The sequence below is a fragment of the Pollicipes pollicipes genome, unplaced genomic scaffold, assembly GCF_011947565.3.
Source record: "Pollicipes pollicipes isolate AB1234 unplaced genomic scaffold, Ppol_2.1 Scaffold_6464;HRSCAF=7665_pilon_pilon_pilon, whole genome shotgun sequence".
NCBI lineage: Eukaryota > Metazoa > Arthropoda > Thecostraca > Pollicipedomorpha > Pollicipedidae > Pollicipes > Pollicipes pollicipes.
The window spans coordinates 116,895-222,006 of NW_023596879.1; the positions used below are offsets into that span (position 1 = coordinate 116,895).

At 55.5% G+C, this 105,112-nt stretch overlaps 2 protein-coding genes across 3 annotated transcripts; one reads left to right on the forward strand and one right to left on the reverse strand.

Annotated features, from left to right (window-relative positions):
• The first annotated feature begins 29,322 nt into the window (after window positions 1-29,322).
• Window positions 29,323-71,808, forward strand: LOC119106917 (protein couch potato). Of its 2 annotated transcripts, XM_037230268.1 has the most exons (8): window positions 29,323-29,375; window positions 56,114-56,191; window positions 57,454-57,570; window positions 59,280-59,421; window positions 64,085-64,215; window positions 67,534-67,703; window positions 68,036-68,214; window positions 68,947-71,808. In XM_037230268.1, the coding sequence occupies exons 1-8, from the start codon at window positions 29,340-29,342 to the stop codon at window positions 68,958-68,960; spliced, it is 867 nt and encodes a 288-aa protein (XP_037086163.1). In that variant the 5' UTR covers window positions 29,323-29,339; the 3' UTR covers window positions 68,961-71,808. The 2 variants fall into 2 exon arrangements, with proteins under 2 accessions (XP_037086163.1, XP_037086164.1); XM_037230269.1 differs by lacking the exon at window positions 68,036-68,214.
• Window positions 71,809-73,585: 1,777 nt separating this feature from the next.
• On the reverse strand, window positions 73,586-97,270 carry LOC119106918 (monocarboxylate transporter 2; the record flags this gene model as incomplete). Its single annotated transcript, XM_037230270.1, is given in 9 exon segments — window positions 73,586-74,536; window positions 75,471-75,677; window positions 77,354-77,528; window positions 81,958-82,089; window positions 82,527-82,692; window positions 85,282-85,446; window positions 85,969-86,137; window positions 94,102-94,336; window positions 97,200-97,270. Coding segments are annotated over 8 exon segments (1,983 nt in total). The 3' UTR covers window positions 73,586-73,784.
• Window positions 97,271-105,112: the final 7,842 nt, after the last annotated feature.

Here is a 105,112-nt window from a genome sequence, read left to right on the forward strand (position 1 = left end):
GATTTGGGTCCTAAGAAGGGCATGGCTGAGAACTACTCCGAGTGATCTCTAAAATGGCTATTCAAGCTCAAAATCCCATACAGCTGTGGAACACTCCAATCAAGAGTTATATTTCCGGACGTTTCTTTTTAGACTCATATAACAAAGACGTCTGGGTGCATACTATTAAAGGAATGTGCATCGAACTGAACAAACTTGCATTTTGCTTCTTGCCATGCCCCACTGTATTTTCCAGCCCCTTGAAAGGTTGTCACGCTGAAATCGCACCACTTTGACCTGAAGCAAAGTAAACTACTTTGTGCCTTTGGATTGCATCATATGGAGGACGCCGCAACGAAGAAGGGCAATCTGTCCCCTGAGCGGAGAAACGAAGCAGGAGATGGTTTCCGCTCCAAATACGTAGGACTTTCATTTTGAGCCCGACAGGTGTGGTATGACCCTTACTTTAAGGATAATGCAGATCTTGAAATGATACGAAGTAATATCGGCATTAATATCAGAACGCATCATCAGCCTATCAACAACCAGAACACATTTGATAACCTGCAGCCCACAGAGGGAAAAATATCAACATTTTTCACTACGCTTTTTTATCGCGTTGTGATTCACTGCATTTTCAGGTATATTCGGTTTTGTCGATGTTAATCTTGGTGTCGTGACCGAATGGCTGAAGGCAACGTACCGTGTTCTTGATGATCTTTCAGTCACAGCTGTTTTTACTTTTGATAACCCATCACTAATGCAAGCCATTATCTGTCTCAAGACCAGCAAAAGGAGTATTTGTGTCTCGTGCAAGACCTTTCTGTGTGCACACCTAAGTCGTGGTTAAGCGCAAGATAAGATATCATTTTGGTGCTCATGATGCATTTTTGGCTTGGTGATGCAGTGATGTAGCTCTTCTCCAAACCGGTGGCACGCACCCTTCATGCAATTACCGATTAAAGATATGAGCGAGTGGCACTGCCAGTTCTACAAAAAAAAATTAGAAGCAGCGCTGGAAGTTATCCAGTAGGCGCAAAAACATATTTCCTTTAACACACCATAGCTGAAAGAAACTTGCCACGACTGTATCTAAACAGAATGTCATTAGCAGGCAGATAACAGGGAAGGTTCTTCTGTGCTTCTTCTTCTGTATGGAGGCCTTATAAGGAATGCTGCGCGGCGTTCTGCGGCAGGCAAGGGAGGCGGGCGGAGCCAAGCAGTCCGCCGATCGCGTGTTGGCGCATAACGCTGTTATATTTACGGAACGCTACCCCATTAATGTTTGCTAAAACACGCGGAACTAAACCATGGCGTTCTTAAATTACATATAGGAACACGCCTACTTGATTTTCTGTTACTACGTTGCGTTGTGCAATGAACCACATGCAAACCTAAAGCAGTCCGATTTTCAGGTTTGACATTAGCCTTTGGCCTGACCTGTTAATGTAACTGACCTGATACTATAAATGTATTGATAATGTAATCTTATGTGTTGTAAGTCAGTAAGGTTAATGTAATGTGACATGTCAATGTAACTGACTGACCTGACCTGTTAATGTAGGACATTCTCATCAGTGCGATCCTTTCAGTACACTTGTAATGCTCAGCAGAAATGACCTTGCTATAACGCCATCATGTCGTTCGATATATTGTGCCGCCTCGTGCCGCTGGGCGATGGAGTGGGATTGCTCGCTCGTGGCGGGCGATAGAGTGGGATTGCTCACTCGTGGAAAACATCGCGTGTCCGCGACCGGGGCTGAATCAATTTGCGACGAGCGATCAGCCCGCTGCCTGGCAAACCGGGCGCTTCGCTGGGGCAGCGAAGCGCAGTACGGCTCCGCTCCATCAGAGTGCTATCATTATTAACGGGGAGCCGATAGGCAGTCAGTGGCTGATAGCCAAAGGCGATCGATAGATTTAAAGATGCATGTCTCATCCAATGAGGGCGATACAGGGTCGCATGCCTTGATGGTATTATCGGCCACGAGCTGCGCTGTTATTACATAAATCATGCGATTATCTGACGGGGTTCGATTAATACTGGACTGGCGCAGCGGGATTGGCAGAGCCGAGCCTTACCGCACCTGCGGAGCTTTGTCGACTGGGACACCTCGCCCGCCTTGCCCGCTCAGACCTCCCCAGCTGCGTGTCTCGCTGTCCCAGCCCGCCGCCATCCCCCCCCCCCCCCCCCCCCACCCCACCACACACAACCGGGGACGGTCCGAGTGCCGTTCAGCGGTCGTCTGCACGCAGTCTCGTGAGGGGATTCACTTCGTGATGGGATGCGACTTGCCGGGCTCGGGCCGCCGGCAGGTGACCGGCGAGATCGGGCGGCACACAGGGGTAGGCCACCGCCGGACCAACAGACAGGGCTGTCACCGAACACCGGCCCCCACGGTCAGAGCTGGTTCGGCTGCGACGGTCCAGCCGCGGTTCCCAAACTCAGAGCCGGTCGTCTCCCAGCTCGACGCTCGGCGCCGCCTCAGTGATTGTGCGCACGCAGCACTAGTCGGCTACTAGTAGCATGTTCCGATGCTTTGCAGTCACCGCTGCCGCCGTCAGGTTCAACACTGGCCCTGACTGCTAACCAGCACACCCCTCACCATCCCTATTTTCGATCAAGCCTGGCCAGTGACCAGCACACTGCTGACCAGCACACCCCTCACCATCCCTTTTTTTCGATTCAAGCCTGGCCAGTGACCAAGCGCACTGCTGACCAGCACACCCCTCACCATCCCTATTTTCGATCAAGCCTGGCCAGTGACCAGCACACTGCTGACCAGCACAACCCCTCACCATCCCTTTTTTCGATCAAGCCCTGCCAGTGACCAGCACACTGCTGACCAGCACACCCCTCACCATCCTATTTTCGATAAAGCCGGTCTGCATCGCTGGCGCGAATCTCCATGTGCTGCAAGCCCGGTGGGGCGTGGGGGAGGTGGGCGGGGCGCGTCCGTATCGCCGCAATCTGAATGGGCGGCGCGGCGGACGCGGCGCAGGGAAGCGGCGGGCGGCGATTGCAATCACACGGCCGACCGCGAGCGCCGTTAGCTGGGGTTCATGACCCGCCTGTCGCGCACCGGTGCCAGCGGCAGTTTCACCCCGCCCAGCCAGTTTCAACCGCCCTACCGCGCCCGCGGCAAATGCGGCGCAGCCCACAAAAAGGGCGCGGCGCAGCGACTGCGGCGGTACCACGACGCGGCGCCGGAGCCAGGCTTGGCTCCGGCGCGACGCGGGTGCGTGGTAGGGAGGTACGCCCAACTGAGTTTGGTCGCCAGCCGGTATGGGAAACAATATGGGCGCTTGAAACACGTTGTTACGAGCTCGGTTGCCGCGCGATGTTTGGGGAACCTGGCGAAATGTTACAATGTATACGCTTCCGAAGTGGTCATTTAAATGCAGTGAAACGGCGCGCTATCTCCGACCGTGTCTCGGGAGCGCGATCACTTGGTTGAATGCCATTGGTCAATTGCCACATGAATCTTATCGGCGAGGTGTAACAACAGGTACAATGGTAAAGATTAAACGAATGGTTTTCGAATCCGTTAACACGATTTGGTGCCAAGTAGCCGTTTCAACTGGTATGTGGGCTCTTAAAGGGGTACTGGCTGCGCAGGAAAGATGCCCTAGGCTGCAAAGGCCGGGTTCAGAATAAAGAAAGCATGGGACCCCCTTTGTTGACAACAGCCCGGCACTGGATGCCGCCGGTGGATTGTAGTCTTGCGTCGAATGCATTGAAAGCTTGTGTGGTTCCGTATGAGAAAGTCTTGCCCGCTCTGCTTCGGTTCTCATGCATTGTACCACGTCGGTGACCAGTTTTCATGAAGTCATCATCTTGTTAACACCGCGAAGCTTACAGCAGCAAACACCGATCGCAAGCACATCGACTAATGCAATACACACCGATCAAAAATCAACCATAATCTGTTCTCCTTCAGGACCGCAAACGCGTATTTTCAACACCACTCACCAGCAAGTGATGAAGAGCGCTACGTGTCGCGGGTAATTGGCTGAAGTAGGTCCGTCGTTCGTCATTCTCTCCGCCTGTCTTTCTTTCACGTCACATTACCCACTCTCACCGTTCCACTTTCCGGTAACACGATGACTCCCGGGACTCGGAAAAACAAAACATGTCCCTCACACCCATAATCACAGAGATGGAAAACATGAAGCAACGCTTTCGCCACGCCATTCTTGAATTATGACATCATCTATCGAGGATGGCAAACCATGTACTTACAGTAGTAACACATGGGAGAGTGTCATGGGCGTTTTGCTCGCAGCATGAGCAAGCATCCGTGAAAGAAGTAAAGCTTCCGATAGAGCGCTAGTAAACAAGGTTAGCGAACCATGCAGCAGACTTAAAGGCTTTCACTCTTGAGCTTTCAGAACGGTTCAAAACTTGGGCTTAAAGGTAGCGTAGACCTTCAAAATCAGGGTCGTGTAAATAGGAAATGTGTTGCTTGATTCATGGTTTGGCTACTTCGCCGAAGTTATTAAGTGCAATGGCGAGGAGTATTCCACACTTAAGACATAAGACAGCACTTTAAATCCTATTCCTCGGAGAATAACCAGGAGACAGGAGAAATATATGCATTAATGTTTCGGTCCATGCCTTTATCAAAACGATTATGTGAAGTAAATTCAAAATTCTAAATTGTTCACCAATTCTTGCCGAATTCTTAAATTTTGAATGCTACTTAAAATGGGTTTGATCAAGGCACGTAGCCGACATATTAGTTCATCTGTCTCTTCCTTCTCCTTCTCATCCGACAAGGAATGAGGCTCAAAGTAACGTCGTATTTAAGTAATTTACCCCATGATAAGTTATCAAGAAGGAGGCAAGAAAAGTTGCTGAAAAGATATTATGACGAAAGCGTAAGATACAGCCAGTGATGTCAACATCTCGCGGTGATTTGGGTAACTGCATATGACTGCTTTACCATTTTCATCCGTTGGAGAGATCTGCTGACTGATAATAAACAGCCTTGCTTCGAAAAACTGAAGCGGGCTCACATGAGTAAAGATGATGCAACGTCAAGAAAATCAGCAACTGGCTACCTCATCCATTCACTTCAGAGCTTTGATGTCATAGCCGTACCAGAGGCGAAGATGTGGTGGGTTCATGATAGAGAAACAGACAGAAGCTGATCATGTCCAATCTCATCAGATGTCTGTCCAATGTAGCGGCCCGTACGCGAGCGGAGCTCTACAATGACACAGCGCTTCAAAATGGACAATTTTTAGTTGCGACTCGCTAGTCAGGGTCCCGCTTATCCGGTGAACACCGTAATTAGTACATTGACTACGGCAGGAGTCATACCATGCCAGCATACAACGTCAGTTGCCACCCCAGTCAGAAGTCAATCGGCCTCGTGAAAATTTAACTCCAGCATTAATTTCTTTGCACCTTTACGCAGCATCATGGCATCTGGCATTGAAACAACCTTCTGCACTTGAGCGAAGTGATAAGGTTATCTGATCAAGGGCGGCAACACCAGGAAGGGGACGCAGCTAATTCGAGATGTAACATTTAGCCCCTGGTATTGCATTCTGAGACGGACCTAAAGGTTCTTTTGCTCAAATCATGGCACCATCGCAGCCCCGCTGATGTTTTTGGGAACAGGCGGATCTACAACCGATGCCCCGGCGGCGACGGAAATTCATCTCTGTCTCATCTTGCTGCATTTACCACTACTTTTATCGACACTACCTTATCGCTACAACACTGTTCTCGCACAACGGCAACTACACCGACGTCCATCTGCGCCCACACGCGACCAGATGCAGCCTGACCAGACTGACACACGAACGGCACCTCGGTGACCAGAGCGGGTCACGTGCTCCACTACCGCTAGACCATGAGGCTCGGGCCGCGGCTGCTCAGCGTGCGGCAGGCAGGCAGGCCGACCGGCCTGGCCGCTCAGCACACCCACCACATCAGTGGCGTGCTCTGGAGGTCTAGGTGCTGTGGTCGCGCGTACCTCCTGAGGCTCATCGTCGCGGTGTTGTTTAGTAATGTAAGACACCTGGGATGCGGCCTTGAGAGGTTTGTCTCGGAGGGTAGCACGAAGTGATTTGTTCAGCGCTGTGCTACCTATCCAGATGCCGGCAGTCTAAAGAAATCCGTCTCTATCAGTGCCTGGAAGATCTGGTCGACTGAATTTCCGAAGGAAATTGCGATTCCAACTCTGGCTCTTCTTCGCCGAGTAATACACACCCATTAATTCCTATCCGAACCATCAATATCCATTAATGTCTATCGTCTTCTGTATGTCCGTCGCTGGCGTCGCCGCTGGCAGTGTCCCGCCTTCTCCTGTACTGACGCGCATGTGAGAGGTGAGGCTTCCCACGGCCCAGGTGAATGCTCCCTAATCCATAGCATGGTCCGGTGTCACCCTCAGAGGCTTTAGACGGATCCCATGTCATGGGCCTGATCACGTACAGGCTTTGTGAAGGACAGGGGGTGGGGAAGGACAATGAGTATCTGACAGGCAATGGCTGACATCAATGCCATTTTCCGCGTATCGAGGAGGGGACTCGACTTGGGCCTGCGCGGGTCAAGCTCCACCATCCCCTTGCTGCCGCATTGTGCGATCTCGATATCTAATCCCCTTGTTATGCCACCGATATGCAGTCCCATGACACGCTTAAAGGGAGTGTGCCGCATTTGAAGATATTGAGGCAGACATCAGATATGATCTAAAAAGCTTACTTGCAACTATTGGTAAGCTTTCAAGGTTCAAAAACGACCCTAAGAAGCAAAATTTCAAAGTTTGTAAAAATGTGACCCAAATACGTCATTGTTTGAGAGCGTCATGGAATGGTTTTGTGACGACAGCAATGCCTGGCAGCATTTGGCAGCCATACCTAAAGAATGCTTCGAAACGCGCAAAGCTGACGCCAACCGGCCATTCTAGTCGCGGGGCTGTGTAAGGTAGCGGATCAGTGGATGGTTTGTTTGTGGATTATTTGTCTTGATGCTGACGGTAAGAAAAGCTTTGGTGGACTGTTTGACATACGCAGCGTTGCGATCGCTAGCTTTATGGCAGCTTATTAATATTTAAGTGCGATATGCTGTGCTGTTGCTGTTGCTGCTACGCTGTTGATGATTTTGTCAATACTGTATTGGCGACCCATCCTTGCCTGCAGTACTGTAGTCCTAGCATTGATATCATGTGATGCGCATAGCCGCTACCTTTTTTATTGTTCGTAACTGGAAATGCAATATCATGTGAAAATCAATACACCTGTAACGTTGCAATGAATTGGTTGCCAAAGCATTGCTATTGCTATGGTAAAGATGGTAAGGTTGAGCTACCAAGAATGGTTTTCTTGCTTAGGAGCATTTATGCAATTAGCAGTTAACCCTGATATAACCATTGTGGTGAGATGACATTCTTGCTGTTGATAGCCCTTTGGCATTGTTAAATCAGTTGCTACCAGTCATTCATAAATTATAAGCTGCTGTCTCATAGGCTTGATATAGAGTAGTCAACCAATGTGGTACATAGTGTAATGACACGGGTCACCTGCATCATTGTGGCACTACGTCAGTGCTGTACTGTGGCATCGCATAATGAAGAAGAATACGGTTTTTGTACTGCAATCCGTGCTGCTTTCATCATAAATTTGCTCATGAAAAGATGGCAGAAGCGTGCACTCTTGTATTGACTCGCCATCTGACATATGACTGATCAAAAACACATGACACAATATACAAATCACTTTCAGCAAAGCAGACAACCAGTAAATGACATCACTTGCTCAGCCTGTTTTGTGACCCCACAAAATATAGGTGACAGAGATGCGAGCACATCTTCCACTTCCACAGTCATGCAACATTGCAGCCGCCAGGCTCCTTTGCTACAAATAACAGGAAAATTTTACGTGTGGTAAAATGACACTGCAAATATGCTGACCTTGCACAAGACTGGAGACATGGCAAGTGCGTGCAGTTATGGTTAGATAGGCAAAATGCAAGGAAGTGATGAAGCTGCCAGCGCACACGCAGCTCATGATAAAAATATTATTAAGTGCTAACCAAGACACCAACAGCAATACTTTTCCATCTTTCTCAGCACCCAGCATCTCAAGCAAGTTGCAGAGACTATGACATTGATGACTCACAAGCAACGCTCGCCTGCATACCAAATTTGTTAAGACAGTGGAATGATTATCAGTAATAATACAGCCCTATATTTTCGGAATTCTTTAGGGAAAGACAGTTTTGCAAAGTCACATCATGTGAGCCTATACTGAGCATGTCTATTAATGAGCTGCACGTACCGGCCCCTACTGCCAAAATGAGTTGCTCATATAATGACACGCAATGGATTAATTACATGTTGTAATACCTCAGTAGGTTCAAAATGTTGCCAAGATCATAATGAACTACCAAATTGCCTTTGTACGCCCCTGCAACATAGGTGCTAGTATTTCTCTTAGTTTACCGGCACTCATTTGCCATGTTCAAACGCAAACATAAAGATAGAAGCAGGTATCGATCTATCACATTTCATTGGGAATCAGTAGTCTTAAAGAATACCAAAACAATGTTCTCTCTCAGAAGTACAAACCCTGCACGCACACACCCCGTGACATCAAGATCAATACAAGCCACTGGCACACACCACCAGTTTGCACCAATTTCGTAAGCAAACACATTTCAAGCCCCCCTTTCACACTCTTGTCAACTAAGTGTGATTCCACACTTGCACAGCTCGCTGAACTATAAAATTGCAGGTTTCTTCGCATTTTCCGCACAGGTTTTCAGTCATAACACCGCATTTCACCGCAACATGCCTTCAAAACAAGGTCCCGACGAGGGCTCATGGTATTGCGACTCAATAGGTTGCACTTGTAGAACACAATTGTTGGTATAATATTTTAATATTTGGTACAATATGTGTGAAATATTTAGTGAAATAGATAACTAGTATTTCTGTAATGTTTCCCTAATTTCATGATGCCTTGCTAGCCCATAAACCTGTGCAAGGTTCTGTGCTCCGGCACACAAGGCGCCAACCGATCTGTCTGTAAGAGATACGCCAGTAGAAGAAGAAAAATCGCTAGCAGGGAAAAACAAGATTGGCCGTCGTGCCTTCACTTTTATAACTTTCGGGAGAGTGCCCGTTTTCTGGGTGTCGTCGTTTTTTTTGCAGACAGTGGCGTTCTTTTAAATAATATTGACCTGTGACCTACAAAAAGGAAAAATGGCCCCTTCACGACCAGTGCCGCAGAACCCGGAAGTGCTCACGCTTTCGTTCGCGACACGCATTACGTTCCTCATCATCGCTTTTGCGAATGTACCATCGGCCATACTGTTTTGACCATAAGCAGAAAACAGCCTGTAGTATGACCGCGATCGCATAACGTTTCTATGACGTCATTAATGCCAGGGTGATTTTGAAATAGGGTCCCAATGAACCTATTTGCACTTTGCGGGTGCGTAACTCAGGAACCAGAACGTTTTGGGTCTTAAAAAGGACATGGCCGTGAACTGCATCAAAAGGTCCTCAAGATGGCTATTTCAGTTCAAAACGCCATACAAATGTTGAACATTCCCTTGAATAGACATTTTCGGTCGCTGGTTTCGTCTCAGCGGAATAGGGTATAAGCAGGCCAGATTTAGAGTTTTACATTAGGTTCTTTCGGGGACATACAGAAACCTAGGTCACCAAGAAACCTATGAAAGTTGCCGGCAACCCCCTTCCCGCATTTTGACCTGTGCCTGGTCCACGCATGTCGCCCGATGCAGACGGGCACTAGGTCATGGTTCATCCAGGGGAAGAGGACAATATCATGGTTCACCTGAAGCTGAAAAGAGTTGTATTTTGTCTCTTTGCCTTGAGTTTCACAGATATTTGGCGTTATTCCCAGAACTAACTCCTAGCAGATTTGTGCTGAGCTCCGGACGGATTCTCAGAACTAACTCCTAGCAGATTTGTGCTGAGCTCCGGACGGAGTCCAGTTATACTGCGCCTGTTCTGAAATTTGCATTGGGTCAATGCAGGATCGATTCCCTGTAATGTCCTTTTTGATTAGGGGTCGGAATTGAGACGGTTGCATCCAATGTTGATTCGACTCAAAGGGAAGTGCATAGAATAGCATGTATCGTTGGTAGGCTATCTGTCATGTGAGCGAATGGGGTACAAGCCCTATGCCATTCTTTTTGCTATCAAAAATCGGTGCCATGAAAGCTTTCTTGAACCTCATAGAACAGTTAGCCTGCCAGGTTATTAGCACCGGAACCTCCAGGTTATTACCACTGGAATCTGTCAGGTTATTACCAACGGAATCGACATCTATATCCATTCACGGACGTGACCACGTCATTAAAGGTTACTGACTTCAATCTGCCCTCCATATAGTTTGATGTGGTCAAAGCCCACAAAGAGGTAAGTCTTCCGAAAAGCTACTGGCGGCCCTGGGCCGCCGACCCGTTGTGAGCGGCTACGCCCAATGTCGTCGGCTGCCCTGCTACAGTCGCTCTTCAAGCCAGGGGGCATTTTTACTGAAGAGCAATCAACAAGTGGAGCGACTTGACCGATGTCCAGCTCAGTTTTGACGATGCATCGGTGGGGCACGCGCCGTAATGATAGGGAAATCCGCTCATCCCCCCAGTTGTTGGCAAATGAAACACCTAAAAGAACTGGCGTGTTTAAATTACGCCCGCGTTCATGAGAGAAACTGTAGAGCCCTTATGGAAAATCAGCCCACAACTATCAATAAACTCCTAACGGGACATCTATAGCTACAGTTAGCTTTTTAACTCAGCTAGTTTTAAAGCTACGGTCTCATGCGCAAAGGTGAGAGAAAACCAATGGTAAACCACTTCGTCTTGAATTTAGGGTAAACTAGACATGCTCCTTTGTTTCTTTTATTCTCCATGTTAGTAACTATGTCGGGTAATGCAAATTGCGTTGCATAGTCCATCAAAGAAGGAGACTAGACGCAATAAGAGCAATGACGGAAGCAACGTCATTACACGTGTGTGCTCGAGGTTCCATGCTTTGGCGCAGCCTTGCACGCGGTGATACCTTCAAACAATTTTCCTACAGATGCTGAACGATCGAACAGGGCAAGACGATAGTGGAAGGGCGACGCGTCCATTTTGAGGAATCACCCCGGGGTATTCACGCCGCGGCACCCCGTCACGTATTTTTGTCACCTGCGAACGGGGACAGGAGGGGGTTTGAAAGCCCACATGGCGCGGAAAGTTAAAAACTTTCGCTCCTTGGCTTGGTTTTGAGCCAATATTAACCTAAGTCAAAATCTTTAAAGCCAAATTGCCTCGTCCGTAGGTGTCATACGCGTACCATCTCCCCTCCAAGCAGGGGGCCATGGTGTGCTGATTTTTGGTATAAATTTTGGGGAGTAGGCGGGGAGGGGAACTGAGGTTCCGACAGCCTAGCCTCTCTCAAATGTGTTTCACAACGAAGTTAGTCCAATTTGTTGTGACCAATGGAATATTAAAGTTATGTTTTGTTTCCGTTATCAAAACGCCTTTTAATTTGAGTAGCATAATAGTCATGACCATCACATGCTGCCGAAAGAAACAAGTTTTGTAAGATAATTAAAGTTTCCCCTGATTTCCACAGTGTTTTAGCGAAACTACTGAGACCCAAGCAAACGTTGTGGGCAAACAAATCAACATGTAAGTGGGTGGGCGGGGGGGGGGGGGGGGGGGTTGCTAGGAGGCACAAACCGACACGCCCCGAGGCCACCGATTTGGCGTAAAAACACAACTGACGCCACAGCTCTTTGTTGCATATTCAACAAGTTGAGGCCAACTGCACGGATTGCTATACGAGTGATCAGTAAGCATTCAGTTATCATACACATCGCTCACATGTCACTGTTGAACGGGCTTACGGGAATGATTGCACGTGTTCTCACCCAGAGCTCGAGTTTGACTAAATCGCAGCGTCGCTCAACATGCGTTTCATGATACCGGATTTCCAGCAATTTCACGTGGTTTACGTTCACGGCATCCGATTCATTGAAGCTTATTCGTGCGTCCAAATGCTACCCAAGCATTTCACTCTTGGGGACAAAGCACTCTACTTTTTTGCTTTGCCACTTCTCTTTTACTTCATCACTTTGACAATAAAACGAGCAAAGCTGAACACTTCGCAGAGGTCCAACGGCGAACGGACGCTCCGCATTACGGCGAGGGTACGAAATGGACTAAATTGAGCTGAACCGCCAGACCCGCTCTCTACGGCGAGGGGCCGGGAGGGGTGCCGCGAGCTGGACTGCCAGGCCCGCTCACTACAGCGAGGGGCCGGGAGGGGTGCCGTGACCTGGACTGCCAGACCCGCTCACTACGGCGAGGGGCCGGGAGGGGTGCCGTGACCTGGACTGCCAGACCCGCTCACTACGGCGAGGGGCCGGGAGGGGTGCCGTGACCTGGACTGCCAGACCCGCTCACTACGGCGAGGGGCCGGGAGGGGTGCCGTGACCTGGACTGCCAGACCCGCTCACTACGGCGAGGGGCCGGGAGGGGTGCCGTGACCTGGACTGCCAGACCCGCTCACTACGGCGAGGGGCCGGGAGGGGTGTCGTGAGCTGCACTGCCAGACCCGCTCACTACGGCGAGGAGGCCGGGAGGGGGCCGCGAGCTGGACGACCAGGTCCGCTCCGTCGTCTGCGTTACGCACATGATGATATGTGTACGGCCCTCGGCGGTGGATTTGTCAGATCAGAATAACTTGTCTCGGCTGGTTCGATTTCCGATAGGGTCGGCGTCCAGACTTCTTCCCTCGGACGCTTCGTCGCATGACGGTGTGCATCGATCCAGGTTTGCTGTCCTAACAGTGAGAGAGGCTGATTGCGTCACGCAGCCAGGGACATGATGCGTGCGTACAGAGAGGACGGACAATTACGTGATCTTTGAAAGGTGTCATCCCCCCATATCGCATGCCATTCTTGCTCCGCTAGAACGAGCTCATGACTGGTAATGCGCTTACTCCAGGAAACTACCGTAGAACATTTTATTACATAGGCTAGCTGGTGCGTGCACGCATCACGGTGGCCAAGCATGCGTCCGTCGTGATTACAGGACAGGAGAATGTGTAGACGATAGTGGTATGGCTACATGATGGAGAACGACGAATCAATAAGCAAATGCGATGGTGGCGGATAATTGTCCTTGTCTGGTATGTTTGTATCTACACAACGTCTTGGCTGTTTAATTTCTCGTCCGGGAAACTAAGCTTTCTGGGGAGGATGTCCTTCCTGGTTAGTGCAGTGGTATAGTGCCGTACTCGTAGTCAAAAGACCTCAACTAGTATCCCAACAATTCTAGAGAGAAAAGCATGGTTGTGGCGAAAACACAGTTGATGCTGAACGCCGAGTCCCTCCCAAGACTCTATAACACCTGGCAACCGGCGGAGAATGAACTCGTCCCAAAGTATGTGTACATAGCACGCACCAGGCGAAGACGATAGTCAGAACAAATGTTTTATGTGTGATACCAATACCCCGTCTCAGTCCTCCCACAGAACAACGTAGCGTGGGACGTGAGAGATAAGGCTCGGAGGACGGCGTGACTAAGTGTACAAACCGGGACAGGCTGATGGTCAGGCGCCGGAGCCGAGCTCAACTGACGAGGCGCCCAGAAGACGGCATGACTGTGAGCGTACAAACCGGAACAAGCGATGGTAAGGCGCCGGAGCCGAGCTCAACTGACGAGGCGAAAGGGGGGGGGGGGACAAAGGTGTCAGGCTAAGGGTCACTGACATTACTAAAGAGAGTGTCTCACATTTGAAACACATAAAAAAACATGATCTTGTGAACTCTCAGAACCTGTCATTAATGTACATAGAACTGAGCAGCGGACTACATCACCAATAGGGTATGTGGTAATTAACTCTAATATATTCACCTTTTCATTATCTTAAGACCTTGGACGATTCCGGCGCACGCAAGACAGCATTCATCATTGTAAAGTTCATCGTCCTTTCGGAGGATGGTTGGATTTTGCGCAACGTATGTAACTTGCGAAGGAAAGCTTTCCACATGTTGGAAAAGTCCTCTTCAACGTGTGATACCTTGCTTTCCCAAGATATTGCATGACAGTTATAGCAGAGCGACATCGCAGCTCGCGTCGGATCATCTGCTCAAACACAACAACCAAAGGCTGTGATCATTTACTTACATACGACGTTGGTGGCGTGTATATACACAGTGAAAAAACAAAATGTGTTGTTTCGTACCCGTTGTGTGTCATTGGTATCAATAAGATTTTAATGCCTTCTTGCACACTGTGTTGCGTAAAACTCTGCAAGTGAACAAGTAGAGAGGTGTAGCTAAAACGATGAACAGCTGAGATTGTGAATCATGCGCTAGATAATTTAAATTCATTATCTTGTGCTCTCGTCATCACAGCAAACTATAAAATGGCTGGCTGGATTCAATTTTCTGCACACTTTCGGTGTGCATTGAAATGCGTGCTACTTTCTGTGTGCACTAAAATGTTTAATCTTTCTGTGTGGTTCTATGTTTCAGAAAAATGTTTTCTGATGCCCAGAGGGACCTTCTGATTCGGAACAGGGTGGCTCCGATTCACAAAGGTGGCCACCGAATCCAGCAAACGTCTCCTTATCATACAACTGGGAATTCTGATCCGCAAATGAGGCCATCTGATACTCAGGCCCCGTACCTAGGCGGGTGCAGTAGGTACCCGTACATGCCCTGGGACATGCCCCTCAATGCCGCCCCTTCCGTGCAACTCCTGCACCGCACGACCCCGGACCAGCTGTTGCACTTGCGTTATGAAGGATTGCCTACGTTTTTTGTGCTGATAGAGGATTCCTTTCCATGATAGAATACTTTAAAACTTTCCTGAGAACAGATATTAAAACGGCTGCATCTAAAGTGGCAGCAATCAAATGCCCCGTGCTCCGAACGCGCGTCAGATTGCGATCGACTGACTTAGCAAGAATTATTTTTTTCACAAGTTCAGGCCCACCTCGTGCCGCGCGCAATCTATTTCCCAGTGTGCGGCTTTGTTGCGCAGTGTTGTGCAAAATGCATGAAGTATTATAGTACTTTTACACACACCTGACCGCTAAATAGAAATAGCTCGTAAACAGTCCAAATAATTGCTGTCTCTGTTGACGAACAGTTCAAGGCTAAGGGTTTCCGCGTCTAATACGTCGAGATGGAGGCTAACAGACCCCTGCAGAGGGAAGAAGTTAGTCAAGTAACATGCTTAACAAGCTTATTAACAAAATATACTTATATGGCAGACATGTTTCAATAGGAACGCGCTCCAGACGGAACCTGTGTGTTTGATGAGCTCATGGGCACTCACACGGAATGGGATCCGTTTGGTTTTGTTCAAATTTGGGAAAATTACGGTCTTGGGCTCAAGTACGGTTGATATTTATACCAGCAATATTTAAACGTTTAATTAAGTGCTAAATATTCTTGCTGCTTGCGTTTGTTTCATCATTTATAGCTTCATGCACAAAATATCCACGAACAGGCCATTTAGTAATCTGTCCCCCAGCACAGCGCCCGCGACAAGAATGGCCGACTGGCGTCAGCTTTTGTGCATTGCGAGGCACTTTTCAGGTCTGGCTACCAGATGCTGCCAGGTATTGCTGTCGTCACAAAGCCATTCCATGACGCCATCAAAACGATGACGTAATGAGGCGCATTTTTAAGGAAAATTAAATTTTGCTTCTCGGGTCGTTTTTGAATCTTCAAAGCCTGCCAATAGGTACAAGTGAGCTTTTCCCATCATATCTGATGCTTATCTTAATATCTTCAAATGTGGAACATTTCTATTGATATATTTGTTTTGACTGTCATCTGGAAGATACGAAGATAGACGAGTTAAAGAAATGCATAATGAAGTCAGTGTTTAACGTTTACTTACAACCAAAACAGCTGAGTACCCTAACACGAGGACAAATTAAGCCTAGCGGAAGCTGGCAGCTGCTCAACACAAGAACATTGGTGCTGCGACAAAAAACCTCAAAGCATTCATTTCATGCGATCAAAATTCACATTTAACGGAAATGTTCCACATTTCTATGACGTTTTGAACGGAACTAGCCACCTTGAGGACCTTTTGATGCAGTTCACAGTCATGTCCTTTTTAAGACCCAAAACGATCTGGTTCCTGAGTTACGCACCCGCAAGAGTGCGGAAAAGGTTGATTAGGAGCCTATTTCAAAGTCGCCATGGCATTAATGACGTCATAGAAGCGTCACGCGATCGCAGTCATACTACAGGCCTGTTTTCTGTTACGGTCAAAACATTAAAGCCGCCGATACATTCACATAAGCGATAATGCGGCACGTACGATACAATGCGCGGAAGATGATTAGCTGTTAGCAAAATTTCGCTGCTGAATGTGTGTCGCGAACGCAATCGTGAGCATTTTGGGGCTGTGTGGCACTCGTCGTGAACGGGGTATTTTTCCTTATTTCTAGGCCATAGGCCAATGTTATAAAAAGCACGCTGCTGTCTGCCAAAATGTACGGCACCCCAAAAACGGGTACTCTCCCTAAAGTTATAAAAAAGTAGACGCGACGGCAAATCTACTTTTCCACCGCCGCGTTTTTTCTTCATCTCCTGACGTATTTCTTCCAGACAGATAGGTTGGCGTTTCGTGTACCGGAGCAAACAACCTTGCACGGGTTTATGGAGTTAGTAAGGCATTATAAGGTTAGGGAAGTACTACAGTAGTTTTAGATATACATTAAAGATACATTATATATATATATATTAACTGAATATTTAACACACATGTACGACGAATTTAACATCTTGAACAAGAACTGTGTCCTAAAAATACAACTGCTTGAGTTATATTACCAAAAACCCCTCTTACCACTTGTTTTGAAGAGAGGTCACGGTTAAAATTCGGTGTCAGAGCCAAAAAATCTGTTGCGGAAATTGCGAGAAAACCTGCAATTAATAGTCTTGCGAGCTGTGCACGTGTCAGATCACAGTTATTTGACAAAAGAGTGTAATCGGGGGCTTAAGATGTGTGTTATCACTAGTGATGTGTGCCAGTGGCTTGTATTGATCTTGATGTGATGGGGAATGTGCAAGCGAGGTTTACACTTCTGAGAGGGAACATTGCTTTGGTATTCCTTTAGTCTACTGATTCCCAATAAAATGGGATGTATCGATACCTGCCTCTACCTTTATGTTTGTGTTTGAACATGACAAAGGAGTGCCGGCAAACTGAGAGAAACACTTCATCAAACAAACATCACTTCCTTGCATTTTGCCCACCGAACCATAACTACATGCACTGATCATGTTTCCAGCCTTGTGCAAGGTCAACATATTTGCAGTGTCATTTCACCACACGTAAAATTTTCCTGTTATTGTTTAGTGAAGCAGCCTGATGGCTGCATCATGTTGCATGACTGTGGAAGTGGAAGATGTGTTTGCATCTTTGTCACCCACGTTTAGTGGATTTCCAAAACAGGCTGAGCAAGCGATGTCACTCATTGGCTGTGTGCTTTGCTGGAAGTGATTTGTACATCGTATCATGTGTTTTTGGTCAGTCACATGTCAGATGGGCGGGGGGGGGGGGGGGCAATACAAGAAGGGACACTTGACCCATCTTTTCATGGTGGAATTTATTATGAAGACGGCATGGATTGCAGTACAAAATTATATTCTTCTTCATTATGTCATACCACAGTACAGCACTGAGGTAGTGCCACCACTGACACTGTTGACCCGTGCCATTACACAATGTACCATATTGGCTGATGCTCCATGTCAAGCCTATGAAATAAACAAAATATGAAAAATATGAAAAATATGAAATAAAAAAACAGCAAGGTCATAATTTATTAATTACTGGTAACAACTGATTTCACAATGCCAAAGGACTATCAACAGAATGAATGTCATTGCACCACAATGGTTATATCCGTGTTAACTGTTAATTATATGAATAATCCTAAGCAAGAAAAACATTCTTGGGAGCCCAACCTTACATCTTTACCATAGCAATAGCAGTGCTTTGGAAACCAACTCATTGCAACGCTACAGGTTTATTGATTTTCACATGATATTGCATTTCCAGTGACAAACAATAAAGAAAGTAACTACTGTGCACATCACATGATATTAATGTCAGGACTACACCACTGCAGGCAAGGATGGATCGACAATACAGTATTGGCAAAATCATCATCAGCTGCATAGCAGCAACAGCAATAGCACAGCATATCGTGCATTGATGTTAATAATCTGCCATAAAAGCTGTCGATCGCAACGTTGCCTATGTCAAACAGTCCACTAAAGCTTTTCTTGAGGCCAGCATCAGTACGAAAAACCCACAAACAAGCCACCCACTGATCTGCCACCCCACACAGCCCCCGCAAATAGAGTGGCCTGGTTGGCGTCAGCTTCGTGTGTTTCGAAGCATTCTTTAGGTCTGGCTGCCAGATGCTGCCAGGCATTGCTGTCGTCACAAAACCATTCCATGACGCCATCAAACAATGAATGTAATGGGCGCATTTTTTTACAAACTTTGAAATTTGCTACTTAGCGTCGTTTGTGGACTTTGACAGCTTACCAAAAGATACAAGTAAGCTTTTTCCATCATGTCTGATGCCAGCCTCAATATCTTCAGATGTGAATTCCCTTTAACGGATTTGTTGAGGTCTTGCCCATCAGATGTTGTCTTCATAGATAATTTTTTTAGATTCGCGGCCATAACGCGCCATCTTACTGCTGCATTCTGATACCAAGTTGCCGGACATAAAGATAATCGAGTTTCAAATAACGATTGGTGCCGCTACTTGCATTGCTCTTCCCCAAAGCATCACCAATTTCTAAGCCCTTGCCCAGCCAAGCACACAGTAGCTTTTCTCTGTCATTTGCTACTTTTCACTTCTTTAAAAATATGTTTTTTTAAACTGGATCCGAACCTTCGAATGGATGGATTTCTGGGATCTGCGCTCACGCTGAGCGATGCTTGTGTGTGCCCTGGCCCCCACCATCCGATCGCACATTTCCAGGCAACGGCAGCATTTAGTGCGAAAGCGTAACGTGCCGCAATGCTCGGCACGGTCCGTCCTGCCCTCTGCCAACTGACCTTTAACGCGAACCGCTGCCACCGGCCGCAGGCCATACCTGTTAAGGGCAAATAGCGAGCGCCGTAAAGCGACTCGATCCCACCCTGCCCTATGTCAAATATCGCATCGATGGTCGCCCGATTGGCGCGGCAAATCAATTTGTGTTGCCGTCTCCCACTTCCATTTCTCCGAATTATAGGCCTTGGCTCCGCCTCGTCCAAATCTTGAGGAAATGCAGGTGCCCAACCATAAAACATCATGGCGGCTGCAGTCCGCGCCTGGTCGTGATTGACATATTGCGTGGGGACAGTCTTCGATTGTTTTACGATGGGCGATTCACTACAGTCGACACCGTATATGCACTTACATCTTTCATTTGGGGTATAAACACACGCATGTACATACTCGCATTGTCCATTTTCGGGGTAAGTGATGAAAACGAAATCAACATTAGAATGCCATGTAGAAAGCACATCTAAATGCATCAATTTGATATAACTTAAAATGACGACCAAATTTGACGCATCTGTAGCATAATTAAGATGCACCCCAAAGTACAGCTGCACCAACACAATTAGCTTAATTACACGAAACTACACAAAATTGCATCAGTGTTTACGTCCACAATTTCTGCATCTGCCAACGTATTAGAGCTTCCAGGGGTAGTCGGTGTTGCATGATTTAAATGTGGCACGCTATGTTTAGGAATCCACTGGAGACATTGTCTCATAAAGGAAAACTCGAATGTTTACGTTCACATGTTTTGTCATATCATAGCATTTGACGACCAAAATGTGTCCGTGCCTAACACATGAATGTTTTTGGTCTCGAGGCATCTTCATTGAGGAACAAAAAATGACTAAGAGAGCTCCGCATGACATTTGCTGCACGCGGAAATTCGTACACAAAACGTATATCTCATGTTTTCGTTCGCGTGGAAGTATCTCCGAGTGCCGTTACTGCAGGCAATTTTGTCCACACAAAGTTAGGTACTGGTATGGTAAGTACTGGTAAGCCGTCCCACTATCAATTCATCGCAACGCAAAACTTTTGTATCCGCAAACATTTGTGCACGCAGTCATCCGCATCGCATTTCTTCTCATACGCAGTTGTTTTGTGCACACGGTCATCGTAACTGTAACTCGTTTCGCATTTCGTCGTGCACGCCATTATTCTTATCTCTGTTTCACATGACCATGCGAAACAGGATGGCTCAGTTGGTTCCCTGTTTTTCTATATTCCTGGTCCTTCAATTCGTTCCCTGTTTCACAAGACCGTGACGCATTCTCCGCATCGCGCCCCATCAAGTTTGTCGTTATTTAGCAGAATGGGTCCAAATGCATGTATATCAGGTAGGACCTTAGCTCCCATCAAGAACAGACGTCCTGTATCAGGATCGCATCAATTCTGTCCGGGTCAGAGCAAGCGTCGTGAGACCATGGCTCTGAGTATCCCGAACCAGGATCAAGATCAGGATGCCATCAATTCCGTCCGGACAGGGCGAGCGTCGTGAGACTGTGGCTCTGAGTATCCAGAATCAGGACGTTTCGGTTGTTCGCTGTTGTGATCGGATCTTCACATGTTCCTGATCAATACATGCGCTCAAAACACGATTGGCTTTCATCCATCGACGCTAGCGTGTCGTCTTGGGTCTCCAGAAGAGATATGCACCGATTCCACGAAGCGCCACCTTCCTCCCGGCACTCCGCGCGGAGGGGTACAATCCCCAAGTGCCTCATTACCCAATTCCCCTCCGTCCCTAGTTTGCGGAGGGGTGCATGCCACAAGTGCCCATTCACTGAATCCGCCCCTGATCCGCGGGAAGTCTAGGTGTACCCGGCCTGTTTACAATACGTCAATGAACTAACGCTGAGCTGTTTGAACGCCACGCAAGGAATGCCACGCGCGTTGTGGACTCCCATACACGGCTAAGACGAGTCAATGACGCCGACACATTTGCATCCACTGTAGATGTTGGGTGCTCGGCTAAGCGCGTGTTACACGCTGTGGTGGTTTTGCACGTGGCAGCATTCATATCTGATGCCGCCACGCTGACTCCATATTCAAGAAACTATCTGGCAATCATCGATGTACGACCACGTGATCAGTGCAACTACGCATGGAAAGGTCAGCAAATACATAATGCCCTTAAACCCCATGACCAGCTTATGAACTAAGAATCTTTGTCCCCGCCTGTATGTTTAATCGCGTGCACGAAAATAGGAAACGGAGACTGGGCGCATGAAGAAATACTTTGGGTGAGGAAGCCCATGTGACCTTTAGCCTCGCTGCTTGTAGGCTGGTGCACTAACCCAATCGCTCTAACATCGACAATGGTGTTCGCGTGTCGTGCGGCGCAATGCGCGAGCCTTTCAAAGTTGGCAAACACGCGCGAAGTTGTTACTTTCGTCTGTTTGTTTATTTTTTTTACTTTCGAAGTTGCAAGTGGTTCTGCGCGACCTGATCCTGATTCAGAATGCTCAGAGCAACGGTCTCGCGGTGGCTCTGACGCGACGCTCGCCTGAGTCCTAAAAAAATTGAAGGTATCATTTCCGGGACTGCCTCACAGGATTGCGAGCTATCATCTCCAGATTAGTTTAGGTGTGCTGGTTATCGCTTACAGCATTATTATGCTGATATGTGACCTCTGATGTGTGTGACGGTTTGTCCCGAGTGTCCAACGCTTCACCAACTGAGCCATGGGTTAGGAGAAAAGGCTGTGACGGTTTGCCCCGAGTGTCCAACGCTTCACCAACCGAGCCATGCGGTAGGAGGAAAAGGCTGTGACGGTTTGCCCCGAGTGTCCAACGCTTCACCAACGGAGCCATGCGGTAGGAGAAAAGGCTGGAACGGTTTGCCCCGATTGTCCAACGCTTCAACCAACCGAGCCCATGCGGTAGGAGACAAAGGCTAGTGGCCGGTTTGCCCCGAGTGTCCAACGCTTCACCAACCGAGCCATTGCGGTAGGAGACAAGTGCTGTGACGGTTTGCCCAGAGTGTCCAACGCTTACCAACTGAGCCATGGGGTAGGAGAAAATGGCATCAGCAAAGAGGCACGCCGTCCACTAGCTCCATACAACGATACAACGATACAGGAAATGAGAGCAGGAAACCATAATATGCACGAGGCGGGGATAAAAAACCACTCCATGCTTGAGCCATACCCCATAAAAAGGGAGCAGGACATGAAAATGGTAGCAGGAACGACCTGCAGAATAACACAGGATTAGAAAACGTTTGGGGGCTTTCGACACTTCTGTCAAAACGAGACGTTTCACGGAAATTATTACGAATTGTGAGCAACGCCTCCGATGCCGAATGCCAAAAAGCAGTGATGCGAATAACGCGTCTCCGAAGAAAACGGTTAGAAAAAAGCTCATGAACCAAAAACTACGTGTACGAAAAAATGCGTTTCGGAAGGGAACATGAAGAATCGTGTATGAATGTTTTGCGCCATTTTGATAAGAAGTATCACGTTAGCGTGTAAATACGGCATCAGTAGTCAATAAAAAATAACATCCGCCAAATACGAAAGAAGGTACATGATAGGAAGAAATTTCCTCTTTACGTGTAAATACCCAATAGTGATCATTGTGTACGATGCCGTTTATAAATTACGTTACGTGTGGAGGGAAGGGTTTTCATTTATCATAACGGGAGCGTAACCAGGAGGGGAGGTATGTGCACGATACCGTTACATTTCGGTTTGGATGCAAATGAAGCTAAAATTTTTAGATGTTAATGACAACCTTAAAGTCGGGGACTGTGGGCTTCCTCTAATGGAAAGGAAGAAGTTTACTGTTCGTTTCACACCTCAAGCCAATTTGAGGTTAAACGGGCTTTCCTGTTTTGGGGTGTTACGCCTGACACAGTGTAACCAGGCAAGATGGGGAGGAGAGGATTACACAGCGTATCCAGTGCGTAAGCAGGGGGGAGGGTTGAGTGATGACCAGAAATGCGTAATGCATGTTATGGACGATTTATATGCGAATTTTGAGGACACGATGAATTATGATTGCGAATCTTTGTAGCTGCGACGATTTGTGTACGGAATTTGTGCGCGATGATATGCGTGCGAAGAGCTACGATGCGAATATTTCATCGCAAAATTTTGCGTATGAAAAAGACGATGTGACTAAATACGGTGCAAGATTGTTTCCGGCCGCAACGGAAAAATCCTGGCCAAACGCAAGTTTTGAGCCAGATCCACACACTTTGAACCTATCAGTTCATCAGAAGCCTCTATTCCGCTGTTGTTGACCGCCACCACCCATGCCGCCAACGCACCCGCGTCACGCGCGCCTGCCCCTGCTGAACAGGATGGGGAGGGGGCCGTTGGCGCGCGCGCCAACTGCTGCCCGTACCGCCAGGTGGCACTCGTGACGTCACCAGGTGCCCAGCAGGTGGACAGGTGGCGCGTGCCGGACGGCGCGCTGTTTTCGGTCCAATTATCTGCTCTTGGGGGACGCAGTGGCCCCTCACCGTCCCGCGCTGCCAGTGTACGGAGGGGAGGGGGACAACGGACCTGCTCTGGAGGGCATTGCCGTACATTCTGCGAGCCGTTGAATTCAAATTTACTCCTAATTGCGTTGCGGAGGGGTTAGCATGTTAGGTAAAACGTTTTCAGACAAAATCGCACGCCATTAAACTACCTTACAGAATCTGGACTGAGGAATTCCAACAGGCATTCCCACGACTTCTTGTAGCTGTCAATTGTTAGTAACGAATCCTTGTAGATAACGACGATGGACGGGAAATTCCAGCCCAGTGTTTTGAAGAAGTTTCCCTTGTTCTGTCCGTGCATTCATCGTTTTCATTCCCACAGACCTATACGAGACACACCATTCCACTATCAATGCAACTCCTTTGCAGGGGTCTGATAGAGCGTTGCTCGAGAAATGTGGATGTCACTCTTGGTGACGTCGTAGCCCCGATACTTGGCTGCTTTTACCTTTCCTTTTCACACACTTTTCTAATGAAAATCTCAGAGCTCGATAATTTTACTCCACTTGTCCCCTCTTAAGTACGTCATTGACAACATTTTTCACAAAAAAGTCAAAATAGTTAGCGTTCCAGCAGAAAGTTTGACCCATCGGCCAAAGTGAAGCCTCATGTATGCTGAGATCTTCGAGAGTGAAATTAATCTCCGAGGAAATTTGAAACGATATGCACGGCATAGAAATAGGGCTGAACACAAACTCTTTCACCATATATTCTGACATAGTTTTTCTCCTCTCTTATCAAAATCTACGAGCTTCCAAGTCATTTACACTCTACGGTATTCCATTTGCCACATAAGACACAAAAGCCTGACAGCTAGCGTGCCTGCTGTTACCCCTGCTGTTTGGTAAGACCTGACACAAAGCCTGACAGCTAGCGCGCCTCCTGCTACCCCTGCTGTCTGGCATGACCTGATCAATCGCACGGATCACCCGGTCACCAGACTGCGGTTGTCATGGTAACACCTGCTATGTTGGCCTCAGGCGAGCTGGGTTCGGATTGCGCCGCAGTTGCTGTCCACTGCAGTCAGTACATACACGCCTCGCCCACACTCGGCATATCGATTCCATGCACTGCTGTGGTGTCCTGAGTCGCTGAGCCGCACGCTTAGAAACAGCGATAACACCTGGTGCAGCAGTGTCACGCGTTGTTACCCTAATACACCATTTGACATTCAATAATCCCTAACGACACACCGGGTGCTGCCGCACTGCGCCACCGATCATTAGAACCATTCCCCATTTATGTGCATGCCATTAACTAAGGACTACATCGAACGACACAGGACGCTTCACGGACTACATCGAACGACGCAGGACGCTTCACGGACTACATCGAACGACGCAGGACGTTTCACGGACTACATCGAACGACGCAGGACGCTTCACGCGGGCCGTTCAGAGGACATTCAGACCACAGTGTTGGACGTCCAGCGTCATTCACGCTCATGGTACGAGCTGTCTTGCCTTCGACGCCAGGGTGCTTGGAGCGGGCTGTAAGCCGCGAAGCGACGCGCTTGCGTTTGCCGCTATGTCCTGTCACACACCGACCTTGTGATCCCGGATTAGCACAGCAAACGTTGACGTACCGTTGTGTGCTGTACTGCTACCTCCGCATATGGTGTGGTGCACCGTGCATGATGTGGTGCCATGTGTATGGCGTGGTGCCTGTGTATGGTATGGTGCTCCGTGTACGATGTGGTGCCATGTGTGTGGTGTGGTGCTCCGTGTATGGTGTGGTGCTCCGGGTATGGTGTGGTATCCCGTGTATGGTGTGGTGCCCTGTGTATGGTGTGGTATCCCGTGTATGGTGTGGTGCCCTGTGTATGGTGTGGTATCCGGTGTCCAGTGTGGTGCCCTGCTTACGATGTAGTGCCCCGTCTCCAATGTGGCGCCCTGTGGCCGGTGTAGTACCCATCTGCATTGTTCGATGCCCTGTGCCCTGTGTTCGGTGTGGTGCCCCATTTCCGCGTCCCTGTGCCCTGTGTCCGGTGTGACGCCCCATCTCCGTGACTCTGTGCCCTGTGTTCGGTGTGGTGCCCCATCTCCGTAACTCTGTGCCCTGTGGCCGGTGCGGCGCCCCATCTCCGTGACTCTGTGCCCTGTGTCCGGTGTGGCGCCCCATCTCCGTGACTCTGTGCCCTGTGTCCGGTGTGGTGCCCCATCTCCATGGCCCTGTGCCCTGTGTCGGCCGACCAGCGAGCCTGCCGGCCCGCTCGGCAGGTGTCGGGCGGAGCCGAACAAAGGACCGGACGGACGTCAGCGCGCCAGGCCGCCCGGCCGGCGGCCGCTCACTTCCGGCCCAGGCCGAAATAAGCGGCGCGACGCGTCCCAGGGCCGCGCGACCCGGCCCGGCCCGGCCCGGCCCGGCCCAGTCCGAGCCGCGCTCCGGTGGACACTCGTATGACACGAAAACATGGGGCCACAGAGACACTTGCGCATGACATGGGTATGCGGTACCTGGGGAAGACGGGAAAGGGGACGGGGAACATGGACTGGCGGCGTGTGAAGGACGCTGTGCATAACACGCAGACACTGCGAGGAACAAAGGACACCGGGACAAAGGACAGCAAACAGAGGAGATCGTGCGGTGGGTACTGGCGGCTGCGGTCAGCATCATGCGTTCAACACTGCAGACACTATTGTTGGAGCAGTAGGTTGAGGGTAGCGTTCACACGACCACCAGGGCTGAGCAACGTTGTGTATAGCGTCAGTTGTGGTACCAAATTGAGCGGGTGCTTCCGTTGTTCAGATAACTCGTTCGTTTGGGAGTTCGTCGGGTACGGTCAGTACGCCCGTTCATGGGCGGAACTGTCCTGTTTTACGTAGATGCAGCCGTAGCGCCGACTTTTCAGAAAACTAGCGTTGGTCTTCGGCGTTCCAGGGAAAGAATGAGCTCGCAAAATTCGTTGACATCCCCACCTTTTCTAGTAAACAGCACTGGCATCCGACCCATCTGGGCAAGGAGCGTCGGGCGCGGTGGACTAGGTAAGCAATCTGACAGAGATCCGATACAACGTGACGGAGTCGGCACGGGCCACCGTATCGAGTCAGCGCTCGGTTGCCTAAGCGACGCTCAGAAACGTCGCGAACTTCACCCTAGCTCGGCACACTGGGCTTGCGATCACGAGCGCGGCTGCCCGGCGAGCGAGGGGTGACGTCAACCGGGCGGAGCTTTGGTGCCTTTAGCGGCGCAGGGCTCGCCGGCGCTGCTCGGCTCGGCCTTGCCACAACACTTCCGGCCTTGCTCGGCCCGGCCTGGCCAGTACCACTTTCGACGGGTCGATACCTTGCTCGGCCCGGCCTGGCCAGTACCACTTTCGACAGGTCGATACCTTGCTCGGCCCGGCCTGGCCAGTACCACTTTCGACGGGTCGATACCTTGCTCGGCCCGGCCTGGCCAGTACCACTTTCGACGGGTCGATACCTTGGCATCACCAATTACACTGCCATGACGTGTTCGGCGCGCCCTAAAACTCCAATCAACAACAACAACTGCCATGACATTTTCAGAAGCGCTGTCGTGCCATGACATTTTCAGCAGCGCTGTCGTGCCATGACATTTTCAGCAGCGCTGTCGTGCCATGATATTTTCAAAACACTGAAAAGCAGACTGTTTGATCAGGCGGTATATCTTTGCAGCATACTCTGAGTTATTGTGATGCTATCTTCGCAGTATCACCGGTATTTCCCCTCTCCATTCCATTCACATCTTAACCAAACAATTTTGAAATCACGAGAAAGTTGATGGTCACAGATCGTATTCAGGTTCGGCTCTCCGCCGCCCACCGTCGCAACAAGATGATATTAACTAATACTAACAGAGCAGAGTTTCAGGTCGCTGGCTAAAAGTTGTAGTACAAAACAAAGGGAGATTGAATGCCCCAGCAAAGGACGTGTTACCACCGACGCTCGGGTCGGTAACCTGCACTGAAGCGATACCTGGACAGACTCAGTTCGGATCGATGTCCTGCACTGGAGCGGTGCCGAGACAGACCCAGTTCGGATCGATGTCCTGCACTGAAGCGATACCTGGACAGACTCAGTTCGGATCGATATCCTGCACTGAAGCGATACCTGGACAGACTCAGTTCGGATCGATGTCCTGCACTGGAGCGGTGCCGAGACAGACTCAGTTCGGATCGATATCCTGCACTGGAGCGGTGCCGAGACAGACTCAGTTCGGATCGATATCCTGCACTGGAGCGGTGCCGAGACAGACTCAGTTCGGATCGATATCCTGCACTGAAGCGATACCTGGACAGACTCAGTTCGGATCGATGTCCTGCACTGGAGCGGTGCCGAGACAGACTCAGTTCGGATCGATATCCTGCACTGGAGCGGTGCCGAGACAGACTCAGTTCGGATCGATGTCCTGCACTGGAGCGGTGCCGAGACAGACTCAGTTCGGATCGATGTCCTGCACTGGAGCGGTGCCGAGACAGACGCAGTTCGGATCGATGTCCTGCACTGGAGCGGTGCCGAGACAGACTCAGTTCGGATCGATGTCCTGCACTGGAGCGGTGCCGAGACAGACTCAGTTCGGATCGATGGCCTGCACTGGAGCGGTGCCGAGACAGACTCAGTTCGGATCGATATCCTGCACTGAAGCGGTGCCGAGACAGACTCAGTTCGGATCGATGTCCTACACTGGAGCGGTGCCGAGACAGACTCAGTTCGGATCGATGTCCTGCACTGGAGCGGTGCCGAGACAGACTCAGTTCGGATCGATGTCCTGCACTGGAGCGGTGCCGAGACAGACTCAGTTCGGATCGATGTCCTGCACTGGAGCGGTGCCGAGACAGACTCAGTTCGGATCGATATCCTGCACTGGAGCGGCGCCGAGACAGGCCCAGCTCGGAGTGAATGCATCGGGAGCCGGTACCACCAGCGCCCGTACCAGGCAGGCGTCGCGTATTCTAGGCTATTACCCATTCCTCTAGGGTGGCGCCGGTACGGAACCGGTGCAAGGTTTCTAACATGTTTGTGTTTGTAGTAAGGACACCTGAAAAGTTGACTTTTTATCTCTCCAGCAAGACATGGTGTGGAGACATGATAAATATTTTTAGGTAGGGATAACGACACAAACAAATTATGTCTGGTCCGCTAGGCTTCACTAAACTGAGCTTCGCCAGTGATACTGAAGTTATCTCTAGCTAGTTTCTTTACTACTGAATAAATGCAATATTGCAAAGGTAACGCTTAAAAAATCACATCAATGGACCTTGCACCGCCAGACTCGCCTGCTATCAGTGCTCGAATGCTCTCCCATTGCTGCCCTGTCCGCTTCATGTCAACATTCCGTGCTTTGTTACATATGTATCCATCAGTTGGACAATGTCGACTAACGACTTGCGGTTGCAGCTGTGCGGTGTGCATGCCCCTTGGCTACACAAAACAGCCGAGAAGCAGCGGGCTATCCCCTAATGCCAGTCCCCGTCAGCTGCCGGACGGACCGCTAGGACACGGAACACAACGGCCGTCCACCCATGCCCGCTTGAGGGTCGTCGTCAACCAGCGCCGTGCCCTCCACCGTGCGACGCGGCCGGCGGCGCGACCGCCGCCGGCACGTGCCCCGGCAGCGGTGCGGGCCGGATCCGCACCTGCCGCCGCGCCGCCGCGCTGAGGTGAGCCCGGTGTAGCGGCGCATGACAGGGCGGCGCGCCACCACACGGAGCGCACCGTCGGCCGGCGCACACCAGGTCCGGGCAGTGCTGCCAGCGTCTGCCGTGCCAGCCGCCCGCTGCCGCCACAAGCCGACGCCATGTACACCACGTGCCTCAGCCAGAGCATGGACTCGGTGAACACGCAGAACGGAGAGGAGGAGGTGAGTGGCACGTGGCGCCTCCGGCCGGCGCCGCTGGACCGGCTGCGCTTCCGTCCGCAGGTCCGGCGACCGAACTCGGCGGTAGGTCTCCGACCCACGAGGGACCCCACTCCTCGTACCGTGCTAGACCAGTCCCACCGCTCACTGAAGTCAGCGAGGCCCCAAGCCAGACCATAAGGGACACGTGAATCCGAGCCCGGCACCGTTCGAGGCCGGCTGTGGTCAACCGAGCTCACGGACACCGAACACCGAACCCGACCACGCCGAGCCTGCAGCTCAGCTCTGGGCGACGGGCTCTCTGCTGCCCATATCCTCGAGTCAGCTCCGAGGAGCCCGCAGCCCGGCCACGCACGCTGGCTGGCTCGGACCGGGCCCGTACGGGTCCGCTCTGTTTGCCGCCGTTTTCGGTTCGCCTGCGCTCCCTTGTCGGCTTTCCGCGAGCGCTCGGCGACGCCGGTGCAGCCTGAGCCACCCCGCCAGCGCAGCTTCGGCCGGGAGCCGGCCGATCCGTCCGCCCCGGCCACCAGACAGCAGACATTGTCTGTCGGGCAGCCCTCCAGACACCGGCGACAGGCCCTGTCTGATCGGTAGCTTTCAGCAGGCAGGGGGACAGGCTCTGTCCAGCAGTCCTCGTGTGGAGCGGGCCGGCTCATGGTTCAGGTCGGCTGAGCTTGCCAGTGCATAGATTCATCCTCCGCTGTTTTTAATCGTCGTCTCCAAACGGCACGCTCCCATTCTTACCGGCTCAAACGCCAGCCGTCAGCAAGCATTTCCATGCGGTTCGTGCGGGCGGCCGGCGGCTGGCGTTGCACAACGCTGGCGGACCCGGCACGTGCTAACTGTACCGGATGACTGCGTCAGTTGTGAAACCTGTGCATAAATACGCGATACGTGCGGCAAAGTGGCCGCATGTTTCCCACATCTCGGCACACGCACACACGGCACTCGCGGATTTGGCTCTGGTGTCAGCGGTATACATCACACTGCGTGGTACGGCACCGTGACCCGGCCGGCAGGCCCTGATTCCGGCCGGTCGAGTCTGGAGCAGGCGGAGCGGATGGCACGGCCGAGCACACCATCCAGCAGAGACGAAGCTCGATAGAATGGGATATTGGGATTTGGTAGAATGGAACATTGGGATTTGGTAGATTGGGACATTGGATAGTCCGCATGTCCTCCCTTTCAGGTTCCTGGCTCCTATTACATAGGTCCCTGAAGTAGAATGTTCGGAGCATTGTGGTTGAGGATGGGGCTCGGGCTTCAGAAAGGCATGCCATTGTCTGCTCGTGGCAGCGGTCGTTTCGCTGTTGTGGGCACGCGGTATAGATGAGTGATCCTGATGTCGAGCCGAGGTTTTTGACGGACACGTTCGTAAATCGAGCGACACCGGACGCGGTGGCCCCGGTGTCAGAGGTGGCCATGCGGGCAGTGTGTGGACGGGGCGGGGAACACCCGCGCGCGTCAGTCGCGGGCAGCCAGCGGCGTGTCGGGAGGCGGCTGCGAACAGCCAGCGCCAGCCCGGGATCACCAGGGCGTCCACGAGGACCCGGAGCGTGCGGGGCACGCGGGTGCCAGCGGAGGCGGCCGCCCGACCCGGCTCCGTCCGACCCGGCCGCCACTCGCGCCCGTAATCGCCGGAAGTTGGTCCGGTGCCGCCCCAGCGAGCGGAGGAAGGTGGGCCACCTGGCCCGCCGTGTCGAGCGACGGTACTGGTCCGGTGTCGCAGGCCGGCGTCCCGGTGCCGCCCCAGCGAGCGGAGGAAGGTGGGGCCACCTGGCCCGCCGTGTCGAGCGACGGTACTGGTCCGGTGTCGCAGGCCGGCGTCCGGTGCCGCCCCAGCGAGCGGAGGAAGGTGGGCCACCTGGCCCGCCGTGTCGAGCGACGGTACTGGTCCGGTGTCGCAGGCCGGCGTCCCGGTGCCATCCCGCCGGGCGACGCCGGCGTGTTGGAGCCGTCTCCGGACCGAGTAGAGGTGGGCCCGAGTCCGCGGTCCCCCAGCGGCGTGCTGAGGATGGAGGACGGCGTCATGTCCATCCGGCGCCGACGGATCGATCTGAACCCCGCGGCGCCGAAACGGCACAGTGCCGGCCGGTTCGAATTCGACGCTGCTAAGTGTAGATTGATATGGGAATCGGCGGTATCGGTATCGGTAGAATCGGTTTGTCGTAGGTCTGGCGATGACACCCGTCGCATGGCGCAGGAGGTGTGTCCGGTGGAGGTCTGGCCGAGATATCGCGTCTGCTCGAGCGACATCGAGCGACATCCGCCGACCACTCGCACGCAACACAGGGCTATACCGAGACCTTTACCGAGGTTTAGAGACACTTCCCTCGCACACTTGCCTTCCGTCCTTTCTCAGTCCGACCGGTGTTGGACCGTAATGACTGTTTGGATGTGTGGCGATGGCGATAGTCTTTAGACCCGGTTTGCCTGTTAAAACTTCCACCGAATGGTTAAGAATATGTATGCTGCAGAGGACCCTTGCGTATATACATCAGATTACGATGAGAGCTGCACGCTGTTCCTCGCAAGCCTGCCGAACTGGAGGCACGGAGTCTGTCGGCACATCCTAACGCATAGTAACCCAGCTGCTGCTGACATCAGGATAATTTCCGCTACTTGCTGTAAGTTATCATTTGTCAGTTATCAAGCGCATTGGATGAGTCCTGATGATGTCAGCTCGCCCATCAGTCATCATCATCAGTGCCGGCGCTACTTCAGCGGTGGCCGCCACTGGCAGGACTACATCCCTGCACTGCCGGCGTTTCAGCCATTCTACTCGTCGTGCCGCCGCAGCTGCTGTACATAGGCCGAGTTTGAGACGGCCTATGTACAGCGGTCAGATGGGCTGACGTGGGTGTAGAGCTCAGTTCGCAGCACTCGCTAGCTGAAAAAAATTGTATACGGCAGCACGTATTCAGTTGCCGACGAAAACTGACGCGATATTCTAACAGAGGAGATGGAGAATGAAACATGTACACCAAACGCGCGCAACAAGCGATATCGTCGCTGACTGTAGCTGTTCACTTCGTCACCCCACGGCATCGCCAATCACCAGGCATCGTGTCCCAAAGCTGCGTATGGTATGATAAGAAGCAGTACAAGTGTGCGTGAAGAGAACGGCAGAGAAATCGGTGACGTTTGGTATTGTTTGTGTCGGTTCGTGCTGTTGCGGTTTATCCAAACCTGTGCATGCACTGCCTCTGCAGTACACGTTATAAGTGCTGGTCCAAGAGTACAAAGCAAACTATCGAGGACCGGACCATTCCAGGCGTCTGGTGTCGAGGATCTTACCATTCCATGCGTGTGGTGTCGAGGATCTTACCATTTCGTGCGTCTGGTGTGGAGGATCTGACCATTCCATGCGTCTTGTCCGAGCCTGTCCTCCCGATAAAACGGAGTTGACGAATCGTATTCATATCCAGTGTAGGTGTCTTTCTGTCGAAGTGGAGAGGGACTGCTTCCCTCCTGGATCCATGCCTTGCACGTGTACAGTGAATTATGCACGATGGGGCCATGCCGTCGCATGCGTAAATCCTCCGCCGACTCGTGTGTGCTGAGCGGTCGTGGTCGACTTAATTATAGACCGGAATGCGTCTTTATCAGCTCGCTCGCCTGACGCGGGAGCCGGTTGACATAACCGAGCTGCGAGTGGGGGAGAATCAACCCGTGCCATGGGTCGGCACGGAACGGATCGTTACCAACGCCAGGACGTTGCTGAGGTCAGAAATGTTAACGACCGCGGTTATGGGTCACACCAGCCAATCCTTGATTGACCATTATTGATACAAGCAAGGAAGACCTTGAGCTCCAGGTGTTTTCGAAATTTTGATTTAGCATTCCACATGATGACAATGATTGGCTTTCGATCATCAAGGGGGATTTGGCTAAACGATGCTAATGAAACAAGCATGGGTTTATTGTGATTGTTCGATGCTAAGCTGTCTCATTACCATGAGCACAGCTATCGAAGGTAGGCTATTTTCAGCCTAACAACCCGTCAACCCTTGATTGGCTACTTGGGCTCTTGTTTCATCACCGCACGGCAGCTCGCCAAGACACTTAGCACGCGCTCGTGTCGTCTCAAGGTCATGGTTTGGCTGGAACGCGGTTAGAAGGTCTGCCATGGTCTGCACGGTCCCAGAGTGTCAGCCCCGACCTGACACGGTCCCGGAGTGTCATCCTCGGCCTGACACGATCCTGCAGTGTCAGTCTCGGCCTGACACGGTCCTGGAGTGTCGGCCTCCGCACACGCTCTTCATGATGCGGGGCGTGATGCCCGACGCAGCGACCATGTGTCAGCGTTGTGACCACCACCGGGTCGCCGAAACAGAGCCGCTACGATGAGTGACGACTGGTGGCGGTGGTGAGTGGCAATCGGTGGCGGTGGTGAATGACGACCGGTGACGGTGGTGAGTGGCGATCGGTGGCAGTGGTGAGTGGCGACCGCTCCCGTGAGTGATCTGCCAGCGTTGGCCGGCCGTCGTCAAGCCACCGCAGCCGCACTTGGCTGCAGGTGTAGGCGAAGCTCTGCGAGCGTTCTCAGCGTGGCGCTGATGGTGTTTGCATCAGGGTGCGAGCGCCAGTCAGCCACTGTCGCCCGTCGCTCACCGCCGGTCAGAGTTCAAGGTGGGAGGAAAATAACGCCGCCCGTAACCCGGCACGCTGGGAAAGACTTTCCCCACTCCTGTCCACGGGTTCGGCGTGCCGTGCGCAACTGACAGACGCGCACTGTCGCCCCCCCCCCCCCGCGACCGACCAGACGTGGCACTGTTCGCTCTCCCCTCGCCTCACCGTCACCCCCTGCTCACCGTCGCTCTCCGCTTGCCGTTTGCCCTCTCCGCTCTCTGTCGTTTCCTTGCCTCACTGCCGTTACTCGCTCACTTTCGCCCACCGCCTCACTGCCCGCTCGCTGTTGTTACCCGCTTACGGCTCTCTCCATCTATCTTTCTCTCTGCTCTCTTCTGTCTCTCCTCTGTCTCTCGTCTCCTCTCCTCTCCTCTCTCTCTCTCTCTCTCTCTCTCTCTCTCTCTCTCTCTCTCTCTCTCTCGCTCTCTCTTCTCCTCTCTCTCTCTCTCTCTCTCTCTCTCTCTCTCTCTTTGTCTCTCTCTCCTTCTGTTGTCGCCGGTCGTCGGTCACTGCGCTCGCTGTCGCTGCCGCCGGCTGTCGGTGTCCGCTCGTTGTCAATCTCCACCGCCGTTGTTCACTGCTCATTCGGGCGCAGACTCGGCTCGGCAATCGTCGCGCGCCCGAGAGCCCAATCACCAACAGGTTTTTGTGATGTCCACGCACTGGCGTTCAGTCGGCCTCGATGCTTGCGTCCTGTGTGAGCGTGTAGTGTAGCGTAGGTGTTAATTGTCCGGTGCTGGAAGTCTCGGACATGTCTGGTGCTGGGTCATCCACACTGTCGGCGGTGTGGTGTCTGCTGGGGCCATCCACACTGTCGGCGGTGTGGTGTCTGCTGGGGTCATCCACACTGTCGGCGGTGTGGTGTCTGCTGGGGCCATCCACACTGTCGGCGGTGTGGTGTCTGCTGGGGCCATCCATACTGTCGGCGGTGTGGTGTCTGCTGGGGTCATCCACACTGTCGGCGGTGTGGTGTCTGCTGGGGCCATCCACACTGTCGGCGGTGTGGTGTCTGCTGGGGCCATCCACACTGTCGGCGGTGTGGTGTCTGCTGGGGTCATCCACACTGTCGGCGGTGTGGTGTCTGCTGGGCCATCCATACTGTCGGCGGTGTGGTGTCTGCTGGGGCCATCCATACTGTCGGCGGTGTGGTGTCTGCTGGGGCCATCCACACTGTCGGCGGTGTGGTGTCTGCTGGGGCCATCCACACTGTCGGCGGTGTGGTGTCTGCTGGGGGCATCCACACTGTCGGCGGTGTGGTGTCTGCTGGGGGCATCCATACTGTCGGCGGTGTGGTGTCTCGTGCTCCGAGGACGCTGAACAGTTGAGCAGAACAGACGCTGTGTGGCAGTTCAAGCAAAAGGTCAAGCAGGCATTCAAGCTAGTGATGTTGAAACTTATTTCAACGATTTCGTGAGTTCGTAATTCACCACAGTATGGTAGTTGCGAATTTTGCACGTGTGTGTGAACGAATCGGATTCAGCAGGCCGGCAGGCTTTCCGTCGTAGGGGCTCGCGATGTCTGCCTGCTTCTCAAGGCGGTTCGGCTCGACGTTGTGAGGACATACGGGAGCGGGCTGCCTTCCTGGGGTTGTCCTCGCTCGCACCGCTGCCGTGTTCTCGCCGCCGCCGACTCCCAGTCGGGCATTCGGCCGGACGAGGGAAAGTCGTTCTCCGCCGCAGCCGCGCTGCACCGCCCGGCCGCCAGCTCCCCGGGCCTCCCACCCGCTCCGGTTCGGCTCCGGCTCCGGCTCCGGCTCCGGCCCCGGCTCCGGCGCCGGCTTCGGCCCCGGCCCCACTCTCGCACGGCTCTGTCTGTGCCGGCTCGCAGCCCGGCTCCGTCGCCGCACGAGTCTCGAAACTGGTGGCCGCGCACTTCTCCCAGCAGCCGAAGTGTAACACCCGACAACCCTGTCGCGTGATGTGATTGAAAGCGACGGATTTTTCCTTCCCTGCACCGCTTATAACTATCCGGTTTTGCATCAAACTTTTCCCGGACAGGGCATAGCTGGATAACTGTCACCTTGCCCTGCCGGTAAGCCCCAGGGCACCCCAGCGCAGGTGACCCTGAGAGGCCTGGCCGTCCGGCGGGACACCCCCGGTAGCGGCCAGCCGGAGCTGGGCGCGGGAGGGCTGGGGTCGGCGCGCCGCCGCCCGACTGCCGCCCGAGCGTGTGCCGCTCGGACGCTCCGCTGCACCTGTTTCCTGTGCGGCGCACGGTGCGCCGGAAGCGCCCCGGCGCGGCGGTCGCGGCACAGTGGAGCGGCGGGCGCCGATGATTGGGCGGCCTGGGCCGCGGCCCGGCCGGTCGGCTCGACCGGGGCGCAACCAGCCGGTGCGGGCGGTCGAGCGGGCCACGGACCGCGACCGTACCAGGTCGGACGGTCGAGCGGGCCACGGACCGCGACGGTACGAGGTCGGACGGTCGAGCGGGCCGCGGACCGCGACGGTACGAGGTCGGACGGTCGAGCGGGCCGACGGGCCGCGACGGCACGAGGTCGGGCGGCAGGCCTGCGGGCAGACCCGGCCGTCCCGTGGACGTCCCCTGTTGACCTCAGGTATCCCGGTGCAGGGCCTCGGCTCCTGAGATAGGCTCAGGCTGCAGGCTGAACGGCACACAGGATGGCTGAGTGAGGGAATTGTCAAATGGAAATGAAACGGCCGTGGCGCGGTGGCGGCTATTGCAGTTTTCACTGGCCCCATGGCGTGCATTTTGTTGTTCAGCACACAATGAGTGATTGCCTGCATTAGGTCTTCAATAGAAACGTACGATCCATTGATGACGAATGCATACCGTATCACCAGCATTTCCCGACTTGAATGCCGCGTCGATCCTTTGTTGGCCGGCATGGAACGAGGTCTTGGAGGGCGACGACGATGAAACATACATGAAGCGACAGGGCCCACCGAAAACATTTTCGAGTGTAAGGCGTGGTAAGTTGAGGTATACACTCCTAATTCACTTGGTATCGTGCGTTTTGCTATGGAGTTTTTACTATACGCTGTACTAATCTTGGAGAGTTTTGGCGTTCGCCCTGGGCCCAATGAAATGGGAATAACGCATGGGGTGATTTCATTATGACAAGGCTTTATTAGCAGCGTCGCGGTTGAAGCCAGGGTGCGAACGGGACATTATTTTTGGTGTTTGGGATACGCTTAAGTTGAAAAACTGCGCAGGAATTGCAGTTCTCCTTATGTTACAGAAAAGAACAAGCATCTTCTTCGTATGACCAATCACTTAACGGGTTCAAAGTAATTGCTCGTACAGTATCAGCGGCCATTATTCGGCCTTCGCTGGCATCACCGCCTCAGACAGCTACAGGACCCACGCCGCCATTCACAGTGGGCTGGTGCAGGTGACACGGGAGATACTGGTGCTCCTGGGTGTGGCGGTTGTAGTGGTGGCCACCAAGGCGGACGCGCGGTCATGCCCTACAGCCCGCCGGCTTACCAAACAGGAGCAGAGGATAAGGTCACGGCCCTTTGTTGGCACATGGGGGTGCCGGCTCAAAAGGCTCTTTGTGTGCGGACAAAACGCTTGACAAGCGCATACGATATTTGTTCAGCCGAGCTTGCATGGAAGAAAACAAACCCAGCTGAAAAGAGTCCAGCTCCAGAAAGCAAAAACAAACCCAGCTGAAAAGAGTCCAGCTCCAGAAAGCCAAACCCGATGCGCCTCGGGGGCACGCTCGGTTTTTGCTCGGCTCCTGAGCAAGAGATCGGCTCTTCAGCGATGATACGAGCCCCCTCCCCAGCAGTGACACGGCGCCCCCCAGCGGTGAAACGGTCCCCCTCCCCGGCGGTGGCACAGCGCTCCTCAGCGGTGACACGGTCCCCCTCCCCAGCGGCGACACGGCGCTCCCCAGCGGTGACACGGCGCTCCCCAGCGGTGACATGATCCCCCTCGCCGGCAGTGACACGGCGCTCCCCAGCAGTGACACGGCGCTCCCCAGCGGTGACATGATCCCCCTCGCCGGCAGTGACACGGCGCTCCCCAGCAGTGACACGGCGCTCCCCAGCGGTGACATGATCCCCCTCGCCGGCAGTGACACGGCGCTCCCCAGCGGTGATACAACCCGCTCGCTCCGCCGCTTCGCAGCGGGCCGGCCCGCACGGCCCAGATTGGCGCGATTGACAGAGGGACCTCGTGCCCGAACCAGAGCCATGCACGCGGCACGCCCGCGTGCGGCAGAACTCGTGCGGCCGCGTGTGGCTTATTGGCGCCGTGTGGTTATGAGATGCTCATTACCCGGGATCGCCGGGGATTGGCTGGGGCGGTCGATAGGTGGGGCGGCCGGCACTCGGCCGTCAGAGACTCGGACTGGCCCCGCGGCCACCCCGCCGGCGGTCGGCCGGGTTTGCAATCACCGATGTCATACGGCATCGCTCCGAGTGGGGGAGGCTTCTTGCGGACGACATAATCAGAGTATGGTATCTGGTGACCAGACGCCAACTCCGCGTGTTTGTGCATCGCTCTCCGCTCGGAGTCGTCCGACGTCCTGCCTATGACACGTATGTGGTCTGAGGGCGGTCGGAGCTGATGCGTTACAGGCGTACCTGCTGTTAAGGAGCGCCGGCGGCCGGTGCGCCGGGGGCGGGCTCCGGCCCGTCTGACCAATTCTCTTTGGATCGATGTCGATCGGGGCTCGCGCGTTGGCCGCCTCTGTAGTCGATGTCGGCCCCTCCTGTGGGGCGGCGAGCTCCGCCGGCCCCACCCCAATTTTACGGCTGGCTGCGTCGCGGCGCCGGTCACTCTTCCTTCCTGGCGGCGGCACCTGGCGCCAGCGGCAGTTCCAGCGCCTCCTCCCCTTCCCCCCCCCCCCCCCCCCCGCCCGCCGCCCCGACCCCGTCGACTCGCCGCGTTGTCCGGTGCCGCTGGCCCAGATGACGTCGCCGAGCTCGCGGGCCTCACACACGGCCCTGTGACGTGTCAGGGTCGTCCGCTGTTACAGCGGTGAGATCGTAATGGATCCTTCGTATGTGTTGAAACATGCGCCGAGCGCTTTCCGACGACTGTGTGACGTCATGAATGCCCCCCCCCCCACCCGAGATGTCCGAGCGGTGTTGCCGTACCTTCGGCGCGGTGCTGCTGCGAGCTTGCAAATGCGCTCCACGCCTTGCATGACATTTCGATAAAAGGTGATGAATCAGTCGGGCTAGGTCCAGGCGCGCGCTGGGGAGCCTACAAGTTGTGTTTTATGACCAGCGCCGCCGCACAATGCGCGTAAAATCAGCTGTTTGAACGGCAAGCGGGCCGCTGGGCTGAAAGAGAAAGCCTGCAGCGCCGCCAGCGATGAGGCGTACTGGGCCGTGAGGAAAAGCAGGCCCCGGCAGGTGGCGCAACTTAGGCCGTTCAGGCTGTGTGACTGCTGTGCACGGTTGTGCACGCTTGTTTGTCGTTTGGTGCCCACTTTGGCCAGAAGTTAGAGCGATTCGCATATGGCTGAAACCATATCAGCGAATACAGCATAAACTGTCTGGGGAAGGGGGGGGGGGGGCAGCTCCGGACCGCGGTTGGCTCAATGACAGGTCGCTTCCACCAAAACCCCGAGCAGCTCTAGCTGGCGGCTGTGCCTCGAGGGCCCAGCTTCGCGTCTGCCGAGCCTCACGGGCCCAGCTCGCCTGTATCGTACCTTTCGGGCCCAGCCCCGCCTCGGCGGCGGCGGGTCGGCAACGCCGCAGAGCCTCGCCGAGCCAGTTCTGACGGCGTCACAGCGGTCAGGGGCGGCACGCGCCACGGCCGGCCGGCCGCTGGAGGCGGCAGCACTGCTGATTGGCCAGTGCGCGATTGGCCAGTGCTGATGGTCCAGTGCGCGTTACGCAGTATATTTGTGATGACTTCGTTAGCCAGCTCCTGATAACCGGCGGGAAGTCGAATGCATCCCTGGACCCAGGTCACCGATACCAGAAAAGTTGTAAGCAGAGGAAGTCCAGGTGCATACGCCACGCACATGAAATAGCGTTTTCCAATACCCGCTTACCCGCTGCCCGTTGTCCGGTGCCTTCGCCGATGGTGAAATGGAAACAGGAGTATTTTCTATGCCCATTTTCTGAGGGAGCGTGTTTTTTCCCCAGCGCCTGGTCCAACCATGGTCCAGCCATGCATGCACCGAATCTTTCCAGTGACTGTTCTGACATCAGACTTGCCGTATGCACTGTCTGTGAAGACGAGCCACCCGTCTCTCCCTTCGTTGCGAAGCTCTTGTCCAAGACAATGCTCTTCAATCGGCGCAAGCTGTCCCGCGCTGCAGGCTAGGAGGAGAAAACTGAAGGACGCGGGAACGCTGAGCGTGATTCCGTGGGAACTTGACCGGCGGCGAGCCCTCGGGCTATTTGTGTATGTGTGGGTGTGTGGACCGGTGCAGCTCTCGCCAGCCGACCCAAGTGTGTCACCGTTATGTCTGGACGATTGTGATCCGGACACGAGCCGGACACGATCCGGGCACCATACACAGCCACGGACACAGTCGGCAGGCGGGCGCCGCCGCCGTCGGTCAACAGCCAGCGAGCGAACAGCTCCTTTCACTCTCACATCACGCTTCCTGAGCGGGCTCCCAGGGCAGAGGCGGCGTACGACAGCGTCGCTCTGGCCCGACGCGACTGACGACGACCCCAACCTCTCACGGCGACAGCTTCTGCCGGTCCGGCCGACTCCCTACACGAGCGTGCCGGCGCCGCATTGTGGGCCCGGAGGCGACGTCCGAGCTCCGGAAGGCCGCCATTGTGCGGGCCGCCGGGTACGGTGCACGCTGCAGGCGGTTGCATGACCCGCCGCCGAGGTCGCGCCGTATTGTGCCGCCCGGCGACGCCACGCACCGCTGGCCGGTAATGGCTGTGTTTTGGAGCCGGGGCGCACCGTGCTGGCGGGCGCCATGGCGCGTCACGAACTTGTGCGCGCCGCTCCTGTCCGCTTTTTGCGATTCGTCGCCGTTTTCAAGGTCCTGGCGAGAGGGCGGACCGGGCGCCATGCGCTGAGGGAGAGTTACACCAAGCGCTATCTGCTGCACTACAGTCACGGCAATGCCTGCTGTGCGCTGCTGGGCCGGGCCGGCGGAGGCCGCCGCCGCCGCCGCCGCCGGCTCGGGCCGCTGTTCGGCCCAGACGCTGTGTCAGCCAGCGGACGGCGCACGAAAGGGCGCCCGCTGCCGGCCACGCCGGCTGACCTCAGTCAAAGGTCGCCGCCGCCGCCCGTGCCGGGTGACCCCGCCACCGCAGCTGGGGCGCGCCGGCGCCGCCGCCTCGCCGAGACGGAGCGGAGCGCTGCGGCATGGCCGGGGCCCGAGAGGCGGCGCCGGGACGCACAGGGCTTAGTCGCCATTGCCTGCTGACGTTTCTCGCGTCTTGCTCTGGCGATGGTGTGCCGTCAGTAAATGGACTGTGCAGGGCAGATGTCCAGGTGACCCCAAGTCGGTCAAGTAGCTGATGCTGCTGGTACGTTGGGATCCACACACTGTTCGGTGTTTGCGTGGTGGCCGACAGATGACGTTAGTAGCTACGATATTACAGCACGTTCGGCCTTTGGTCTGAAAAAAACACGCTTATACCTACTTTGTCATATGGCCTAGTGACTTGGGGAGAGCAACGAACATGCTTTGTATCAAAGTTCAGAACCTTCGGTGTAGGCGCCTTCGCTGCATCCGACAGATATGGTTGCCTGTGGAGCAGCGCGTGCTGTTTACGCTTTCGGGCATAATTGCCAGCCACGTAACCACTGTTTGCCACTGCCCTTCACTGAGGGACAGCAGCTGGGGGGGGGGGGGGGGGGGGAGGGGTAGGCGGAAACGGAGGAGGCAGAATACGGGGTGTTCAATGTTAGATATATTATACAGCCACTGGAGGGTTTGTTTCTGACATGATAAGACTGCCTTATCCTTAATTATGGGTTTTCAGCCCTAGGCCAGTGCTTAGTGAATGCCAGATGGAAAGCAGGTGCGTGCGTTCATCCTTGATGCGCGCTTCGGACTGTCGAACATACATCATCAATGCACAAGCACCGCAGCGTTTCAGAAGACCGTTATCACGAGCGCTAGCTCGCTGCCACTAGCAACAGTCGCCGTAACCCACGACCGAAGTGCGTGACTGGCGGGTTCAGGCGACACGACGTCTCACATAGCGGCGGAGTGTTACACAGACCGCCTCCCGCCGGTCGGCGAGGCACGAGAGCGCGCCGGGCTCGAGGGGGGGGGGGGGGGATCTGGCCGCGGGTGACCACGTGTGCCTGAGGGGTTCTCGATCACGTGATTACGTCAGGGAGGTGGCTGTGGCGCCGTCGTCGCCGCAGCGGCGGGGGTGGCGTGGGCGGCTGCCAGCGGTGGCAGTACGGCCAGAGCGACGCCCTTGAGGTCACCGGGGACGCACGAACAGGTACTGAAATGTTCTCATCGTTCAAGTCCTTTTCTAGATCCCAGCGTTCAGTACGTTTCAGGCAGATGGAGCGTACTCAGTGTGACACACGCGATGCTGAAATGACGTAACACACATCCGGTGCGTCGAAAAAGCCCGGCACTCTGACGTGTGTAGCGACAGACTGCAGCGTTGCACACCTGGCAGGGAATCGAACTGGCGACGACATTATGCCCTGGTCAAGGTGATCGCCCAGTAAGTCATTGGGAACAAGAACACAGGACGTGAGGGCTGTCCTAATAATTGGACCCACTGCGAGCTGCAAGCGGCACCCGTGACCTTTCTGCGACCTCCAGAGATCAGTGAAACGAGGCTGCGTTCAGTACGCAGCCGTTGTCAACAGGCGGAACTCGCACGTGAGCTGCGGAGCTGGGGAGGCTGGTGGTCTTAGCCTCGCGCGTGGCGACGGCCGCACGTCCGGCACGCCTGACGAGAACAGGCAGAGGCAGAGTGGGGATCCGGCGAGAGTAGAGTGAGTAGAGTGGGTCCAGGCCGAGACAAGGTGAGGGGGCCAGGTGGAATTATAGTTTGAGGTAGAGGAATCAGGCTGTGGTACGGCGAAAGAGACTGAGCGGGGTCGGAAGTATAACTGTTCCGGACATACCGAACTCGGCAGATTTTTGACCGCGCTTGGACAGGTCGGATCAAGTCGAGTCACACTGACCCGCCGCCGGGCTGTACATCCCGTGTCGTACCGTACCGTGTCATATCGCGCCGCACCTTTCCGTGCCGCGGCTGTGACGCCCACTGGCGGACGTCCGGCCGTCACGCTGTCCTGGCCTCCAAAGCACAGGATGCGCCGGTCGACCCCGCCCGGCCGGCCGGCCCGCCGCTCGCCGCGTCACGTCACGCTCCGAGGCCGGCGGCCGGCGGTGACGCCCCGCTGGTTGCCGCCCGCGCCGCAGGAAACGGGGCATGGCGGGCGTGACCCGACCCCCGCCCGCGGCTGCCGACCCGGCCCGAGCCGGCGGACGGTCGTGCTCGGAGACGTCGCGGGTCATCGGGGGCGTCACAGGACGTCACAGGGCATCACAGGACGTCACAGGGCATCACAGGACGTCACAGGGCGTCACAGGCCGTACGTCGAGTGCGCGGCTCCGTCGTTCGGCCGGCGGCCCGCAGCCGTGGCGACCGAGCATTCAGGACATGACCCGGAGCGCAGGCGCACTAGCCTGTACGCTCAGAAAGTAGCCCAGTGCATGGACTGAGCGGCCGTCACTTCCAGGGCGCCACCTGGCGTTGGAATGAACGTGCAATCTTCCCATTTGACCGTCATGTGATTTCTAGGCAAATATGACGACCAGTGCTTATTTAGCGGCGTTTCTCCCTTTTCGTCGCGTTATCATGACCCGATTTCGTGTTGGCGATGCCAGAAGGGGCCGCGTGGCCAGCATACAGATCGGCACGAGCGCCGAGCTGACCACTGTCGGCATCACAGGCCGGATGCGACGCCACCGACCAGTGTCGAGGCATGTAAAAGGCCGCTCTGACCTGTCGTCGCAGGTCACGTTTAAGCAGACAGCAGCTGGGTTTGAGTCACGGCAAATCGGCCGCGCTCGACGGCAGCAGCGGCAGCACTTCGCAGTGTGCTGTGCAGGGTGGCTTGAGAGTGAGTTCTCGGGACGATCCTGTGAGACCCAGCGTGCATGCGGGACAGAGCGAACTAGATCGCCGCAGTCCGCGTGATGCACGGGCATTGTCAGGCCTGGTTGTCACGTCATGCGAGGATTTCCGAAGTACTCCCAGTTCCTGACGCATGAGTGAGATCAGTGTGTCAGCGTTTCGTTGGTAGAATTTGTAATATTTTCTGAGAGAGGTTGTGTGAGAGGCTGACGAGACTCGAACGCAGTTGGTCGCAGCGAAGCTGACATTTGGCAACGCGACGAAATCCAGCGGCTGCCATGTGTGACATAGAATAACGCTGGATCAATGCCAAGCGCGCGGAGCAAAATTTTTGCCTGCGATCGTGACTGTTTTCGCCTATAGCTGTTCGCTATCATACGGAAACGTGCGACATTACATAAGCCTTCCTCATTCACGAAGAAAGTGGAATACTGAAGCGACCGAGTGAGCTGCGAATTCGAATCTAACCAGGGGTATAGTTAGGGGTATAGTTTCCTTTTCAGTTGGGGGCTTCAGCTCATTCCCCAACTTGGACACCAGCCCCCCCCCCCCCCCAACTTTGAGAAAGAAGTTGTCGAATTCGGGTAGAACCCCGTTTGTTGGCGTATTTTGGGGAGCATGTTGAGTCATTTTGTACTGTTTTGCACCCCCGCTCCCCCCTTACTCATCTTGCAAGCCTACGCCCCTGAATCCACCCTTCTCTCCGACTGTGCCCGGTGGTGGGAGATACTAGAGCGCGCCCTGTCGTGCATGTATCAAAACCGACTGAGCTCCTGGTTATCCGGTGGAGAGGCAACACGGGAGCTGGCGGCGCTGGCATACCATTCCCACGCCTCGACGCCGGTGGTGGCACCGAGCCTTATCGGCGAAGTCCCAGCGGATGTTAGTCCTTCCGTTTCCGATGCTGGCTGCGCCGGGCTGGGGCCGAGAGCATGGGGATCGGGTGCACGTTGTGGACTGCGCCAGGCCGGCGTTCAGACAGGACTCTGAGGCCTGCTCTCCTGTGCTCATGCAGTCTGGGCTTTTAGCTGCGGTATTTTCTGGTTAGGTCTAAAACGGCTGCCTGGTCTGGCCGTGTCCACGGTAGCTGCCTGATTTGGTCGTGTCTACGTTACCTGCCTGCGGCATCTGTTTCTCGTGTGTAGTGTCTACAGAGCCGCTCACGTGGTCACAGTGTCTACGCGGCGCGGCCGGGCCTGGTGGGGCCGGCCGGGGGCGGTGACCGTGTCGGCAGGTGCCGGCCGCGGACGCCGCCGTCACAACCCCGTACCGACCGGACGCGGGCGGCTGACCAAGCCGACCCCAGCCTGCCGCCGCCGGCCCGTCGCCGCCGGCCCCACCGGCGGGCTCTAGCGCTGCCGCCGGCCCCACCGGCGGGCTCTAGCGCTGCCTCCGGCCCCACCGGCCGGGCTCTAGCGCTGCCTCCGGCCCCACCGGCGGGCTCTAGCGCTGCTTCCGGCCCCACCGGCAGGCTCCAGCGCTGCCGCCGGCCCCACCGGCGGGCTCTGGCGCTGCCGCCGGCCTCACCGGCGGGCTCCAGCGCCGCGCCAGGCTCAGCACCAGACCAGCTGCTTGGCGCGGGCTGAGGGGTCCGGCAGGGTGCGGCGGTAGAACTAGTTGATGGTTTAGAGAGGTCGGAGTTTGGGGTTAATGCTAGGGATCAGCGATGATGGTGACATGGGACTGGGCTGGCGACGGTGACTGGGACTGGGCTGGTGACGGTGACTGGGACTGGCCTGGTGACGGTGACTGGGACTGGGCGGTTGGTGACGGTGACTGGGACTGGGCTGGTGACGGTGACTGGGACTGGGCGGCTGGTGACGGTGACTGGGACTGGGCTGGTGGCGGTGACTGGGACTGGGTTGCGACGCTGCTTTAGTTGCAGAGACGCGCTGGTCGCGCCAGAAACAGAGGGCGTTTTGTCACGAGGCCGCGAGCAGCGTGCGCCTTTCATCCGAGATACGGCACGGCAGTCCGATGTACACCTGCTGTGGCTGTGCAGGCCGTGCACGCAGGCGAGCAGCGCCGCTCCTTTGGTCGCACTCGGCAGGGCCGCCCGCGTGGAGGCATTGCACGCTCGCAACAACGCGATAAAGGGTGTGCCAAGATGATAGTGTCCGCTCTCGATTTAGGGATACATAAACAAGTGTGACGCATGTCACGGGTTGCCACAATGCCACATTCGTCTGGAATTCTCTTAGTGCACCTTCCATTAAAGCATTCACGATATAATGGAGCAAGCCGACGTATGTAGTTAAGTTTCCAATGGTTGTCAACCCAAGCCAGATAAAACAGTCCATGATGGCACTACCTGAATACAGCCTAGGGGAGCGGGCGAGAAAAAGCTGTTCGTTTAGCATGTGCTCAAAAGTTTGTTTTTGGAAGACTAACCGGTAGCTTCCGATGGGGATGTCGTTTGTTGAGGTTGATCCTATGAATATGGTATTGTGCTGTCTTGAGACCCAGAAAGTGCAAACTGGAACAAAGCTACCCCAGGCATTTTTCATTTTGTTCAGGAAGTTCTTAAGCCGCGCTACGAGACCATGCGCAGCACTGCCTGATGTACCTATTTATAGACTTACGATGGTGTTTTCCGTCGCGTGCACGGCAACCAATCGCAGCCTGTCTCACGTGCGTGCTCCCTGTGTTGCAGGTACGTATTGGGCAGCTGGACGGCGATGCGGCGGGCACCTCCCACGCGCGCCGCCGCCCGCCGCCGAGGCCGGAAGCGGGCCGCGTTGGGGCCTGGTCAGGCAACGATTCGCGGCCCGTCGGCCCGACACGTGACACGCTCGGGCCGGCGGCTGCACGCGCGGCGGCGAGCCGTGCGGTGCAGGGCCAGCCGCGCCGCTGGATCCCCCGCCAGCAGCAGTCGGGCGGAGCGGGGAGCCAGGCACAGCAGCGCTGATTGGCCATACGTGCTCGGTGGCCGGCTGGGCGGAATTGGCTGGGTGCGGGGGTGGTTTGATGTCGTGCAGTTTGGCCAGTGGGTGGAGCACGCCGCCAATGTGGCGCAGGTATGCCGAATACCAATAATGGTTGCCGCCAAACGCGAACGCTGGCCGCCGGCAATCGACTGCTTTCGTCAGTTCTCCGACGTGTCATTAACGCGATTGGACACGCTGGGTAGCCGTAAATCAATCTTGCGTGCACTGTTTTCTTCACGTCTCCGAGAAAGCGGGGTGGGAGTTCCCGATCTAGTCTTGGCCGCCGGCGACCAGCTGAGAGCTGAGCACCCTCGGCAGGACCGGGTAGTTCTCCTTTCCAACATCACACAGCGTACGAGAGCCATTGTTTCCTTCGACTTGAATGGTTGACAATGACATCCAAAGGTTTGGGGAAAGGCAAATTGGATCACGATTCACCCCACTCAACTGTGGGACAACGGTTAAGTTGAAGCTAAGAGCATCGTTCTGAAGAGACCAGATTTTGTCGGGAATCCGGTTTTTCTAAATAATAGAAGATGCATGCTGAAAAACTAAAGGAACATAACCAGCGACGGGGGTTGCGCAAAGGAACATAACCAGCGACGGAGGTGGCGCTAACTAAAGGAACATAACCAGCGACGGAGGTTGCGCAAAGGAGCTTTACCACTCGCATACCAGTTTCAGGGATACAACACCTTTCTTTAGTCGTGCGTCACATAAAGTCGGCATTCTTTTTCACTTCCACATAGCACGGTTTTACGGAAGGCATTTTTTGTTGCGCTCTGCCGCATATTCCACGGCCCCATTTGCATCCGAGAATGATACGCAGGCATCGCTAGTGCCGAGGTACAGCTCGAAGCTACTGCACTGACCCTGCCCGCTGGGCGGGCTGGCTGTGTGTTTTCTGCCCTGTAAAGTGTAGACGGCGTGACAGAAAGCTGGTTTGGACGCGTGGCTCGCTGGCGTCTCGGTTCACGCTGTGCTTCACATGTGGACCGCCGGCTCATCACGGGCTTTTCACCGATAACTGGGGAGCCACGCCAAGCTGTCGGGTGCGCCACAAAGGCCAGGCGTCCAGACAACGGATCCCCGCACGCAGACGGCACGACAAACGGAGACGGCGCGCCATACGCAATCGCGGACACAGCGGACAGGGCAGAGACGCACGTCCGGACGAGGGCCAGACACACCTGCAGACATTGGAGCAGACAGCTATGGCAGACATAGCATCACGAGATCGCATCCACCGACAACACACTACAGATGGGGGCGCACAGAAGTACAACTCGTCATACACAGACTTTGGTTCAGCACTTAGCGACAAAGATGTCGACATCTCCGCCGCGGTTGCCATTGACGCCTGCTGTCGTATGGCACAGCTGCAATGTCAATGGACGGCCGGATAAGATCCGAATCCGTCTCGGACACAGGAGACAGGAAGTCGTCAGGCAAAACGTGTCGGTGGCGGCTTTACCAGCTGCCAACTAATTACATCCTGCGTGACTCCCCGCCGGACCACTCCCCCCTCCCCAGCCGGCGGCGGGTGGCGTCCGCCCGCGCTGTGCAGCTGCCCTCAGCGGGCCGCGTCAGGCAGGCACCCGCTGTACCGGAGTATACCAACCGGACACCCGCTGTACCAGAGTACGCCGACCGGCACTCGCTGTACCGGAGTATATCGACCGGGCACCCGCTATACCGAAGTATACCAACCGGACATCCGCCGTACCGGAGTATACCGACCGGACACCCGTGTCAACGGGTATGTCAGCCCCGCGGTATCGGGCCGTGTCTATTGGGCACGCGCGACATGGGAACGGGCCGGCCGGGGGGGGCTGTGCCGGGTGTCTTGACCGGGCAGCGATGGTGCCCGGGTAGGTGAGCCCCTGACCTGTGGTAATGAGGCGTGTTAGCTGGGCACCTGCGGTGCCGGGGATCCGCGGCACCGGCATATGTCGGTGGTACAGGGGATCCGCGGTACCGGCGTATGTCGATGGTACAGGGGATCCGCGGTACCGGCGTAAGTCGGTGGAACAGGGGATCCGCGGTCACGCTGGTCATGCGGAAGTCAGTGGCTGGTGAGCCAGTGACCGGCGGTTCTGGCTCTGGCGGCTGGTGAGCCAGTGACCGGCGGTCCTGGCTCTGGCGCCTGGCTCCGCTTCACGCCGTCAGTATGCGCCCACAGCTGGTCTTGATGGCCGAGGAGTGAGCTGCCTCGGCTGCGCATACTCACCACGGGTCCATTGTTGACGGTGGCAGGTGCTTCGGTCACCGGAGCTGGCTGTTGACAGTCAACTGTCAGCGGAGACCGGACGTTGGCCAAGGACGTCCCAAGCAGCTTAAGATCCTGGTGCCGGTGGAAGGCAGCTGGTTCACTGGCGCTGCTTGGAAGGGGACGGGTGCACCAACAAGAGCAATGCTGCGGTGGCAGCCCTGTGGCGGTATGTTAGTGTGCAGCTGGTAGCGGCTGCATTTACCCAGTCAGGATAAGCTTCGTCAAGCGATGCAAACCTGGACGCGGTTCTCTGGGGCACTGGACCAACACGGCTCAGGCCCGGTTTACTAGAACCGCGGCACCAACCCAGCCCCGGGTCACTGAGCCCACGACAGGTGCGGCTCCGTGGTCTCCTGGCCCACGGTGTCAACCCGACCCTGGCTCACTGGACCATTGGTGGCGGCTCAGATACCGCTGCAGGGTTAGGGAGGGCACGGCACGGACGCGGCGTCACATTTTATCTTGCTAACTGCCAGCCCGCGGCCCGTCCCGCCCCGGCCAGCTTGAGACACAGCCCGTCAAAGTCCGACAACCTGATTTGGCAACAGCCTGCGTGTAATCTTCTACTTATGTTAATCGCTTCCATTGAAATGCTTGCAGTTGCCTAAATCCATTATGTATTGCATGCATCTGAAGGCTAGGTTTTTTATTTTATGCAGCTTATAACGCTTACGCAAACAGAATTCCTACCAGTGTTATCTAGTGCGCACGTAGCAGTCAGTGTCAGGGAAACGTTAAAACCCTAAAATATCACAACAACCGCATTACATTCTTCGCTTTGACACCTGCCCGGAATATACCCGAAGTTTGAGATGTTTAAATCAAATACAATAAGATTAAACATAGCTCGAACATTTATTGTTTAGGCACCCATGTCCATTCGTTTCTTCTCCTTTGCCATGACTGCATGACATCTACCATATTGGGTTATTTGCTTTAGTGATGCGCCACCCGTAAGCGAGGCCACATGCAAACTGTCGCGGAAGACTAGGTTCTCCCTAGGTACGAAGGGTTTAGTGGTTATTTGAGTCGCCGTTAACGTGTTTGGATGGGTTGGGCTAGATATGGTGTGGGCCGATATAAGCGTTAAGAGTCGCATTCGGAGTTGAAAGAGTTCCAGAGGCATGAAATGTGTCACAGACCCACCTGTCGTTACGGGTTTTAGCTGGGACCATTAAATGCGATTGTGGAGGACGTTTTTTGTTCATGCCTCTTTGATCTGATATTTTCGTATAGTTTGAATCGCACCCAAAAACGCATCCGGTTAATAGTTGAAAATCGGTAACCCGTAAAAGCCCGACAGGCGTGACCCACAACCCGACAAAAGGCCAGAAGATCAAGATCGGATTAGATGTATCGGCTCGACGCGTGCAAAGCTGCTTCTCTGACACTCCCCGAATCGGGGTCAGCTGGCCCACAATACCGCCCCGCCCCCGCTTCCCTGGGTCACCGGGCACGCAGCGCGGGTCCACCCCCCAATCCCCCGGGTCCACCACAACCAAATAAGCCTGCCGCTGTCAGTGACCAATCTCGCGGGACACGCGTATTGCTGAGCGCGTAGCTCGGATGATTTCGCGTGCTAGTCATGGGGTAATGGTGACCCCCTGCGGTGTTGGTTGCGTAGCAAGCTGATGCATCATAGTTTTGTACGAGCTCCCTTGGCCAGCAGGTAACATGCCACGCGTGCGTGGTCATGGCGTGCACTTCACCCCGCTGCCCCTCCTCTGTGGCCTGGCAGGCCAGAACAGTACCAGGCAACATGCCGCGCGTGCGTGGTCATGGCGTGCACTTCACCCCGCTGCCCCGCCCCTCTGGCCTGGCAGGCCAGAACAGTACCAGGCAACATGCCGCGCGTGCGTGGTCATGGCGTGCACTTCACCCCGCTGCCCCTCCCCTCTGGCCTGGCAGGCCAGAACAGTACCGGCTTCAGCCAACGGGCTAACCCGCCGCTGGCTTTCTGACTGGCGAATGAGTTGTCGATATGCTTAGCAGCCTGTCGGAGGACGCACTCGGAATTTTCGAGTAAGTCAGCTGAAGTGTGTTCGCCGCATCTACTCAAAGCATCGTAAGATTCAGGGAACGGGTTGACATTCTGGCGACATATGCAGGTGTCCCCACTATGGTGCTGCCGGCAGCTACCGACGCGCAGTTAACCCAGCTCAAATGCAGTTCTGGTTCAGCGTTTCCATCGTCCGGATCAAATGCGAACAAGTGAAAGACAAGACAGTGGTAGTAGCTTTATTTCTCGTAGGAAAAAAAACAGGAGAACGGATGTATGGATGCGTTGATATAGATGTGAATAAGTGATTGCAAGTTTCTTTCCGCAGCGAAAAAGCAAGCTTTGCCATTTGCCTTGCTTCGTTATTCCAAACGTTGCCATTTGTTTGAGGCTGTTCCCTACGCAAGCGTCTCGTTGTCCGTTTCGGGTGTCCAGCTGGTAGTCAGAAAAGGCTGAGTTCCGCGGGGCACTCTCGGCAGCACTAGGTCGGTTCGAGCGGCCGCCGCCGGGACCCGTGCCCCGCTAACGCCTCTGCCGGCCGCGTCGGCAGGGGGCCGTGCCGCCTGCGTGCCTGCCGGTAGTTTGCCACCCGTTTTCATTTCATCGAATGCTCCAGATGTTCCTGTGATCCAGTAGCGTTTCCAGTCGGCCAGGCGTAATGGTGAACTCGCGCCAGTCACCTCGATAAATCTGTCTGTCGCTGCCAGTGTCGGTCCGGCCCGGCCGAGCTGGGAACGGTGCAGCTGCATCCAAACTGCCTTCGGCTGGTTGCTACAACAAACCTTTCCGATATCGACGACACGCCGGTTGCTAGGGACGCCATGTTCCAGCTGCGGTCGATGCTCAGGTGGTCGGCAGTCACGTGCATTTTGCAGATCGAAACCTGGAATTCCGAGGCGGGTCACTGATGGTTGAAAGTTGCGCTGATAATGACAGGGCGTCACTTGACAAAGTATGCAAGACCTTTCAAGGGCCCCGATGTGAAATGAAAATAATTGTCCGGAGAGAGGTTGGCGGGACAATTTAATTGACAGCAGAAATTTCTAGTGCGCTTTTCTATTTCAAATGTGGAATTGACCGAGATGCAACAAGGCTTGCAATAGCATTAAACTACAGACCTGTGTTAACCAGAAGCATAGGCTCTTGAGAGCAGACCATACCGCGACACCGTTTCACCATGAGTTCCTACCACAGAAGAGCGCCTTCATTCATGTTTGCACGTGGTCGGTCGAAGTCGGTTTTGGCCATAACAATGGCGGCTGTAGCACACGCTGGGTTGGCGCACGGCCATGTGCGCCACGTCCGCCTCACTCCCTGTTCGGGGTCAAAGCAGGCAATTTGCCGGGGCGATGACGCTCGGAGACCCCGCGGCGCGCGCGCGCGCGCGCGCGGTAGCTCGCCACCCGCTCGCTAGGCGCATCCGTTCTCATTTGTCAGGGCTTTGGACAAATGTCGAGTGTGTTCAGCGGCAGAGGCGGCTTTAGCGTTCAGCCACGGTGCTCTGAGCTGCACATCAGCACAACGACACGAAGTTGCTCCGAAAATGAAGCAACGCGGCTGAAAAATGTTAATATTCTGCGCGGTCAATCGTTTTGTTCTGAAAGGCTGCTAGACCCGTTTCAAATGAGTTATGAGCACATGCGAGTAAATTTCCAGGCGTTCATGCAACCCACATGACGTCATATATGGAGGCTTCGCCAGCCGCATTCATTGCGCTTACGACGCCTGTCAGCAGCTTCCATTGGCAGGCGGGGAAGACTAACGTGTGTGTCGAGTGACGCAAGCGTGACACAGATGCACGTTTGCAGTGTACCACCTGGTAGTTGACGCACAATACTGCGGTAGGCGCTGACGTTGTCACGAGGCGCGTGAACATGTCGCGACAGTTTGCGACCCGCTGCTGTTCCGAATGATGATGTCAGTGTAGGGAGCGTGATGGAGCCAGGCGGGTTTAATCGAAACCGGCGTAAGTTCTATGCATAATATCTGCCGCAGTCTGGATATTGGAAACGAAAGCTTTGTGACGTGTTCTATCGTCCTTACAAGTAGTGCCAAGTTTTTATGGCACCCAGTTCTGCCGCCGTTGGCTTTCTTACCGGCGTATTACCCGCAAAAGGTATAAATGAAGGAATCAAAAGACTTGCAAGTACATGGCTTATTTATTTTCCTTTTGCCGACTTGCGTGGGTAAATAATAGCGTCGTAGTACCTGTCCATGGACAGTTATGCTGGTCTCAGTTGCTTCGCTCGCAAGCAGAATTGTTTCATCATCTGTCTCTTCCAGCATGTCACATAAGCGGTAGATTGGAGTTGCTGTAAAATCTTAATAATAGAACAGACTGTTGCGTAGCCTACACCAGCCTGTTCTACCAGTTTTTGACTGTGATTAGCCCAAATCCTGTCACAAGTTCTCCCACGTTAAGACTCTGCAAGTATACAGACCCGGTAAACAAGCCGAAAGTTTTACACACAAACGGCAAGTGAGGTTAGCTGGCCGTCTCTAGCTCAGCCCTCTTTACATACATGAGTGGGATATGCCACGCTAGCCAGAAAAATGACTCGCATTTAACTCGGCGCTTGGCGTGGTGAAGAAACGCGACCGGAGCGGCTTATCACAAACTGATTGCCTACGGCCGGCATGACTTTGGCAAGGCTGCGTCGCTCACGCCTGCCTGGCTGAGCCGGGGAGCGCAATCCCGGCGCAGCGCCGCATCATTCACACATGACTCACTGCTGCGGCTGATCGTGGGGGCACGTGCGCCAGCCGCGGCCGTGCCGGCACGTGTCCAGTCTCGCCACGTGACGTGGTCACGTGCCTGCGCCTGGTGGCCGTCTGACTCGTCTGTGAGTGACCGAGTGTGAACAGGCTGCCGCTCTGTCCTGCCTGGCGTCAAAAACTGCCGTAATCCCCAAGGGGGCAGGAGGTGATGGGGCCGTGCACATCCCTCACCCCGCCTGATTCCTCGTAATCAAAGCTGGGCCAGCACTCCTCCAGGTAAGCTGATGATGTATACCATCAGCCCTAGTTCTGATAGCATATCCCCAGGTCAGCTGAGTTTGCCCTGAAATCACGATGTCAGTTTTGGAGCATGTAGCCTATGCGATTAGGAAGTTTGTCGACAGTCTTGAAGCCACGCTGATTTCCTCGTTCGGCGACAGTCGGGAGGGTGCTTGGTTCTGGCAGCGTCTGGCAATTGCCACTGTCTGAGGGAACATAGTTTCAGAAACGTTCACGTTACCCAGCTCCGAAAGAGAAGCACATGTGCACACCCTGACGCCACAGAATAAGACACGGTAATCAAGGCCAAAAACGATAAAATTGTCGAGTCGTTGAATGCTGGCGTTCGTGAGTGCAGTTAACGATTTCCAAATTTGACGACCGTCAATTGGCTTTCAGTCAATGTTGTGGAGGATACAATAACACAGTCAAACAACGACGTAGAGGAGCATGTTTACTAGATGAAACACATTGTGTTATCTATAGTGGTCTTTTCCACTTAAAAGTATACCAATAATCATAAGCGAGCGTATTTCATCATATCTGATGCTTTCTTCATTGTCTTCAAGCGCGGAGCATTCCCCAAGTGTCAGCAAGAGTCCGTTGTGACTGGAGCCGGCGTCGCGGTGTCAGCTGTCGTTGGGCCCGACATCACCAGTTCAGCTGATATTGGACCAGCGAGAGGCCCTTCGAGGCTAATGGGGAACATTCCAATAGTTCCAAGCGTAGTGCTGTCGCACTAGCCGTTTTCTGTGTGGTTTTCTGTGTGCGGTGTCCCACTTTCCAGGCGCGCGATTTTCGTCTCACTGAGTGCTGGTCAGGCCTCGGCTTGATTTGCAGTGCTAAACCCACATCCTCCCGGAAATTATGCAACATAGTTATAAACCGTGTTGGATATTTCCATAATGACTTTCAGTTATTGCTCCATATCGAACTTAAGCCTCCTTGTGACCTCCTAAGATTAAGCCTCATATCAGCACAGTAACTCACGTCGAGTAACATAACGCTGCTGCAGCATCCAGAGTCTACGAGTCCAGAGCCCGGAGGCTCCAGAGTCCTGTCAGAGTCCGCCAGGTCTATGATCCAGGTCGAGATTCGACGGGATCTAGTCTGTTAGTCTGTAGCCAGTTGGCATTTGTCACAGCTTATCGATGAAACGTGTTGTCAGTGAGGTGAGCGACCCCCAAGCGCAGAGTTTCAAGTGAGGTGCGGACGTGGGAGTATGCTTTTTGTGGGCTGCGTCGACTTCAGCGCCGTTCTCAACACCACTTACGCATGTGACTACAGCTCTGGATGACGTAGAACAGATACGCAGCACCAAGATGTCTAGCGTCCGAGCATTCTCCACAAATCAGCGTCTGTTCGCCGACGCTCTCGTTGAACGTCAAGATTTTAGAGCAGCTGCTGCTCCGTCACTATTCGCACTGGCACGATATGGTGCCCGAATGCTGATCTTGGACATCGGGAATAGGTACTGCGATACCGAATGCCACCATCGTCGAAACAGGATTCGGCTTGGGAATAATCCAAGTTATCGGTGATATGCTGTTGTCGCGATCACGCATACCCTTGAGCTGCGGTTACGCACAAAGCCAATTTGAAAGGCGTTTATGTAATTGTTTTTGAAGTAATGGCGTTCAGTGCCAGTTTACTTGACTGTTCTTGACTTGACTGGCGACAGTTTTTGACTTGTTCTTGACGACAGGACTTGACTCTTGTCCAGTTTACTTGACTTGAGATAGACGTCATTCTGGGGTAATTAGCAAGTGCTTCCTTACTGTGCCATATCAGCCCTCCTACATCAACACCTCCTATTGTCCTGGTTCACCCTATTCGCCGAGTAGTCGCACCCGTTTGCACAGACGCTGGCTGACCTAGAACCCTGTCTCCAGGTGCGCACGCTGTTCGTGTCTGGCCTGCCGATGGATGCCAAGCCTCGAGAGCTTTACCTGCTGTTCCGGGAGTACGAGGTAAGGTCGAACTGACTCAGTCTCCCCGCGCTTACTGTGGGTTTGCACCTGCTGTTCCGGGAGTACGAGGTAGGTCGGACTGACCCAGAAGTCCCACCCCCCCCCCCCGCCTTACTGTGGGTTTGCACCTGCTGTTCCGAGAGTACGAGTTAAGGTCGACTGACCCAGAGTCTCCCCCCCCCCCCGCTTATGCGGGTTTGCACCATGCTGTTCCGAGAGTACGAGGGTTAAGGTCAGACTGACTCAGAGTCTCCCCCCCCCGCTTACTGCGTTTGCACCTTGCTGTTGCCGAGAGTACGAGGGGTACAGGTAGGTCAGACTGACTCAGAGGTCTGCCCCCCCCCCGCTTTGCTGTGGGTTTGCACCTGCTGTTCCGGGAGTGACGAAGCAAGGTCGGACTGCTACTCAGAGTCTCCCCCCCCCCGGCTTAACTGCGGGTTTTGCACCTGCTGTTCCGGGAGTACGACGGTAAGGTCAGACTGACTCAGAGTCTCCCCCCCCCCCCCGCTTACTGAGGGTTTGCACCTGCTGTTCCGGGAGTACGACCAAGCAAGGTCGGACTGACTCAGAGTCTCCCCCCCCCGCTTACTGCGGGTTTGCACCTGCTGTTCCGGGAGTACGAGGTAAGGTCAGACTGTCTTAGAGTCTCCCCCCCCCCCCCGCTTACTGCGGGTTTGCACCTGCTGTTCCGGGAGTACGAGGTAAGGTCAGACTGACTTAGAGTCTCCCCCCCCCCCCGCTTACTGCGGGTTTGGACCTGGTGTTCCGGGGGTACGAAGCAAGGTCGGACTGACTCAGAGTCTCCCTGCGCTTACCGTGGGCTTGCACCGTGTGGCCACCGTCGGTTTTCCTAGAATGATGTGCCTCTATTGTGTCCGAATGCCCGGTATCCAAGCAGACACTGCGCGCTCCGCGTTACATAATGTACCTGTTGATGGCACTTTTTGCTCAGGATAGGAGCGTGAGTCAGCGGAAGCCTTCGTTGCCTTGACGCCGGCATGTTGCAATGCGCCGGAACATTGAAGTGTGAGGGTGGCATGTCAATTGGCTGTTGGCTGGTAAGACCCAGCACTGTTGTTCGCTCACCATGCAAGCCGTAGCTCCAAACTTAGACTCACATTTCCGCAAGAAGGCCTGTGTGATGACCATGCTTGAATGCACTACATTCACAAATATTGTGTCGGGCTGTAATTTCAGGGTCATGAGGGCATGAGTGTGCTAGCTGTAATTCTAACACTCACTGTCGTGGTCTACTGCTGCAGGGGTATGAGGGCTCGCTGCTGAAAATCACCAGCAAGAACGGGAAGACGTCATCACCGGTGGGGTTCGTCACTTTTAACACACGCAACGAGGCAGAAGCAGCCAAAAACCGAGCTCAGGTGAGCAGGGGACGTGCTCCCGAGCAACGGTGGACTCGACAGAGTAATCTGTCGGGTCCGACGCTGCGAGAGGAACTCTTAATCACAAACAGACACCAGGAACTCTGCAATCACACCAGATTTGTAAATGACTGGAAGCTTGAAGCGCATCCTGTTCCAATTACAAATACAAATAGTGTATTCATCGTTCATTCGGCAAGTGACGTATAAAGTGCACTATTTTCATTACCTTGCACCGCCAACTGCTGATGAGGTGCGCCTCAAGACCGTCTTGCTTTGTGGTAGGTTCCGCTGGTCCGCATACATTGCGCACCCTGCGTAAAAACTGACTTTGGGTTCATCGCAGGTCAGGTCAAAATTATGTCACGAATCAATGGAAGTGAGCGACATTCCTTTTCTGTTGTCGTCCTTGTTCATGCGCCCTTGAGCTTTGCGACTGAGCTAGAGGCCACGCGGAAGGATAGAACTGCGACGCTGGCCAGAAAGGAATCACAACTCAACTAAATGGAACAGCCACTCGGGATCCGCTCAGAAAAGAGGCCCGCGGCGAAGAGCCTGGCTTCGAAATGCGGTTCTGACCACGCAGCCTGCCAGGTCATACATGGCGCGCAGCTGCGGCGGCGGCACGCGTCGTGCACAGACACAGCGACACCCCAACTGCAACAGCGCATACATGCTCACGGGACGTTGGAGGTGAATCTTTTCAAAGGAGTGATCCTCTTCGTCGACACGATATGTATTCAGCTCTGATAATCCTTTATCTTAGTTCTGCTTTTGTCTTTTCTTATTCGTGGCAATATGTACTTCAGGCGTATGAAGGTCGGTATCGTTTACTTTAGATGTGAGACGTCAGACGATCTTGTCAGGGATGGTCCGCCTTCACAGTTCCACGGATCTTTCCACGCTCACCGGAGGCGGGGCCGGCTGTCTCTCACCGACTCACCTTTCACCGTGTGTGCAGTGTGACCAGCCTGCGACCCTCACGGATATCTCAGGCGTAGGAGCCGACCCTCACGGATAGCTCAGGCGTAGGAGCCAGCCCTCACGGATAGCTCAGGAGTAGGAGCCGATCCTCACGGATAGCTCAGGCGTAGGAGCCGACCCTCACGGATAACTCAGGCGTAGGAGCCGACCCTCACGGATAGCTCAGGCGTAGGAGCCGACCCTCATTGATAGCTCAGGTGTAGAAGCCGACCCTCACGGATAGCTCAGGCGTAGGAGCCGACCCTCACGGACAGCTCAGGCGTAGGAGCCGATCCTCACGGATAGATCAGGTGTAGGAGCCGACCCCCATGGATAGCTCAGGCGTAGGAGCCGGCCCTCACGGATAGCTCAGGCGTAGGAGCCGACGTTCACGGATAGCTCAGGCGTGGGAGCCGAACCTCACGGATAGCTCAGGCGTGGGAGCCACCACCGCCGATGCACGCTGCTGATCAATCCGGCCCTATATGCCCGCTGAGTGGAGCGGTAACTTGTCCATCGCCAAGCCTCTGTTCGACCAAGTGCACTCTGTAGTCAGCCTTCAGCAGCCTGTTAGAATACCGAGATTAATGTGGACCGTACCGCGGCGGGGTGGCCGCCGTGAGCGTCCGCCGCCAACGGGCCGCAGTTGTGTTAGTAGCCGCTGCGGCCGACAGGCGGCGCGCTCAGGTCCGACCCGGCCCGGTCCACGAGCCCCGGGTCACGGTGGACCGTTCTGTGTCCGACAGGGGGCACGCTTCGACCCCGATCTGCCCCAGACCATTCGTCTGGAGTTTGCCAAGAGCAACACCAAAGTTAGCAAGCCCAAGCAGCAGGTGTCGACCGTGGCTCCCCACCCTGCACTGATGCACCCAGCCTTCTCTCACGGACGTAAGTAAGCCTCTCACCGAGCTCACCGTCCCCTCTCACCAAGCACTGTCGGCGGCACTGATGAGGCGGAGCGTGTGGAGCCGCCGCCGGCCCTGCGCTGCGCAGCCTGCGGTGGGTCTAGCGTCCGCGGCCGCTCCTGGCCACCAGAAGCTCCAGAGGCCACCAGAGGCCTGCGGTGGGTCTAGCGTCCGCGGCCGCTCCTGGCCACCAGAAGCTCCAGAGGCCACCAGAGGCCTGCGGTGGGTCCAGCGTCCGCGGCCGCCCCTGGCCACCAGAAGCTCCAGAGGCCACCAGAGGCTCGCCGGACTAACACGGCCGACGTCGATGTTCTGTTCGTTGATGAAGCAAGGCCTGCCCAGACGTGTGGTGCATGTGCTCTCACTGCGCCCACTGCAATCGTCTCTCGTCCAGTCTATCTTTTATGATTTTGTCCAGCTTTCATCCCATATTTTCATTCAGCTTTCATTTAATCTTTATGTGCCTTTTGCGCATGTCATCCGTGCTCTCACCGTCGTGATGTTTTGTATGCTCGTGTTTTTTTGGTAAATATGCGTTCCATGTCCAGTCTTGTGTCTTGTGACCTGTCTTGTGTTTGCATGCGCGGTGATGTACACAATCCAATTGTTGTTTGTTGTTGTTATGTTAAGCTGTACGTTTTGTTAAGTGAATAACCGTCATCGTTTGCTTCCAGCATACTTAAGTATTAACAGCCTCAAACGTCAAGAAATTATGTAACTCAGATACAGGCGTCCGGAAGTACGTTAATTTTTTGGATGGGGGGGGGACTGTGGGGCGTAAAGCCACGTTTTCACCGTTAAGGCCTCAACTCATTTTCATCCTTAATACCCACCTGCCTTAGAGATTGGGCATAACCGGAGACGCTCTCCGTGTGGCTTGCTGCTCCTGCCAGCTCTCCAGTTCTGCTCACCGCTATGCACTTTTGACTACTGCCGTCATTTGCTATGTCATCCATGGTTCGTTGGTCTAAATGATGGTCCATACTAGCCTCATACCATCATATCAAGCATATGGGCGCTTTGACGTCAATGAAAAATGTTATATACAGGCATCTCCTGCTAAAATAAGTCTGCGAAATCTTTTGATGATAGGGGTATGGTAAGTCATTTTCTTGTGGTTATAGATAGTAAATAATAGCAAGGATGTAAAAGTATCAGGTGCAATAAAATGTGTATATATATATATATATGTATATTAGATGTCTATACGTATATACAATCTAATATACATATATATATATATATATACATATATTAGATGGCTGTACATGTATATGCAATCTTAAGCACGTCATTGATGCGTCGAGTGATGCGAACGTGACGCACGGGAAATATAATAAACTCAAGTTAGTGGCAGTCGAGAGATGGCGCAGTTGACCTTTTCCGAAGGGGGCGTAAGAGATCAAACAGTCTCTCTAAGAGATCAAACAGCACACAGCGAGACGCTGCGTGCACGCCTCGCATTAGTCGCACCAACTCCACAAAATCGCCCACCAAAAGCCGTCTAATGCGGTGCCACGGGCGGCAAATCGTGCATCACCTCATCGGGGGACGGATCGGCCGCTGACAAAACCACCGGCGCTCAGCCGCATCAGCTCAAAGGTGATCATTCAGGGAATGAACGCTACACCACTAGCGGCACCGAGCTAAGACCCAGCGAGACCCACAACCCACCCCATCGGCTCGTCTGGCTCTGTCAACATGAAGCGATGCGCCAAAGGCGAGTGGAGCCAGTCTACGACAGTATCTCAAAAATAGCCGTTATCGGCCACGAATCACTGCTTAATAAGGTGTAAAATACTGAATTTAATGAGCTTTGCCACGTACCCGGTTTCTTTTCGGTATGGCTACCTGTTTCTAGATGCACCCGTAGTATTATGTCAGTTCCATTTGTTTGTGAGCAGTGCCTACCTTTCATTGCAATGCACAACCCTGTGGTGATCAGCGAGTCGCCTGACGCAAGCCTGGTGCACTGGTCGGCTATATCCTCAGTAAGGATGCCGATCATGTGCCTGTCCGGTGGACGCACGGACACATCCGTGATGTAGGAACCAGACATATCCCCAGTGGGAGGGCCCCAATGAATAGGCGGAGCATAGCCATGGAAGAGACCGGAAATACACCTGAAAAAGGTCAGACAAATCCTTAGGAGGTCGGACCGCCGGGTCGGACAACTCCGGCATAGGCCGGACTAACCCCGGCAGAGACTGGACATAGCCGCGGCAGAGGCTGGACGTAACCCCGGCAGAGGCTGGACATAGCCCCGGCAGAGACTGGACATAGCCGCGGCAGGGGCTGGACATAGCCGCGGCAGAGACTGGACATAGCCGCGGCAGAGACTGGACATAGCCGCGGCAGAGGCTGGACATGGTCCGCCATCGAGCGGTGGCCGGCAGTCGATCGATACCGTCCTCGAGCCCTTTATGAATGCCGATGTGAGATCACGTGCCTACCGGCCATCGTAAAGTGCCGCGCCGACGGAAACTCATCAGCATTGGCCGACCAATTGGCCGGCCGGCCAGTTGTCAAACTCGGCCGGCGCCCGCGCTGCCGGGAATTTCACCGCCCGCACTCTGCCATTAGCCGCGGAACGCGCCGAGCCGCCGTCCGGCAGCCGCCGTGCGCGTGAGCGATCGCGGACGACTACAGCGGCGGCGCTGGGCTGACGCTGGACCGAGTTCTGATGCAGGCACAGTTGACTGCCATGCGACGGGTGGTGGATAGGCTTTCAGTCCTTTCACAGCCATTTCTAACGATAACCACCCTTCAGTGGCGTGGTGAGACAAGACGACGTTTGTTCAGTCAGGTGGTAAAAGCGAACTTACAGCCGCATGGAATCAGGTTGGTGTACTGCGTGGCTGGTGGCAGTTATTTAAAACAGTTGAGTGACGGCAATTGCTGACAACAAACAGTTAACTAACGTCGGACGAACGGCCAGGTAACGGCGGACAAATGGCGGGCTTGTAAAAGACGGGCGGCGGGCCGAGTGGACATACAGTGAACCGCCCGTGGACACACAGTGGACTGACGGTGGACAAGCAATGGCCCGCCAATGGACAGGCAACGGACTGACGGTGGACAAGCCATGGCCCGCCAGTGAATACGCAGTGGATTGACGGTAAACACACAGTGTCCTGAGGATGGACAGACTGCGCGCTTGCGATGGCCGCTGCCGTCGCCGCCGCCACGCCGCTGCTCGGTCCATCATGGCCGTCGGTTCCGTATCGACGTCCGTCCCAGCTTCGTGAATCATGGAGCGCCGGCAACGGCCGTCCGCACCGTCCGAACTAAGCACGCTCAATAATTCAGCGCGGCCCGGTCGATGATCGCACGGCGCTTGTATGTAGCCGGTGATGAATTGCACGAAATTGTCGAGCGGGCCGGGCCCGGCGGCCGTGGCGAGCACGCCCCTGTCGCCACGCTGCCGTCGCGCCCCGGCCGGTGCACTGGCGTTCGAGTGCGAGCTGTCCTCATGGTGGCCTGGGTAGAGACTTCTTCTGCCATGTGATTAAAGAGCGGATAGCGTTGGGGGCGGGTACCCGATGCCCCCCCCCCCCCCCGAGCGTTAGCTTCAGCTTGTGGCGCCGACGTCAGTGGGGCGGCGGCGCCGACGTCGGTTTCTGGCGCAGACGTCAGTGGATCGTCGGCGCCAACGTCAGTTTTTGGCGCTGACGTCAGTGGATCGTCGGTGCCGACGTCAGTGGGTCGTTGGCGCCGACGTCAGTTTCTGGCGCAGACGTCAGTGGGTCGTCGGTGCCGACGTCAGTGGGTCGTCGGCGCCGGCGTCAGCTTCTGGCGTTGACGTCATTGGGTCGCTGGACTTCTGGGAAGCAATGACGACGGCGCCGCGTGATAGCGTCCCATCAGCAAAGCACTGCCTTTGGGTGCTTTATTGCCGTCAGACCCAAGTGTGCACTGGGCCGCGAACGTTTTGGGTTCCTCGGAGTAAACTATACTTTGTGGGCTTCACCCGACCTATGACGTCAATTCGATCGATTATGGGTCACGTGCCGTTCATAGTTTACTGTATGGTCTACGGTGTAATCTGGAGATCCCAGTGTCTTAGCCGCTTTGAAAAGTAGCGTGCGCTTCCGAATGCAGACTACGGCGCATTCCGACACACCAGCTACAGGACCAAGGTTGTCGGGCCCTGGCAGTTTTGATGGTCTGTCACGCTCTAAATCGCCCTCGATGACCAGAATTATTTTATTTAAACCGCAATGTCCGCTAAGCATCGTGAGCTATCAACACATGGTTCGCTATAAAACTGAAATACCTTTCAGCTTCTGAGCATTACCAGGCTGTGCGTTTCTCTATCCCAGTACATGGCGAGGCCGCACAACATTTAGACATGCCATTGTTGTGGTCTTTCCGTTGGCCTCGCGTGACTGTGCTGGTGCGGACGTCTGGCTGTTTGCCGCATATGTCTCTGGCAATGTGGACTTGTCATTGCGCCGTGCGTGGCTGGGGTGCCATGGACGTGTTACTATGCTACGCGTGGCTGTTGTATTGCGGAAGTGTTGCCGTGCCGTGTATGTTTGCGGGGAAGCGGAGCCCTTCCTGCGCCTCACATGGCTGCGGTCTGGCCCAGCTGGGCCGCGGCACGGGGGCTGCCGCGTGCGTCACCTCTCGTCCCCTACCGGCAGACGTGGGTAACTTCTACGGACCGGGTGCCGACATGTGGCACCACCATCCGGCGACGGCGCTGGCCTACGGGCCCGACTCGCTGCACCACCCGCACCTGCTGCACCCGGCGCTGCACGCGGCCCAGGTCCCGGTGCGTGGCTATCTGTGACTAGAGAGGCGACTCGTCTCCGGCTCCGGCGCCTGCGCGGCCCATGTTAGTCCCGCGGAGCGCCGCGATGGCGAACCAGCCGCCCGCTGCGGCCGCCGCCGCACCCAGCTGCACCGACTGCCGCTGCCGCGCGCTCACCGACTCACCGGCTCACCGCCGCGGAGAGCGGCACGCGCACCGCTAACTCACCGGCCTGCGGCGGGTCAGGTCACCTCTGACCAACAGACCTGCGGTAGATCCATTCGTCACAAAGTCATTGATCTGCGGTAGGCTAGCTTGCTTCCAACTCACTAACTCACGGCAGACTAACGCATCGTTAACTCGCCGGCCCACGGTGGGTTAACGAGTCACCAATCACCGCTTACTCACCCACCCATGGTAGAGAACTGCCAATACTGACACCGCAGCCCGCATCTGCGCATCTTGTTCCACCTCAGCTTTGCAGTCAATGCCTGGTCGTGCTTCCACTGAAACTCTGAAAGAAAGCCCGGCTGGCGGGCACATCCGCACCTGCAGCTCTGGAGAAGGCCACATTTTTTATCGATGCTCTATGATTTGAGATCATGTTGTTGGATACTTAACATTTCCTCGAAAGATTACAAAGCAAAACGTTCTTAGGCATGTTAGAATGTTTCGACTGCCTGGGCAGCAATACTTAGGAAACATATGTGTTCAACACAGCGTTTTTTAACTTTGCACTTTGTTCTGTTAAGTTAGACTGGTGGTTTGCAATAAGAACCATTGCACTGACGAAAATTAGCAAACGTGCCATGGATTAAAAACGATTTGGAACATTTCTCAAAGGCAAGCGAATGGTGCGGCGTTCCAGCTGCAAATTAAGAGCCTGTGCTTCGATCCAGTACAGTCCGCAACGCATGGTACTTCATTTCGTATTCCGGTTCCCCGCGGACACACTCCTCCCGCTCCCCTGCCAACATGGGGACGGGTCACGCTGCCGGCTCGACCGTGACGTCATCACCGAACGGGCCGACCGGTGGGGGAGTGGGGCGAGGCGCACGCTCACACACCCACACGAGCGCACCCTCACAATACACCGCTGGTGGCCATACTTGAACGCACGCCTGTGACGCGCCTTCGTCACTTGACGCTCGCGGGGCTCGAATGGCCAGGACAGCAAACAGTGTGGCAAATGCCAGTCGTGGTAATTCTTTTCTGCGCACAGAAAAGTTTCCGAGAAGCCCGATGGTAACACAAACTTTGAAATTATACCAGCCGTCAACGGCCCCATGATTAGAACTGGAGCTCTGGGTATTGATCGCAGCACTCGTTTCGCGGCAACCCCAGTTGAAGCTGTTTTGACTGCGCGGCGCGCGTGACCACTGTTTGCGGCTGGTATGGTCACGCGGGTCGATGGTGGGCGGCACTGAGCGGCCGGACTGGTGGCCGCACAGGCGCCGAAACGCAGACGCCTCGCGGTCGCCCCGCGCTCACATTCAGCCATTGCACGCGCTTGTCCACGTCTTCGCCCAAGCATTCCCCGTCGACTTCACTGGCAATGCGGAAATGCTGCTTCCTTGAGATGGAAATGCGAGGGGCTTGTGTAGGTTCTGCCTGTTGCTGGACCGCTCAGAGAAGTGTCTTATCGAACTTGTGCGGACGCCACGCGCCCCGCTGGTCGTGAAGCCGCACTCGGCCCTGTCTGCGCCGGCCGAGCGCAACTAACGAGGGTCCAACGACACTGGACAGGAGTCCAGTGTCGGGGCGAGGGGTTGAGGGTCCGGTCCTGTCCAGCGTCGGGGCGAGGGGCTGAGGGTCCGGTCCTGTCCAGGGTCGGGGCGAGGGACTGAGGGTCCGGTCCTGTACAGTGTCGGGGCGAGGGGCTGAGGGTCCGGTCCTGTACAGTGTCGGGGCGAGGGGCTGAGGGTCCGGTCCTGTCCAGTGTCGGGGGGAGGGGCTGAGGGTCCGGTCCTGTCCAGTGTCGGGGGGAGGGGCTGAGGGTCCGGTCCTGTCCAGTGTCGGGGCGAGGGGCTGAGGGTCCGGTCCTGTCCAGTGTCTGGACGAGGGGCTGAGGGTCCGGTCCTATCCCGTGTCGGGGCGAGGAGCTGAGGGTCCGGTCCTGTCCAGTGTCTGGACGAGGAGCTCCACTCGGCCGGCCACTGGCCCGACCAGCCGGCCAGCGGCATTCAGCGCATAATGAGCCGCTGATGAAAGCAGCCCTAGCACGCCACTGCGCGGCCATCAGGCCCGGCCGCTCCCCTCATTCGGCAAACGAGCCCAGCCCCGTGGCCGTACAGTGCTCCCCTGGGTCCGGGCTGGGCCTCGGACGCCCAGAGGACCAATGCGCTCGTCCACCGGGCGGCCGCACGTGACGCCACGGACAGGCGCTAGTGTCAACATGGGTTTCCGAAAATACTATGTGGGTCGTGGTGTCACTATGGGTTTCCAAAGATACTATGTGGGTCGTGGTGTCACTACGGGTTTCCAAAGATACTATGTAGGTCGCGGTGTCACTATGGGTTTTCAAAGATGCTACGTGAGTCGTGGTGTCACTATGGGTTTCCAGAGATACTATGTGGGTCGTGATGTCACTATGGGTCTCCAACGAAGTAGGTGGACGGTAGTGTTGCGATGGGCTTCCAGATTAAGTTTCAACCGATTCTTTTTGAACTTTGAGCTCCCCGTTGCGAAGGTTTACTCCGCCAGCAAGAGTGGCCTTTTATTCAATTTTATTCAAGATCGACAGAAGATTACTGGCTATGTGCGAAGCAATTGAAGCGAAGCATGCTTGGCATTATCGCATCATTTATGCGGTACAACTGCTAGGCGTTTCTGTACAGAGAGGAATTTGCATACAAATTAACGCTTAAATTAAGTCCGTTTCACAGCAGCAACCACTTCCCGACCAAACTGCAAAAACATATGTGGGTCAACACGAACAGGCCCGCATTTCACAATGCAGTCCGAATGTAGAGGCCGGTAAATCCAAAGAGAAGGAACTTTCTTGGCCCCTGCCCAAGAAACCCGTATGATCCTGTATATCAGTTCGTGCTGCGTTATAAATAGCAACATACGGAGAAACGTGTAGCTGCACGGCTCTTGCCACCGCGGTTGGGCTCACTGTCACGGCGTCCGGCCCCGTAGCCAGTTTGTATTGCGTCCACAACAGAGTACAGTGCCGTTGTCGCCGGGTCCCCGCCGTCGGCGGTCGCTCGACCGAGCCGCGGCGGTGTGTCCCGCCCTGCGCGCAGCTCTCCGGCCCTGCCCTGCCGCCGCTGGAGCCGACGGCGCCCCGCTGCGGCCGGCCGCGTCTGACGGCGCGCGACGCTGTCTGTCCGGCAGGCCCACCTGCAGCTGTCTAATCTGAACACGGTCGGCACGCTGCCGCTGATGTCTCACGGCGGCCTCGGCTCGCCCACCTCCGTGGCCGGCAACACGCCCTGCTCCACGCTGTTTGTGGCCAACCTTGGTCAGAACGTCACCGAACAGGAGCTGAAGGAGATCTTCGGCAGGTGAGGTGCCCGCCCCGCCTCGCTCCCGCCCAGCCCCAGCCCGCGCGTCTCGGTGTAGGTGGCCTAGATAGATCCTTACCGCGTTGCCATTGCACAGCAGTCGAGGGCCACGGACTAACTAGATGTTCCTTCTGTCACTGTCGCCGTCACCGCCATGTCGGGTCACCGGGCGCGTTGTCGGCCGGGCGTGGCGGACGCGTGCTGACGACTTCACACGGTAGCATCACAACACCTCTGTCGGCCGAGCATGAAGTACTAACTGGCGCTGGTTTCACCAGGTGGCTGTCACCGCGCACCCGTCTAACGCACCCGTCTTCTCTCCCGCCTCACAGCCTGCCCGGGTTCACTAGGCTGCGCATGCTCACCAAAGGCGGATCGCCGGTCTCTTTCGTGGAGTATCAGGACACGAATCACGCCGCCGTTGCCATGGCAATGCTCCAGGGGTTCGTTCTCAGTCCGGACCGGGGTGGCATTAGGATTGAGTACGCCAAAACAAAGATGGCCGACAGCGGTAAGCGAGATTCGAGCCGCGCGGGCACGATTCGGACGGCTGGGTCTGTTGAGCGTCGGCTTATGTCGCTTACGCCTTCGTGACGCTGCTTCCGTGACTCAGTCATCAAAGATTGTGCTGCGGCCGTTGCTCGACAAGCTCCGTCTCCGAATCGGTCCCATGCTGCGCCATACCTTGGTGCTTTCGCACCCGCAATTGCTAATGTTTGGTGCAGGATGCACCATCTCCGTTATATGCTTGTGATCGATGCGGCGATAAATCTAGCAAGGGCGGTTACGAAATGAAAAGTCGACTGTTGGTGTGAGTGTGACCACGCGCATGGTTTAGAATGTTTGTGAACGATACTGACCTTAATGATGCGATGGATCTTACGCTTGCTTCTGCTTCACAACATTCTACGCGTCAGTATAACATCCATCTTGCCACTTTGTGGTTATTGGAATGCCTACCGATATTACTAATGTCATACACAGAGTACTTTCCTTGAAAAGCAAGCTTGACGACGTGTTGTCACGGCTAGCCAGCATGGTTTTGTTTTCCACCAGAAGCGAAGCTTGAGCCGTTGTGCCGCACCGAAAGTCGACTCTCCCTTCACGGCCTCCGGTCCCTCATGCCCTGCACTGCTGCGTCTGCGCTGGTGGGCTCTGTATGCCGTCTGGCAGGTCGCGTGCGACGCCTGTTGCACTCCGGCGTCTCCAGAGCCTTGACATGCACCTCACGCTCTGCCCCCAGGGATCCAAGACTAAGGATGGATAACATAATGTCGCACTGAGCCCGAGCGGCGTGCGACTAGGCGTTGGCCGCGGCGAGCAGAGCAGCGGGGAGCGAGCTGGGGCGCGGCGACCTCGCAAAGCGCCCGCCGGGGCCGACCGGCCGCCCGTCCGTCCCCAGCCCCGTCTTTCACCGGGAGAGGCCGCGGGCCGCCGCCACGGCAGCTGAACCGTCCGCAACAAACCCACACTCATATCAACAGCCTTCAAACAGTGGCGAGGTCCGCCGGCGACAATGGTGGCCCAGACGGCAGTGGCGCAACGCAGCCGCGCCGCTCGATGTATGTGTGGGGGAAATATTTAGCATGTTGTCCCCCATCTTTAGCGTCATTTTCATTGGCCCTGCGTTTCGTGGTCGCCATTGCTCTTTGCCGCGGGAGTTGGCATCTTGCGCGTGCCCCGAACCGGCCGATTCCGTTGACATTCCAGCTGGCGGAGGTGGAGTTGCCAGTCACTCGGTTCACTGCTGAGACGTCGGCTCCGTGACAGTGGCGCAGCCGGACGGTGAAGAATGCAACCTGTGAATCTCCGAATAATCTGTAGGTGTCGCTAGTTCCTCGCTGTACTCTCAGTACGTTTGCTGTTCGGTGTTAGACCCTCGAGCTTGGAGCGTGTCAGACTTGTTGCGCAGTGAATGGGAGGTCGGCTGACTCTCTTCCATAAGCTCAGAAACCCAGGAAGCCTACAAGGGTGAGTTGATGACGTCACGTCGTGAAGAGCCCCGCCTCTGTCCACGCCCGTAAGCAATACGCCCCGGCAATAGCTGTCTTACCTGAGAGGCTATCGGGAAAAGCATTTGTCGACCGCCGCGAGACATCAACTGGGGCTCCACGCGTTAAGGCCTACATGGCCACTCAACAGTGCGGAGTCTGCGCGGAAAGGCTCACACGAATAAGCTCATATTAACGGTCACATGGATAGGTTCACCTGGGAAGGTTCACATTGAAAGGCTCACTCGGGAAGGGTCGCGTGGGGAACGCTGTTGGGGCGGGTGACGCAGGTCGTCCGCGGATCCGCGCCGCCGGGGTCGCCCGTGCTAGCAGAGTTTGCTGTGAGATGCGACCTGCTCGCCTTCTTATTCCGTCCACTTTGTCCGGCTGCAGCTCAAGTCTGCGCCGGTGGCGCCGCGTGGCGGGGCGCGGCGAACCGCTCGGCCGGCCGCGCTGTGATAGCCGCCTGGCGCCGCCCGGCGCCGCGGCCGCCCCAGCACGGTCCGCCCAGCGCACAGCCCATCGACGTCGATTGCCTTACAACTTTATATCATGGTCTGGTCGAGAGCGCCTATGGATGTTGATGTTGTTTGTAATTTGCTAGCTATATCCGATGTAGGCTTTGCTGAGCGCGAGCGACGCGGGGTCGCGGCTGTCGCGAGGCGATGACAACAGGACATATCAGAGGTTTCCATCCATGGGTGAGCACGGACGTGTGCAATGTCATGTCTCCCGCCGCGTTGTCGAATAGCTTCCCCGCGAAATGTGGCTGCTGTCGTAGCCCGGAAGCCACCCCAGAAAAGCGCCGCGGAAACGATGCGCGGTGCGTTGTCATTATATTCCGGAAAAGAGACGCCTGGGGCTAGTTTAAAACGTGTAGCAACGTTGAAAAAGGCCTTTGGACGAGCAAATTGGTGCATATCAGCTATTCTGTCCTGTCACCTTTGACAAACTCGTGTGTAGGCGTATATCGTAGTTAGTGCGTTGAAAGCTATATAAACAGTGGCCAGGTGTAATGTTATGGACGACATTGAGCTATTCAAGACCTCCGTCCCTCTGTGGTGGCTATGTAGTACTGTAATACTGGCGGGTATCGGAATGTTCCTGGCCTTTTTCAACCGCAATCATTTCTTGACATGCGTGGGTGCTGTGTGGCACACGCTGATTCTATGCGATGTCCTTGCCTGTTACGGCAAGGGAGCATTTTCCCCATCTCTGGACGTCCTTAGCTTCGGTGTTTTTTTTCTGTTTAGTTTCTTAAGACTGCGTCTATGTTTCTTGACTAGCTCGGTCTTCCGCCATCCTCGTAGAGCCAGTATGTCACAGCCAGCACAGAGGGCGCTCCACATTTGAGTGATGGTGTCAGCGCCGTCCGATCGGCGGGCCTTGTACATATGTAGGACATTTAGGGTAATGTAAGGTTTCATTGTTCGGAGCGAGACAATGGCGGTCTCGGAAGCTACGTCCCAAAGAGTTTATGTTAATAGTCATTTGACGTCAGGTTCATAGGCGGCGCCACAGGCAGCCTTGGGCGCATTTAGGTTCACTTGTTGATTACACACTGAAATGACAGCCCTTTAGGCTTTATTCGTATTATTTATTTTCGTAGACAGTGCGGACGATGATATTATAAGTGGTTGCGCTGCGCGGTCAGGCAGTGTCGGCCCGGCATTGGGCGGGTTCGGTCATCACCGGGTGATCCCAGGCGTCCCGTCACAACAGCTGGTTGGCCTGGCTGCTACCTGTCGGCTGAGCTCTACTACCCGAGCAGCCCCTCCCCCGGTCAGATGAGGCGCCCAGCTACGGTCGGGCCCCAACGGAGCCGCGGGGCGCTCGGGGTCACTGACCTGCACTCAGGCGGACCACGCGAAGTTACCGACGAGTCTCCTGGCCAGGTCGGCGCACCGTGCGGATCAGCAGCCGTGTGCACGGTGTCGACAGAGGCGCTCCGCTCGTGCGGCCGATCGGCGGTACCCCTCTGTCGCGGTCCCTGCGTCCGGGCCCGGGCGCTGGCCCCGGCCACTCGGGTCCCGCCGTCATCAGCACTCGGCGCCGGTGCCCTGTCTGCTGTGTTGTGATCGCGTCAGTGACCGCCGTTCCCCGTCGCACGGCAAGCGAGGGCGGCAGCGTCCCTGACGTCAGGGACGCGGCGATCTGTTCATCGTAGGCTCCTTTGTAACAGGCTTCTCCCTACTGTGTCTGGGTTAAATTATTTGACCATGTTCTAGCGCGTTAGCCTAGTCACTGTGAGTCTGCTTGTGTATAGTAGGCTGTTTCTGCTGCTAGTTTTGTCACGGGGTCCAAGACGCGCGAACGACGCCTGAATAAATCGCCAAAAAAAACATGTGGGCGTTTGCAATAAACATCGGGGTCTGCAAGATGGGAGGACGAGTCCAGATGGCAATGACCTGGTTCGAGTAGGGTTCTTAGCGTCATCGCAAGTTTCTTATAATATAAATACGTGCTGTATTAACAAAGATAAATATAACCAAAAGATTGAAAATGGCTGGCTAGTGTAATGACGCCGGCCTGACGTAAAGAAACAGATATAAATGGTTTACAACCAACAAACATGAAGCAACTTTGCGTACGCACTTCTACGAACAATATGCAAGCCCGCGAATGTGAATGAGGACGAGTGAACGAACTTGAGAACTGAACTTAAACCCGCGCAGCAAACGCCGTCAATGACAGGACACAGTGACACTTTATTCTACAACAGACACGAATGACAGATCATATAACACCCATGATTGTGTATAGATTCGAAGAGCATCACGAACATGACCTAAGCGCTCAGTAACAGTAACGCAGCCATACTTGGCACAATGGGAAGAGCAGGGAAACCTGACTAGCTACTTCTCACACGCGCTGGACACGACGCCGTGTGGTCGCTAATACTGACTGACTAGACGTCCCCGGTACACTCCACCAGTGAGAAACAGAGCCAGCGTCACCGTCACAGACACCGCCTGGTATCACTCCATGACCCGGTACCACTCCGTGACCTGGCACCACTCCGTGACCTGGCAACACTCCTGGCGGCACTCCGTGACCCGCTACCACTCCGTGACCTGGCACCCCTCCGTGACCTGGCAGCACTCCGTGACCTGGCAACACCTCTGGCACCTGGCAGCACTCCATGATCCGGTACCACTCCGTAACCTGGCGCCATTTCGCGGTCTGGCACCACTCCATGACCTGGCATTACTCCGTGACCTGGCACCATTCCGTGACCTGACACCACCTCGGGACCTGGCAGCACTCCGTGACCTGGCAACACTCCGTGACCTGGCAACACTTCTGGCACCTGGCAGCACTCCATGACCCGGAACCACTCCGTGACTTTGCACCACTTCGCGGCCTGGCGCCACTCAATGACCTGGCACTACTCCGCGACCTGGCACCACTCTGTGACCTTACATTCACGGCAAGGCCGACTCGGGTGCCAGCAAGGTCACTAAAAAAGGACACTTGCAGTCCAATGGATGAATGATGATAACAGGAGAGGACGCGATACACGCCGTCACATTGATAAATGTGACAAGGACGTAGAAAAATCACCACAACCGATGCCAACATCTACCTCTGAGTATGGTCCAGTGAACACAACCACCGAACCACAGACGCCAAGAGCAGCCCGGCCATTTCAAAACGGATGCACGTCGTAACGGGTCCTGTAACCACACAAAAGGACAGAACATTTGGAACGAGACCACCATGTCAGTTAACCGTGCTCGTGAGGCATTTGGCTACATGACTCAAAGGTCTGGCCTTTGATGAGCGAGCCACCGCGTGAGACCTGTAGAAGCAACAACACGCCATTCTCATTTGATAATTCGTCACAGAAGCATTGAATACGCACAACTTGCACCGGACTTAACTTGAGTGCGAGTGAGTGGCAACCCACGTCCAAATTGACTGGGGACACTTCTCTCTTCAGCGTCACAATATATCCAACTTTTAGCACCGACCTAAAACAATTCCCTCTCACGTCATCCCACACGTAACAGCACTACCTCAGCGGGAGCGCGTGGTCAGGTGACCTGTGACGCACGGCCGTCAGCTGGCCGGACGTGCGCCGCAGTCATCACACCGACGTGGTCATCTCGTCGATCACACTCATCTCGTTCTGCGGCCGCCACTGCGCGCCGTTGCGCAGTATTGAGCCCCTGGGGCCGAGCGGCGGCGGCGGCGGTGGAGGCGGCGGCGGCGGCGGCGGCGGGCGGCGGGCCTCCTCCTCCAGCCGCACGGCGCCCAGTCTGCCGAGGAACTCCGGCTCACTAACGCTGACCGCGCCGGACAGCTGCAACGGCCGCGCCAGGAACACCGACTCGCCCGGCCGGCCCAGCGAGCGCTCCGTGTGCAGCAGGAAGTTCTCCACCTTATCGCAGCTGGTGATGCAGTCGCCGGGGAAGTAGTAGCTGTAGTTGTCCAGCTGGTCCAGCAGGCCCTCCTCCGAGATACACGTCAGTCCGTCTGGCACGCGCTCCAGCAGCGCCCCGTCGTCTAGCACGTCCACCGAGTTGGCGAACGAGATTGACTTGCCGACGCGCTGCAGTGGCGGCGCCCGGCCGAAGGCTCCCGACGAGTGGGCGCTGCCCTCCTCCGGCGGGAAGGCGCAGGTGCACACCTTGTGTGCGCTGTCATGCTCCACCGACAGCTGGCACGCGTCGTGACCCGACGACAGCTGACTGTCGACGGTCGTGTACGACAGCGACGTGTCCATCTTCTTCAGCTTGTTGCGGTACAAGTTCATCATGAAGAAGACGCACGCGCTGAGCAGGACCATCACACTCGAAAAGTAGTAGCCGGCCTTCGGGCTCCGACGGTTGATGTAGCCTGAAGCGGGCAGCGGCGTGGTCTTAAAGCGCCGACGTTCAGAGACAAGAGTGATCCGGACATATAGCCAGACTGTGCTGACCCCGTAGCTGGTTTGGGCATCGCTGCTGCTCGTGAGCATTAAACTACCAACGACAGCAGCAGGACTGACAGCCGGGTACAAGGAAAGGTCCACCTGTGCCCGTACACCGTGCCGTCTGCCATGTGACACCCGTGTACCATTTCCAAAGCTGCAGCGCGTATTTGGGGTAGTCCCGCAGGTATTTCACTACTTGACGGATATAAATTTCTAGTGTACTCTGAAGTATGTATGCCCAAATTACGTCAGGTCATTGGCCGGGTCTGACATTAGTGCGCGGTGCAATCAAGTGTGGCACCATTCTGTCCTGTTGTTAGCTTTTGCAGACGTAGGCCTTTCGTTTGATTTGCAAGTGATATGGATATAATCATGTGTCGAAAGCCAAGCTCGACCTTTCGGTCGGCTTTGTTTAGTTTTTAGCGGGACATGGCCACCGGGTCATTGGCAAGCGGTATCCTAATTTCAGAACGGAAACCGATGAGCACGCAGCCTTGGAAAGGTCACAGAGGCCCACATCTATCTAGCAGTGTTTCATGCATCCAGCTCTATTCAGTCCTGAGATAGTCGTAAATAGTTCAAAACTACTCCACTGTCGTCTATAAGCTGGAGCTGAGGCTCGCCCGCGAGGGGATCACACGGCCCATTGCTCCGCTGCCCGGCGTCGAGCACTTACGGGCGGAACGGCCTCAAATAAAGCGGAATAAAGGACTCAAATGGCCTTAAAATAAATCCCAACCAATCGCATGCAGAATGAATAGCGCTCAACAGCTTATCGGGCGGTGACGTCACTGGTGTTGGCATCGATTGAGCATGTGGCGCAGAGGCGCCGACTGGACGGCCTCGCTCGGGTCTCACCGGTGATGGGCGCCGCCACCAGGCAGCTGAGGGAGGCAGCCGCCTGCACCAGCGCCCAGGCGCGGCTGAAGTTGCGCGCTCGCACGCGCTCGAACGTGTACACCTTGATGGCGTACCGGTAGCCGCCCAGCAGGACACCGTACAGCCAGGTGAAGAGCACGTAGCCGTGATAGCCTTCGATCACAGCCAGGGCGAGCAGGCTGATGCCTGCGGAACGGCGGGGAGGGGGAGGTGGTCAAGCTTCATCAAGCAGTAGGTGCAAGGGAGAGAGGGCTCGGAGCTTGTAATGATTCAGGTTCATGAAGTTGTAATCCAAATGAATCCGCAAAAATCAGACAAGCCGGTCGATCGACATCACATGAAGTGTTGGCGACCAGCGAAATAATTGTAAAGCGCTCGCCCCAGATCCTACGCTGGGATTAGACAATATCTTGAATTCATGTGCTGTACTGATGAACAAACAAAAACAAACCGTGGTCACCCTCTATTTTATTTACTAATTTTGGGAGAAAATCTGTTGCCTTCAACGAGAGACGCACGGGAGGGGGCAGGTAGAGGAAAAAGCGGACCTGATGGCAGCACAGTTTACAAACAGTGCGCCAGCCTCCGACGAACTCAGTCATTAAGCCTTGATTACTGACAAATGTGCGGGTGAAAGAACTCAGACAAAACAGGGAAGCAAAAAATGACCCTTGAGGGAAACAAAGGCACAGCGTTGGAACGCTGCCCCGCAAGAGAAATGATCCTCTCGACAAAGAAGACAAAGACCGGACGACAACATAGGGCGGACTCTGGCGTCGTTCGGGTTTGCGGTCCCGCTTCGGGCCTCAGCATGGGGTAAGTCATCAAGCCAGGGCACTTGTGCTGCGTCAGATACGAGACGTCAGCTGCTGGATGTGACGGAGACTCGTCACGAAGCTGTGACGCTCCGCGGCTCGGCTCACTGTGACTGCGATGTGGTGGTGCGAATCCCGGCCCGTCCCAGCGCAGCTCGGCTCGGCTCGGCGGCCAGCCCGACGCGGCGTCCCCTTCCCTCCCCCTCACCCAGCCCCGCGTCTGCGTAAGTGTCGGATTTCCCGCGACCGCCGAGCTCATGACGGATGATGGGCCCATCAGTCACGCAGCCAATTACGACGGATTTATGAAACGGGCGTTGAGTACCTCCAACACCGCATGTCCCGGCTTTCCTCCGATCTGATAATACAAACAGCCGCGACCGGGGGCGGGTTCCTAGGGCGTGTACGTGATGAACGGGAACGTTGCGCTCAAGATACTGGGACACCAAAAACAGGACGGCACTTTTCCAGTCTGATACCAATCATTCAGAGAATGGTTTAGTCGTTCATCGTTAACACAAAACACGCCAATGCCCGACCCGGAACGGCAAACAGCTCAGAAAGCTACTCCATAGTTCGCTCAAGGGAAGTCATTCAGTATGTTACTGGAATTATTTGCATGCAAACAGCCGGTTTACATGCACGATGCAAATTATGGATGCCTCAGCGCCATCAACCACATGCAGCTACACATGCCATAGACTCACTGCATTATGCAACCCGGACAAGTACCGCTTTAATGCATCTGCAACGGTATCGACAGTTCGCCTGCGAAAAACATGGAGCAGGCGGGCGTAGACGAAACCACACCGTGTGAGGATGCCAGCTAACCGTCATGAACACACGAACGGCCATGTAGCGAGATGCTGCACAGGGCCGCATGCCAGTCAGCTCGTCATGCAAGGTTCATTGCCTGCAATGCATGCATGTCGGGAATACTGCGGGCGTCGTCTACCTGTGGCGAAAAAGGTGGCCCGACAGAGGTGCTGTCGTGGGGCTCGGGACCGCGCGGGTCTCATGGCGGTCCCCTGGAGTAGAGTCACTTACTGATGCCGAGAAGGGTGGCTTGGCAGAGGTACTGTCGTGAGATCCAGCACTGGGTTGACGGCCGGACCACAACGACGCCGCAGCCCAGGCAGCCCAGGGCCAGTGCCAGCCCCAGGAAAGTCTGCAGGAGGCCGAGAGAGCCGGCGTCCAGTCCCTCCTCTTCACACTGCACCATCTGAGGAGGCGGGCAGCGTCAGATGGTGTCCAGTCTCTCCTCCTCACACTGCACCATCTGAAGAGACAGGCGCCCCCAGGCGGTGTCCAGGTCCTCCTTCTTACAATACACCATCTGAGGAGACGGGAAGCGTCAGACGGCGTCCCGTCCCCCCTCTTAACACTGCTCCATCTGAGGAGACGGGAACCGTCAGACGGCGTCCCGTCCCTCCTCTTAACACTGCTCCATCTGAAGAGACGGGAACTGTCAGACGGCGTCCAGTCCCTCCTCTTAACACTGCTCCATCTGAGGAGACAGGAACCGTCATGCGGCGTCCCGTCCCTCCTCTTAACACTGCTCCATTTGAGGAGACGGGAACCGTCAGACAGTCTCCACATCCTCTTTACACTGCTCCATCTGAGGAGACAGGCACCGTCAGACGACACCCAGTCCCTCCTCTTTACACTGCACTATCTGATGAGACGGTCAGACGACGTCCAGTCCTTCCTTCCTGCACCATTCAAAGTGATTATTTGCTCTCCCTGACCCTGCTCTGCACATCAATGACGGGACCGCGGTTTTCGAGTTGAGAGCGGGGGGGAGGGGTATTTCCAGGGGGCCTCCTGGACAAAACGGGGCCTCTTTTCAGAATATTCCTCCCCTGGGAAGTGTCATACTCTAGGGGACGGGGAGGGGGTTCGCGTGGCCCTTTATCATGTTGATGCATACGTCAATACCAATCCTTCCAATGCCTGCCAATCCAGAACAAGATCATTACAAGTCACAAAGCGGACCTCCAGATCCCGCACAGGGCGCCATTGCCCCAAAGCAGGCCACACTGACCCGGAACTAGGGCCATGTTGTGCATAAGTGCGCCTCCGTCTCCAGAAAAGGGGTCTGTACCAAACACCACCTGTCAATTTCATAGAGGCATCTTATGACCCAGGGAAGGGCCTTCCGGGTCCGAGTCAGCACCTCCTAGCTCCGTTATGGGGGCGTCCTTGATATGAATTTTGGTAATTTATAAGAAGCAACAAACTCCCTGGTTTTGGGAAAGGCAGGCCTCTCAGAATTTAAAAGCGGAAAAACATAGTCTTGCCCCCTTCTGCTCCTCCCTGCTTCGCCACCTTTCTCTTTGGCCTCATTGCCTGAAGATAGACCAGATATATTGTTGTGTCATATCATCATCTAATCACATCTATATATGCCTGATTTGTAATTCTTTAAAATGCGGGGTATTTAATGGCACAGAAAAAACACTGTCATCGACGTATCCTTAAATCCAAACATGAATTAAACAGCACAAGGTATTTAATGAGGCCTATGAATTGCTAAATATCCATTGTCCATAACACTTCCACCAACGGAAAATACGTCGATTCCATTGCGTAAAGTTTATTATTGGGTTCAGTAAATACGTTGCTACATGTGATGTCAAACATGACGGGCATCATACCTATCCATCAATGGTCAAACTCTGTAGCTTCGCTGAATGCCATCGTAGCTCAGGAGACTGCCAAAAACCCCGCACTTGTAACTACCACTGCCTAGCTACACCAAGCAGCGGTGCGTCCGGCGTGGCTGCCCCCGAGGCAAGGCTGCCCCGGTGGCCGCCCCTCCTGTGCCACCCCGCCTGGCAGTGCCGTGGCGCAGCCCTCTCTGGCCTGCTCAAGACGGGTCACTTCAGCGGAACGGCAATTATTCATCGGCCGGAGACGCCGGCAGCCGGCGAGTTTAATGACCGAACGGCGTCGGTGGGTCGCCGTGCTCGAGGTGACATCCCGCCCGCGACCTGCACGTGCCGCCCGGCGCCCGCCCCGGCCGAGAAAACGGAAATCACAGCACTCCGGTCGGGCTGTCGGGACGCCGCCCAGACTGAAGAGAGCCTCTGTGAGGGCTGCTTGCGGGGGCACCTCTTGCCGTTCCGCACGATTGGTGTGAGGTCTCAGCGCCGATCTAAGTCCACGGTGCCCCGGTGTCGTTCATTGCGGTTCTCCGGACGTGCCCGGCGTGATACCCGCCTCTGGACGGGAATAGCACCTTCTCAGGGCGCTGCTGGCGCCAGATCGGCAGATTAACTCGTCAGGGTTGAGGCGACGGCGGCCCAAATAGAAGATGAAAGGTGCCCGGGAGCTCCTCGGATCGTGTAGACGAGAGCCGACACCTCGATCACGCGATCCTCGGACCGAGCGCTGAGAGGCGCACAGTCCGTCACACGCCTCCGCGAAGCCCCCGAGAGACGCCGGCTCTCAATGCAGCGCGACGCTCGGGCAGGCCGGCTCCCGCACGAGGCCGACGTTGGGCCGCTCTGGCAGCGTCCGGGCCCCGCTCCAGCCGGGCTCCTGCCCAGTCGGGGCCGCCCGGTGCGCCGGTGCAAGCGCACGCGGCCGGGGTCGCGTCGCGGCACCGGCCGCCGCGCGCCGCTGTGCGGTCGCCGCCAGGTGACGCGCGCCGAACCGGGAGGCTGCCGTGGCGCCGTGCTCTCCTCCCGCCCGGCTGACGCACACGCGTGGCGAGACCCACGCGGCCGGACAACGCCGCGACCCTGGCAGCGGTGACACGGCGCGGCGCCGCCGCTGGCTCGGCGGCCCGGCGCGTGGTGACAGCGCCGCAACTAAATCAGCGCAGGCCCGAGTTATGCGGCGGCATTCCTGCGCGCCGTCCGGCCCAGTGCCACACGCCTCTGGGACGACGCCGGCGGCGCTCCGGTCGGCGATAATGAGGTGCTGCCGGCGCGACTTTGAGTTCAATACCGGGCGGCACCAAAGCTCGTAACATCAACAGATACTACTGCACGACACGAAAGCTGGGCCGAGCCCAATTTAAAGCGCGAGTATCAGGCTGATGCCGCGTCGGAAAATTTCACTTCGGCCTGACTAGGGGCTAGGAGAGAAAATCGTTGGTTAAGCTGTATGGGTTCAAGCTGTCGGTGCAGTAAATCGTATATCCGGGTCACTCTCGTCGAGCTGGCGCCGTTAATCCTGCAAAGCTGGCCTGTCACTGGCAACAAATATAGCCGTGCCGCAATAAAGTCTCGTTTCCGGGTCATTTCCCATCTGTCGCTGAGCTAGGGAATTATTAAAAGGCCACGCGTTGCGTCAGGCTGGTCGCCTTCGAGATTTGCGAACATAATTATGCCACCATCCCTCGCTAATAGATTAATTCTGAAATATGCGAGGTCGGGAAAAACAACGGCAGAGGCAACAAAAATGCCGTAAAATCATTGATGCCCTTAAACCGGAGCAGCTGTCCCAGCTGGTGACAACATGTTCGACGGAAATCAGTAACGGGCGGCACGGAGCCGTTCATGAGTTATGCCACAGCTTATCGCCCCGTTGGTACAGCACAGCCTCAGCAATGGAGTGGATGGGACGCAGGCTTCGACACGCAGAGATTGGCAGGCACCCTAGGTTTGGGGGACAGCACAAGCGGGTTCGATTAGGGCCGATTGCAATGTTCTTTTCTCGGGACGCCATTGGGCTCATGACTTGGGCATCCGTCTCGGCTCATAAAAGCCGAGGATCGAGATAAAAGTCGAGGATTGGTCCCAGCCACGAGCTCGCAGTCTCTTGCTCCAAACGGCGCATCTCGTGCTCAGATCCACTGTCAGCGCGCTGCGTACGAGCCCGGCTTGGTAGTACGATCATCGCAGGTGCACGGCACGGCGGTGCTGGGCTGGACCGCCGTGGGCCCAGCTGAATACTATCTCCAAACTCTGCACAGTTTTGGTAGTATAATACGAGTGTTATAGATGCGCGCTTCGTCTCGAAGCTGCCCTGCATGTCATTATTTACGGTTACATGATAAAGCCGTCTGCATTTGGATGGGGCATGGCAGCGCGGCAGCGTGCCGTTTCACAGATACGAACCATGACACGATTGCCGACATTTCTACGCATGGCGCTAAGTTGTCAGCAGAAAGGCCTCTTTTACCTCCACCGATGCGGCTTCCGAGCGGCCATACAAAGCGACCATTCTGTGTGACCTCACCGGCAACATGACATCTGTGATTTCTGTGCAGTTTCGCTAGTCACGCATTCTGTGTGACATCGTCAGCGATGCGACTCCTGCGCGACTTTACCAACCAATGCGACTTTTGATAAACCCTACCATCTGTAGGCCACCAAGTCACATGACATGACATGACATGGCATGACAATGAGCATGACACGATATGCAGCCTGACCAAACTTAACCAGTTCGGGCAAATAACCAATATAATTGACGCGCCCTGAATTCACAAATACACGCCAGCCTAACCAGTAATGTGGCGAAGCGTAACACTGCCAAAACATGGCCTATGTATGACTTCACAAGCCAGGCGTCGCACAGTAACCCGTGCAGTCACGTGACCGCCTGTGTGACGTCACCGCCCACCCGACCCAAGCGTGCCGTCGCGGGTCGGCGACCCCCGGTGCACACGAGCGGCAGCACGAGTGGCGCCGTCTCACCAGCAGTATGACGGGAGTGTAGATGCCGAGGCCGCCGAGAGCGGCTGACATCACCAGCACCTGCACGGTTCGCGCTCGCAGCACACTCCAGTCCAGGTACGGGGGCTTCTCCTCCGGCTTCGGGTTCTTCATCTGAAACCAAGTCAGCCGGCTCTAAACGCACGCTATGCCGGCACATTGATTTCAGTCTCACAAGCGTGAGCATGAAACAGATTTGTCAGTGCAAAAAGAACCAGACACCCGCATCCGCTCCAGCAAGCAAAATCACAGTCGAGTCCAATTTCTAACATCCGGCAAACCTCAAGTGGGCGTCTGGATGACTACGCTCTGACACTGCTCGATAGACAAGCGGGCATACGCTGAGAGTGCCTCTTAAAGTTGTAAAAAGCACGCTTACACACACGCTGAAATCGTTAACGTGAGGTAGAACCTGCATAACGGGAAGGAGACAGTCGTAAAAATGTCCACAAGTAACGGCCGTCCTATGAATCAACCGCACAAAAACGTCTTCTCATTAGCTGTATCCCCAGCCCAGATGATTGATGTCGAGGCAAGGGCGGCTCGCACACCTTAAACTCCTTTTTCTCCTTGACTTTTCGTTTCTGGTTTTTTAGATGAAGTATCGCTCTCCTCTGCGGATGATAGAGCGACGCGGACCGATAGAAGATGCCGATGATGAACGTGCTGAAGACGATGCCGGTGATGACCTGCAGGCCCAGCCGCCAGCCCAGCCACCTGCCGTGACACAGCGTCCAATCACACCCCAGTACGCAGCTCAGCTGCGTTCCTGGCCATGGCTGGACCGAAGTCGGAGCTACCGGACATATGTACTTGTGCGTTGCACACAGTTCAGTTAAAATTTCACAAATTGTTGCGTTTTAGTGACTGCACTTCGTACCGTGCCAGAAAAATGACCTTTTGACTTTGCATGACCTCGGGCGTGATTTCTAGTCATTTGAAAGGGGCGCATTGGACACCACAGACATGAATGGTCACGTCATGCGATGTTAAATCACAATTAAAAACGCCGTTCAGATCACGAGCCTCGTTTCTGACCTCTGACCTGGGCATGCGCGGCCTTACCATAACCACCGTTTCTGACGCTCTGACCTGGGCATGCGCGGCCTTACCATCACCACCGGTTCTGACGCTCTGACCTGGGGCATGCGCGGCCTTACCATCACCACCGTTTCTGACGCTCTGACCTGGGGCATGCGCGGCCTTACCATAACCACCGTTTCTGACGCTCTGACCTGGGCATGCGCGGCCTTACCATCACCACCGTTTCTGACGCTCTGACCTGGGCATGCGCGGCCTTACCATCACCACCGTTTCTGACGCTCTGACCTGGGGATGCGCGGCCTTACCATAACCACCAGGCATGCTTGTGTTAACCTGGAGTCATTCGTGTGGGACCAGCTACTCGGCTCTTGACAGGGGGCCGAGTTGCATTCATTCGTGGAGCGAGACCATCGGCTTCCAGCGAGGTGAAAGCACACGAGACGGGCAGGTACTACAGCGCAGGGCAAAGCCACGTAAGCCATTTTTTTCGCGTGTGAAATGCCCGAGTCGCTGCGAAACAGTCCGTGCTTATCTCGTTCACTTTAAGTTCGTTCCCGATCGAAAGCTCCCCTTCCAAAATATCCCCAATTCGACTCCCTGTAGATTGTGAAGTACTTGGTTCCACATATGCCACGAATCGTAATATTCATGGGCATTGCTGCCATGTTGTCTGGTTAGTATACGGGTGGAATTCATCCTAGTATGAAGGTGCGCATCGCCAGTGTCAGGGCGTAACAAAACACACATTGATCGTAAGACCCATGGCTTGCTGTATTCCATGGACGATTACTTCTGCAGCGTACAATGTCCCGCCTTGAAATGGCTTTAGATCACTGCCGATGCGTCTAAAGACATAGGATTGCCTGAGGATAATAAGCATCTTATAAAGACGAAGCGACCTGGCAGACATCTCGGCAAAAAACTTGTTCCCGGGTCAGGCTACAGTCAAGAAAGGGCAATTTGTTGTGGTTTTATAATTGACCTATTAAAATGGGATCTTCCAAGGAGTTCGTGCAACATCATTTCAAGCAATTGCAGCTCCAAACAATATGTGTATTTGCTCGATGGTTTGGGATGGGCGCAAAAAGTAATGAATTGTGATGAGGGACGGCTCCCCGGGTATATATGATGTGTGTTAGGCCCGCCTGATCCGAAGGCTGCCTCAGGAGGGATTTGGTCGGGTATGAGTGGGTCGGTGGATTGGGGTCAACTGCCCGAACCACGGCGTCTCCATCGTTTGCCTTCAGCGTTGTGCTCACGTTGGAGAGTTTGTAAATGTGTGACAATATTTCCTGGCGCTAAAATGTGTGTTATTTATAAGAGCCAAGGCGTTATGCAAGTATTTGTTATTTCACGGCTGGGGTGAGTTTGTGAAGTCTGTGCGAATGGGTGCGAGAGCTGGGCGGAACACTCATAACCAAAATTGTTCACAGAACGTGCGCCACATTCGTAAATAACAAAACGTAAATCATAACCTCCAAAATTGTTGATATCTCAGGTCATGAACACTTTCTCCAATTGTGCCAAGACTGTCAGTGCCAATTGCTTGCCTTTGGGTACGCCGATGACTGAACTTTGTGGCATTTTCAGAAATCCAAGTTTTATTGATTCCGAAGTGCCGATGACAGCTAAAAATCGTAAGTTACCCTGACATATTATAACGTTTCTTCGGCCATTGACAGTATAAAACAAATGCTACCCTTACAAGTAAAATTTCAAAATGAAACTTATCTCACATATCTCACAACGTGCATCGAGTCGTGCTCCGTCGGCTAAATAATTGTTGCAGTTGTCTGACCGAAGGCAGATCGTCCAGTACAACAGGCAGCAAAGCACATCTTCGTAATGACGTACATGAAATCAAAAGCACGAAAATGAACACGCTCTAAAATTGAGCACGTAATTAAAGCATACCTTGCTCGAACAAAGACGGAAGGTATAAGACGAGATCATATTTTGAAACTTCGAGGCGTTAGTGAAAATCACTGAAACAGCACTCACCGACTGTTAATATCGCGTTGCATACATGCATGCATGCTACTAGCTAATGATTGAAATATTATGCAGATTACTGAGCCAAAAAACAGTGAACCGCTGGGAACTTGAGCTGGGACGCCAACCATTCTGTGATGTACATCACTGAGGACAAATACAGCCTAAAAGGAGGACGAGGAACTGAGTGCCAGCATCAGACGTTAAGGTCCAGCGTACCCGCCCACTGCGTCAGCACCCAATGCTGATGTAGCAGCCAGGTCCACGTACCCCAAGCTGTACCGGAGGATGGTGGAGACCAGCGTGAGCCCGATGCCGGCGCCAGACTGGACGATGATCTCCACAAACTCGCGGCGCCGTTTGAAGTACTGGCCGGTCATCAGGTCAGACGTCTCCCGCGTCAGACCCACGCCGATGCCCATCACGACGCCGTAACTGGAACACAGCGCCGCGGGCTCAGCATCACTGACCGGCGGTACAGTATCACCCACTGCCGGCACAGCGTCACCCACCACGGCCAGGGCCCCTCACCGCGAATCACCGCGTGTTACTACGGTCACCGGTTGAACGGGGCCGGACCATGCTTAGACACCATCGCGCCGTCGAGCCTAACCGCAGCCCTATCCTGCCCAGCCGGTTTAGAGCCGCCTGATCTACTTTTCAAACTGATCACAGCGACTAACCAAGCGCAACCGCGGTTTTTTTCGTCGCGTCTGTCTGTGTCCGTCGCCGGCAGCCATGACCGCCGGCAGTCATGAACGCTGGCAGCCATGACCGCCGGCAGTCATGACCGCTGGCAGCCATGATCGCTGGCAGCCATGATCGCTGGCAGCCATGACCGCTGGCAGCCACGACCGCCGGCAGCCATGACCGCTGGCAGCCATGACCGCTGGCTGTCTCGGCCACCGGCTGACCTGAGGAAGACCCGACCACTGGCAGCCTCAGCCACCGGCTGACCTGAGGAAGACTTGATGCAGCTGCTGCGCGAACGAGGTGAAGAGACAAGCGAGGGCGGCCACCAGCCCGCCCAGCACGGCTGTCAGGCGGGTAGACTTGCGGCGGCACAAGCCGACCACGGCCGGCGTCACCAGCAGGCTGACGCTCAGGTTCAGACTGCCCAGCCAGACTGCGGGGCAGGGGAGGTGGAGTCAGACAACGGGGACACGGGGGTCGGACCGACTAGCAACCCAGACCACTGTACGGGGTCGGACTGACTGGTCAGACTGCGGCGCACGGGAGACGGGGCCGGACTGGCCGGACTGCGGCGCGGGGGACACAGAGACAGACTGCCCAGCCAAATTGCAGTGCATCGGAGACGGGGTCGGACCGGCCAGACAGACTGCGGCACATGGGCGTTCAAGATCATCGTGACGGGCCAGACTGCAGCACACGGACGTGCAGAGTTAGACTACCCCACCAGGATGCAACACAAAGGGTGCGAAGTCAGACCGCCCCGCCAGACTGGAACAAGACGCGCATACAGCTTAGCATGACGACACCGTGTAACAGGTGTGTAACAGGGCATCAAACATTCACGCACATTGCACTAACAGGGATAAAGTGTCTCAGGGTACGTCCAACGCATCATAGTGTCAGACCACGCTGTCATGTGAGACGGGGAGCAGGATCACACAGAGTGACTTGGTGTTACAAACCACAGAGTTTTGAAGGAGCGGGTTTTCAGCTAGTCGGGAACGCTTTGTCTTAGTCGCACATGTTAAACGGCGGGATATGGCGTTGGCTGTAATGCCAGGCCGCCATCGCTGTTGGACGGCGGCTGCGGATGGGGAGGGGAGGCATGTTTCCTCCGAGCTGGACTATTGCCACTTAGATTTCAGTGATAACATGCAGGAAGCTGATGCGACCTATCGATCGGCATTAACTTGTGTTATCCTAAGGGACCAAAATAGCTCGAAACACCGTAATGACGCATCGCATTGTTAATGCGGACTTACAGGATCGTGAGAAGCGTCATGAAATCGCCCATATGCACGGAGAGGCCTGCCCAGAGACAGGCGGCAATACAGAGCCGTAGGGCCGGCACTGCAGCGGGCTCGCGGTCGGCAAGAAAGGTCACGCAGTTGGCGAAGGTCACAAACTTGCTTCTCAATCCTAGCAATGCCACTAAACAACTGAATCATACCATACTCTCAGAGCAATCATAGAGCGGTGTAGTTTCTGGATAACTGAACGTGTTCAAAATGTGGGACATCAACAACGAGGGTGTCGACAGTAGATGTTCAACAATACAGGTGTCGAAAAATGCTGCTCACGTGGGAGTCGATCTCGACACACTGTGCGGTTGAAAGCTGTCAAGTTTTTGATGTTCGCAGGCCCCCAGGAACATAGGCACTGTTATTGGCGTTCTGAATACGGCATTGAGGTCGAAGAAATGGGGGTTGAACAAAGCGGAGTCAAATATATGCCTGGTCCCCGAATAGCCCGCGTTAGACGTTTCCAAAACGAGTCCAGGCTGTGGGCGTGCCTTTGGAATGGCCCATACAGCTTGACGGATGTCTCGTAATTGCAAAATTATGCGGTCACAGTGTATCCGAGTCCTCGTCCGTTGATGTTGGTGATATACTGAGGATATAAAATGCAGACGATTCAGAAACGAGAACATTTTTGCAAAAATAAAGTGGCGCCGACCGACAATGGTGTCCAACTGTAATGCTGCAATATTTCACGCGATCACTTCAATCGCTTTCAACCGAACCACCCGCACGCTATAAGCCCTGCCGAAATACCATAAAAAGAAAGGAGGTCAGATCTGCACCGTGCGGCAAGAGGGGCCCATGCTGCATTGGCGGCGCTCTGCATATCAAGATGTGCGGCGGCAAGCGTGTCCTGATTGAACTCCTGATTCGTCTCCCGATTGGGCCCCTGATTTAACATTCAAAAACGCTTCGGTCGCCGATTCGGTCTCGTCACTTGCGCATAAGGACTCCGGGTGGTGCTTTTACTGCGCCTTGCGATTCCCTGAGCTCGGCGCACACGCTCACACGGCGCGCGCGCCCACACACGGGGGCGTAGTTTCGCCACATGAGTTAGGTGGCCAGCAGTGAAAATGACCCAGCCTTCCCCAAAACATCCCAAAAACGGGTTTATTCCGGACTGTGCTTATTGTTTCCCAAGTGTTGGGGGGGGGGGGGGAATGAAACTCCCCCAACTGAAAAAGAAACTACACCCCTGCCCAGACGAATGCCGTCGTGTGCATAGCGATCAAATTCCATCAGCCTATACCAGTGCTTCCCACGCACCTACCAAAGAGAGAATTCCCTAAATGAAGTCCGAGTACCAGCTACATTCTTCTGCTTTGCGGATTACTACCGCACTTGACGCTTCCTGGCCAATTGAATAGACTGGTCCATCGATAGCTCTACAACGCCCGAAACTCCGGCGAAGCGGACTTCCTTTCGACGGACGGGACGGAGAAGAACAGTAGGCAGTGCTGACTGGCGGTTGACAGAGATGCGGGCAGTGTTGGGCGACGGCAGCTCGGCGCCGACGCTGCTGACGGTAACAGCGCCGAGCTCCACGCCGGGCTCGGGATCAGGCTCCCGGCCTGGCGCCACCCTCCAGCCGTCCGCCGAGCGTAGCGTGACGTGGCGGGTGTTACGGAACCGGTCGGGTCCGCGTGCGAGTGTGGTCCGTCGAACCCGGCCCGGACTGACCCGGCCGCTGGGCCCTGAGGACCTCGACCGGCGGACGGGCCCTCACTGGACGGCACGCTCCCACGGACCGACTGATCCATGTGACGGACCACCGCCCGGTGAGTGATGCATGACGGCGGTTCGCACCGACGTGCGGGGACAACATCCAAACCCACATCCCATCAGCAGAATGACGGACGATCAAGACCAAAATGACTCCGCTAAAATCATGTAACTGAAGGAATTCGGACAAATATCTTAGCGCATCCCAAGACATCCCTTCGACATGCCTCTGTTAAGTGGTGGTTGTCATTTAAAACAACACAACTGCGCTGACCGTAAATGAGCGGTGGTCAAACGGGATTTTGAACGGCGCGCACTTCCGAACGTCTAAATCGAGTGGAACTGCCGGAACCTCAGAAAATCTGCACACCCTGTCGCGACTCTTTCAAGACTGCATGAGTTTGGAAGATCGATGTGGCGCAGGGAAGTGGAAACAAAGTGACATCTATCAGCGTCCTTTGGAGCCGTGGGCGCTGGTGAGTTACCGCCCGGCGCTTAACAGAGAGCTGGCTGCCGTTACTGGGCGTGACGCCGCGGCGGCCGACACGGTGTCGGCGCCTATGTACTGTCCAGACACACCCAGGGTGCCGCTGGTCGTCCCACGCTGGAGCCACGGGATGCTCGCAACGGCCTCAGCTCCGTCACGTAAACCAACGGCCTCAGCTCCGTCACGTAAACCAACGGCCTCAGCTCCGTCACGTAAACCAACGGCCTACCGCCTCTGATCGGATGAGTCCAGCAAACCTGCAGCAAGCTTCAAGGAGATAAAAGAAGTCTTCAAAGACGTGGCGTAAACGCTCCATGAGTGCATCGCGGTGTCTGCTCACTGTTAGCCCGTGAGATAGCTTGTGGGACCACACACACATCCGGGTATTGGCAGCAGTTTTGAGTCAGGCCGATACTCCACCATCTGCACGTGAACAGTTTCTTCATCAGGGCTGAGAGAGCAAGCCTATTGCAACGGTCGCTTGGCATCGGCACGGCGCACCCGCACCATCCTTTCTCTTGGGCTCGCACCATCGGCAGGCGTGCGCGGGTTTTTTTACGCACGTCCTTCATTAATCTCGCGGGTAATGGTGACAGATTAATCAAGGCGCGCCCAGCCCAACAAAAACCCACTGGCAATAACTCGGCGCTCATAAGCTCCACCGGGGACCCATGGGCGGCCTGGCGCGGAAGTCCCCGACACCCGCTGTTCCCATCACGCGTCGGCCGGTGACAACGAGCGGGCGCTGCAGAGGCGCGGGCGCCGGGCGGACCCAAGGCCCTGGAACAGGAGTGACACGGCCCGCCGAGACCGGTCTGTCCGGCGCCGCTCACCGGCCTCACGAGCCCGTCCCGGGCCGGCGTGCTGTAACCGAGAGCGGATTTGTGGCATTCTGGGATGTGGACTCGAGCGAGTGGATTCAGTTTATGATCTAATCAGACTCGGAATCGGGTTCAGCAACAACAAATCGTGGACTCGGATTCACATTAAGTCTCAAGACATCAGGACTCGGACAATAACATGGGCTACTTGGTTCCAGAAGCCTTGGTCTCTGGTCGAATCTTCTATTTGAATTCAATTTCCAGACATAGGTTGAGGAAAAATTGGGTAATATCATGTTTACACAGCTGAAAATTCATAGAAGCATCACCAATGTGAAATATTAAAAAGCTTGTGGGACTAAAACTTAACGCAAACACCGGGATCAAAAGTAAGCAAATCAAGCAAAAAGCGTCCCCACTGGTAGTCACACGTACACCTACTACCCAGCATCACATGCGACAAAACAGATCAATGTTGTGAAAACGATGATCAAATTCGGCATATGGGCGCACACGACAGAACTCGGCGTGCCTGCGGCCGGCGCCGTCAGAGCCGGCGGGCCGCGACCAGCCGGTGGCGCCGCCCAGCGGCGTCGTGGTGTGAATAAGAAAGAGCGCCGGGAGAGAGAAGGAGACCACGTGTCAGGACGGCGACGGTCTTTAACAGACATGGGTCAGACCCACAGCAGAAGGGCAGGAGTTTTCATTACGGCACCTTTTGAGTCGTGCTGGCTTGGGCGCGTCAGGTTTATCTCGGTTTGCTTTCGGTTGGATGCAGCTCAGTCCGCGACTTAATTTTCTGTTTTCTGTTGTTAATGTACGGTTCATTGCGTCGCTGGAATGGCGGGAGGGGCACTCGTAGTTACCTGTTCTTGGGTAACGGTAAAGAAAATAAACAAGGTTGGATAGGACAATTAGGTTTGGCTAAGGTACGCAAGATTCCAGTTTTCTAGGCAACTTATATTTTTATACGCTGTGAACGTGGCGTGAGCCTTCTTTTCATGGTATTAATATACCCCTCAACTTCGATACGCATTCCAGTGGTGACCCGGCGCGGCGGCACGTGAGGTGACGGTCCAGTCAAGGTATGATCAGAAGGGTCGAGATTCGTTTACCTTATTGCAATTACAAACCGATGAGATTTCAGAATCTGACAGCTTGACATGAAGCTACCGTTATCTTGAGCGATCCCGTGACAAGCTATTGCACTTTGACTCTTACGTTTTAAACTCAGACACGGACTCGGACTGAACATCGTACGACTCACACTCGGACGCGGGACGCATGAGCTCTGAAAATGATTGAACTCGCCCATAGATTCAAAAAAATGTGACAGATACGAACTAGGCTCTCGAGCCCGGCCCGAGGCTCGTAGCCAGGTCCTTGGACCCAGCCCAGACTCGTAGTCAGGTTACTGGTTTCGGCCCAGACTTGAAGTCAGTTTGCCGGACTCAGTCAGCTGCCTGACGCGGGCCGGCATCGGAGCCGTTTTTGCCGGCGGACCAGGAGAGCCGGCGGTGCACGTGCGGCCCGCTCCGGTGGCGACACCTGGTTTTTGCCGCTTGGTTGGCGGCTCGCCGCAGTCCAATTAGCGCGGTAATCGTGTTGGCATTAGGCGGAGCCCTACTGACAAAAAATGACGAGAGAGGGTGGCGAAGAGCGGTCGCGCTCAGCAGAAGTGCGGCGACGCCAGGTGCGTCATCACACAGAGTCCCAGCTGCCGTCGATTCATCACGCAGGCTCAGTACTGCTGAAGGATTAATCATAGAACACATTATTTATGGGTTGCTTAATGGGGGGATCTCCAAGGGCTTCTAGTTGCTGTTGCCATGTATGCGATCACGCTATCCGAATGTCGCCCAAGTCAGAGAGTAGGGAAACTGTCCATTACGTTTCAAGAAGTATTTCTTTGACGATATATGCAATCAGCTGCTAGATAAAGATGTTGGGATACGATCAGGTATGACCTGTGCATAACTAGACGCCAACTAAATACCCTGCTTAAGCATCTGACCTTAATAGAAATGTTGTTTGGTCCACGTATCTCAAGAGTGTTCTAACAGGATGCATCTAGGATCAGTGGTCAGTGACGACGATTCTACTGGATACAAAAATAGTTGCAAAGTTTATCGACGCTATCAGCATTTCCACATCCAGCTTCATTCTCAGAGTTGCACATTACCCGCTTGAACAGTGAGCCGACATCTATGTGTGCGGCATGAACGTTTGGAGCACGTTCTCGTCTTTACCCGGGACGACAAATAATTATCCGACCAGGGGTGGCCGGCTGGCCAGCCGCGAGCTATAATAATCAGTGGTGGCCGGCTGGCCAGCCGCGAGCTATCCTGATCAGTGGTGGCTGGCTGGCCAGCCGCGAGCTATCCTGATCAGGAGTGGCCGGCTGACCAGCGGGCGGGCTCTCCTGATCGGTGGTGGCCGGCTGGCCAGCCGGAGACGCCTCAGCAGGGTCGGTCGCCGCCGGACCGGGTACCCCGTCAGCTCCCAGCCCGGGCATCTCTCAAGGACCGGGCCGGCGCTCCGGTCAGCAGCTGTCGCTCCGGTCAGCAGCTGGCGCTCCGGTCAGCAGCTGTCCACACCTGACGAGGCGGACCTATTCATTTGTCATTGCCAGATGTATTGACGCACCAGCTGGACGCGTCTATCTAAAGCGGCGACCGGCACGCCCGTCCGGTAAAGCCCGCCACGAGCCGGCGCTCGATGCAGGGGCTGGCGCGCTCCCCGGCGGCTGTGATTGGTTGGCACCGGCTCGCCGGAGGGCCCGGATAGCTGGCCATCAGATCCAGCCTCTCACACGGTTCACCGAGTCATGATTGTGCTGGGCCTCGTTAACAAGCAGCGCGTCGGGACTTTGGAGCAGCCGACTGATCTCGATACCATTGCTGGGCTCATTAAAATCGGGGACGGAGTTTAACTGGCGCGTTGTTGACGACATGCTGACGCTGATAACAGACACGTGTGCTGCGGTCTGGGATAGAAGACTGAACCGCAGCGAAGTTCTCACATGAATAGGAGACGACGGAAACTCACTTATCTCTGCCCGTGACTTAAGTGCAACGTATAGCAAGCCAAGCAATTACTATGAATGAGAGAAAAGTACCCGATTTCGTATGAGTGCAACATCCACTTTGCAGCCCGCAGAGCCAACATCAGCAGCAGGAGGTAGCCTGCTTTTTCCTGCTGCTCTCAGCGCCGAGCCTCACGCCGGTGTACGCCCCGGCTGCAGCGTGCGCCACTTCCCGCCCGGCCCGGCGTCAGTGACCAATGACGGGTTCGTGACGACAGACCGAGCCGCAGATGGGAATCGACGATAGCCGGCGCCCCTGATGCGTGGTGGGCCGCGGCCCCGCCCCGCAGAGCTGACTCACCGACCCGGCTCCTCAAGCACGTCCCACGCCGCCGCCCGAGCCACGGGGAGCGGGCACGAGCAGCGACACGCGGAACGGACCGTGACCAGGCGTGTGCACAAAGAAACGGAGCGCGGCCGGGGTCAAGCGAAAACGGGCATCAGAGGAACACACGCGGGAACCGGACGTGACGCGGAACTGTAGGAATGAGGCATGACCAGCAGCACACAAGAGCGGTCATACCCTGACACTACAGGGGCGGAGCAGGAGCAACACAACAGAACACCATGAGCGGAGCAGGAGCCACAAAACAGAGCACCAGGAGCGGAGCAGGAGCCACGGAACAGAGCACCAGGAGCGGAGCAGAAGTCACAGAACAGAGCACCAGGAGCGGAGCAGGAGCCGCAGAATAAAGCACCAGGAGCGGAGTGGGAGCCACAGAACAGAGCACCAGGAGCGGAGCAGAAGCCACAGAACAGAGCACCAGGAACGGAGTAATAGCCACAGAACAGAGCACCAGGAGCGAACTGGGAGCCACAGAACACCACGCAACGAGACAGCGCCAAGGGACAAAATGTAACAGGACGACTCGGACATACAGGGACGGGGCGGGGTCAGAGGTCACGCCGGAGCGGCACAACGACCCGCTCACGTCCACGCCCCGACCGGCACCGATCAGAGAACCAAGCGGCGTCACTCACCGGCCTTCATGTAGCTTTCGCGGCCCCAGGCGGCCAGCACGTGCAGCAGCAGGACGCCGTAGCTGAGCTGGAAGCCAGCGATCACCAGGTGGACGAGGAAGGCGCAGCCGCACACCACCCAGCCCCAGCCACCCTCCGGGTAGTAGTGTTGCCGGATGGTCGACGTCTTGGGGTCGTGCCGCCGCAGCCCAGGGATGCGCTTGTGTAGGCTGTTCATCTCGCGCTCGTTTATTCCCTGCGGGTGGTGGAAAGGTGAGTGGTGCGGAGGGCTGGGGGACCGGCAGGGCTGTCAGAAGGGAAGGCAGACGGCTTAGAGAGGCTGGCTGGGCCTAACGTGGTGGTCTACCCCTGTTGACGGAACAGTCAGGACGGCCAGGCGTAGCAGGTGGCGTTCCCAACCGTTGTACGGTCCAACGCCGGGGTGGTGTCAACGGCCAAGCGCTATAGCCAAATAGTCAGGGCCGGTTTCTGCATAGGAGTTCATTTACTTCCCGCGGAGCTGGGAATGTGTCGACCATCACTTCTGTCCCCGTGAGTCATCCTACAATATGTGCTGCATACGATAACACGACAAATAACACATGCCGTCATAGTACGTCTGCATGCTTCGCTGCAGCTATATATCATGTAAGTTTGAATCATATTATTTACGTCAGATCCCGATGCACGCAACAAGGTTACGTGCTATTTGCTGTTGCATGCTTTCTTGTGTGGCCACACAGTTATAAGAGATATATTACGCTATTTATACAAAGCTTTCTGCTGTGGATGAAGGGCAACAAGTATGGCTAATCTACCATACTATTTACCTGGGTTAAAACATAGCTCGCCATTTGAATCTTGTTATGAGAGCTGTTTCATTAATATATGACAGGCTCTCAGATAATACGGGTGGCCGTCGCTAGTTGAAAAGGCAACGGAACCCCATGGCTTTATCAGGCACTTTCCTGCAATGGACTTTCCATTTGTGGTAAAATCTGCGACCAGGTGCAGGCGACGAGCGGAATATATTGTTTTATGCAATGTATTTCCGCTGGGTGTTTGCATACATAATAATTGGCTAGCCTGCAAGACAATATGCAGATTTGTTGCAGAAAGACGCCGCGATGCCTGCTGACACCCTAAACCCTCACGAAAGACCATCATGCATCACGGTCAGATAATGTAGGCATCAGTAGCAACGTAATTGATTAGTAATCGGAAAGTCAGTCAATTGATAGGTATATATGCCAGGCATGCATTTATGAACACTTTTATCTCGAAACATGTGCTCACGGGGATGCACGTGAGTTGGTTCCATATGCAGCTAAAGCCAAAGCCAAGCCAAGCCAGAGCCAAAGCCAGCTAGGTGCAGGACAGCACCTGGAACAAACACATGCACCGTCTCCCATAAGTTGGCTATCTCACAGGTGATCCCATGGTGATTCGTCAGTGGAGCTATGAGCTACCCCTCTATATAGCTGCTTGGCACCTGTCCCTAAAAGTGCATGGTTAAGCAGTACCACAGATTTATGGTTGAGAGCGCAAAAGTAGTCGTTTTGCCTTAACACAGAGCAGCTTGATGTTCCTCATGGTCCCCGGATGCCTTCTTCAAGTCCAGGAAAAGGTGTCGCACGCTCTGCCTCAGTCGTCGCATTTCAGCATGCCGATGGCAAAGTCGCCAAAGATCGTGCCCGACAAGGCAGCCATTAGACGGTGCTTGTCAGCCGGTATGCGGGAAAATCGGACGGGTGGGTCACGCCACTTCGGAGCCACCACGAGCGAGCGAAGCGCGCACGTTAAAACAAGCCGGTGTGCGATTGGCGGGTATGCAATATATATATATATTATATATATATATATTATATATATATATTATATATATAATATATATATATACCCCTGGGCTTGAAGCTGAAGGCGGGTCATTCCGTCCCACCCCGCGGTGATGACGGCAGTCAGCAGCGGCTGCAGGAGCTGAAGTCGGCGAGCCCAGCTCGTGACAGCGGCGGTGTGCGCGCTGGGGAGTCTGACGGCGGCGGCCCCCCGCGCGTCTGGCGCCCCCTGACCGGCGCGGCGGACGAGCCGGTACGGCAGTGATGGATGGGCCTCGGCCGGACCGCCGCCGCTGGCGGGGCCACACTGCCGGCAGCCGCAAAGGCCGCCGCCGCGACGCCAGTGCATGCCGGGCACGCGGCCCATGCAGCTGTCTCTCGAGCACGAACGGGGCACGATTAGCTATTCCATGAGCCAGCGAGCCTCTGCGATGTCAAGCTCGTCGACTGAGTAGGGAATCCCGACGGTTTAATAGAGGCCTCGGGTGCCAGCCAAGGGCTGGATAATTGTGCAATGTAAATCAGTACACAACATCAATAACACATATATGCTAATTTATTCGACATCTGCCTTAATGTGCTTCACCATAGGTTTATAGAAATAACACCGATAATGGGTGATTTTCTCAGAAGCTCAAGTGGAATCATCAAACTTAAAAAGTTGTTGCAGCTCGCACGTCACGTTGTTGATGCCTGCCAGTGGGGGGGAGGGGGGGGGGCGTCGTACTTTTCATGCAAAAACGGCCGTCATATCCTCGCAACGCAAATCACAAGACTGTGTGAAAAGCCAGTGGCGAGACTGCTGAGAAGTCCGGCCATGCGCCATCCGTCAGCGCTGAGTTAGGTGAAGTTAGCTTCTGTAACAGCCCATCCTGCCATCTTGGGCACCAATTAAGGCATGATAGCGCAATGAAGCATGCCATCAAAGCTTATGGAATACCAATCAATGTATTGGTACACGAAGACTGTGTGGCCTGGTAAGAACTGCGGCGTGGTTTAAGACAGAAGATTTGTCTACCATACCAGAAAATGCCATCAGTTCGTTCCGTTTGCCTTCCCGTTCTCTTCCTCTGCTTGCATATTTTACGCACCTCTCTCCTTGTCCCCCCCCCCTCTCTCTCTCTCTCTCTCTCTCTCCTTCCCGTGCCTCTCCCCTTTCTCTCTCTCATCCTCTCCTCTGTTCTCCTCCTCTCCCCTCTCACTCTCCCTATACTTCTCCGTCCCCTCCTCTCCATTCCTCTCCCTCGTTCCTATACCCTTCTATGCCGCTCCACCATCACTGACCTGGTAGGCTTCGAAGCCGACGCTGTCTTCGCTCGGCTCATCGTAACGTCCCCGCGGAGGTGTCCGGACCTCTGTAACGAGAGAGACGGCGTTCAGGGGCGGGCCGCACTCAGCGAGGAGGCCCCGAGGAGGATCTCAGCAGCTTCGACCTCGGGCCCCCGCCGTTGGCCTGGCGCGTCTGGTAGGACCGCACTCAGCGTGGAGGCCTCGAGGAGGCTCCCGCAGCTTCGACCTCGGGCCCCCCGCTGGCCTGACGCGTCTGGGTCGGACCGCTCTCAGTAGGAGGCCCCGAGCGATACTGACGGTCCCAGCCAGGATCGATGAGGTGCACTGACTCAACAGGTGTTCATTAAGCCATAGCATGAGTCAAGCGGCACTACGTGGACTTGCTTGAATCGGACCAGATCAGGCCTGCTCAGGCCGGATCAGGCCTGCTCAGACCAGATCAGGCCTGCTCAGGCCGGATCAGGCCTGCTCAGGCCGGATCAGGTCTTGCTCTCTTGCTCTCAGATCTCTCTTGATCAGTTCTAATCAGAACAGGGCAGGGCCAAAGTTAAGGATAAGTGGTCAGGGGTCAGGGGTCAGGAGTCAGTGTCCAGCTCCGCTAGGCTGTGATGGCTCGACTGGACGGATCCCACCCTGTCAGCATGGGTCAAAACGTGTGAGCATGGGCCAGGCCATATCAGCATAGGCTAGGGTGTTTATATGGGTAAGGTCAGGTCAGTGAGGATCAGATCGTGTCAGTGTGGGTCAGGCCGCGTGAGTATGGACGAGGCCGTGTCAGTAAGGGTTTGCCGTGTCAGTATGGGTAAAGCCATGCCAGTACGGGTTAGATCGTGTCGACGTCGGTCAGGCCCGTGTCAGTGCTAGTCAGGCTCCGTTAGGCACTAGAACTGGGATCTTGTAAAAGGCAAGTCCCCACCTCTTGACACAATCTTTCTGAAAGCATATGGCAGTCAAGTCAGTTTCCGACAGCGACTCGGTGCAGCCTCCATTACAAAGTGTCACCAACAGACTTTTCACTCTGCATCTCTTTCGCGAACGCGCCTCGAGTCATTTTGACTCTGTCTGGTCAAAATGCACTCGATTATTGATAATAAGCAAAAGATACAGCAGGTTTCAAATAGTGTTATTTTACCTCGATCTTGTTTTACTGTCTAGGTTCTGATGAAAGCCTTTAGCGTGTATTCGATGGCGCACCAGAGAATGATCTGTTCACGTGACGTCACGTGTAATCTTCGCCAGGCGCGTTCGCAGCGCAACCCGTTTTTTGTTTTTGTTTTTTGTCTGTATCTTCGTTAACTGTCGTGCCAATAACCGTGCAAAGACACAACATTCCGTTGTAGGGTACTTTGAGCGCTTCTACGGAAATTGATCTGCAAAATTGCTCTTTGCAACGTTTCTGGAACACCTTTACATCAGTCGTGGTCGGTCCCTGGGCAGGCAATATGATTTTGGGCATCAACTTGTTTATAATTGACTGTGTTGCGCCATTTCTGTCTCAACTCCCATCGAGTCACATCAAATATTCTGCTAGTCCTGTAAAGACTACGTGACGTCGCATCGAATCCTTGTCGTCCGGGTCGCCGCGAAACTCCAAACGGCGCAGAATCTATGGGGTAGTGACGTCACGAGTGACTGTGAGGTATAGATTTTGCGTCGTTCGGGCCGCTGCGAACACGCCCTTAGTGATTGCTGAGAAATAATTACTTTCCCGACAGGAGCACATCTGGCGCAGCATGAAGCTGGAGTCTGTGCACCTCTGGACGTCACGGTTCGGTGCAGGACAAGTGGCACCAAGTGTGTCAAGTCCACGAGCCCCGCGAGCGCCCGGCCCGCTCCAGTCGGGCCACGGGAGGCGGTGCATTTCACTGGCGACCGGAGCGATTTACGGCAGCTGACCGGCGCCTGACGCCGTGCGCTGATGAGATTTACAATGACAGCGGGACATGGGCTTGAGCCAAGGCGGTGATTGGTCGGTCGGTGGCGGTGTTTGACTCCAACCGTGGGATCGCATCTTATCACGCGGAACCCTGCGGCGTGACAACACGAGAATTTATGTCCGTGAATATAGATCCCTTCATCAGTGGATGTGTGATTATCAGGCAGCACGGCAAATCATGCCAGTGGCCCTGACCATACGGCATGGACACCGAACTGGGTCATGCTTTAACGGGACCGATTACACCACGACGGTGCAGAAGTCCATGAAATGCAAATGGACCGTTCCGGCAGTCCAAGAAGACGCATTTTTCATGGGGAAGCCTATTCTGAAACGGCGGCAACCTATGCATCGAAGACCAACGCGCTCTGCCATTTTCCTAGATTATTCACGACCCAAGAGATCATGAATATCAGCCCAAGCTCCGCGAAAGGGCTACCCAAGCTCCGCGAAAGGGCCCCAGCCAACGGCGGCGGAATGTCCGTCGGCAAAACTGGACCTGGCACAGCATAGCAAACTATTGCTCTCCATCTCGCAAGGAAGCCACGCCTTTTCTAAGTGATCACCAAAAACTGTTGTGGTTTCCCCATTAGACGCGGCGTTTAAGGTGGGCTGAGGAAGAGCTTGGTGCGGCTCCGCCTAACGTCGACATGCATGCAGGGGTGCCGGTAGGCGTTAACCACTGCGCGTCTGGGAAACCGGAGGTACGGGGTTCGGTTCCCCGCGGTGCCCGTCCTTCCTGCCAGGGTGAGAGGCAGGAGACGTCATAAAGCCTCAGCAGCTGAGTGCGTCGTAGAGCCCCAATGACGCACACAACGTCGGCGTGCATTTACTTGGACCGCATATTGACTATGGTGTGGCATTGAGAGAAACCATTTTCAACAGCGGCCCCGACTGGCCAGAGAGGTTCGTCGCCGTGGCTGATTGCCTTCCTTCCGCCCGTCCTGAGCTCGTTTCCGGGAGGCTCGGCTCTGGCTCTGGCTCTGGCTCTGGCTCTGGCTCTGGCTCTGGCTCTGACTCTGGCTCTGGCTCTGGCTCTGGCTCTGGCTCTGGCTCCGGCTCCGGCTCTGGTGCTGGCTCTGGTGCTGGCTCTGGCTCTGGCTCTGGCTCTGGCTCCGGCTCCGGCTCTGGTGCTGGCTCTGGCCCCGGCTCTGGCGCTGGCTCTGGCTCCAGCCCTGGCGCTGGCTCTGGCTCTGGGTCCGGCCCTGGCTCTGGCTCTGGCCCCGACACTGGCTCGGGTTTAGTCTGTGCTCGGGTCAGGCCGGTCCGATCGTGCCACACGCCACACCGCTGACGGCCGCCGCAGGAACGGACGGTCACGGCGCCGACGAGAGCCGGCCGGCGTGGTCTGAGGCGCCGCCAGCGCTCTCCGCTCCTGGGCTGTCGCCACGGTGACGCCTAACTCGGCCGGGGTCGCTGGCAGCAGAGGACACTAGAGCGGTGCCGCCGATGCCGCCGCGTCCCTGAGCCTCGGCGACGGCTCCTGTGGACGCCGGCCGGCAGCCGCCGGTGCCAGTGCCCCTCCCCGCAGAGGCGACAGGCGTCAGTGGGGCGTTCGGCGTGATCGGGCCGGCGCGCCCGACTGGTCCCGCCAGCGAGACCCGCTCCGCCCCGCCGCCGCATCTCCACGGCTGGCGCCGCTTCGCTGTGTTAACATGCGGAAACGTCACGCGACTGTGATCGATTCTGATTGATCCCAGCGGCTGACGTGACGGCATAGGCTCGTATCAGTGTGCTTTAACAAAATATGCAGACGCCGGCACCCCGGGCGTCTCGCGACACTACAAATACACGGGCTGTAGAGTCTGCCGGAGGACGCGCGTGATCGAAGTCAAACCACACTAAGTGCGTGCTTACCGTGTGCGAATCAGAGGCGTGGGATTGAACTTAAGCATCTTGGTGCCTCTAACCTGCACGACAGGAGGTTATCACAAACAACAGAGTTTGCCGTGGCACGTTTCCGTATAATTTATCGCCTGAGATGCAATACGACGAATCCATTGAGAACGTGTGTAAATTGGTGCTTAGAAATGTCTGTAAGATGACATTACTATCAGAGACATTCGAAAAAGCATTGCAGTGCTTCAGTGAGCATGGACAGGAAAACTGGAATCTCCCAAGAAATGGGGTCCTCAAAACGGAACAAACAAATACCATATGAAGCACTTATCTAGCACACAACCCCTATGGAGTTCTACCGCAAACCGGAAGTCCTTGCAAACACTGCAGAGGCTACATAAGGACATCTCCACCCGAGTGCCGCATAACTTTCCCAAGAATTCCGAAGGCAGCGGCTTTCACGGTGTCCACGATTCTCTCCGACCGCCTCGGCCAGGGGATACAGATAACGCAGTGACACAGTCCGTTAAACCTCCCCTCTCTGATTGTCATCAACTGCTAATCTCACCCGGCACCCAGCAAATTGGGTGACTGAGCGCTATTTGGGCAGAAGTATCATCCATCAGCACCACACAAGAGAGCCGGCGGCTCCGAAACTCCTCAACTTTGAACAACCTGGTAACATCCGGCCAGTGCAGTGTGTCCATCCGAGCCCACCGGCGTCGCCGGGCCGTCTCCGTCGTCAGCCTGGTCAGCCGTCACCCGCTACTGGCCCTCAGCCGGGGGTGCCGACTCGCTGCCCGCGCCCCGTCTCGCGGGCACCGCCCGGCCCGCCCGTCCCGTCCCGAGCACCGCCCGGCCCGTCCGTCCCGTCCCCGAGCACCGCCCCCGTCCGGCCCGCCCGTCCCGTCCCGCGGCACCGGCCCGTCCGTCCGTCCCGTCCCGCGGGCACCGCCCGGCCCGTCCGTCCCGTCCCGAGCACCGCCCGGCCCGTCCGTCCCGTCCCGCGAGCACCGGCCCGGCCCGCCCGTCCCGTCCCGCGAGCACCGGCCCGGCCCGCCGTCCCGTCCCGCGAGCACCGCCCGGCCCGCCCGTCCCGTCCCGCGGGCACCGCCCGGCCCGTCCGTCCCGTCCCGCGAGCACCGCCCGGCCCGTCCGTCCCGTCCCGCGAGCACCGCCCCCCGCCCGTCCCGTCCCGCGAGCACCGCCCGGCCCGTCCGCCGAGTCGGCGTGACGGCATCGGAGGAGCACTGACTCGGCAAATCAGCTCGAGGGTAATGGCGTGGTGCAAATCAGCGCCGCGCCGGCTGACCGATGGCAGCACGCGCTGTGACCTGATTGGCTGGGCCGGCCGGCCAGCCGCGGACGTCACAGTGGCCGGCGATCGGCAGATCAACTGGCCCAGTTTGAGTCGTTTATCTGACATCGGTGGTCAGTCATCCGGCCGCCGCCGCCGGCAGAGGTACCGGCGAAGGTGGCATCAAACGGCCGCCATATTGCAAAGGTTTGGTTGGTTTTTGTTATGGACGTCTCCAAGCCCATAGGGAAATGTTTGTAGAAGACCGCAAAGCTCTGTCCATAACTGAGCCTATGGTATGAGATGAATCAGGGGTTTCTTCAAACACGACACAAGGCACGTTATGGACCACCAGCTCTGCTACAAAAACAAACCGTCGCCGACGTCTCGAAACTCAAGGCACATATAGTTAGATGCATTGCTATGAAGTCCGAGAAGCTTGCAATGTGGTACCGGGAAGTTTCGCTGCTCCTCCCATTGGCGCAGTGATCGGCACATCTCCTGAGCTTTGTAGCACTGTCCAAATGACACCGAACAGGCGTCCCAGAGAACTTTCAGCATCGGTTGCGACACCAATCCCATAAACCACTCTGCGGAGAGAGACCAATTTCATCCAGATGATCCACTCATCAGACCAGTGCCACGTCCTTAGATGTGATGATGTGTTTGAAGGAAGACTATCTCGACTGAAGACGTTAATATCTTCAATATCATGAATTCAGCACCCAGCTTTATGGTAACAGACATCTGCAAAAGTCATTTCGAGCCGTTTGCAATGATACCATTGCCCTTGCGCTAAGCTGTAAAGACCCAGTGGGGGTCTTCCGAGCAAGACCCCACAACAGCAGCCTGCGAGCAGCAACCTAGCGGCGGAGGCCTGACGGCGGAGGCCTGACGGCGGAGGCCTGACGGCGGAGGCCTGAAGGCGGAGGCCTGACGGCGGAGGCCCGGGAGTGTAAACCAGCAGCGGCCCGAAACATAAACCCGTTAGTAGGGCTCCCGCAATGGTGTCAGGGGATCCACAGCTGTCATCCAAGACGGGGCGTCACTGGGGTCAGGCGGCGGGGTACGGACAGTAAAACCCAATAACAGGACCAGACATCAGGGAACCGACGCAGAGACCCGTTAGCAGGGGTCAGGAGGGATACGAAGGTACCCGGTAGGCGACCGGTACCACCGCCCGTCGCGCTCTCGGCCGGTACCGCCGCCCGTCGGCCTCTCGGCCGGTACCGCCGCCCGTCGCCCTCTCAGCCGGTACCGTCGCCCTCTCAGCCGGTACCTTCGCCCTCCCGGCCGAGCCGCCGGTGGCTGCGGCGCCGGCACCGAGTCAGTGCCATGCCGCGTTGGCTCGCGGCGTTTGATTAGCTGGCCGCTGATTGTGCCACCGAGTGTGTGTCGCGCAACGCAGTGATTGTGGCGCCAGCTGCGTGGAATGGTCACTAATGCGGCGTTAGTGACGCCGTGCCACCGCGTGGCTCCGACGGGAAAGGCGACAGAATGTCACCACAAAAAGACAACCCCACCACTGCTAACACCGGCCCGTCCACACAAAGTCGACGGGACCGATATGGCCGTGTCCGTCCTGTGGAAATTCTCAAGATGTATCACCGGCCAAGCTCTCTGTGCCAAACATGCCAAGCGTATTCAGAACTACGTATCACAAGAAGCCTGATCTTAGAGATATAATGAATAATTAAACTTCCCAATTGAGATGCACCGCATTAACTGCGAGGAAAACCCACGCATTACTTGACACTGACAACGTATCATTACCGCTCGAAATTATGCAAATCAGGAAAACCACGGGCCCGTGGCGCGAACTAGCCGGCACCCAAGCGGCGTGTGCCTCCTCGCAATCGCCACGGCGTCGCGCCGGCGTGATGTCCGTCCTCCTGGAGGGGCTCTCGGCGGCGAGGGCGCTACCGCCAGCGCTCGCTGTCGGCTTCTCACAGCCGACGGCCCGGCGGCCGGAGGGTGATGAATCGGCTCCATTGTCGGAGCGCGTGTTCGCCTGAGAACGTGACGGAGGGCCCGCTGAGAGGCCACCGCGCAGATTAACAATTACGCGCTGGGCGACGCGGGAGTCGGAGTCCACCGCCGCGACCTCGGCCATCAGTTGACTCGATTGACGGGGCGCGGGTCAGCGGAATGTAGTCATGCTGAAGCTGATCATCGGACTGACTCCACACCGGGGCTGATCATCAGACTAACCCGTACCGGAGCTGATCTTCAGACTGACCCCGCACCGGAGCTAATCATCAGACTGATTCCACACCGGAGCTGATCATCAGACTGACCCCGCACCGGAGCTGATCATCAGACTGACCCCGCACCGGAGCTAATCATCAGACTGGCCCCGCACCGGAGCTGATCATCAGACTGACTCCATACCGGAGCTGATCATCAGACCGACCCCGCACCGGAGCTGATCATCAGACTGACCCCCGCACCGGAGCTGATCGTCAGACTGACTCCCTACCGGAGCTGATCATCAGACTGACCCGCCAGTACACCTGATGAGAGATGCGTCGGCTGACCTGGTCACACAGTGATGTATGGTCGCCGGTGGGGAGCGCGCACAAACGCACGCCGTGGCCGCCTGTATGTTTTTCCACGGTTTCGTCTGACTGACCCCTGAGCCGCGGCCGATACATCGTCTGACTGACCCCTGAGCCGCGGCCGATACATCATCTGACTGACCCCTGAGCCGCGGCCGATACATCGTCTGACTGACCTCTGAGCCGCGGCCGATACATCGTCTGACTGACCCCTGAGCCGCGGCCGATAGATCATCTGACTGACCCCTGAGCCGCGGCCGATAGATCATCTGACTGA

Excerpts from the sequence above, each read along its gene's own strand:
- LOC119106917 (XM_037230268.1), top strand. The coding sequence starts at position 29,340 with ATGGACTCGGTGAACACGCAGAACGGAGAGGAGGAG. Across the intron at positions 57,571-59,279 it reads CAGCCAAAAACCGAGCTCAG|GGGGCACGCTTCGACCCCGA; the intron begins GTGAGCAGGGGA and ends TGTGTCCGACAG. Across the intron at positions 67,704-68,035 it reads CTGAAGGAGATCTTCGGCAG|CCTGCCCGGGTTCACTAGGC; the intron begins GTGAGGTGCCCG and ends CCCGCCTCACAG.